Below are 144179 nucleotides of genomic sequence, written 5' to 3' on the forward strand. Positions count from 1 at the left end.
CCCATTTACTTCCTGCCCCATATATATATATATATATATATATATATATATATATATATATATATTTTTTTTCTTTTTTCCTCAAGGTAATGAGCAAAATTTCTCAGGAGGGTCAGGTATGATGCCATCTTGCGATTATCACCAGCTAGTACTTATTCTGTGTTCTAGGTCCTGTGCTGAGGGCTTTGTCGATTCTCATCACCATCTCACGGCAACCACGTGAGGCAGGCATGATTGAGCCCATTTCACAGATGAGGAACGTGGGCTGGGGGCTATGTGGCCTGGGGGAGGCAGCACAGGCTGGAATCTCGCGGACCTGGCTTGGGATCCTGGGTGCGTGCTTCCTTCCTTGGTGTATGGAACTCCAGTGTTCTCATCTGGGAACTGGGTGAGAGACGAGACGCAATGCAGATCCTTTGTAGAGGTGCTCTGAGGACTTCAGAGCACAGCGACTGGCACTTAGTAAGTGCTCATTTAGAAGTCAGCCCAGGAGATGAGTGGGGACAAGAAAGGGACAGCCGAAGGAAAAGACACTATGTGCTTCGGAGACAGACCTGGATCCTGGGGAACCTCTGGTGTCGTACCCAGGAAGGTCAAACTGGAGTTTAGAGTGTTGGTCCAGACAGTTGGAGGGACCCAGGCTGGAGAAGGGCAAGGTTAGGTTCTAGACGTGGTCGTGATGCACAGTAAGAGCACCTGATGTTGCTTGTCCCAGAAAGTGGTTAGAACTCAGGAGCAACTCCAGCAGCAGGCTCAGCCTTACTTCCCCCGGCATCTGTTCTGATTAGGGCAGCAGCTCTTAGAGGTCTTGGCACAGCCTGCATGGAGCCCAGACTCACCTTGTTGCTGATGAGCACCCAGTGAGGCCCTGGGGTGCCCTGGACATCCCTGACCTCAGCCTGTTTGCCTGTGTTCACGTCTCAGGTTCTGCCTCTGCTCCCTTGACCGGCACACCTCCTGCCTGGTGAGATCAGAGCCTGGGCTCTGGACCTGCCATCACAGTGCCCCGTGCTTGGCTGGGGTCAGCGGACTTAGTCAGGTGGAACGTCAAACATTCCAGCCACCTGATCCCTGCTCTCCCTGGACTTTCATGTCTGCCCAGATCCCTCCAGAGTCAACTCGATTACTTGGAAATCTGTTTTCTACTGGATCTCACTCAGGTTAATAACCATGGACACGATTCACTGAATCCTGGTCCTAAAGATGGGGAACTCCCCTTAAAACTTGCTGAACTAACATTAGGACCAATTCAGACTTTCCTCCCTCTCACAGCGAGAGTCACAACACTAACATAAGTTGTCCAAGTTCTTTCCATTTTCCACGTCAGATTCCCTTCCCACCAAATGCATCCACACCTCCCCTCCATGCCTCCCACCTTTCTTGCCTAATTTCTGCACGGCACCTAAAACCTAATTTACAGTGTATGCATTCATTTGAGTTGCCTGCCTGTCTCGCCTTCGCCACTAGAATATAAACTCTACAAGGTCAAGGATTTTTGCCTGATGCATTTGTTGCTCTGTCTCCCACCGTAGACACTGTCTGGCACATAGTAGGTGGTCAACAACTATCTGTGGAATTGACTTGGTACATAAATACTTGTGAGATCCCAGCGATCCAGGTCCCCAACCCCAGGCTCCTTCCGTGGCCTTGCCTGGTTCAGAGGCACTGACCCCTGGGCAGCTCACCAAGGGCTGGCTGGCCCCGAAACTGGTCACTCAACTTTGCTCCCTGGATGCAGTCTTGGTCTCTGGCCCGGGCTTTCCAGGAACTCTGAACCCAGCTGTTCCCGGTCTTGACTTTGCTGCTCCTAACTGAGCTCTGGAAGTCTGTGGGGCTCTCGCTCCTCTGTGTGGCGGACACGCGGATGGCCCGTCGTACTGGGTCTGTGTTCGCTGTCGATCCCATGGCCACACGGCACATCTTCAGCTGGCCACTCAGTCCGCGAGTGCTTGCTACCCAGAGCCGGACCTCTGAAGCCACGTGGCCCTGGCTCACCTCCAGCCCTGCCACAGTGAGGGCAGCCTTTCCGGACTTCAGTTACTACCAATAGAATGGGCTTAATAGCGCTTAGTTGGAGGCTTCAGTGAGAACAAGTTTTGAAAAGAAAAATTAGCTTGGCATACAGTATATTCAACACATGTTAGGTATTATTATTATTATTATTGGGTGTTGGGCTCGTGTTTGGGTTACAGATGTGAGTGAGACATGGTCTGTGGCTCCAGGACGCACCTTCCAGAGGAGGAGGACAGCACCTTGCCAGCATGTTCCAGGGCAGTGTGTTTGGAGCAGGGAGGGGGATACCCGGGGCGCTGTGGCTACCGAGTCCAGCCAAGTCAAGGACAGATGGCCGCCCAGGAAGGATAATGCTTGAGCAAATGAATGTGACTCTGCTAACTTGGAAGGTTTATAGATTAGTTATCTCCTGCTGTGTAACAAATTACCCTCACATGTAGAGTCTTAAAACCCAAACCTTGATTGTTTCACAGTTTCTGTGGATCAAGAATCAGGACCTGGGTTAACTGAGTTCTCTGGCTCAGAGTCTTTTACAAAGACTACGATCAGGGTGCTGGCTGGTTCTTAGGTTTCATCTGAAGGTTCAAACGGGGAAGGATCCCCTTCCGAGTTCACGCACGTGGATGTTGGCACGATTCGATTCCTCATGGGCTGTTGGCCAGGGGACCTCAGCTTTTCGCTGGTTGTTGGCCAGAGGCCTCCCTCAGTTTCTTTCCTTTCCACATGGGCCTCATCACAACATGGGAGATGGCTTCCATCAGAACAAGCAAGCGAGAAAGCATGGACAAGACAGAAGCCAGAGTCCTTTTGTCTAGTCTCAGAAGTGACCACCCAGCCCTTCTGCCAGGAGAAGCAAGTCATTAGGTCTAGCTCACCCGCAAAGGGAAGAGTTTCACAAGGGGGAGAATATCAGAAGGCCGGGTCGTTGGGAGCCACCTTACAATCTGCCTGCTGCCCTTGGGAAGTCCCTTACAGAAAGAGGGGACCGTGCGCAGGCGTGGAGGGGTGAACCCGCTCGAGTGGTCTGGGGAAAGGCAAGCGGTGGGGGCCAGCTCGTGGCATTGGAGGGGAAGGTGAGGCTCCTGCATGAAGAGCCTCCACCACCCGTGATGGACTCTCCTTAGTCCTAGGACAGCGGGGCGCCACCCAGAGGCCTAGAGCAGTATGTGGCACGAGGAAGAATGATCTGCAGGGGTTTTGTGCATTTTCACATGACCTTGACTGTCCAGGCAGACCCTTCATCAAGAGAATGAAGGCCGAGCAGGAGGGGACATCTCGACCTGGCCGGTCTGGCTCAGCGGTTAGAGCGTTGGCCCGCGGACCAAAGAGTCCCGGGTTCATGTACCTTGGTTGCAGTTTGTCCTCGGCCCTGGTTGGGGTCGTGTTGGTGGCAGCCAGTCCATGTGTCTCTCTCACATTGATGTTTCTCTCTCTCTCTCTTTTCCTCCCTCTCTCCTTCCCGCTCTATCTAAAGAGAAATGCAAAAATGTCCTTGGGTAAGGATTAAAAACATAATAAATAAGAGGGGACACCTCAGGTATGGCAGCCCACTTCTCCGTGTCCTTAGAGCTCTGTCTTCTGGGTTACATTTGTCTGACCCCAATTTTGTCTCATCTGACCCATGGTTAGATATTCTCACTGTTCTGCCCACCCCTTCATGGGCACCACTGTGTGTTAGGCAGGTCCTGGGGCATAGGTGGATCAGAGGAGAGCAGGGCAGACATGCCACACTTCGTGGATTGATCACAGGTGCTCACAGAACAGCTAGCATTCAGGGAAGACTCATCATGTGTTGGGCACTATGCTAAGAGCTTTATAAACCTTGTCTCATCTGATTCAGCCAACCTTCTGGGTTGGCACCCTTGTTATCCCTTACAGATGCTGAGCAGAACTCTGAGAGGTGATGTAGCAAATGACTGGCATAGTCAGGGCCTGGACCCAGAGAGTCTAGCACCAGAACCCAAGTTCACAGACACTGTGCTCTCCGGTCACCTGAGCACTCTGTGGGCATACGAGTGTTCTGCACATCAATCATTTCTTTTATCAATTATTGCACAAATATAAACTCATGGTACAACATTTAACATCGTGGAAAAAGGCAAGAAAAGAAAAAACCCTATACAAGTCAAAATGCAAAGACCATGTGAGTGCTTTACTTTTTAAAACTATCCAATTTCCCCAGCATCATAGCGATGGCCGACACATTGCCTCTCTGGGCCATGGGATTATCCAAGGCTTCGGATTGGTTTTAATTCTCCAGGGAGGTGGCGGAGCATGGGTCAAGGGTGTGGAGCCGGCTGGAATTCCAGCTCTGTCCTTCTCAGCTGTGTGGTTCTGGGGAAGTCCAACTCTGGAGCACACACGGTCCACGCAGCAGCCTCACAGCTCCGTATTCCTTCACCACTTTCGTGCACACCAATCGACAGCCAGCACGTGTGCCCTCTGGCTGCAGGAACCCCCTCCCTGAGCTGAAAGTGACCACTGGGTGCAGGGGGTATAGATTCTGCAGCTTGCTCCCCCGTCGGGACAACTCTCAGGGGTGACTCACACACCTGCAGAGCTTCCCTGTGGGACTGAGCCAGACTTGCCCCCGGGGTCTTTGCCCCATAGTGCATTTCTGCTGAGCCCCTCCCCTTCCTGTCCTGCTTCTCACCACCCCCCACGTCTTCCTGGGAACGCTCTCCACCATCTTTGTCTCAGACAAGCCCAAGTGGATGGATATTCTACAAAATGCCTGGCCCATACTCTTCAAAAATGTCAGGGTCAAGAGAGACAAAGACTGAGAAGATGCTTCCATTTAAAGGAGACTGGAGAGATATGATAATTAAATGCAATGCATGCTCCTGGATGAGATCTTGAGCTGGGGAAAAAGAAATAGCTAATAAAAGAGGTTATTGAGACACTTGACGCAACTTGAATACGGGTGGGCCACGCAGGTGACAGTACAGTAACAATGTTCAATTTCATGATTTTGAGAATTGGACTATGGTTCTGTAAAATAACGTCCGGTCTTAGGACATAAACACTGAAATATGTAAGGTGCATGATGTCTCCAACTTACTTTTAAGTGATTCATGACACACAGAGACACAAAGAGAGGGAGAGAATAAAGCAGGCAGATCAAAGTGTAACAATTGGCAAGCCTGGCTAGAAGGCGTGTAGGAGCTTCTTATACTACTGGGCAACTTTTCTTTAGTGTGAAATGCATCAGAGTAAAAGGAAACTTTGTCTCAGGGAGCACAACCTCAGATACCCTCTGCGCTTCCCCATCAGGCTGTTGCAAGGATGAAGTAGCTGGTACCTGAGCCAAGCCTGGTGCAGTGACCAGAGACTGTATCTCTCCTGTCCATTGCTCAGCCACACATTGGGGGAGCACAGGGTTTTCAAGGTCCAAGGAGAGCTCCCCACGCATATTTCAGGGGCCTCAGGGGAACACCTTGCTGTCCCCAGTTATCTCTTTGTGGTCACACTCGCTCACTCTGCTTAGCCTGTCTCTTTGAAGAACCCTTCCCTGTCCGCAGCTGTGGTTGGTGATTTCGGTAGATTAAAAGAAACCCTGGGTGGGGGACAGTATTTCCTGGGGAGATCAAAGAGTCAGCCTAACATAAAAGACATCATATAAAACCATACTTATTAGGAACAAAACAAAACTGCACTAAGACCCCACCCCGGGAGTGCGATCCACATGTCAGAATCGATAAGTCCGGACTTCCATGATCTGCTCTATAGAGTTGCCAACTGAGGCAGGGATGCTGCTTGTCCAGAAAAGGCAGCCGCATCAAAGGGAGACTTTATGGACTTTGGCACAAGGATGAGGCAGGGACCGTGCGTCCGAGGCTTTGTGAGGACTCGCCAGCACTGATGTGGTTTCTTTTACCCCAACTTTGAATCACTTGCTGTACAAGTCGGGGTCCAACCAGAGACACAGAAATGATAGAAGATAAGCATTAAGATTGAGCGTAAGGACTTGGCTGAGGTGGCAGCGAGGCTGGCTTGGCGAGTCCCAGATCCGTAGAGCAGGCTGGAACTCGGGGGCATGGGCCGAAGCTCTGTCCGCAGGTAGAATTTCTTCTCCAAGGGAACATAGTTTAGATCTTGCACCTGACTGAACCAGGACACTTTTCTATACCGAAGTCAACTGATTATGCACTTCAATCGCACTTCACAGCAACTCCTAGAGCAGTGTTTGATTAAATACCTGGGGACTGCCCAGCCGGTGTGGCTCAGTGGTTGAGAGATGACCCATGCACCAAGAGGTCGCTGGTTCGATTCCCGGTCAGGGCACATGTCCAGGTTGTGGGCCAAATCCCCAGTGGGGGGCATGTAGGAGGCGGTCGATCGATGTTCTCTCTCATTGATGTTTCCATCTCTCTCTCCCTCTCACGTCCTCTCTCACTAAAATCAATAAAGAAAAAAAAATACCTGGGGACTGTAGCCTCACCAAGTTCACACATACAGCTGATCGGCACAGTCACTAAAACAAGTTGGTGCCCCCTCCTAGTATATTCAAAATCCCTCTCCTTCTCTCCACCCTCATTTACTGGCCTTAAGGTCGGTGGTTTCCCACAGTGTCCCGGCTCTCCCACCCCAGGTGGCATACTCCAGGTCAGAAGCCACTTGGTTCTTCCCACTGATTATGGCATAAAGACCAAAATCCCAAGTGAGGCAGCTACCACCCCTCATTTTTATCAAAGCCCCAAGCCACACCGACTTGTTCGTCTCGTTCACGCTCTCCCTTCGGCACAGAATAGAACAGCGGACCTTTCTTGGACACCTGCCAGTTCCCAGGCGCTGTCGAGTGCTCTGCCACAGATAATCTAATTTAATAACCAGAACAACTGTGTTCTGCAGATGGGGAAAGTGAGACACGGAGAGACTAATCTCTTGGTCACCAAGGTAGTGTCTGTCTTAACCTACAACCCCACAGAGTCCGACTCCCCCGTCCGCGACTCTGAGCCTGACATTGCGCTGCCTTTCTGAAGGGTCTCTTCTCACTCGTCCAGAGAGTCCCCTGACCCTGCAGAGCCCGTCTCAGAGGCCCCGTCACTGCAACCTTTCGGTCTCAGACGCAGACAGCAGCCTGCTCGTGGTGCGTGCACAGCGCTCGGCTGACGCGTCTTCCCGTGACCCGCCGACGTGGCTGCGTCCTCCCCACCTACCTGAGCTCCGCCAGGAGAGGGGGCGTGTTGTCCTTATCTGCTTCCAGGCCCAGGACGGGGCCTGACCCATTATTGACACTCACAATTGCTGTCAAGAATTGACTTATTTGGGGACTTATGGTCTTTCTCAAGGCTCAGCTAATGGCTCGCGGGGCTGACAGTCCTTAATGACTCTACTTACTCTTCTGTCTATACCAATGCATTTCTGCAATAAAATTGGATGTCGAATTCGAATCCTCTCAATTGCCATTACCGTGGAGTGATGGTGGCCAATGAGACCTGCCAAGCCGAGCGTCTGGCCGATGAACAAGGGACTGGCAGTAGGTGCTTTTGCTACAGAAGGAGCAAGGCAGCCACCTCGGCTGTGTGTCCCCAGGGTCTCAGTGGCTCAAAATCCAGGGCATTGTTTGGTGTCAAAGCAATTGTCTGGGAGGCTGTGGGGGGCCTGAGCCTCAGGTGGCGTGGCGCTCATTGGTGTGCCTACCTGAGGCTTTCTGGCATCTTCGGGGTGGCTGCAAGGATCCCCATTTGCATGAGACTCTCATGTCTTCTAGAACCAGTGTGCAGGCAGAGTCTCAGCGCGCCGTACTAAGGCTCTTGGATATGGGCATCAAACGCTGCTGCCAATATTTTAGATTCATATTTTTGTAGATTAAAAAAAAAAATGAATGGACTCATCTTGAGGTAGATGAGCTTCCAGAGACCCCGGGTGAGTGTTAGGAGGAGGTGACATTGGCTGTCAGCCAGTCTGGCCTCAGAAGGACCTGTGTCCAAGTCCCCATGACCCCAAGTAGGATGCTGGTAGACTTTTCTCTGAGAGAGGAATGCCCCCTTCTCTGATGGGCACCCACATCATGTGTCCCCAGCCCAGGGGGAGCAGCAACATGGGGATGAACAGAAGAGCCTAGTGTGCCCACTCTGGCCAGGAGCAGAGTGTGAGGCCCACACGGCAGGTACATCAAGGCCAGTGTCAAGGTTAGGCTCCTACCCGTGAAGGCTGCTAGATATTATAGGAAGATTTTAATGGTGGTCACCCCAGCCCCTGAGGAGGGAAAAGAGAAATCTAAGGCTTTGCTGTCCCCTTGTCCTGCTTGGTAGCCTTATCTCTTGGTCAGCGGAGTTAGTGGCCAGCTTCAGCCCACTGCAGTTATGACTGAGATTGCACCATTTCCTGCCCCCTCACCTCCCCCCGTGCCTGGGAGCTGTACCCGAGGCTTCTGCGGATGGGGACCTTCTCAAGGGTGGAGACTAGTTCAGTCTTTTGTGTCATCCTGACAATCAGCACAGGGGCTTGGCACATCCCTGGTACCCAGTACATTTTTGGTGAATAAAAATGAGGCACAGATCACAGAAAAGACACAGTGGCTTCCTCCTTCTAGACAAGGTACGATCTGCCGTGGGAAGCTGTGATTTCACTTCTGTGCAGGTACAGCTAATTGTCTTTAAGGCAATGAAGGAATTTGGCATGATCGACTTCATTTTATTTGTGTTGGCAATTATGATGATAATGAGAATTCTCCTTCACCCACAGATATTCTGGTTTGGACGTCTAAGATGGGCATCTGCCAGTTCTCCTCTTTGCCCTGTACCTTATGGACGTGGCCTTGATTCTCCAGAGCACTGGGCAGAAGGGAGTGTGGGGTTTGAATTAAGTGGTTACTCTGACCATTGGTGCAGGCGGACTGGATGGTGTACTGTCTGGGGGCCTGTGAGAGGAGCATGAAGCCTAGGACCAAAGAAGCTGAGGCTCCTCACATTGAAGGCATTGACTGTGTGGTTTTGGGTAAGTCCTGAACCTCAGTTTCCACATCTGTAAAATGGGTATAATCATACCTACCCCGTAGCATTGTACAGAGTCCTAACATCGTTCAGATCCTGAGATGAGCTCAGGCTGAAGGAAGGGATAGCAGGAATGAAAAATTTGATCTACACCTATGTGCTGGCAGAGGTCAGTCCAAGACCAACGGTGGGCGCCTTAATTACGCATGGCCACCCTGCGCCTCGGACAGCACAGGGCAGAGGGGTCACGATGGTGTCGGCCCACGCGTGTGCAAGTGGGGTGCTCTTGTCTTCCCACAGCCCGTGGCCTGAGTGGACCCTGGCTTGGGTGCTAAGCTGTCAGTAGATGATGATGAAACTCCCCTTTGGTATAAGATCCTGAGCACATGCGTGAACCCAGCTCCCATTTGCATGCCAGTCGTAGGAAAGAGAAAATGAGAGCTTTCGGGAGGCAGCATTTGAAGGGATGCCAAGAGCACCAGCTTATGAAGACCTGGTGGAAACATGTACTTTGCTTATAATGATCAAAACCTGTTCCTCCACTCAACCACATGAAAAGGGGGCACACTTTACGGTGTTCAAGGTGGAGGGTCAAGTGGTAAAAGGGGTTAAGGCCGAGGCCAGGGCAGGAGGCAGCTGGTCGGTGCCGCTGGCTCCCTCACCTGCCCTGAGGAATGAAGGCGATTCCAGCAGGGGACATTCACGTCACTGTGCCCGACTGTGGGGTCAGGCTGAGGGCTGCCTTTTGAGTCTGTGGGGGCGGAAGGGGTGCAGGCCGGCACCAAGATCTGTGTGAGGTGTCCGGTAACCTCGGCCAGGTCGCCTGGCCTCTCGCTGTGCCTCAGTTCCCCCGTTGGAGATCATGGTGCTGAGCTGTGAGCACCCAAGGAGAAAAAAGTGATGGTTGTAAAGTTCTTTGATTATACAAATCACTAAATGATAGTATTTAATTATTTATAACGTGTTTTGAGATCTTGGGATGAAAGCTGAGGCATGTTATTAACTGGTTGTCAGCAACCTTTGTTCAGGCAATAGACTTAATTACTACGTTAATTGGATGCAGTGGTGGGGAGGAGGGAGGCCTCCCAACCTTGCTTCCTCCCCGCCCACTTTCCAGCTTTTCCAGGTCAGTGCAGGGGGACGTGTGCCCACGAGTTCTGAGCCCTTTCCTTATCCCCTGGTCCCTCCTTCTGGCCTGCGCACCACCGGTTATGGGGACTATGGAGTGGGCGAGGGCATTCTGGTGTTGGGGGGTGATGAGGCTGCTCTCTGCTGTCCCTGTGTATCAATCACCAGCTCTAATTAGACTGTAAACGGCTTTTATTCCCCCTCGATGCTTGTTGCGGGTCACGTGGCCGATATGTAAATCTCAGTCCCTGGAGCATTTTAATGGCCGTGGTGACCACAGGTAGTAACTCAGGCTCCTCTATAAATGGAAAATAAAAACAACAACCCATTACGAATGATGGTAGGTCTGCAACCTACACAGCGCGCATCGTAAACTTGAGGGATTGCGTCTGTGCTTGGCTGAGGGCAGGTCGGGTGGGGGCTCCAGGTGGCGGGAGAGCAGACTTGTCACCTGCCATTCCCAGGGTGTCTCTCCTCCTCTGTCCTGGCCCAGCCCAGCCACAGGTGCTGAAGAACTCGACCCTGCCCTTCCCAGCAGGCAAGGCCTGGTTCTGATCGGGCTCCATCTCTGCCTGTGGGTGGGGCTAGGGTGGGCCAGTGAGTCTTGCTGTCCTTTTGCTGAAGATGGTGTGTGTCCTGGGGCTGACCAGGGTCACTACAGGCCCGCTGCCCCTCTCATCGGCATCACCAATTTTAGGGGACAGCATGACCAGTGGACAGGTAAGTGTCATGAGTGTGAGATGTTTGTCTATTCAGTCACTGTTGTAGGCCCAGCGTCTGAAACACAGAGGTGCTCAGAACATATTTAGACTAAAGGGATAAATGAATAAGTAAAGTCTAGGTGTGGGGGTCTGGGTCTGAATTCCAGCTTTGCTGCTATTATAAAGCAGGAAAATTACTTAACCTCTCTGGACCTCAGTATCCTCCTCTGAAAGGGAGATCAGTGTCTGTGCACCTGTGTTGTTGTGAGAGCCACAACAGCTAACATTTCTGAACATGCCTAGCAGCACCCGTTACTTCAGAATGACAAGTGAGGGGTTTGAACAGCGGTTCTTAACCTGTGGGTGGCAACCCCTTTTGGTGTCAAACGACCCTTTCACAGGGGTCGCCTAAGACCACCGGAAAACACATACTTCCGATGGCGATTCATATCAGTAGCAAAATTACAGTTATGAAGTAGCAACAAAAATAATTTTATGGTTGGGGGTCACCACAACATGAGGAAGGTTGAGAACCACTGAGGCTTTGAGAGGTGAAGAGGTTTGCCCAAGTTTCCAAGGGGTGGACAATGTAGGAGGGGGAACCCAGGTATTCTGAGTCATTCAGATTGAGTCGAGGATCTTGTGTAGTCAGAGGGGTCCCGTTATGTTTCCAGATATCAGGTGTGAGCTAGAAATTCTGACCTGTTCCCTGGATTATCATTTCGGTCCTGTCCACATGGGGTCGCTGTTGAACACCAGTCCTGTGCAGCCCGGTGAGATCTGAGACCCTGAAGCAGTGATGTCCTTGCTGGCCCGAATCCCTGTGAACTCGCAGTGGGGGCTCAGGGGTGAGGAGTCCCCGATGGGCCAGGGCAGCGGGCGTTCATCACAGCAGGAAGCCAGCGGTTGGGTTCCCTAGCCTTTTAGTGGGATAGATGGTCTCCACAGCTAGTGAAATAGTTTTTCCTACCCCAGGTTGTAGCAGCTCCATCCCTCTTTGATCGCGGGAGGGTGATGATGGGAAGGAAGGAAACAGACCTGGGGCGTGGTTACTCCCCCAGGGAGGCCTGCCTTCAGCTCCGAGTCTAAGGCAGGGCCCCTCTGCTGCAGACAGACATGCACGGTGGCCTCTGCTTACGACACTTGTAATCACAGGGTTATTTGTGTGATTATTTGCATAACGCAGGCCGCCCCCGTACAACTGGGAACCCCTTGAGGGCAGGTCCCAGGAAAGTGTCCCCACTTCCCTGGTCTCAAGGCCCAGCACAGCCTGGCGCGTCGGGAGAGTTTGGCAGCTGTGAACACGCCCTCAGAGAGGCGACGGCGCAGACTCAGCTCGGCTGCGACTTCGCGGCTGTGAGATCTGGGGCTAGTGTCCAAGCTCTCCAGCCTCCGTTTCCCCACCTGAACGGGAGACGAAGTAGAGCACTCCCAGGGGCTGTCAGAGGGCCGACCAACGTGAGCCGTGGGAAGCACAGCCCAGGGCCTGGCACACGCGTTTCTCTCCCTCCGCCTCGTCCTTCCTCCCACCATCCTCTTCCGCTCAGCTCCTCGCTCTCTCAGAGTTACGTGTGTATACGCGTATGGCTGTGTCTTTGTGTCTTGTGAGTGTGTGTATGACTATGTGTATTGTGTGTGTCTGTGTGTATTGTGTGTAAGATTGTGTGTATGTATGCATGTTTTTCTATGTATGCATGCATGTATGTGTGTGAGTCTGTGTGTGTGTGAGCACGCGTGTGCACCGCCCGCATACAGCCTCCCCTTGAGGAGTAGGGCGGTGAGCTAACCCTAGGGGAGGAGTCTGTGCAGGGCCCCTGCCCTGAGAGGGCAGGTCAGGGCAGGTCAGGGCAGGCAGTCCTCCCAGACGTCCTCATCTGCCCCGCTGGTAGCTCCGCCTCCATCAGCCACCTGCAGGGAGGAGCCTCGCAGAGTCCTTGCACCTGCGTCACCTGTGTTCGGTGGCTCCTCCTGGCCTCTGGGCCTGGCAGGAGAGGCTCCTGGAGGTAGAGAACAGGCAGGTTTGGGAGCTAGTTCTCTCTGGGGAACTGCTGAAGAGCAGTTATCAGGGATGATCCTGCCGCCCACCAGTGACCGTGGTGAGCCGTCGAGCTCTCGTGCCTCGGTTTTCTCTCCTGCACAATGGGAATGTTTGAGTTAAGAGTAGAACAGAGTATTAAACACAAACATTATGCCCAGGACAGGTAACCAGATGAGTGAAGCAGGCTAATTTTAGGGAAGAAACATGCTGTGGGGAAAACATTCTGGCCTAAAGGGGCAGATGTTTTTCAACGCCAGCCAGCTGTTTCTGCGTGAGAAGCAGAGTTTAGACCGGCCAGCTTTCCAAGTGTTCAAGGGAAACCAGAAATCGGGCTTTTTACATGAAGTCCTGCAAACTTTCATGTTGGCAAAGCATTCAGATTTTCTTAAAACTTTCTATGTGGTAGAGATCAAACATCTCTACGGTGCAGACATGGCCGTCAGGTTGCTACTCTGTGACGGGCAGATACGAAACACTGAGTAATATATACGTATTTTCAAATCAAGTCTCCTTCCTATGGGATGGAAGATGGAGAGACTGGGGAGAGGGAAAGGAATGTGGGGAGACGTGGAGGGGAAGGGAGCTAAGAATAGCCAAGGGAGCTTGAGGGGCAGGGGATCAGAGGTCCAGCTGCGGGAGAGTGTTTGGCCTCTGTCTGGTCCCTGTGTGGATCCCCCGGGACACCCCCGCCCCCCGGCTCCAGCGACGCAGGGAAAAGCCAGCCCACTGTCTCCGTGGTGAGATGTTTCACATGGGGCTTCCAAGGGGTCTGAATCCTCACATTTCCTTTTGGGATCAGAGGGTAGGGTGAGCTCCCCCCCCCCCCCCCGAGATGCGGGGTATGGTGTCTCCACCACGAAGAGGATTCGGTTAGAAGGTGGAGAGATGCCTAAGTTGCTCAATCCGACAGCTAATGTCCCAGACTAGGCCAGATGACACTGCACCCTCTGAGGTTACAGATACCGTCTGGCACCTCATGGGGCGGGGACCAGGGTGGGGAGGTGAGCTCAGTGCCCGCCTACCCAGATGCTCCTTTCCAAATACATCTCGGGGTCCAGGGAGCTGCCACTGCTCTGGGCGGTGACGTCCACTTCCTGAGTCCCAGTTTCTTCCCCTGTGCATGGAGGCGACGGCAGCTGGGCTCCCACATTCGGCAGAGTGGCCGGGACGCTCGTTCCTTCTCCTCCTGTCTGCCCGTGTTCCGCAGAACTGATCACCGCATTTGCTGCCCTCCCTGGAACCCAGCTTTCTGAGCAGTTCCTCGTCCGGCGTCCACCTGGGGGCCCGGGGAGGGAAGGCCCGAGAGTCGTCTCTTGACATGTTCCATTCCGACCTCGGCACACTGCCTCCGGAAGGGTTTCGGTGTCTTTGGCTGTAGGATTGGCAAAAAGAGGCAGATGGTGGTTGCGGTTATCAAGGAAATGGTCAAAAACTTCAGAGGAGAGAGGGTGGAACGAATTAAGTTGAGAGTATTTTCCTTGGAGCATCATGAGACAGCGGCGAACAGATAGATGTGCTCTGTGATCCCCCCTAGAGCTCACGAGGGAAGACAAACACTGAGCAGGCACGACGAGCGGAGAGAGCTAGAAGGGGGACGCTCAGGGTGCGATGGGGGTGCACACAGGATCATCCAGAAGAGTCCGGTGCGGTCTCCCAGACGAAGCATGTCAGTGTTTTTAATAGTAATAATAATAATGACTAATAATTACCAAGAGCTTTCTATTTGCTGGGCACTCTGCATGCATGAGCTCATCAAATCCCAGAGCAAGCCATTGAAATACATATTTTAAAGAAGCGGCGGTTCTGGGATGCGGCCACTTGGCCATCCATCGGTCAAGTCCTATTTGGGATCAGTTCCTCATGGTTGTACAGCACACAGACACAGGAACTCCGGCCTCAACGAATGCTGCTTGGAGGTTGGCTGACACCACGGGCAACCTCAAGCCTCCTTCTCTTCCTCAAGGGCATGCGCAGTTCTCAAAAGGAGAGGGGAGACCCTGGAAAAGCAGACACACTTGAAGAAAGGGCTGGCACCCAGGCAGGGGATGAGGGAAGGCCATGTCCATCTCTTCTCCCTGCATGGTCACCTTGTCACTTTGCCTCAGGGGCACACAACTACCGCATTTACTCAAACTTCTGGGAGGGTATTTCTCTAGAAGGCTCATACCATCTATGGAGTTGGGTCTCCCATGGGTGTTTCTAACTTTCCCTTTTTTTAAAGCATCCTTTGAGGATGAGGAGGTGCCTGAGGTCCACACCTCTGAAGAATGAGGGGTGAAGGAAGTTGCCTGATTTCCAGCTCTCTGTGCTGTGACCTTGGGCTTCATGGAAAAGCTCCTCAACCCAGCAAATGCGGAGGGAGCATCTGTTTGAGGTCCTTCCATCACTCAGACAACCCCAGAGGCCCACGGGGGAGAAGGAAAGACCCACAACATAACGTCTTCCCAGGGCTAGCATGAAGCCTGACCACTCGAAGGCTGCTTGGCGCTGGGCATTATTTTCTTCCCAGACTCTCCAGACGTACTTATGTGCATGACTGTGGCAGAGGTGTCTGGCTTCGATTTGACCTTCTAAGCAGGGTGCCACTCGAGCCCATTTTTACTGGGCCTGGCTGAACCTGGGCAATGAAAGAGAGAAGAGGCACGAAGCACATTTTTAGAATTTCATCGGACAAGTCTTCTTTGTGGTCTGGGTATTCAGATGCTTAAAAAAACACACTTCTGTTTTCCATCTTCAGCTGGAAGGGATCAGAACCGAAGCTGAGAGTGTGCAGCCAGGGGTGAAGGAGACCTCTCTTGAGTGGAACCTCCCATCCCAGGCTGGCCCGTGGGAGAATCGGGTGCTGGGCCAGCGGGGTGAAGACCTCATAAGACAGCCCGACATTTAGTAGTATCCTCAAGAAGAATGACGGCCAGTTTATGTCCAGACTGGCTCTGGGAACCGGAGAGTCAGAAACGGCGAAGATGTGGCCATCCCTGACCTCTTAGGACCTCAGGACCGAGCTGGAGAGAAGACGTCGTCAGGAGAAACATCCCGACGTGAAGCCTTCGGACAAGATTGATATCGCAGAGCACTGTGGTTTTCCGCGGAGGGCAATGACTGATTCCGCTGGGCAGGAAGGCCACTGGGTCAGAGAGGGGGCTGGGCAGGCTGCATGGGCTTTGATTTAAAGTCTAAAGAATGTGTCACCTGAACAAATCCTGACACCCCCCTTCCCCCACGGCTCAGCCTGATTTTAGTGTTGTATCATAAGAGATAGTGAAAAAAAGTAAATCTATTTTCGAAGGTAGTTTAAGCCTTTCCTCACTTGCTGGAGGAAGTGCTAACGGGAGAAGGCTACACACAATCATCTCCCCTAGTTTCCCACTCAGTAGCCTCTAAGTGGAGTCTCCCCCAAACTCCCCCTATTTTCCCATCTCGACTCTCAATACCGCAAACCCTCTCTACTCTCGGCTCTCTTGCATTTTTTTTTTTCAATGTACCTCCCCAGACTCTGTGCCTCCAGGGAGAAGAGAAGATCCCGAATGCTCGTGTTTAATGGTTCGATTCCTGCTGTCGTTAAATAGGGTCTCACTAAAGTGAGAGTTGGGAGACGGCCACCCTGGCAGAGGGGCCCTTGACCGAAGGCACGGACGCACCAAGACCAACTGTGCCTGAGGGAGCCATTGGGTGAGCAGAGCCGGGGTCTCCGAGGAAGTGGGAGGGAGACGCGGTGGGAGAGGTTCAAAGGAACCTGGTTGTGAACGACCTTGAGGCCCATGGGTAGGCGTCTGGACCTGACCCTGAAAGTGATGGAGCCCACTGAAGGCTTTTTATTTGTTTTCGATCTGGATAAGCCGGGGTCAGTTTGGCATTTTAGGAAGATGCTGCTGGTGGCTGGTGGGGCGTTTGGTCGGAGGCAGGGAGAGGCTGGTAGCCAGGAACCAGTCAAGGAGCACTTGCAAGTATCCGGGCAGTGAGCCCTGAACGGGGTGAGCCAAGATGGGGAGGGGGGAATGGGTGTCAGAGATCCTCCAAGGATCGGGCAGGGAGAACGGCTCTATGTGCTCACCAGCGTTCACTCGTTTGTCAAGCGGGTTGTGAAAGAAGGTGTCAGTGCAGCGCACATGGACACTGTATGCCACAACACCCGATCTGCATACACAGTAGGGTGATTACACCTGTAATTAGTTACAAGCCCAGGCTTGGAAGCCACTTTCCGAAGAAATGGATCAGTGGATGCAGAGCAGGCATCTGGGTGGGGCTTATCCACCCTTCCAGCTTCCCTGGCCTCCTTCCACACAGACTCTGGTCTCCAAGGACCAACCTGGCAGACTGCCCCCGCCCCGCTCCTCCCTGCTCGGCTGGACGTCCAGGTGGAGGCCATAGGACTTGCCCAGACTGCATCCAAGAGCGTGAAGAGGTAGAAACCTGGTCTTCAGAGGAGACAGACCAGGACTCAAGTCCAAATTCTACCTGCCAGAGCTTAGCTATGTCATCTATACAATGGAGAAGTGTGCCCTTCTTAAAAGGTGTTGAAATGATATGATAACCCACATGTAAAACCCTTAGCTGTGCTTAGCACACAGCAGGTGCCCAGTAACTTCATTTGCTTGCATTGAATTTTGGCTTCCAGTGTAGGCCTAAGTCATTTCTTAGGTGGAGAAGTAACTGTGTCTGGTAGCAGTTAAAATGCTTAATTTTCATTTCGCAGATGAGAACATCGAGGTTCAGGTTCATACACATATGGTATATATATGGTATATGGCATATGATATATATATACTGATCAACCCAACAGTGGTTGTAGAACATGGTTTGTACCAGCTTCCAGCTGGAAACTTGCCCTACTTCAAGCTGGATCCTGACTTTTGGCTCCAAAGAACTTTCTGAACCAAAGATTTCACAGGGTGATGACTCCCAGCACCTCAGTTGACCAAGGGCCTGGGAAGTTGGCTTCTATGGGCTGCCAGAATGTTTGCACCTCTGAGTACCAAGACCAGCTTCTGTCCTCTTCAGTGGAGTCACCGGCTGAGTGGTCCCCTTGGCAGGAGACTAGTCCACAGTTCTGGGTCTCAGAGGAAGCCGGGACCACACTCCTTTGCTGCAATTGATCTGTAGAAGGAGGAGATCGGGAGAGAAGAAAGGAGCCATATTCCAGACTCAGAAGGGGACACGCCGGAGCCCAGAGCAGCACAGCTCTTGGGCTGGGGACTTACATGAAGATAGCCTTGGGGAGCTCTTCTGCCTGCCATGAGGGCCAACAGAACCCCAGAAAGTTGTCTCAGTAAAGGGCACTATATCTTATGGGCATTTCACTCACACAATTCAGCTCTGGAACAGAAAGAAAGCCAGGAAAGCAAAATTTAAAGGAATAGATGATTCTGGCCATTGCTCTGCTCAGGGAGCGCAGAAGGAACCTGAGGGGAGGTTAACCTGCCAGCTGGGTGTCAGCCCCGGGTCCCCTTCCCGTGCGCGAGTGTCTCTCCGGGACGATGGTGGTTCAAGACTTGGATATTTTCGTGCGGCGTTGCCGCAAGTCCATGTCTATTTTACCCTCTAGTGCTCCAGGAAAGAAAAGGCGACTTGTTCCGATACTGGAGAGAAAATCTGGCCTTGTGGACAGACTGAGAGAAGGTGTGTGATGCCCAGTATGGATCCTGTCATCGTGATTAATGACGCCCGCCAGGGCACGGTTCCTTTCTCCTGGTCAGTACACAGAAGACCGAACAATATTGTGTTTGGGTGGGGCCATGGGACAGGCTCTACCTAGTGAGTGATGTGAGTTACTATTGCACCAAAATATTCCATCGCCGGGGCCAGAGCCTCCGGAGCTCTGTCTTTCCTTCTGGTCTGGTGGCAATTGGAGGCTTTGGGGATCCCGAGTAACTGACAGATGAAACCTCTGTCTGAAACACGTGGCACTGAATGAGAGAGAAATGTTGCGGTTTTATCTGAGCTTTGGGGCTTGTTTGTTACAGCAGCATAACCCAGTGCATCCTGATACAGACCATCTTTTTAAATTTTTGTTGTTATTATTTTCTATCCTCCCCCGAGGACAGTTTTGCATTTATCTTCTGATAGAGCAGGAGGAAGGAAGAGAGAGAGAGAGAAACATTGATGTGAGAGAGACATATCAACTGGCTGCTACCCGCACGACCCCAGTGGGGGCCAGGGACCAACCACAACCGAGGTACCCATTCTTTACAGGAACCGAACCCGGGAGTCTCTGGTCCACGGGACGATGCTAGGGCCAGACCATCTTTTTTTAAGGGGAATGTTTCAGGTACTCATGAATGTCACCTTAGGCTCTGACTTTGGAGTCTCTGTCCTGGTGGCTCCATCTGACCAGTAGCCCGCACCAATTACAGAACCTCATTCTGTGTAAGCACTGTGCTCGGTACTTCACACACATCATCTCATGAAATCCTTACCACCACTCCATGAAGTTGATAGAATAATTCCCTTGTAGGTAATACTAGGCACCCATGTTCACTGTGCATAGTTAGATACTGTCCATATTCCCATGGACGGGGATGGAGTTTGAGGTCAGGTCCTCTGACACCAACGCGAGCGCTCACTGTGTTTATCACCTGTTCTGATGCTGCCATGCTAGGTCTCCCCAGGAGAGAGTGCAGGGCCCCTGGGGACTGGGCAGTGGTACTGATCCACAGGTTGTGGCCTTCTGGTGCCAGCCCGTTCCTGCTGTGAGCCAAGCATCTGAGTGCCTCCACTTACCCACACCCCCTCCCACACTAATGATATCTACCCTCTCACCCCAGCAGGGTGTTCCACTGCCTAATTGCTGTTTAGAAACCTCTGAGGGTAGAAAACACGATGTTCAGGGCTTAATGGTTAAAGGATTCATGTCAAGTGTGGAGCAGAGTGACAGACTGGCAGACTTGGGTGTTTGGCACAGGGCAGGGCGGGACGCTGGGGGTTCAGACCAGCGACGGTACATTGTGTCATAGTAGGGCAGGGACTGAGGCTCTGGTAGTGGCTGCTCAGGTGAAAGCCAAGATTATCTGGGTCGTGTGGCTGTGGAGACCTGTGGGTCATGTGACCCTCTTCTATCCCTCTTTGGAGCCAGAGCCTCATGTCTGCCATGTTACCACATAAATAGCAGCCCATTTACTGAGCATTGACTATGTGCCAGGAACCTGCCTGGGAAACTGAGTCTCAATATCATCTCATTTTTTTTCTACCAGGTGGGCTTCTGTCCCCATCTGGATTCTGAGGCTGGGGCGGTAAAGTGACTTGTTCAAGGATGCACAGCTGGTTGGTGGCAGACCTGACCCCAGGCTCGTCAGGCTCCTAAGCCGGCACTTCAACTCCACGCAGACCTCTGTCTCTTTGAATGAAGAGCCCAGACAGGTACCTTTGGAGTCATAGTGATGTGACTCTGAGACCTCAAACCATGTGCCTGTGTCTAGATGATGGTGCCACTTCTTTAAGCTGGAAAATGTGCATATGATGTGTGTGTGTGTGTAATTTATATGTTAATATATTATTAAAATTTTTTTTATGAAGATTCTTGGGTCTTGGCTTTGGAAGGCAGTTCAGTGATGAACCTCTCGCCCCTAGACTCACGGTTCTCTTGAATACCTCCCAAGATGGGAGGCTCACTACCTCTCAAGGCAGCCCTTTCTCGAGTGGTGCTGTGCCCTGTGTATGGAAGCTCTACGTGAGCAAAGATGCAGCCAGCGGAACAGCCCTGACCCCCAGGGGATGGGAGAGGAGTAGGAGGAGAGAGGGTGGGCATTAATGGCTGCATCCTGGTCGGTGTCCAGGGGCACGCCTGTGACGGTGGTGACTAGATGATGGTCACGGGCCATTTTCCTAATTGGCACTAATAACACCATGTGGTCTGACATCCACCTCCTGCTTTCTCTCCTGCCGCACCTCTCCTGCTCTGAATGGCTGCACCTGACCTGCCCTTAGCCCAGCCTATCCGGCCAACCTGGTCGTCTTAGAAGTTGGGGCAAAGGGTGTGCCCCGGGTCTGAGTCTTTCCAGAACCAGACTGAGGTTCTGGTCACCTTTGTCCTGGAGTCAAGAGAAAGTCTGGTTTTTCTCTAAAGGGGGATGGCTCCCCCACCCAAGACCAGATAATGATCTGGGCCAAAGAGCACCCCCTGCTGGGCTGTGACTTGGCTTCTAGGTCTAAGGCCGGTTGCCAGCCCATCCCAGGGAGAGGCAGAGACTGACAGAGACCCCAGGCAGAGGAAGGCACAGAGGGTCAGAATGAGAAAAAAGAAGAGAGCGAAGGAAGGAGGGAGAGAAGGAGAGAAAAGAGAAAGGAGGCAGGCAGGCAGGAAAGAAGCCGTACGTTCACAAATGCGTCTTTCTGGGAGGTGGAGTTCCTCGGGTAGTGTCTCCCTCCCTTCCTCCCTGGGGATACGGAGGCTTGTCCGCACTGGGGGCAGCCCGGAAGAAGGAAAACACAGCTGTTCTAAGTGCCACTTGGCTGAGGCACTTTAGGCAAGTGCTTTGGCATCTCTGAGAGGTAATCTTGGGAATAAACTGGAGGTCCTTCTGTCAACTGCAGGGCCAAGGCTGGGCTGCCTCACACCGAATGGCTGCGTCCACTGGGGACATTCCTTGTTGTCCAGGGCAGAGGCTGCCCGGCCCTAGGGTCTTGGTGGAGGCTGAGGTCAGCTGCCTCCCAAGGCAGCACAGCCTGAGTCCCTGTGGGTCCCAGGGCAGCTGGTGACCCGTGGCATGTTGGGTGGGGGTCAGTGGGACAGTGTTGCTGGCCATGGTTACCATTTCCTGAGTGCTTTGCCCTGTGTTTTGACTGGTACACCTTTCATTAACTCCGTAAGCTGGGTTTCATCATCCCCATTTTACAGACGAGGAAACTGAACCACAGAGAAGCTAAAGTCACACACTGGAGAGTGTGTGTGTGTGGCATGTGTATAGTGAGGTCTGTACCTCCTTCCAGGGCAATGCTCTTTGCCAAGTGAGGGGTCCGATGCCCTGCACAGGGCAGCGCAGGCCAGAGGCAGAGGGTGGGGCATTCCTGTGCCCAGCAGTTAGTCAGCAGGGTGCCCTGTCCTGCCCCCCTGGCCTCTCACGGTCCTCTGCCCAGCGCTGACTGTGATTCGGGGCATACAAAGTCTGTGGGACCATCCATGTATCCCTCCCCCATTCTGGACCCCAGTCTTTCTAGCTGCAGAAGGAAGAGGTGGCCCTTGCCATCCAGACCCGAGCCTCCTTCCCTCAGGGGAGACCAACCTGCGTGTGGGCAGGAGGCGGCGGCCCCACGGCCCTGAGCGTGGAAGCTCACAGTTGAGGGAAACAGACCTTAATCCCCAATCATACACACATCGCAGAAGTTCACATGGTGCCGGGTGCCGGGAGGGAAAAGCAGAAGCTTCTACCAACTGTGGTGACAGGGCGACTCAGTGCAGACGAAGACTTACTGCGAAGGCATTGGAAGGACAGCTCCCCTAAGACGCGCAGGGTGGGGAAAGTCGGTGCTGAAGAAAGTGTTCTGGGCAGAGGGAAGGGCCTGGGGAAAGACCCGAGGGAGGAAGGAGTTGGGCGTGTTTGATAGCTCTGCGAAGTGGAACAGCGTTTTATTTTATTTAGTTTAAGTGGACTCGAGGGGACACGTGCCATGAACATCGCCATGAAAGAGACGAGAAAACCGAGTGCCAGGGAGGTACACAAGGTGTAGAAGGGCTCAGCACTTCCGCTCATCTCTGCCTTCCCGTATCTCGGACCAGGAGTCCAGGACCACACCCCACGGTAGTGTCTGGAGTTCTCCATGCAAACTGTTTGCCTGGAGGAGCACTCAATGACCCCAGAGGCCATTCTGCATCTCCAGCAGCCACGGCAGACAGGGAGCCATCCCTGCCCACACCTACCGAGGGTGCTGGGACGGTGGGCGTGGCCTCCTGTAGCCTGATTTCTGCAGCAGGAGCCTGTGGCTGACTTCGGACCCCAGATGACAACAAACCCGAACTCTAGGGCGCACTCGACGCTCTCCTCCTGCTCTTCCCAAGGTTTGCGAACACCCAGCTCCTTGAGTGAAACCCCTTTCTGCTTGAGACGCCCGGATCCGTGTCTGGGACTGTGTCCTGGCTGACAGGGCAGAAGGGAAGTTGCCCAAAGCCACAGACTAGCAACTGGTGGGACTGGGAGTCGAACCAGGTCTGTCTAATTCCAAGGTCTGCCTGCTTTCTCTCTTTATATTTTTAGAATTATTTTTCAACTTTTTCTCTCTTTTTGAAATAACTGTTATGGTGGTGAAATATATATTAACACAACATTTACGTAAAGTTCACCGCCTTAACCATCTTCAGGTGGACAGTTCAGGGGCATTAAGTCCCTTCACATTGTTGGGCGACCGCCACCACCCTCCAGCTCCAGAACCTTTTCACCCAGCAAAGCTGGAGCGCCGTGTGCATTAAACACGAGCTCTCCACTCCCCTCTGCCTCGGCCCCTGGAAGCCACCGCTGTTTTCTGTCTCGATGAATGTGACGATCCTAAACACCTCCCGCCAGTGGAATCATCCAGTGTGTGTCTTCTTGTGACCGGCTCTTTCACTTCCCCTGAATGTCCAAGGATGAACACTTCCTTCCTTTTGGCTGATCTGTTCCTAGGCTGATGGACACCCGGGTTGCTCCCACATCGTAGCTGCTATGAACACGGGTGTACAAAGGGGTCTGCACACTCAGCCCACTCACCTCGTGGGGGCTAGCTGCCCGGAGGGATCACCTGACGTGTGTCATCACCGTCGTGTCTCTGAGGCTGAATGGGGACAGTTTTCCCCAAGCGGATACGCAGGATTATCAGTCCTTCCTTGCGGCACCGGGCTGTCTTCCCGTCCCTGCCAAGTGCTTATGGGACAGGTAAGCCCATCAGGCTGAAGAGGGGCCGAGTGAGGCAGGTGGGGGCTGGGGGAAGCCTTGGGGCCGTTTGAGAACCAGCAAACCAGCAGCCGATCTCTGAGCCCAAGAGACAGAAGCCAGAGACACTGGTCTCCGGCAGCTGGCCCAGGACATGTCCTCTCTGCCAGGTGGGTGTGTGTTAGGAGCTCACCCCCGGGTCTCAAGTGCTACCAAAGCAAGAGATCCGAGCTGCCAGGGGTCCCTGCACTACCACCGAACTTCCGCTTTTATCCTCCTTACCTTCTGTTCCCAAACGCCAGGGCTTTGCTCTGGCTTCTTCTGGTCACTGATCTGTTGAATCCATGTGTTCGTCTATATGGTACCTGGTTGCTAAGGGCGGCTGTGTCAGCGCTGGGGGCGGCAGACAGGCAGCTGTGGTCCTGCCCTGTGCGTGTCGCTTTAGAGCGAGAGGCACAGAATACACTTAGACTTAGCCGTGCAAAAACTCGGAGGGTCCCTGAAGACACCCGTGGAGCCATGGAGACAAGGACACAGGGTCACCAGGTGGAGAATGCTTGGGTGAGACAGACCAGGGGAACATTAAAAACGTCTCTCTGAGGAGGCGACATTGGAAATGAGATCTGAGTGATGAGGTGACAGCCCTGCAAGGCCACGGGGCGGGGAGAAGGGGCATGGAGGGCATTCTAGGTCTGCAAAGGCCACGGGGCAGGGAGAAGGGGCATGGAGGGCATTCTAGGTCTGCAAAGGCCACGGGGCGGGGAGAAGAGGCATGGAGGGCATTCTAGGTCTGCAAAGGCCACGGGGCAGGGAGAAGGGGCATGGAGGGCATTCTAGGTCTGCAAAGGCCACGGGGCGGGGAGAAGGGGCATGGAGGGCATTCTAGGTCTGCAAAGGCCACGGGGCAGGGAGAAGGGGCATGGAGGGCATTCTAGGTCTGCAAAGGCCACGGGGCAGGGGAGAGAGCGATGTGTTCCTGAAACAGAAAGATCTCTGGTTCTCCTCAACTATCACCATTTCCCATGACCCAGTAGGACAGAGAAGTTGGACCAAACGCTGCCTGCCTTAGAAACCCACTGAGAATGGAAGCAAGTGGCCCGGTCCCGTGCTTGACCACATCGACTTCCCCAGCTTCCGCTTCCCCTCCTGGCTCCCCTCACGGCGCTGCTTCGAGCATGCCCCACGGCCGAGTCCAGGAAGCCAGCGACCAGCACGTGCCAGGTCCACGTTGGTGAAATCCATCGGCAGGTTTTAGTAAACACCGGGTGCTGTGGTTCTGAAGTCCAGGAGGAAGACCTGGCTGAAGGCAGAGACCTGAGATTTATATTCCTGGGCCGTGGCTCCTGCCTGCACCGTAAATATTCACAAGGTTGACGTCAAGCATTTATGAGCATCAACTCACAGATAGTTTCAGATTCTTTGGAGGAACTTACTGCATCCAAACAATTAATATGCTAATTGCAAACCAAGCTAGTCCAGTCCGCAGAGCTGCGCAGGGGACAGCGGTTGGGAGCATTTCAGAATTTAGTTCCGGTCTGTGTTCAGGAGCCTTCCTCCACCTTGACGGGTCTTCCTCCCATTAGCCTCATCAGTGGAGGGTCCGGAATCACTTTGCACTCCCTCGCGTGTTGCTTCTGAGGGGAGACCACTGTGCCTTAGAACGGGTGAGAGCCTGGGGCGAGGGGCGTGGTCCTCTGTGGTCTTATGAATTTGAGGTGGCCGGGGGCAGGGGCTGATGTGAATTAGGATGATAAACGTACAATTCCTCCTTCACAGGCTCCTGGCTCCACCCCCCTCCCCTCCAGAGTCTAGATGAAGGAGAAGATTTAAGAGAGAGTGAACAGTGAAAGAGGAGAGGACGGGGCAGGAAGACAGGTCAGCTGCAGAGCAGCCCACTCTCTCAGTTATCAGTTGTGTAAAATACCGCCCCAGACGTAGTGGTTTAGAACAGTGACGTGTTGGATGGGGTGGGTTTTCTGCTGGGCTCATGCTGCGGCTCCATTCGGTGGGGGCCTGGGCTTAGCTGGGACATCTGGGATGCCCGAGTGGGCCTCTCTCCAAGGTCATCCTGACCTTCCTCCAGACAAAGCAGTCTCATTTGCCAAACCAAGTCACATGTCCTAGCTCAGAGTCAGAGTGGGGGAGGGGATCGCGGAAGGATGTGGATTTAGTGGGGGGTCACTACTGTGATGATCCTCCCCAGTAGTCTGTACCACATTTCAAAGATTTATAACTGCAGCTTTGTTGAATCATGAGATGGTGATGATGAATACGCTGAGAATAAACAAAGTCCTATCATTAATAATATATATCACGTTGTGTAGAGTTCTTACGGAGTCCAGGGGCTTGAATAATGCATTCAGTGATTTGATCCTCTCAGCAATTCTGCAGGTTGGGGCCACCCCCAGTTTACGGATGAGGAGACTGAGGCTCAGCACGGTGAAGTCCATTCCTCTGGGTGCGTGTAGTGGCCATAATTCCTCCTGACCCGGCAGAGGCCGGTGGCGGGAGCGGCGGGACCTGACTCCTTCCGCCCTGGCTCACAGCCCTTCGGACCAAGCTCATCACCTTTCCGAAGGAGGTCTGGCCACTTGTTGAAATGGAAGCAGCTTCCGCGGAACAGCGGTTTGATGAGCTGAGCCCCAGTGAATCAGAGCCACGAGGCTGCTGTTTGTCTGGGTGCGCACAGGGGTTTGGCAGTCTCCGCGTTCCCTTGGCAGGCAGGGCTCTGGCCCGGCCAAAACCTGCAGCCTGGCTCCAGCGCGGACCTTCCGGTCAGGCCGGGCCGCCGGCCTTCCTGCTGCTCACATCAGAGGCCCGACCTCTCGGGGCTTCTGCTGCTTCTTCTTCCCACACTTGAGCCCAGGGGCAGAGTGGCAGGAGGCGTCTGCGCAGCCCCGTCCCCTCTGGAGACACGTGGCACAGGGCATGGTGTCCTGGCACGCTGGCACGGCAGCAGCCCCTGGGTGCCAGGTGGGAAAGCGTGGCGGCGGGACTGTCCTCGGGCACGCTGTCGCTGTTGGGAACAGGCTCCGAGGGAGAAGGGAGGGTCGGAGGGAGAGGCTCACCCAGGGCCAACTCGGAGGCAACCTCCTGTTCCCTTTAAGACCACGAAGCGGAACTCGAAGGAAACGCAGGCTTCAGGCTGGAGGAGTTTGGGACGGACCCGAATGATCAGACGTTTGTTGTCATCGCGAACCTTCCCAGAGCCTTTCGTGCGCTGCGGTGACGGCCCAGGACTGCTGCAGCTGCAAGCTAGACTCATCGGCCGCCGGGGCGTCCTGGGGGGCCGCCTTCTGGAGGCGGCACTGACCGCGTGGCTAAGTGTGTCCTCCCAGCAGGGCCGGGTGCAGGCTCCATCTCATTCAGCCCCTTGGACTCAGCACAGGGTCTGGCTCAGGTGGCCAGGAAAGAGTGGCAAACAAATAAATGATCCAATGCATGCAGGACACTCACTGTTTCCTCTCTCTTGTTTTCTTCTTTCCCTCCTCCATCCAATCTTCCAAGTATTTACGATGGATGACAGACACTCTGCTAGGTCTAGGGACACACAGGGAGATGAAACAGGTCTTCTCTTTGTTAACTAATGACGTCATTACAACTTCTGATGCAGGTGACTGGCTGGGTTTGCTGGGCCAGAATGGGAAGCTGACAGCAGCTCGGACCCCAGAGGACTAGAGAGAAGCCCCCTCATGGCTGCTCGTGGGCTGTGGTCAGACCTCAGGCTCCTTCTTGCTTCCTTTCATACCCCTTAACATCCCGCTGTCCCGAAGACCCCAGACACCCAGGCCTGGCAAAGCAGGCCAAGCCCCCAGCCCCGCAGTTTTTCCAGCTTGCTGCTGCTGAAGCCAGGCGCTGGCCTGTGGGCTCTGGGAGTCCGGGGCCACATCTGTCCCGTTCACCTGGGCACCTCCAGTACCTGGCAGGGACCTGTGCTAATGAATATTGGATACATGGTGAGGCCCGGGCTGACGCTGAAGGCGCAGGTCCGCAGCCAGAGGTGAGGAGGAACCCCAGAGGCCCTGGCCGAAGTTCTGGGCTGCTCCAGAGTTCTTGGTCATGGTCCCAGCTCTGGGCTCCGGGCCCTCCTGCAAGGGCCTGTCTCCATTTCCGGTCCCTGAGCTGTGGTCCAGCCGGTGCCTCTCCTTCGTCCTGTGTGACCAGCTCTTCTCTCGGGGAACCGGGACGCCTGGCCGGGGCCCTCAGGGGAAAGAGGTTGTTCTCTCTGAAGGCAGAAAGCTTGAGGGCTCAACGAGCCCACTTGCTCCCCAGTAGCTGAGTGCTTCAGGCCTCAGGGTCCCTGGCACCCTCCTGACACCATGTCAGCCCTTAGTGCTGGAGCGGGAGGTGACAGTGGTTGGTTCCAACAGATGGAACCAACTGGATTGCCCTTCTGGATTCGGGGTGAGGAGCTTAATGTGCGGGGCAGGTCAACACTGTATTAATGTGAGCATGGAAACCTGCTTCAGACCACAGAGAGAGGGGTCACTGTGAGAGAGGGGGGATTCAGGGGGGATTCAGGGGCTCCCCCCAACATTGAGCCCCCACTGTGCAGGGCCCGGGGCCAGGCCCAGGGCTCAGGCCTCATGCAATCCTGCAAGGCAGAGGTTACTGTCCCATTTTACAAACGAGGAAACTGAGTCTCAGTGGACAAAAGTGACATGTCGAAGTCCAAGTTGCTGAAATGGGGTTGAGAATCAGGTGTGTTGTACCGGAAGCCAAGGTGATTTTCAGACAACCCTCTGCCCCCTGTGATGAGGAACGTGTGTGCCCTCCAAGGTGGCCTCCCATTGGGAACCTTGCTGATGAAAGGGGAAGGCACAGGGGGAGACGTGGAGGGTGTGACCAAAAGGTCACGAGGCTGGGGAGAGGAGTAATGTTAATCCTTCATTCAGATCACAGTGAACATCTACTCTGGGCTAAATGCTGGGAATTCAGCAGAAAGAAACCTAGCCCTTGACCTTGGAGACTCAGTAAGTGGATCAGACATTTTTCAAGGATTACACAAATCAGTGGGAGTTGCATCTGTGAAGAGTGCTCTGAAGGAGACGTACAGGCATTTTGCGGGCTCTGGCGCGGTCAGTGAGGTGAAGGTGGCTTCTCCAAGGAAGGAGTGCTTCAGTTAAGACCTCAGACATGAGTGAAAGTGTGTGTGTGTGTGTGTGTGTGTATCCCAGAGTCAGAGGCTTATGCAAAGGCCCTGGGGTAGAAGAGGTCCTAGCGATCCCTAGGGATCAGGGAGCAAAGTGCTATGTGGTGTATTAAAGTTGGAGCCCAAGAAGCCAGTGAAATACCTTGAATAAAGAAGTGGACATGATTATATTTGAATTTTAAAAATATCCCTCTGACCTCTATGTAGAAGGATATGTTTCCACTTAACTGCTAAGGGCAAGCTTGACAAATCGACTCCTTCGGTCAGGCTTCAGTTGTCCCCTTTCTAGAGAGAGTTTGGATTCAATGACACATCATTTCCGTCTAGTGTAGATGCTCTACTGCTCTTCCTGTCTCTCAGCGGTCCTGGGGCGAATGATGCTTTGTCTCTCGTACCATCTAACACGGACCCTTGCGGAGGGAGTTCCCACATGTTGTGGACGCATATCAGTACATGCCCAGAAAAGAGGTAGGAACCACTCTCTTGGGAGAGCCAGGCAGCGATATCTATTAAACCCCAACAGGTGCTGGCTGCCAGGCAGGGATTGTACTGGTGACATTAACCTTCCGGAACCTCCTGCAAGTGAGCAAAACACTGGAGGCGGATGTTTGTTTCCATATTCTTCATAAACGGTGAACAGAGTGGAGCCAACTTAAAAGTCCGCTACTTGGCAGCGATGACAAATTCTGGCACATGCGTAGTATGAAATATTTGCTAAGTAGCCATGAAAAGAAGTAAGCGTAACCTCTGCGCGACAAAATGGAGAATCTCCGAGACTTTGTGATAGGTGGAGCAAAGGCAAACTGTAGAAAGATACATATAGTCTGAAAAAAGTCTGGGTGTGCCTGCCATCCCAGCCTTTCCTGTGAGCTTCTGTGCAACATACACACACCACAGCACTGTGCAAAGAATGGAGATTTGAAAGAGAAATACTTAACTGATAACAGTGTTTGCCTCTGGACAGGGACCAGGGCTAAAGGCGACATATATCACCTGTACTCTTGAGAAGACAAGAGTATCAACTCTTGTCTTCTCAGTAAAGTTCTAATACTTTTACAAAGAATGATGCATTTATGTGTGTGTGTGTGTGTGTGTGTTTTATCCTCACCCAAGGACATTTTTCAATATTTTGTTCAGATAGAGTGGGAGGGAGGGAGGGAGAGAGAGAGAGAGAAACACTGATGTGAAAGGGACACATCGAGTGGTTGACACCTGCACGACCCAACCAGGGTCAGGGACAAACTGCAACCGAGGGACGTGCCCTTAGCGGGAACGGAACCCGGGTCTCTCAGGACCGCAGGCTGATGCTCTAACCGCTGAGCCAAACCGGCCAGGGCTATGTGTGTATTTTTTATGTAACACCAAATTAAGTAAAAAAATAAGATAGGTCCAGCCGGTGTGGCTTAGTGGTTGAATGTTGACCCATGCACTAAGAGGTTGTCGGTTCGATTCCCGGTCAGGGCACATGCCCAGGTTGTAGGCCTGGTCCCCAGTGGGGGCATGCAGGAGGCAGCCAATCGATGTTCTCTCTCATCGATGTTTCTATCTTTCCCTCTCACTTCCTCTCTCTCTTAAATCAATAAAGGAAAAAAAAAAAAAGATAAGACTCTTGAAGTTACTCGGGAAGATGCGAACCAGATGTACTGCTGTGGAGAAGTCCTTCCTCATTCCTATTTTTTCTACATTTGCTACATCACAAATCTATATCATAAAAATAGTCTTTTCATTGTTCAGAATGAGGATATATTTATACACGTATGCAGCAGAATACAACAGGAGAAAAGGAAGTAGTTCTGATTCAGTAGGCGAGCCCAGCCGCGAGGAGCGTCGAGGGGAACTGAGGCCTGGCTGCCATGTGACAGCGAGCCAGCGTGCGGTGAGTCAGTGGGCGAGGGAAGGAAAGGCCATCACCAGTGCCCACCCGAGTCACGTGACGCCAGCACACAGCACACTGGCGTGTTTTGCAACCCGGGCAGGTCCTTTAACCACAAGCCTGCTGGCTGGCCCCGTGCGGCAGGGAGATGATGCCAACGCTCTTCCCTCGGTGAGTCATGCCTCTTCCCGCAAGAGCTGGGGGAGGATGTGGAGAAGTTGGGCTCTGGGGCAGAAGCTACCATGGGCCCTGCCAGGCGGGGTGCCCTGGAGGCTGAGCTCCCAGATGGGGCTGCTGTGTGGACGACCTCAACCGTGACATGAACTTCACACCACAGGCGTCAGTGCCTGCGTGGTGGTCAGAAAGAAGGGGGTGGGGGCTTTCGGGGGCTTCCACCGAACACTGGGTGTACTTATAAGGTGCTAACTTATAAGATGGGCTTGCTGGCCCCATTATCCAGATGAGGAATCTGAGCCTCAGTGGAGGAGGAAGGTGCCTTGTCCGAAGTCTTAGATCCAAGCTAGTGGGTGGCTGACATGAGATTTGAAACCAGGCTTTCTTTGCAATCTGGTGGCTTCCCTGGGCCAGAAAGGTGTGTGCTCACAGGTATGTGTCCTTGGGGGCTGTTCCTCATGGATCACACTCGGGTTGCTGGGGAAGGGAGAGGGCAGGTACGAGAAGGGACAGAGTCCCAGGGCGGCAGCAAGGGCAACGCGCACTACCTCTGAGCGCTTCTCCGCCAGGCGTGGCCCGAGCGCTTCCCTTTCACGAGTCCTTCTTCCCTTCCACCGCGGGTAAACCAGTTACCCTTCCTGCAGATGGGGACACTGAGGCTCCGAGAGTGAAGTGGCTCTCCGACCGCATAGCTAGCAAGGGGAGGCAGGGTTCAAAACCAGGGCTGTGTGCTTCCAAAACCCACCCTCGTAGTTACCTGTAAGCACCTTGAACCTGCGGGCACACGCTGTCCGGGAGACCCAGCTCTCAACTCTCCTTCACTCTGCGGTCTGACTCTTGTCCCTGAGCCAAGGGCTCGTCCATGCTTCAATACCCCATGGGGCATCGCCTCCTCCAGGAAGCCCTCCTTAGCTCCACAGGCAGGGGTTCTGGCTGTGTTCCCACAGCCCCCCAATCACATGTGTTTTTACGTGCCACCTGGCTTTATGACGCTTACTCACCTATTCAGGGGATGTGAGGTCTTTTAGGGTAGAGATAATGTTTTTTCTTTTTTAAAATATTTTTTCTTTATTGATTTTTAGAGAAAGAGGGGAAGGGAGAGAGAGACAAAAACATCAATGAGAGAGAGCATCTCTGCCTCCTGCACTCCCCCCACTGGGGATTTGGTCCACAACCCGGGCATGTGCCCCGACTAGGAATCGAACTGGTGACCTCTTGGTGCATGGGTCGATGCTCAGCCACTGAGCCAGAATGGCTGGGTGGGTAGAGATAATGTTTAATTGTTAATATGCTATTTTTTAATTTAATTTTTTTTAGAGAAAAACCTTGATGTGACAGAAACACGCTCCCTCACGCTCACTGACTTGGGATCAAACCTGCAACCCAGGTATGTGCCCTGACCGGGAATCAAACCTGCAACCCTTTGGTGTGTGGGACGATGGCTCCAACCCACCCAGCCACCCAGCCAGGGCTAATGGTTAACTATGTGTCAACTTGTCTGGGTCAGAAACTCCTGTAGAGCTGGTGAAGCACTATTGCTGGGTGTGTCTGAGGGTGTCGCTTGGAGAGGTTAGTTGCACCAGTACACCAAATAAAGAGGGTCCCTTTCACCCACGCGGTGGGCGCCGTCAGCCACTGAGGGCCTCGGGGTCTGGGTAGAACAAAAAGGCAGAAGAGGGGGAACTTACTCTCTTCACTTGAGCTCGGACATCATCATCTCTTGTCCTCAGATGTCACAGCTTCCTGTTCTTGGACGTTCCAACTCAGACTGGGACTTCTCGGGCCTTCGGACTCCGACTGAATTCTACGCCAGCTTTCCTGGTTCTCCAGCTTGCAGATGGGGGTGGTGGGACCCCTAGGCCTCCATCATCGTGTGAGCCCGTTCCTATAACAAATCTCCTATGTATGTATCGCAATACCTCCTCTTGGTTCTGTTTCTCCTGAGACCCCTGGCGAATACAGATGATCTCAAGTTCAGCAATTATTTAAAAAACTTTCGGTCATGTCTCCCATCCAGAGGCTAGTGCCGTGGTCACAGCGTAGGCTTCACTGACCACAGACCTGGGTTTGAATCCCGACGGGCTGGGCGATGCTGGGTCCACTCCTCGACTTCTCTCAGCTCCGTCTGTCAAGTGGAGATTCTAATGTCTTCTTCTCAGTGTCGCTGTCAGGTCTCGGTGAAACATTTATGCAAAGTGCCGAGCTCAGTGCCTGGGACACAGCATATTCATAGCATTAACCCGCCAGTCTAGCCCAGTCTGTGATTGTCTGGGGACAGTGTGGCTGTCCCCACGCCATTGCGAGAACCCAACTCCCAGCTCTGAGTCCTGCCAATGGTTTATAACCCTCTCCCCTGAAGGGTTTCTCATTCTTCAGAGGCTAGTGATTTACACCCAAATTAACACATGCAGGAAAGGGATGAGCAGATGAGCCGAACAATCTCCAAATTTACATATAAAGTAATGTAATGGGTAAACAAACATTTTGAAAAATGTTTGTATTTGATTCTGTCCAAAGGAATTAAAATGAATTGCGTCAACCACCTAAAGAAATAAAGGCTTATTAGTGCTCAATGCTGGTGAGGTTGGGTTGAAGAATCGTACACACAGATAGTACTTGTGATCATCCAAATTCTTACAAATTTGGGGGAAAATAGAACAATATATTGTTGCACCCTGATATTTATCCTGAGAAAATAATCTTGAAGAAAGGAATAGAAATAAGCAGAGATGTTCATTGCATCAGTATCCATAACAGCAAAAACCAGGAGAATTGTTAAAGGACCACTTATTTGTAAGGCAATAATGATTCAAACCGTGGTCATCACTGTGATAACAGCAATGTCAATGATAAAAGTCTTGTAGAAACATGCAAGGTGCTTATTATACTACTACCTGGAAAGCAGAATTTGAACTGGAATTTGCTGTATGAATGCAACTATGTTAAATTTGTGTAAATGTGGGTGAGGACAGAAAGGTCAAAAGCAAAGAGCTGGGGGCGGTAGGGGGTTGTGCATTGCCTCTGATGCACTTATTGGACTGAGTCACTGTTCCTGAGTCACCCTACAGGTGCCCTGGGGAAGTCCCCTGATTTGGGGGTGTCAGGCTCAGAGTCCTTCCCACCGGGCTGTCCAGTCTCTCTCTGCATCTCCTGCAGCCCGGTCACCCCAGCGATCCCCCAGATACAGCTTCCATGCCGGCCTCAAGACACAAATACCTGAAATGGTCTTTATCTGGCTCCAGAAAGCTCACTGGCCTTCAGCAGGGACTTCCAGAGGGCCAACGCGCTCCGATCTGGACGCAAGGTTCTCCTGAGTGCCGTCCAGTGCCGGCCCAGGCTGGTCTTGATCAGTGGCTCCTGAGAGCACTTTCCGTGGGGCAGAGAGCCCTGCGCGAGAGGGAGGCTGGTCAGTCCCAAGGGTACTGATGGAGCCCTAATCTGCGAGGAGCTTTGCCTGAGAAGCGTGCATGGGAATCATACACTTCTGCCCACAGGACCATTTCTGACTTTAGACCAAGCCAAGTTACAGATGGAGCCATTTCTGTCTGAAAGGAACTCCAGAGGGTCCCATAAACCAGGCTGGAAAATACTCAGCTTCCCAGCTACCCTCTCCTAGGATCCCCTTGGGTCTGGCTCCTGCCCGTTGGCATCAGAGACAGGATCTGTCCTCCACTCCAGTCCCTACCGGAGATGGACTCTCACTGTGCCCACCTGCTGAGAACAACCGTGTGTTCTCAGTCCACACCCACCCCAGCCACAAAGTCATGCTCTTACAACCTGGGCAACCTGAGTGCTGGAGAGGACTTCCTGGGAATGATTTCAACGTCATTGCCATTTGTTTGTACGTCCATCCATCCATCCATCCATCCATCCATCCATCCATCCATCCATCCATCCAGCCAACCAGCCAGCCATCCATCCTTGCATTCTTCCATCCATCCTCTATGCCAGGCACTGGGGATATGGCAAAGCCCTGGAAATGGATAATAAGCAAGTGCATGATAAGAAGCCCAGAAGTTCTAGAAAGGAAACCAACCAGTGTTCTCTTCTGAGGGAGCACACTGTGTGCGAGTGAGCGGACAGACCTCCGTTGTGTTGGGTGGCCACTGGCGACCTTTCCCAGGAAGTGTCAGTTCAGCAAAGGCCAGACAGAGAAGAAAAAGCCAGCAATGCAAGAAGCAGGGTGAAGAGCCGCCCAGGCAGAAGGAGTAGCTGAGCAAAGGGCTGAGGTAGGTGCTGGGTGCTGAGTGCTGGGCACTGGGTGCTGGGTGCTGAGTGCTGGGTGCTGGGTGCTGGGTGCTGGTGAGCTCCAGACATCCCACCCTGTTCTTCTTACTCCTCTTCCGTCTCTGTCTGTCTCTCTCCATCTCATTGATCATTTGGTTTCATACATATTTTGGGGCCTGACTTCGTCTGCGTCTGGCCCCATCTCTCTCTGTCTGTTTCCTTCACCCGTCTACTCCTTCCGCCTTTGCCCAGCCTTTGTCTTTTCCAGGTCTCCCTCCTTAGCACCTTTGGCTCTCCCCCCTCCCCCTTTTTACTCTGTCTCCCCCAGACTTTGGCTTTATCTCCCTGCCGCCCCCACCTCTTTCCACTCCTCTGCCGATGTGTCATCCGTTCCTGCGCCCCGGGAAGCCCGTCTGATGGATATTGCTCTTGACAGGAACCCTTGAAATCACTCCCACGGCACATCTCTGGTGGGGTTAAATCGGCTGCGTTTCGTCTGTACCCGAGAAAGAGCAGGGTTTTTAAACAAATATATACATTCTCAGAAACCCAAGTGTTTGTATTTCTCCATTGATCCATGATGACATGAGTGAGTGTGAACCTTCCCTGGGGCCTGGGGGTGGGGGTGGGGGCGTCACAGAACCAGCCGCTGCGCTGGGGGAGGGGAGCAGGGACCTGACAAAGGGGCTGATTGCAGAAGGGAGACATCACTTTTGTTGGGGGGGTCAGAGGAAACTTCATGATGCCAAAGTGTCCCCTCTTCTTGACCACCTCCCCTTCCCTTATAGAGGCGCAGCAGCTCACCCTCTCTGCCTCCTTTTTACCGTGTATGCCTGGCCAGCTCAGCTCAGGAGCTCGGAAGGATGCCTCTTCCCACTGGACGTGAACTTCTTGCAAACAGCGATCACGGGTTACTCAGCTTCATGCCCCCGTGGCCATCCCTCAGCTTGTGCCCTGTCTGGCTGAGCCGGTTTCCAACTAAATGCTCCCTGGGGTGGGAGGGGTCTATGCAAGAAACACGTGGCGGCTGACACCTGGGGAGCTGGAGGAAAGCGCCTCAGTTTCTTCATCTCTGAAATGGGGCATCAGGAGACAGTGCAGGTGATGTGCTTGGACAATTGCAGCAAATGCTCAGCGATGTGACCATGGCCTTCGTCATTGGCATCAGCCGTGTCATCAAACTCTTCAGGCTTGGGTACCACACAGTTAACTGGCCATAGACTCCTCGCTCTCTTCATTATGAATGAATAGGATACTACGATTTTTGGCACAGAATGCTAGTTTTGACCCGTGTGAACTTCTTTATTCCCCCAAGTATGTTCTTTCCCACCCTAGATCTCCGTCCAGAGATAGTTGAAGAGCTCGGGACTTGCTGGGGCACAAAACACTGTTAGTTCTTCCCTCTTTGCATTTGTCTGCTTTGTCTGGAAGGACCTCTCTGCTGTGTGCTCCCTCCCTACCCCCAGGCTGGCCCAGCACCCGAGTCCCACTCCTCACGGCCTTGAGCAGAGCGAGCCAGGCTGCTGCAATGCTCCGCTGATTTGATTCTAGAACTTTTCACCCCTTCTCTCTAAGTCTGAGCTTCCCCAAGGGTAAAATGGGAGTGTCTTATCATTGAAATGTGAAGAATAAATGAGATGATGCATGAAACAAGGCACCGAGTCTCATAGTCAACAAATCTTAACTGTGTCCTCCCCTGAGTGTAGACTCGTCCAGGGTGGAAGCTCTCTCTGTCTCTGAAGACCTGGAGCTGGCTGTCCAACGTGGCAGCCACAGACCTCGGGTACCAGTGGCTAGTCCGACTGAAAGGTCCTACAGGTATAAAACACGCACTGGATTCTGAAAGTGTAGGATGAAATGCAGAAAGTAAAACCACTGGTTAATATTTTTCTATTCATTGCATGTGGAAATGATGAGATTTGGGGGAACAATGAGTTACATAAAATAAATAAAAATAATTAACTAATATTTATATTTTACGATAAAAAATAAATGTACAAAATGTACACTAATACTTATATAGTGTATAACAAAAGACTTATTCAGTACTGTAATTATTACTTAAGTCGATTTTATTTCATTTTGATTTTTTTTTGAAATGTGGCTATTAGAACATTTAAAATTACTTACGTGGCTCACATTATAGTCGTATTTGACTATGGTTGTATTTGGTAGTGTTGCCCAATAACATGGTAAAGAATCTGCTTGGCGCAAGTAAGCAAACCCATGTGGATGGCCTGGGCAGATGAATGGATAAATGGAGGAAATAAAAATAAATGGACGGGTTGACAAACAAATTAACAAAGGAATTAATACATGGAGAAACGAACAGATGGAAATAGATGAAAGAACAAGTAAATGAGTAAGTGCCTAGAAGGATGAGTGGCTAAATGAATGGAAGGAAGAACGGACAGAGTCGATGGTGAAATGAAAGAATGGCTAGGGATAAAAAATAGTAAATGGGTGGATGAATGAATTACTAAAAAGATTAAATAAGTAAGCACCTAAGTACACAGATAAATACGTACATACAGAAGAACAGATGCCCGGGGAGACCGGGACTTGACTTTGACAAGCAGGTCTGTTCCTCTTTCTGGGCTCATGGAGTGTAAGCCTTTGACCAAGAAGAAAGGTGTACCCTTGCTCTTGGGGAATTTATTATTTTAATTGTTAGCCTTCATCAGAGGTTATTGGAATTTTCCCTCCTTAGACAGTTTATCACTTGTAAATTATCTGTCACGTCGTTGTAATTCTATCCAGATCCTTAACTTTCTAATCATGCATCTTTTATGGGGTCCCCTTTAAAGAAGCACGATAATTACGTGCCAAGGGTCCCAGTAAATTTTATCAGGCCGTAAAATATCATACTTTAATTATTTGGAAGGGGAAGAAAGGCACACGTTCCCTCGGCAAGACTGGGGATCAATACTGCGGGGCTCACGGTGGCACAGCGGCTGCAGACGCACCCCTCCCCCGGGTGTCCCTCCGGGAGCTTGTCCCTCCTGCCCCAGGGAGGCCCAGTCTGCTGATGGCCCTTCCTTGACTCTCTGGTGGACGCTGGGCCCGAATAGACTCCTAAGCGTACATCCTCGAAGGGGTCTCATGATGCACAGCAAGTCCAAGAGGTGGTTGGGAAGGGTGCTGTCATCCCACGCTTTTCACAGGCGAGAAAACATGGACCGGAAGAACCATTAGAGACGCGACTCTACCCTCCCTCTCCTGACTCCGCGGCATGTTTTTCCCTCGCTGGGCCACACCTGCTGCTGTGGACGCAAACCAGAGCACAGGCGTGTGCTCAGTGGGGTTTTAGAGTCTCGGGGTGTGAAAGGAGAAACCCTACGGCTCGGGAGCTTGGCATCCAGCGTTCTATTCATTGAAATAAATATTTTGGCTTCTACCATGTGCCAGTGAGGCGATAGATAATACAATGAGGCTCTGGGGCTTGTTCTCCTTGGGGAGACAGACATTGGTCAAACCTTCACACAAGTCATGGAAACTCTATCTGCGGTCAGTGCTAAGAAGAGGGGCTTTGAAAGCTTAAAAACAGGGGCTTTTAATGAGTCGGGGGGGAGGCAGAGTCAGAGAAAGTCTTCCTGAGAAAATACTTGATTCGCTATCTGAAGGATAAGTAGGAATTAACTAGGTAAGTAGAGAGAGGAGGGAGAAGTGTTTTAGGGAGAGGAAACAGCACATGCAAAGGGTTGTGGTAGGAAGGCCTGGAAAATAATCCGGGGTGGCCAGAGCAGAGGCACCAGCGCGAGGCTACGTGGTGAAGCCGGTGTGGTGTCAGTACCACATCACACAAGGCCCAGTGCGTACTGACATTTCAAGTGAAGGCTTAGATGAGGAAAAAGAAACGTGTTCCAAGGCAGTTCAGGGAAGGGGAGCCTCCGCGCAGAGGGGGAGGGGAGTGATCGAGCACAGGGGTACATCCAAGAAGAGGAGGAAGGCAGGGGACGGTGAGTAATCCCCACTCATCCCTCTGGTTTTGACTTAGATGTCATTTCCTTGGGGAGACCTCCCCTGACCTTCACTTAGGCCAGGTCCCCCACCCTCAAAAACTGGTCCCCACCCTCCACTTCCCCTTTCATAATGCACAACACTGTTACTGCCATGTCTTACTTAATGGTCTCTTCCCCTCACTGGATGTGGGCCCCATCCATGAGGGCCGGGATTAGGGGTGTCCAAATCACTGCTAGCTTACCCACCCCCCCAGCCCAGGCCGGGGCACAGAGTGGGCAGGTGGCAGCACACAGAAATGAATGAGCAGATCAATGAATGGGACACCCAGGAGAGGTGGAGTTATAAGGGGCATGTTTCCTGGCTATTGCCCCTCCCCATTCCTCCCTCTCTTCCTCCCTTATTCACTTCCTTTTTTGCCCTAAAGCTGAACTCCTCCAAATCCCTGCCCAGGGGCTCTCCTCTGAGGGACGTGATGAACACAGGAGATGGTTTCTTAGCTCCAATCCGAAATACCAATTTCCCCAGGAGGGTTCCTTCTGTGGACGAACTACCTTGTTTCAAGAGGTGAGATGACTTGGTCAAGACTGCTCAGAAGGAAGATGACAGAGCATTTATGAAACTCCTCCATGTCACCCTCTGAGAGTGACTCATCCTGTTACTAGTATTGCTGCTAATTATCTCAGGATGAACTTTTTTTGGTTATGGCCTGTGGTTATGGCCTGGTGAAATCCCCAGCTAACTTTTCTGCCTAAAGAATGTTGTATTTATGTCGACAACAACAACAATAGCACTTACGCTAATGGTAGATAGCATTTATGCTAGGAATAGTCCCAATCCTTTATAGCAGGGGTTTGCAGTCAATGGCCCACAGCCCAAATCCTGTTTTTGCAAATGAGGTTTTAAACGCACACAGCCATGCCAATTTGTTTAGGTATGTCTGTGTCTGCTTTCTGGCTACTATGGCAGGACTGGGTATTTGTGATAGAAACCGTACGGTCCCTGAATCCTCAACTATTCACTACCTGGCCCTTACAAATAAGGTTTGCCAATCCATGCTTTATAGTCATCACTGCAGCATGATGACACGGGTCTTATAAGGTCCATTTTACAGATAACAAAACTGAGGCTCAGAGAGGACAAGTTCTTTTCTTGCGGTCTCATGGAGACCGAAACCCAGAGATTCTCTCTTCAAAACTTGTGATCTTTCCTCATGTGCTCTCCTGGAAATGACCTTGAGGAGCAGGCAGGTGAATCTATTTCTAATAGATTCTAGACTTCCAAAATCTGAATGTGCCAGCAGCATTTTCTTTGGGGGCAAATGCTCTGATTATCCACTGGAACATCAAGATACCCTTCAATGAGTAACTGAAAGCAACAGCGATCAAATGTGCCATGCGGGCAGAGTGCGGGGGACAGCTGTTTCCACACAGCACTGGCTGGGCAGCTCAGGAGAGTGAAGGGTTGACTTTCGAGATGACTCACGCGCGTGGCCGGCCAGTTGGTTCTGGCTCTGGGTCTCTCTCCCCCGGAGCCCCTCCACAGCATGTCTTGGGCTTCCTTGCAGCATGGTGGCTGGGTTCCAAGAGGGAGCACCCTAAAAGAGAAAGGAGGTGGAATTTGTCAGTTTCTTAAGGCCTAGGCCTGGAAACTGCTTAGGGCTTCTTTTGCTATGGGTATTGGTCCAGGTGTCGTGAACCTGCCTAGATTCAAGGAAAAGGACAGAGATCTAAACTTTCAATGAGAGGAATGTCAAAGAAATTTGAGGCTATATGTTAAAAACCCCACAGCAAATATTCATATTTATCTTAGGGGTCCCTAGGACCATCGCTTTGATCCTAGTTAGGGTGACCCAATCATTTCTTGTTTGAACCAAGAGACACTAAGAGAACGAAAGGGAAGCTATGAATAATAACACCAGGTGATGCGTGCAAAACAGAACTGTCCCAGCCCTAGCCAGTTTGGCTCAGCGGTTAGAGCGTCGGCCTGCGGTCCGGCGAGACCCGGGTTCGGTTCCCGCTAAGGGCACGTACTTCGGTTGCAGTTTGTCCCCGGCCCTGGTTGGTCGTGCGGGTGGCAACCACTTGATGTGTCCCTTCACGTCGATGTTTCTCACTCTCTTTCCCTTCCTCTCTCTCCCTCCCATTCTATCTGTACAAAAAATGGAAAAATATCCTCAGGTGAGGATAAAAACAACAACAACAAAAAAACAGAACTGTCCCAGACAAACCAGGCATGTAGTCACCCTGTCCCCGGGGGCCATGATCAATGTCTTCTTGAGGTTCCCAAGTCATCTTGGGAAGGTTATAATAAGACCACTATGTTCAGTTTAAGTATGGAACACATTTAGGAAAAGCTGAATAAACTGTTTAAACATGAAGAGTAACCTTTCACCTGTATGTGAAACCTTCATTATCTGGAGAAGTCTCATAAATAGAGCTTCTGCTTCCTGAGTTTTGCAGGTAACCACACTGCACCTGTGAGATAAGCCCCCCTCAGACACAGAGCACTGCCCTGGGCCCCTCGCTGAATGGGGTTCACTCCGTGCTGGGCTCCGTGCTGGGCTGGATCCGGGGAAAGCAGAGAGGTCAGGCACGTCCTGACCTGCAGGAGCAAATGAGGGTGAGAAGGGCTATCGGAGAAGTAAAAACCAAGCGTTATGGGAGCCCCAAGAAGACAAAATACAGATAAACGAAAAGCGTCCAGGACGTTTTCACAGAGGAGGTGACATTCAAGCTGGGTGGTCTATGTTTTGCCTACCTCCTATGTCTCAGGCATCTTGCTTAGCACTTATTGACCATCCCATTTACCATTTAGAAAACTCTGGGTGAGGTGGACATTCTTCCCATCCCCGTTTTACAGAGGAGAAAACCGAGGCTTGGAGAGGTGAAGTAACTCGCCGAAGTCTATACAATTAGCAAGTGGCAGAAGCAGAAGCAGTACTGGGCATCGAGGGAGGAAGGATGGGGAGGAATTTCTAAAACCTCAAAGGAGGAGCAGGCATTTCAGACAGGGCATCTGCAGCTGTGGGGACAGATGGGTGGTACAGGAATTGAGAAGCCAGGGTTATCACTGTCCACTGGGTGTTTCTGGAGCTTGGTTGGGTGAATGGAGTGCAGTGAGGTCGTGGCTGGGAGGGATGTTTGCAGCACAGAGGGCCTGGGGCTCCTTCTGAGTGCTGGAGGGGGTGGGTACTAGATTTAGCCAGCACCAGCCATCCTGAGTGTGGGCCCCTTGCTATTCTAGTGTGCTCCATGGAGCAGAAGCATTACTCAGGAGTTACTTAGAAATGCAACTTCTCAGGCCTGCTGAGCCAGGGTCTGCCTTTTAACAAGGTCCCCAGGTGGTTCCTCGCACTTGACCTTTGGAAGCATTGGTCTAGCTCGCTGCGGTTCACAGTTGATAACTTTACATCATATTTTCTCACCGTCAAGACCTTCCACTGATATTTTCGGTCCTGAAAACCCGAGCAATGGCTTACAAGAGATTAAGGGAAGATGAGAGGTAACGTCAATCACCGTGATCCATTCATTCCATTTCCTTTTCCTGGTTGTTCTACTGACTGTAGCCTGGACCATCTGCAGACCCAGCCATAGCTCTCAGCCACCCCCTCCACACACTGAGCAAGCCAGCTCAATGGCACAATTTTGTGGGACACTGGTTGGCACTATGAGTCCTGGAGCGCTCATAACCTGGGACTGGGGGTTGTCCCTGGGGCAGTCATCCTCCCCGCCCACTAGTGGATGTTGGGGCAGACGTGAGGGTAGACTGTGTGCGTGCATGTGTGTGCATGTGTGTGTACGTGTGTGCACATGCATTTGCATCTAAAAGGCTCAGGTTGCAGAGAGGTTGGCCTTTACATTTTCCTCCTCGCCCTCAGGGAGTCTTCTGATGTCAGAAGTGGTTCTGATGCTTAGAAAGGGAGCTGCCCAGACATTTCCACCTTTCCTTCTTCCTCTCGGAGCGGTCCCATGAGTACTTCCTCCTCCATGCCGGACTGCGGGGCTCTTTGGGGATGAAGAGTGCAGAGCTGGCCCCTGACCTGCAGGATCTCACAGTCTGGTAGGAGGAAGGATGGAAGACAAGCAAAAGGATGAGCAGGTGCACTGTTTTAAAGAGTGGGAAGCAGTCCGTGGACGGAGCCTGTGGTTCCACGTGGGCGATGGTTCTGCCATCTCTATGCCTTTGAGTAGATGCCGCAGCCTCTTGGATCCTCAGAGTCTTAGCCCACATCAGGGTCATGCTAATTTCCCCTTTCAGAGTTTGGATGAGGACTAGAGGGGTAGGTGGAAGTGCCCAGCCGAGGCTGTAGCTCATGGTTGGTATTCATAGACTCCTGGTCCCTAACCTCAGACTCCAAGCCAGGCCAGTCAGTCTGTCTCACCAGGGCTAAAAAAACCGAAGGGACCAGTTTCATTTCACAAGCCACACTTGCCCAGAGCTCCTCCCTGTCTAGCAGGGAAGTGACCTTCTTCGCATGCAAGAAGGTGCATGTGATGATGATGATGGCGTGCCCCGGGGCCCAATGGGATCTCGCAAAACACAAGATGCCCTCCTGCTGCAGAGGGACGGGAGGCAGAGGGAGTGGCGCCCTCCTCCTTGTGTCGTGCTGACTTTGGCGTCTCAACATCATCCTCGGGAATATTGCTTCTGGCTGGTGCAGGGACTTGCCCTGAAAATCTTTTTCCTTTCCTTTTCCTTCTCCTCCTCCTTCCCCTTTCTCTCTTCCTCTTTAATAACCTACCTTCTGTGTACTTCCTGGGGGCTTCTCAGCCCTCAGAAGGCAGTAAGTCCATCTAGGCCCCGATGGGCTCTGCAGGAGGGCTGGGTGGACGATGGAGAGCACGGGGCAGTGCTCCCAGGAGAGCAGCAGGCACGAGGCTGGTCCACAGACTCACAGGAGCGTCAGAGGCCTGGAATTTAGAGGCCACAGCATCCGTGTGAGCTCAGCAGAGAAGGTGGGAAGTCAGGACCCCGCTCTTCCTCCCCTTGGCTGGATTCGACTCATTCCTGAATGCTCAGCTCAGAGGTGTTTCTCCCGGAGAATCAGATTTTCTCGACATCCCCAAGGCCTTTGGTCTTAGCAGGAGGTGATGACGGAGCCTTCCTGGGAGCAGCCAGGAGTCTGCTGTCCTTTGAAGGGAGTGTGAGTGATGGGCCTCCTGGGGTGACCCACACCACACACTCACCGCACCCATAGGGGTACCCATCAGCGTATGCGCATCAGCTTTCCCCAATCCATCCACTTCCACTCTCCCTGCAGGTGCAGGCTGCTCCCCTCCACAGCCACGTCCCACCCGCCGGCTCCATTAGGGAGCTTTATTGCCTGAGCTCCCAGGTGTTTGCAGACCTGACACTGTAAGTGACTGAGTGGGCCTTTTGGTGACACTTCCATAAAACCTCATAAATCGCCTCTGTGCAACGTCACATGCACATTTAATTTTCCTCAATAAATACACACATTCCTATTTCCTAACAGCTCCAGCCTTGGCTGAGTGCCCGGCCAAGGGGTCCACTGCCCGTGCACTCAGCCAGGATACATCGGGAACAGAAATGGGGACCACGCTGCTGGGTGTTTGAGGCCCAATACATCCTCGGGGATCTGGGGCAACAGAGGCCTGATTTGAATGAGATGTTAGGGGTCACCTTACCCAAGTGCAGATTATGTTCCTCCCCTTGCAAATGATTCATCTTTTCACATGTTCACTTATTCCATCTAAACTCCTTGACCAAGGTTTTAGGCAGAGCTACTGTGAAGCTTATTTTCAGATATAGTAACTGAGGCTCAGAGAAATTACTGTGATGGCCAAGACCCGGGCCTAGGGATGTGCATGTAGACAATGTAGACAATGTAAACAATGTAGACGATGTAACCAATGTAAACAATGTAGACATTGCTTCCCCTCATCCTGACGCAGGGGGTGTTGCTCACACTTGGAGAATGTAGGTCTTTTGTGATTATGATTTGGGTCCCAGGATATAAACCCTATCTTCCCCTTTCTTGAAATAAAAGTACCTTGGAAGCAGTGACTTTGAGAAAGGAAGGAGCAATTTCAAGAGCAAGCAGTGTTTTTTAGAGACTTGGTGGAACCAAACACTCTAAGATGTCTGGAGGGGACCCTGCCGGGAGGCCGCTGTCTGTCCCCTGCCACGGCCAGGGCAGCTGCCACCCTCTCCTGGCTTGGCTACAGCTTGGCTGCACCATCACCTGCCCACCCTTGAAAACTAAATTTCCTCCTGACAAGTTGGTACATCTTTACCGTTAGAAAGCTCTTCCCCTGGGCTGTTCACCTCCACCCTATGGACTGGGACGCAGGGACGCCAGGTGTCATTACCAGCAAGTGGCTGAGCCCGGAGTACGAATCCAGCCCTCTGACCTCCAGCAGGGCCCGCTTTCCTGAACCGTAACTACTGTTAGAGGGTGCCGAGCTCCCCGAGGGCCAGAGGGATGCCAGGAGGCCCAAGGCTGCAGCGTGGATTTCCTTGCAGCGCGGTTGCATGGAACAGAGAGAAGGAGAAGGAAGGGAAGTGAGGGCTGGGGGCATGGATGGGAAAACACTCTTTTGTGCCATTAGTAATGTAATTATTTACCATGTCAGGAGCAGAGGGTGAAATATACAACAAAAGAGAAGTTTTTTTTCTCTGCGGCTTTTGAAGTTAAAAGCTTGGCTAATGTGGAAGAGATGGGGGTGTAGCGCTCCCATCATGGCTTGACTTTGGTGTTCGGGGAGCCCGTCACCGCGGAGCCGGAGCCGGAGCCGGAGCCGGAGCCGGAGCCGGAGCTGGAGCCGGCACAGTCTGCGATGGTGCAGAGAAGGGATGGGCCACAGGAGAGCCGACGTCAGCCCCGTCGCTTCTCTCTGTGCGTCCCCCAAATCACACCACCCGCCTCTGATCATCCACCACAGAATCATCACATACGGATTCTGTGGTCATCGAGATGCTTCTGTAATACTCTATGAGGAAGGTATTGACATTACCCTGACTCTCCTGACCTCTCCATGCACAACCACAAGCTCTGGTGCTCCAGCATGTTCTCTAAAGCCCGGGGTCTCCCCAATTCCTACCGGCCTTGCCCCCTACTTCCTGCTTTGCTCTCATGCTCACGGCACAATGAGATGTCGCCCAGGGGTCTCTTGGCCCCTCCTCTGTCACCTGCAGGTCTGTATCTCTCAACCAATGGCCGCGGTGGCAGGGATGAAGGTTTGACATGGGTTTGGTGACAGGGACTGCCCTTTACCAAGGTGGGTCTGCCTCCAGGAATGACCAGCACGGCACCATTCCCAGGCAATCAGCCTGGCGGTGGGGCGATGGCACTGAACCGCTCTGTCACAGGAGGGGCAGTGCTGCGTGCTCATTAGAATAGACACTTGCGCCCTGGCCGGTCTGGCTCAGCGGTTAGAGCGTCGGCCCACAGACCACAGAGTCCTGGGTTCGGTTCCTGCTAAGGGCATGTACCTCGGTTGCAGTTTGTCCCCGGCACTGGTTGGGGTCGTGTGGGTGGCAGCCACTCGATGTGTCTCTCTCATATCAATGTTTCTCTCTCTCTGTTCCTCTCTCTCTCCCTCCTGCTCTGACAATAAATGCAAAAAAAAAAAAAAAAAAAAGGAAAGAAAAAAAAAAAAAGAATAGACACTTTCCCCAGATATAAATTTACCTTCTCTACGTGCAATGCTTCTGCCAAAACGGCCCTGAATTCACAGAAGGCCTTGTTCCCCATCACAGGGCTCCACAGGCATCACCTCTGAGCAAGCGCTCACTTGCCAGCAAGTGAGCATCACCCCTGAGCTGAAGCCCGTTAGAGTCACTGGCCTTGCAGTAGTCCCCAGGACCTTCAGCAGCGGCCTGATAGAAAGAATAAGCCTCTGAAGGCTCTTTATGGCACTAGCTGGGTGGCAGCAGTCTCTGGGCTGGAGTAACGATGTCCTCCAGGCCCAGTAACTGACCGCACCAGTCACCAGCACGTGACACTGGTGTTCTCCATAGCCAGTGGGGGTGAGCTCCGCTCCCAAGAACAGAAGTTCTGCGTCCCGCTGCGGGTCTGGGAGACTCAGAGCCCAGGGGAGAGTGTTGTCACCAGAGGGCACAGCCACGGGTCATTTAGATGGGGGTCGACACTGCCTCCCGTCCTCTTTGTGCCAGCAATCAACAAGGGAGGGAGGTCCCGAGCTGGCTGGGGTGACCGACCCTGCATACGGAAGAGCTACTGGGTTGTTCATACACAGGAAGGTAAGAGGAGTATGTCTGTGTCTTCGTCTGCCCAATCTGCCATAACAAAGTACCATAGAATGGGCGGCTTCTAAAGCACAGGGATGGATTTCTCACAGGCCTGGCGGCTGGAAGTCTAAGACCGAGGTACCAGCGGCTACAGCTTCTGGTGAGAAGGCGCATCCTGGGTCACCCGTGCCTCAGTGTCCTCGTGAGGCAGAGGGTCCAGAAGGAGCTCTCTGGGGTCCCTTCTGGAAGGACGCTCATTCCATTCATGAGAGTCCCGCCTTCAGATCTGAATCACCTCTCAAAGGCCCCACCTCCCAATGCCCTTTCAGATTCGGTTTCAACCTATGAATTGGGGGAGAGGGCACAGCTATTCAGTTAATAACATTCCACTCCTGGACCGCCAAAAGTCATGTCCTTCTCATATGCAAAATACATTGATTATATCCCAACAGTCCCGGAGTCATAACTTTTTTCCAGCATCCAAGTCAAAGTCTAAAATTCCAAAGTCACATGTAAATAGCATCTAAATAAGATGTGGCTGAGACTCAGGGTATGAGTCACCCCGAGGCAAATTGCTCTCCAGCTGTGAACCTGCGGATCCAGACAGGTTATGTGTTTCCAAAATGCAATAGCGTGATGGGCATGGATAGACACTCCCATTCCGAAAGGGAGACATAGGAAAAAAGTAAGAAGTACAGGTCCCAGGTAAGTCCAAAACCCAGTGGGGCCAACATTAAAACTTCAGGCTGGAGAAAACCTTTGGCTTAATGCTTTGCCCTTGGACCCAGCAGGGCTGCCCTCCTGCACCCATAACTCTCACAGGTTGAAGTCATGTAATTTCATGGGACAAAGATAATGGAAAGTCTATAGTGCCATGTAGTAAAATGGTGGGTTTTTCTATTCTACTACTTTCTTTCACGTCTGGTGGGAAGTGTTGTAGTTTGTTAACAAATGTCCTCCACATTTATGGATAGGTTATGAGATACTATGTATTGTACAGTTGGAAAACGGATACATTTCCATTACATGTTCCAATATGCTGTGATCACAATATTAAAAAATTGTGTGTTTGATTTACCTGGCAGCAGTAAATGACTTCTAGCAGTGTTAGAATCACGTCACCCATCCTTGCGGTCCCAGCGAGAGAATAAAAAGAGTGACCATCAAGAGGCGTGATGGGAAAACCCAGACCTTAGCGGATCCAGTGCAGCGGAGATGCCCGAAGGGCGGGGATGGTGGGAAGACGGCGGGGAAGTGATGAGGGACATGGACACCGGGCTGTGCACTGGACACCAGAGCGGTGATGCGGGTGTGGCTGCGGTGGGGTGCTTCTGATGGCGAGAGTGAAGTGGAATAGGTATTCCTTCTTGCTCCAGGTCCTCCTGACTCCAAGACCACAGTCCGGCAGGATGGTGCTTCCAACCTGGTTAGTGGAGACACATGATTTCCTGTGGTTCGTGCCTCTGAGGGCCGAAAGGGCTGCATATTCGTCCCAGAAGAAATTCAATGGTTCCTGAGTCAGCAAGCTCCCCGGGCTTGTGGAAGCAGGTCACATGGTATCTCAGAAACATACCTATGTCTGTGAGCAGAAAAACAGAGCAAAACAAGCCTGCACCCCCAGAATGGCAGGAAATGTGGTCAGCGTTCTTTGAGCTCTGGGGGAGGTGAGGCCGAGACGGAGGTCATTGGCTTTCACTAATGAAGAGACACAGAAACTGCTGATTTAAAGAATAGTGATGAAAAAAGAAATCACCCTGGGGGACATTTTATTGCACTTAGAAATGTCCAATTTCATCCTTCATATGAAAAAATAAAAAAAGAGCTATTTTGATTTTCATAAAAAGCCAATAGATTAATATAAAAAGAAAGCGACCCCAGCCGAGGACTCAGCCCGAGCTGGGCTCACGCGTGTGCTTGAGCTCACTCCTCCGGCCTCATGTGAGTGCCTGCACTTGGCACCAGGAGCCCTTGTTCTGTAAAAACTATTTCAGGAACACTTTGAAAAGGCTGCCCAGTGATGGCTGCCTCATTTGGGATTTATTATAATATCATTAGAAGGGGTTATATCACTTGGTATAATGTCAGACACATTGTAGGCTGTGGTTTTATGATGTGGACAAATATCACACTCAGGAATAAGATGGCTCGGAACAAATCAGTTCCATCTGGGTCCTACTGTAAACAGACTTTTCCTTCTGCGGCGGGAAGATGGATTCGGATCCGGATCGGGCCCCCTGACCTCCTCAACTTTAGGGTCTTTCTCTTCTAGGCTTCCTTTGTCCTCAACCTCTGGGGCTTAGGGGAGGAAGAAAGGGGGGGGGAGAGAGAGAGAGAGAGAGAGAGAGAGAGAGAGGAGCCTGTCTGGAATGCACGGAGAGTGGGGTTAGCTTTTATCCAGTGCTTGGCTGTCTCTGGACCTGCACTGGGTATTTTCATCAGCATCACCTCGGTTTATCCTTCCAACAAACCTCTAGAGGAAGTCAATATCATGTAGTTGTTTCACAAAGAACTGTGGGGCCTTGGTGCAATGCAAGATCTCTTACTGAAAGTCTGTAAATTAATAAATAGGTGAGGGAACAGGGTCTGAGTCTCTCTGATTCCATAGCCTGCATCTCTCACAGTCCCTCCGGGTCCCTATTTCGTGAACAAACTCTTCGTGGGAGGCGAGGGATCCGGACACGGGGGTTCATGCTGTTTTTAGGGGAAAACTCGGTCATTTTGAAAGCAAGTAGGGGCATGGTATAACCACCTTGGAAAACGATTTGGCAGATTCTAAGAAAGTTAAATCTCTGCCTCCCTTAGCACCCAGCGATGCCATCCCCAAGAGAAGCGAGTACACGTGTCCACAGAAAGGCTTGGTCAGGAACGTTCAGCGCAGCTGTTTCATCACAGTCAAGAACTGGAAACCACCCAGACGCTCATCAGCAGGAAAACGGATAAACACATTGTAGTACGTTCACATAACAGACTAGGACACTGGATTAAAAATAATAAACCGATGATAGTTGCTACAACCGATGACTGCAAAAGTGTCATTCTGAGCCGAAAAACACAGACCCAAGAAAGGACAGTATTGCATAATGCCAGGTACATGAACTTCAAGAAAGAGGGGATGAATCGGAGGTGGAGGAACTCACAGCGTACCTCTGGGGTGAGAGGTAGACCTTGCCTGGGAGGGGCCGTGAGAATCTTCCTGAGGTTCTAGAAATGTCCTGTTTGGACCTGGCTGAGTGCTACATGAGTTTATGCATAGGTAGAAATTCACTGAGTTGTATATTTAAGATTTGACTGTTTACAGATGACACCTCAATCAATAAGCAGAAAATCATAGAATTAGAAGAATTAGGAGAAAGGAGTCCACCGGGTCACTCCTAACATTTTAATTTTTTGTAACTGGCTTATTTGCTTAATTTTGACTGTATTCATAAAAAAAAAAAAAAGGAGAATGGAAATATGGAAAGGTACAGGTTATGTTGTCATACTGGATGTTGGGTGTTCAGAGAGAATCAGCAAATGAATGGTTGACTGGATTATTTCCTGTACTTTGTGATATAGAGAACAAGGTGTCATGCTCGCCCCTTGATGGACTGTAATATGCGTCTCCATGTGCCTCCTGCCTGTTTTCCTTTTCCTGTCTTCCTCCTCCTCCAAATGCTGTCGCGTTTGTGTGTAATAGGACCAGAGGTCTGAGGTGTAAAGAAAGGAAGGCGAACCACTTTCCTGTCGGTGTTGCAGGATCACGAAGTACTTTGCATAGCTTGTCTTTTATTTTTCTTCAGAAGAGATCTTGGAGGCCAGCTCATGAATTGGCATGGCAACCTGTTTATTTCTGCCAAACAAGACAGTCAAAACGAGAGTGTTCGTTTATTTGAACAGACACAGGTCGAGTTTTTCTGCAAAACCCCACCAGGATGTGTCACTGGTGCCGACTGTCGGCAGATTCAGTGATTGTATTGCCATCCCCCTATGGACAGTGCTGACACCTGATCTCCGTGGTCTCCGTGAAGCCCAGGTGGGGATCATTCTCAAGTGGCCCGAGGCTGTCTGCACGGGTAGCCCGAGTAGTTTACAAAACCCATCCACACTGCATTGTGCCATGAAATAGTCGTTCAGCTTCTCGCTTCGCTTTACGTGGCCCGGGGACGCTGCTGCTCCGACTTCTCTCCGCTTTGGTGGCTGCACGGGACTCTGGCCACGGCTGATTCCGGGAGGCTGCGTTTAGCTCCTGCCCTTCTGAGTGGGTGGAGTTAATGACCTCACTGTCTGGCCAATGGCACCTTCTTATTTTGCCGCGATGGCTGTCCTGAGCACACGGGGGATGGCGAACGGGCGGCGTGAGCGGAAAAGGCAGCGAGTGACGGCGGAAATGCACATGCCTCGCGGCGTAAACTCGGTCCTCTGCTCCCCAGGAACCGTGACGTGTTCTGCTATTCTGTAGTGGAGAGAAAGTGGGAGAGCAGTTTGGATTGTTCCTGGTGGAGCCCAGCGGTGTGGGCCGGCACGAAACAGAGGACAGAAGAGCCAATTGCTGACCTCAGCCACGTCCGCCTGCTTCCCAGGCACGGCCCGGCCCGGGCGGGGATCTTGGTCACTGTTACTCATGGATGCTCACGGTTATCTGGACCAGGACTTGCCCCCCTCGCCCCCCTGTTCATGGCAGGAAGTCATGTCTTGCCAAAGGATGTAAAATTCGTAAAAGCCTTCTAAGTACCTAAGTCTGTGAATGCTATTAGTCTGTAAAATATGAGGATAACAGGACCAATGTTTTCCTCCCCTTAATTTAAACCCCCAGACTTTAATTTCACTCCGTTCCTTATAAAAAAGATGTTTTCTCAGCTATTCTGGGACAGTTACATTTTTAATCTGCTGAGTTTTAAACAATGTCCAAATGCTTTCATGTTTTCTTTTCCATGTCCTGTGGTCACTTTGCTTACTTGGTTAATTCCACAAGTAGTTATATTCCACACCTAGTATATGCTAGGAATAGTTCTAGGAATGGCAACAAAGAAGCAAAGGAAGTAGACAATGTTCCCATTATTACAGGGCTTACATTCTAGGGGGGAGACTAACAGTGAAGGAATAAACAAATGCTCGTGGCTAGTTAATGAGATGTGCTACAAATGAGAAGCAAAGTAGGGTTTGGGGGTATGACTGTAGTTAGATAAGGAAAGGACTTGGTAACCAGGAACCGAGAACCTGTTTGTCCCCCCACCAACAACATTTAAAAGGGCGGTTGACCTTAGCAATGGTTTGGCATAGGGGTACCAAGGGGAAGTTTATATCAGAGCATCACAAGCTGCTTCCAAGTAAACGTTCGACAATCTACTTGTTCAAAGGGTCCTTGGGTCCCAGGACCTCTGGAGAAGGCTCACTTGCCTCCCCAGCCAACACAACCCCAGGATCTGGATGGCTCCTTCATTCCTGCCCCTTGTCCATCTCTCCACCCCAGGCTCCTTCATGGACGCTCTTAGGTCTCCAGGTTCCTCTGGTATTGTGCAGAAATGTTTGGCTGTCTCTGGCTCCCACTCCACTTTTAGTCAATATTTATATATTCAAATTTAGTCAGCAACATCATCAGCTGGACAAGGGCCTTTTATTAAACATGACACGTTAAAAAATGTTTTTATTGATTTTAGAGAGAGAAGGAGGGGGGAGAGAGACAGAGAGAGAGAGAGAGAGAAGGGGGGGGAGAGAGAGAGACATCAATTGGTTGCCTGACATATGCACACTGACCAGGATTGAACCCATGACCTGGGTATGTGCTCTGACTGGGAATCGAATTGGTGATTCGATGAGAGAGAGAAATACCAAGAATGAAGCATTGTACTCACAGACCTTGTACGGATGTCGGGGCAGTGTGCTCTGCTGTGTTTGTCTAGCAGTCGACTCTCGGGCTGCATCCTTAGGAGAGGAAAGAGAGAATGTTTTGACAAGAATCACCCAAAGAAAAGAGAGACCCTCAGGAAGGAAGTGGGCAGTAGAAGGCCGACTTCAGACCAGAGAGATTCCCCCTTTCAGATTGGCCTCCTTGGACTCAAGTATTGAGGACGTGTTCACGTGATTCCAGGGATAAGAGTCCACCTTCCCCCGGGGTGCAGCCCAGGACATGTGAACTGGCAGCCTGCAGAGGCTTCTGTGGGAAGGGCCGTGTGAGGCCGGAGGAGCACAGCTCGCAGCCAGCTTTCCGTGACCCCACGTGACAAGTGACAGTTCTGTCTGAGAAGGTTCAATGAGGATACAGCCCCTGGGAAAGGCGGTGTATCCATCAGCATTCGGTAGACACTTCCTCTTTGACCCGGTGATTCCATTTCTACAAACGTGACCCGAAGATACACGTTTACACGGCGTATGTATATAGATTATTTGTTGAATCCATGTTTGTGCTAGCAGATCACCAGAAACAACCTCAACATACATGATTGGGCGTTTTTCATATTTAAGAAATGGTGCAGTTATAGATGGCTGTAAATAATGAGAATGAAGCTCTGGTTTGGTGTCTGGGAAGCTCTTTTTTTCACCTTCTATTTTTCATTAAAAAAATTTTTTTCCTTTATTGATTTTAGAGAGAGAGGAAGGGAGAGGGAGAGACAGATAGAAACATTGATGAGAGAGGACATACATTGGCCACCTCCTGCATGCCCTGCACTGAGGATTGGGCCCACAACCTGGGCATGTGCCCTGACCGGGAATCGAACCAGAGACCTCTTGGTGCATGGGTCGATGATCAACCACTGAGCCACACCGGCTGCACAGCACCTTCTATTCTAAACGATAGCCTCGGATCTCTTATCCTTTGAGATGACATGGAGGGACCTGGAGAGCATTATGCTAAGCAAAATAAGCCAATCAGAGAAAGACAAGTGTCACATGATCTCACTTACTTATGGAATATAATGAACAAAATAAGCTGATGAACAAAATAGACCCAGAGACATAGAGGTAGGGTACAGATGGACAAACCTCAGAAGAGGGGGAGGAGGGAGGAGGGAAGAGATAAACCAAAGAACTTATATGTACCTGTGTGGAACTAATGGACATAGACAACAATGCGGGATCGGAAGGAAGGTGTCAATGGGGGAAATAGGACAAACACCTGTAACAAAAACAAATTAATAAAAGAACAATGAGACAGAAGAAAAAGAATGAAGACCCTGGTCCCGGGCTGATCCCCGAGATCCGTGGCTGAGAGGAAGACGCGGAGGGCAGCACCCCACGGACAGGAGGTTTTGTGTCGGCCGTCTTGCAAGTGTGTGTCTGCAAAAGGCTCAGGCTGAGCTGGTCTCACCTGCCGCTCATGGTCCCTCCTGACCTGGTGTCGGTTCCCAGGACCTGCTGCACCAGAGCCCAGCACGCTTCCCGGTGCGGAGCTGGGAATTCTCCAGAGACGGAGCTCACCTCTGCACTTTCCCTCCCTGGGCAGCTCCAGTGGTCAGAAGCCTTAGTTCGAGCCCCTGGCAGGAGCCCTTGCTGGCGGAGTCTGGGGGTCACTCGGGTGGCAGTGCGGGGGCCTTGCTGGAATGCATAGGTCCTCAGCTCGCACTTCTTCCAAATTCACAGTGGCTCCCACGTCGTCCGAGCTGAGGACCGTCTGCAGTCGTGAGAGGTGTGCGCGTGGGCAGCCGAGGACCACGGCCAACGCTCCCCAAGGTCCCTGGACGCCGGGGCCTCGCGCTCTGCCCAGTGACTTCTCCGCGGCTGGTTCGTGGCCTCCTCTGCGGCTCAGGGGATACGCCTTTAAAGGCTTATCTGGCGGCCTCCAAGTTCAAGGCTGTTGGCCATCTCTGCTCTGTTTTATGTATTTTAATTAATTGTTACTCTCTTGTGCCTGTGCCCTGAGGTGATTTTTTTTTTTTTTTTTGCTTTTACCACAAAGAGCAAGCTTAAGAAAAATCAAATAAATAAATACTAATGAACAGAGGAGCGAGGCCCGGTGAGGTTAATTGAGTTTCTGGGGCTGCAAGGCGGCCCAGGGGCGGTCGCGGGGCTGGCCGCCTCCTCCGTGCTTTGCCCCCGTTGCCATTAACCGCCCACAGGCGTGCCTCCTTAGGAGCAAAGATACAAATGGAAGTAACTTTTTTTTCAGCAACTCACTGGGTCTTTTTCCACTTAGGAATATTGATTTTTCTTTCCACTCAGCCTGGGATGGAGCTGAGGAGATGGATCTCTGTGGGTCTCAAACACCAAGCCGGTGGGTGTGACGCCAGCTGGCATGGATGCCCATGACGCTGGATGCTGGCGGTGGTCTCCAGGCGCCCACAGCCTCCGTGCGATGGCCTGACTGGGTGAAGCTGGGAGACATGGAGAAAACCTGGCCCGGCTCCCACCTGGGAGGAAGTCAGGTGGTGGACTTTATTCTCTTCTACCCAACACCGTTTACTTTAACAGGATACAAAATTAGGCCAGTGTCACAGTGAGGATCTGTCAGGGCGTCCTCATACGCACAGGATGGCCGCGTTTGATTGAGCACGTGACAGCGGAGCAGAGATTGTCACCCGACCTGCTTCCCCCACTTTCCCGGACAAAGGAGCATCGAGAGGCTTCTGGCTTTGAGCTGGTGGAGGAGCAGCTGACCGCATGCCAACATCTCCTGGCTTTCAAAATAACGAGGAAACACTGGGACCCCATGACTGGGGAGCTAAGGAGACTGAATAAATAACAACGAACATGATAAAAACATCGTAGCTTTTGATAGCCCAGGCAAACACATCTGGTTTCAATTTGTGGGGATTTTTCTCATTTGTTAAATGACAAAAAAAAAAGAGAGAGAGAGAGAGCGAGCTAATAAAAACTCTGTGGTTAAAGGTCTCTTAAAAAGTACTAGAGAAGCAAGTTCGGAGTGTTGTCGCATTTGTTCCTGATTACAGACCCAAATGGGGACAGACATTGACCCTTGTGACTTGGATCGGGACTTGCTGTGAAACCCCAGGGACCTTGGGTGTGTGTCCTCTCCGATGCCCGTGGAACGTGGGCGGGGCCAGGGGGAGAGGTGCACCCCGGGCCCGTTTGGTTGCACAAGTGCCTCTGTGAAGGTCAGTGTTGAATTCTGGGATCCACTTCAGAAAATGTCCCCAGGGGTCCACAGCATGCTACCTAAGGGACACCTTTCAGGAGGGAGGGTTCAAAGGAGAAGAGGAAGAGAAGAAAGGTGAGAGGGAAGGACAGATGAGACTACCGTGTTCTTGGTCTTGTCCTAGGTGTTGTGTAGGGATAGTCTTTATCCACCAAGAACTACCCAATGGCTCCCAGAGGGTCTGCGCAGTTCCCGTCTGGTAGTGGGGGGCTACTTTTTGTTCATGCTCTGAGACACTGACTCTAGGGGGAAAGACCGGTCTATTTTTCAAACAAGCAATGCCATCCAGATCTGGTTATTTTCCTGTTCATTCAAGGCTCATTCATTCGTTCGCTCATTCACTCATTCATTCTACCCGTACCGAGCCTCGAGTATGTGCCCATCCAAGCACTGAGGCCCTGGGAACACACCATGAAGAAGAACACTGTGGTCCAGTGGGAGAGGCTTACAAGACCATACACAGTACTTGCGGTAGGTACTACCCTGGCCAAGGTTTCACAGAGGCAGGTGTAAGAAATACTGCCTTGGGTAGGACTAACCACAATATGGTGCTTGAACTTGTAATGAAGTGTCTTGATCATTAGCTCCAACCCAACTCAATTCAGTACGTATGTGTTGATTCACATCTAGGGCTCTGTCCAGGCATCTGGTGTCCTCCGTAGGGCGGGATGAAGGGAGACTCATGTGCAAGGCTCAGATTTCGCCCAGGGGGAGTTAAGATCTCCTGTACAAGGCGTGCTACAGTGCGTGCATTAGAGACACAGGAGATAATGGTAGGGAACAGAGGAGAGACCAGTGCTGGGTTAGCAGTCCAGGGGGGCTCCCTGGAAGAGGCTGAATTAGAAATGGGCCTTCGATGATGGCAGGCAGCAGACATCCTCCTAGGCAGAGGACAGCACATGAACCAAAGTGGGGAAGGTGACCTCTGCAAGATTATTTCTACTACCAAATGCCACTTTACCTGCCCACACAGTCTCCAAGCCAAGTTGGGCATCAGAATCTCCAGAGAGATTGAGGAGCGAATTCTGGGCCTCTCCTCCAGAAATTCAGACTCCAAGTGGAACACACATTTCAGTACAGTCCTCTGGGGAGTCTGATGCCCAGCACACAGGTAGGGTTCCGCCTGGTGGGGAGCAAGAACGAGCTTTGCGTTTGCACGGACACGAGTTCTAGTCATGAGTTTGCGTCCTAATCATTGTGTCATTTTGCTCTTAGCCTCACATTTCTTGTTTTCAAAAGGTGACGATAAAAACCTAGAGGGTGGTAGTGAAAATAAATGAGATGACATTGGTCAAATTGCTAACATAATTTCTGGCCCAAAGTAGGTGGTGGCTAAATCGGCTTTCTTCCTCTCCGTGGTTTAGTAAAAATGGCATTGCCTGCTGGGGAAGTAAAAATGCCCAAAAGGCATAAGAAAAAAGGCCCTCAGAAAGCCCTCGCCACGGACAGGCAGGGCATCCGTGTTCTGGACTAAACTGCCAAGCACAAGACTCCCGGTCCTTCTACACTTTTTCCTGCCTCAGGCAGTGCCCACAGTCCTCCAACACGCTCTTTAAACACGGGCATTGCACAGGCCTCTGTGTCTGGAGGATGTAAAGACGCCGCAAGCGGATCAAGCCCTATGAACTCACGCGAGGAAGAGAGAAGCAGCAGCTGAAGGCGACGTGTTCGAGGAGCATCGTCTTGGCAAGCTCACGAGGCCATGCTCTAAGTCCCGGGGGTTTTACGATTCTGCTTTGTATCTAAGTCCGGGGGTTTTATTTTATTATTTATTTATTTATTCATTTATTAATTATCTTCACCCGAGGACATTTTTGCATTTATCTTCAGATAGAGCAAGAGGGAGAGGGATAGGGAGAAAGAGAGAGAGAGAGAGAGAGAGAGAGAGAGAAACATCGACGTGAAAGGGACACATCGAGTGGCTGCCACCCACACAACTCCAACTGGGGCCGGGGACGAACTGCAGCCGAGGTCCGTGCCCTTAGCGAGAACCGAACCGGGGACTCTCTGGTCCGCGGGCTGACGCTCTAACCACTGAACCACCAGCCAGGGTAAGTCCAGGGGTTTAGAGCCTGCTTTGTGATGCTCCGCCTATGGGGCACCGTGTCCGGCTGTGTCTTGAACAACCCGGAGGAGCCGTCCTCTCGTCTGCCCCGGAGACGCGCATCGTGGGCGCTGTGCCCCGCCTCCAGCACGGTCTGCAGCTGCTGGGCCAGGGCTTCTTAGAGCTGGTTCTGAAAGGCAGGCAGGGGTGCTGGCAAGGAGATGCAGCTTCAGGTCCTCACTTGCCTTCAGAGAAGTTTTGTGGTGCGAAGGGAGGGCTCTGTGGGCCATTTTCTTTCAAGACCAAAACGCGCCCCGTTGCAGTTGGGGGGCGAGGCCGCACGGTGAGGGTAGGGGTGCTCCGGCCTGGGGTGAGGGGTGGCACAGGCCTGTGGGTCGGAGTGCCCCATCCCGGAGTGCACCAGGGCCGCCTCCCAGGAAGGAAACCTTGTCACAGCACCGCCGGAGGCTCATCCCCAGAGAAGCGGAGACTCCTGCTCACCAGAGGCTCCGACTGTCGCTCGGGCCGGAGCCGCGGACAGAGGCCCACCTCGGCCAGAGCCAGGCCGGAGGGCGGTTTGCTTGTCAAGGCCGGGAGGCAGCTTTGAAGAATCCACTTCCCTTTCCCTGCTGAATTCTGGGAAATGGAGAGAGACGGCCCTAGGGGCCAGGAGGACAGGCAGAGGCAGCCTCGGAGGAAAAGGAAAGTGAGACCAAAAGCGGGAGTGGGTGAAATGGGGATCCCCCTCCGCCACCTCCACCTAGGCTTCCTGCCAGAGGCCCCTCCTGAAACCTCGCAGGGAACCTGGGTCCCTCCCTGGGCAGGGGCCTGGGCCTGGGGCCCTCTGGGCCTGCCTGTGGTTCTGCTTCCTCACCCCAGGGCCTTCTGGGGCAGCAGAGAGCAGACGGGCCAGCCTGGAGCATTTTCGGGCAGCAATGACTTCAGTGCTTGTCCCCGAAATAAATGTGCCACAGACAAGACAATGTGGTCAGGGCCTGAGGACTTACTGTAAATACCAGCCCGGGCTTCCTATTTTTGTGCCTGTGACTCTCTGGGGGGCAGGCCCTGGCCAACCCCTTCCCAGTGCTCTCTCCCCCGCTGCATCCAGGGCCAACCTCGGCCTGGACGCTCCTTGTCACGCTGTCCTGGGGATGCTCCTGGGTGGGCTTTGACTCAGGGTCTGACTTTCTCCAAGAAAGGGACACGAATCCTAAGAGTTAGGTGCTGTGCAGTGTAGTCACATGTCAATGTGAGGCTCACGACAAGCCCCAAACACTGGAGAACAACGAGAAGAGTAACATTTAAGATGCACTTAGTGTATACTGGGCAGCATCTTAAAGAAAGGGTTTACGTGATTGGTCACATCTAGGCCTCTGCCTAGTCATAGGAGGTAGATCTGATTTCTGTACCCATTTTACAGATAAGGAAACCAAGGCAAGAACATAAAGGTACTTACCCCCGGCACCCCCCCAGTAAGCCAGGAGAACACAGCCTGGCCCAAACCTGCTCCTAACCCTGCACTGCGAAGGGAAGATGGTAATGAATGACCTTGGTCGGTGGATGGGGGAACACTGCACAGAGGAAGGTGATATTGTATTGAAGAGCACGGGGCTAATGAGTAGGGAGGGTGGATTTGAATCCAAGGTCAACAGACTCCTAAGGTCCTCCCACTGCACTGGAGCACCTCCTAGAGGCTGTGCAGGAACATGTGCTTGAAGCCAGTGTTCTGACCCCTTCCTGGCTTCTGGGCAGCCACCGACACCCTGGGCTGCAGCCGCCTCCCATCTTCCAGGCTCAGTCGGGAACCAGTTATGATACTGCACCCTCTCCCAGAGCCTTCTGGTTTGAGTGAGTCTGCTGTTTCCAAGGGGAGATGCCTCCTGCCTTCGGAGGTTGCCCTGGTGGTGGTGCTTGTTGCCTCCGAATTCCCGTCCTCCCGAGGTGCATCTCCTTCACAGTCCTTGCCCTGTTGAGGAGGCGTGCTACCTGCCAACTGACTCCCGCCAGGAAACCTCACGGGATCTCGGAGGGTGTCTGGCCCACCCAGGAGACGGGCATGCATCCCATCCTGTTCAGTACCTCTGCTGTAGAAGGGAGAACTATGAAGCCAGGCGTTTTTCTCCTTAAGGGGAAGTGGTTGATAAAAATGCAGATAAGGAAAGAAGAGATGGCGGTCTGAGTTGACCACAAAAGTTAAATGCTGGGTCATTTCTTTCAAGCAGATCTGCTGAGCCCGGAGGTTGGGACTGGGGTGGGGGTGGCTCATGATACTTCCAGCTCACCTGAGACATTTGATGAGACACTAAGGTTGGGTCACAGTAGGCTGCTTCCTGCAGGTAATAAAATTGTTGTGTCTCATCTGGTTACCTTTTAGCCTTGGCTACAGAAATGCTCACAATTCAGATTTTTAAAAAATCAGTTGTCGCAACTTTTATTAACATAGAAGTTCCTGCAATGTTTCTACTCCTTTTGTCTTCTACACACTGTTTTATTCTTTTATTTTGGTTATGTCTTCTAAAACAACTTTTATTTTCTGCACTTATTATAAATCACCAGGGCTCCCAATTCCGAGCAAATGCTGCATGCTTCCTCTTAAATGAGGCATTTAAAATAGTTAAACTCACAGAAGCAAAGAATGGAGTGGCGAGGGATTGAAAAGTGGAGCTGCTAATCAAATTTTATTTAGGTGAGATAAATACTTCTAGAGGTCTGTGGTATAACACTGTGCCTATGGTTAACGACACTGTATTGCTCATTACAAAATCTGTTATGGGCTGAAACCCAGGATGTGTTCTCACCACAATAAAAGAAAAAGAACATTGCGACTAGCATGTGCTAAGTACCATATACTTTAAGTTCCTATTCACTGTCCATTCATTATTAGCTTATTTGCTGCTCAAATATTTGTTGAGCATGTCCCATATGCCAAGCTGCCGTTCTCAGTGCTGGGACTATGTTGGTAAATAAGACAGACAGAGCCTTGTGTTACTGGGGCCCAACATATAGAGTGGGAGGCGGTTAGTAAGTGAAACACACACGTGTAAACACAGGTGCACGCACACACAAGCACACACACGCACACATGCGCACATACTCACATAGTAAAGCAGCTGTGCTAAGCAGAGTAAGGACAGACAGTGTGGCTGGGTGGTGAGGCAGGGAGGTTTTGCTCTTTTAGTAGGAGTCACCAGGGAAGCCTTCTTGGATGAAATGACAAGTAAACAGAGACCTAAACAAGCAGATGATGGCCGTTCGAAAATGGGGGAAATGCAGGCAGTACACTTGACAACAGCTTGGGGAACCTAAACAGCATCGGAAGCTTTTCAACATGAATGTTTTAACAGAGGAGTCTAAGGCCGAAGTTTCCAGGACGGGGCCCGGGCCCTCGTTACTCCTGCCAGAGTGAGGCGTACGCTGGCTGTATGGGAAGGGTTCGGGCTAGACCTACCCGGTCTCACATTTCAGGTCCCACCTGACCAGTGGGGCAACCTGAGCACATTGCAGCCTCTCTGTGCTTCTGTTTTCTCTTTCTGTATAAAGAGGATAAACACAGTCCCTACCTCACTGGAGGGTTCTGCTGATGAAGCAGTTGGCTCAGGTCTGGCCAGAGGTTGGGACCCAGAAATGCCAGAAGTTAATGGGACACAGTGCCGCCTGTCATCCTTCACAGGAGATGGGGAGAGACTCCTTCGCCTTAACCGGCGGACAAAAGTGAAGTCTGAGGACTTGCCTGTAGGTAACACTGGTCTTGTTCATCCTGCCGTGGGTTCCGGGAGACGACTTGCAGCAGCCAAGGGCTTTCTTGAGCCCTGGACAAGCAGTCTTGGGACGTGGGCTGGAGTAGCTACTCCATCTCTCTTGGATGTCTGCCAGTGGGGATGGATGGTGGCCCCGTCCTTGAACATTTGGTGGTGGTCTGAGGGGCCACTGGAGTTGCCCAATGAGGGACCAGGGAGTTGTTCAAAGAACAATGGAGCAACTTGCCTTTCCTAAAAATTGGGCTACTGAAAACCCAAGTTCCACCCCGCACCAGCCAGCACCTTCCTTTGAGAGCCCCGAGGGAGGAAGGCAGGCCAGTCTGCGCTGTGCTGAATGGCAGGGCAGGTCCCAGGGGCATGTGTATGGACAGTGATTTTGCTCCAAACGAAAGTCTCAGCAGCTCCCTTTCCTGCTGAATTTGAGGCTCGTTCTCAGCTGGTACTGCTGCACGAGGAGATGAGGCCGCCGCCTCTGGCCATAAGGAAGACACAGCACGAGGGGCAGCCGCTGGGCCCCACACTGGACGGAGCCGGAGCCTGACTCAGCAGGGTTTGCCCGGGACTCTCCTGGCCTTAGAATCACAAGTTCCAGGTAGCCTGGGCTGGTTGGTCACCCTGCAAGCTGAGCTGATTGTCCCAATGTCTTTATGTCTTTTGAAAAACATGTTGACTGCCAAGCCCTGCTCTGAGCTCTCGAATCCAAATCCGTGGGAGCGGGGTCCAGGATGTGTGTTTCTCACAAGTTTCCAGGAAGCCAGCCCAAGGTCAGGCAAGGCGATGGGTAGGAACAGCCTCCATGCCCTTACCCGTCGCTATGAGTGTCCTGCCTACGAGCAGTGGCCAAAACATGTCCCCAGGATGGATCTTCTTAGAGAGGAAAGGGGAAGAGGAGGTGGGAGGAAGACGCTCGGGACTGCTGTCCCAGCGCCGGTGGGGGAGGGGAGGCAGCCCATGAGGCTCATACTGCCAGGTACTGTTTAGGGGACAAGAAATAGGGTTTCCCTTCCTCCTGTGTAGGCACCTTCAGCGTTTACAGAGGGCTTCCTCTGAAGCATCAAGAAATAGCAGGGCTGATTGGGAGTTCATTCATTCATTCATTCATTCATTCATTCATTCACATATGCATTCTTTGTTTGCCAGGCATTTACCGGGCACCTGTTATGTGCCAGGTGCTCCCAGTTCTGGGACACCATGGAGAACAGGCCGACAAAGTCCCTCCCTTGTGTAGAGTGTTTCCATGCTCATGGCGTCTGGGAAGCAAAGACTGAAGACAGATGGCACACGATGTCTGGATGCTTCCCTGCGCCTCTCTCCAGATCTGCTCTCCACCCTTCCCCACCAGGTTTGGGGCTGCAGGAGGTTGGTGGGGTCACCTGGAAGGGCTTCCCATGCTCCAGCTTGGCCAGTGGGAGGCAGGGTCAGGAATCGGAGGGAGTGGGAGCGAAGTCAGGGTAATTTCTCCCTGGCTTCTTTCCTGCTGGGTCTCTTAGGGTTGGCTGCCTCCCTCCGGCTCAGCCAAAGCTGCTCTTCCCAGGTCCCTGCAACTGCCCTGCCCGTAGGCCGGGGGGACGGGGGGGGGGGGGTGCTGTCCCAGGGTGCTGCTCCAGCTCTCCCGGGTCCCTGAGCCCTGTGAATGTCCCTTTAACACACTCCTCTCAGCCCCAGTGAGCGCTCCACCTGTTTTCTTACTACTAGAAAGTAACAAGTCAATTCTCCAGACGAGTGTCGTTAATTTTTAAAGACTTATCCCACTCCTATGCAAAAGGAACGTCACACTTATTTACTGCATCAGTGAGGTGGGTTTTAGAAAACAATAGGTTTTTGCCTATTTGACTACACACTCGATTATTAAGACATGCAAATGGCTAAAAACGGGAAAAATCATCTTGACTGCAATAAAATAAATGACAAGTAAATGAAAAATGCAGTCTCAGTTTTACTCTCTCGCACCCTGTAGTGAAAGGTGTAAGTGGGTCACTTCGGGAAATGTATCAAGTTCTCTAACAGTTTCTATTCTTAAGGATCAAACAATTCTTTTGTTAAGAGTCTCCACTTAAGGAACTATCAGAAACATAAACATTTGTGAACCAAAATATTCATCCCAGGATCATGTAGAAGTGAAAAATATGCAACGACATAGCTATTCTACAAAAGAAGTTTGGCTGAAGAAATCGTGCTGAATCCGGAAGGGCAGTGGTCAGACGCGCGGTCTCTGGCAAAGCCCCATCGGTCACACACTGGATGGTGGCGCATGTTGCTTCGTGTATGTTGGACCGTCCAATCCTCCCGGAGGATCTGGGTAAGACAGAAACACCTAGGAGGAGCTCAATGAACATGAACTTTTAGAGTTCTAAAAATCATTTTGTAGATGGAGACAGACTCACAGATAGAGAGCAGGCTGACACCTCTGAGGGGAGGGGGTGGGGGTGGAGGGTCTGAGCGAAAAAGAGGAAGAACTCCTGGACACAGACAACATGTGGTGATTGCGGAATGCAGGTGGTAGAGGGTATGGTAGGATAAATGGTGACAGAACAACAGAAAAAAAGAAAAATTATTTTGTAGAAAGACTCATATGTAAATATTAAAAGGAGGCTTTTGAACAATATTGAAATATGTAAAAGTATTCATCGGATAAATTAAAAAATAAGAATAAATAAAAGAACAGAATTTAGCCCAGCGGATGTGGCTCAGTGGATTGAACATCGCCCCATGGACTGAGAGGTCCTGGTTCGATTCCCGGTTCAGGGCACGTGCCTAGGTTGCGGGCTCTATCCCTGGTGGGGGGGGGGGGGGAGGCGTGCAGGAGGCGGCCGATTAATGTTTCTCTCTCACATCGATGTTTCTCTCTCTCTCTCTCTCTCAAAACACACACACACACACACAAAACACAGTAAAAACATTAAAAAAACAAAACAAACCAAAACACAATTTAGAAGTAAGAGAATCTGTATTATTTAAGCATGAAGGATATACGTTGAAATGATGCATGGTCACATCTGAAGGGTGTGATTATTGTTGATTTTAAATTTCTCTTTAGTTTTCAAAGTATTTAAGAGAGATATTTGTTAGCTTGTTTCTCTCAATACAGAGAAATGGATGCCACAAAAAATCAAAATGGCCCATGATCTTAAGCAGCCTCCGTGCACACACACACACACACACACACACACACACGACATGTGAGCTTAGCTTTCCACTTAAAAGAGTACAAAAGGTACAAAATCAAAACTGAAATTCCTTTATCTCTTCTGCAGCCTGCCCAGCGGAGCCATTGGTGACAAAGCCTTTTGCTCCATTGCAGAGTAAGGGGTACGCCAGCTGACCCAAGCCATGTCCAGATAAGCCTGCATCGATCTGATACCCAGTAAACTGTAGTGCGCATGCGTTTGAAATGTGGGAGTCTTTGCTGTGAGTGCCTCGAGTGTCAGACTCGGGTCCCGACCTGACTGGGGACAAGCAGGAGCTTAGGCACCACAGTGGAATGAGGGGAGGGGGACTCAGAATCAGTCTGGTGGCCACTGACCTGGGATCTTCAGGTCTAGAGTGGGTTCTGGAACTCACACAGCTCCTTGCCCTGCAGTTGCCCCATTAAAACCCTGAGTACTGGACACCTTACTTGGGAACCATAACCCGCATTGAGACATCAACATTGGTCCCTGAGTTCAAATATTGCTGGTCACCGTCGGGTCTCCATGAGCATGTCTACCAGCCCGACTTTTTAGTGTCCCTGACGGTTCTTTCTGGCTTTAGTCTTTCCCAAGGACCTCAACCCTCTAGATTTCCACGGGGCCCCAAAGCTCCTCCATCTGCTTCAGCTTCCTGCCTCTCCTTCAAACCAAACAGACTGGATTTTGTTTTCTCTTATTTTTCCCTGTCTCCCCCTTGCCCTACCCCAACTTCCTTAGAATTTGGGTCATTGCACACAGAAAACAGGGAACCATGGGGTTGAACACTCATATTGGGCAATACATATGAAGTTCGTAAAATTAACTGGAAGCGTGTTCTCTTGGTGCAGTTCCCCACTCCCTGAACTCATGTGACTTTTGGATACCTCACTCACACTCTCGAAGCTTCCGTTTGTTCTGTGTGCAAAAAGAGAACACTCCACTGTTTCTGGTACAAAGTGATCAAGAATGTGTCAAGCTAGAGGAACTTCCACCTTCAGAGCACGGAGGACAGATGCACAGCGCCGAGACCCAGGAGTCACTGACTTCATTTGGAGGTTGAGGAATTTCACCAGAGCACATGAAATCAGGGAGCAGGGGCTAAAAGGGCTGCAGGCATCTGTCCTGGGGTCCCATGGTGGACGCGGTGCCCAGCTTTCCTTCACAGACTCATGAAGTTCATGACTTTATTTGGAGTGTGTGCGGATCACAGGATTCAAGGTCAGAAAGATCGGGTTGGAGTCTTTGCTCTTCATTCACCTGCTAGATGACCTCGGAGACCCTCACACTGGCAGGTCTCAGGCTCCTTCTGTTAAATGGGTACAATATTCTTTCGTCTCTGGACAGCTGTTGTGACAGTAAGATAAAGTCACCGCAGCAAAAGTACTTTGCAGACACCACGATGATAGGAGAATGTGAGGCATGTTCTGAGTTCAGGTATTGAAACATGAGCTCTGTGGTTGTGAGAATAAAAAAGATCCTTTTTCTGTTTATTTATTTATTTTTAACAAATGTGAAACATATAAATTGTCTTCATTGTTACAACATAGTCTTCTAAGTACTTGACAAAATATTAACACATTCAAATTCCCTAATCATCCAAAGAAAAAGATACAACTCTTGTCCCTATTTTACAGATGAGAAAACTGTGGCACAGAGAGGTTAAACAACTTGCCCAAGACCACACAGCTACGAAGGGGCAGAGCCAGGAACCCAGAGCCCATGCTCCTCACCATTACTCATGCTGTCTTCTTGCTCGTGGTTTTTGGTGTAATAAAGATAACATGAGACCTAGGACAGACTGCTCATGAATCTTAGCCCTGGCACTTGCCTGTGTGGTCTTGGGAAGGTTAATTAACTTCTCTGAGCCTTGACTTAATTATCTATAAAAATGGGAATAAAAATGCCCACACTACACAATTTTCGCAGAGGGTAAACCGAGGCACGCTGTCCGGTCCATACAGGCACACTGAGGGTACACACAGAATGTGCGTTAGATTTGCGTGCAGGGCCTTACCTGAACTCGGCTTCAGTCACATACTTGGTTACTGGTTGATTTCAGACTTTCCCACGCTCTGTCTTTCTCTCTCCCAGGGTGACCGCCTGCCCACGCCGCATCTCTCAGGGTGTGAGGGCCCCTAAGGGCACAGGTTCCGACACTCTCAGGTGCCTTCCCTGAAGACTGAGGCAGAATACCTCTTGTTCACATGCTTGAACTTGGTCAACAATGAGTTTTAAACCCAAGGAGCAAGTTCTCAGAATCCTGTTTTCTCTGGGCTCTGAATAGCAAGCATGGTCCCACAGTTTCTGTTCACCTCTCTGTCCAAAAACTTACCAGTTAATTTGAGGGTTGGAGAGAGAGTTTCTGATGAGGGTCTGCCCGGTCTGCCCACGTGGGGTTAAGGTTGCCAGCGGCCTCTGCCTCTGGCCAGACTCGCTGGGAACAGCAGCAACCACTTCCCGAAGCTGAGTGGGAGCAGGAGCACGGCCAGGGCAGTGGGCAGGGGCCGGGCACAACATTTCCAAGATGTTGGGAGCCCCACCTCGGCAGACCGGATTCACAGTCCATGGTTTTTGCAAAAAAAGTCAGTGTCTTTTGCCTCGTATATCCTGAGATGATTATTACTTCTCAGATCGTTTTAACTTTAGAGATGGCCTGACAGTTACCTCTGCAAAACAGTGACCACGCGGTTGCCTTACTTGAGGCCCCTTTAAAGAATAAATGCCGACAGATTATCTTGATAAGAAGAATAATCAGCCCAGTCACAGTTCTTTACTCTCCGCGAAAGGTATCACAAACCAAGTATTGATTTTTTTAAAGGAAAAAAGAAGCAGCATGTACCAATTAAGAATAAAATGACCAGTCTCCGAGCTTTAAGAGTTAAAAACACTTGCCCCCTCCCAAACTGAGACATAGTATTTAGCTAGCTGTGTAAATAACCTTACATTAGAACACGAGACCACTGTCATTTGTTCGTTTTTCTCCACTGGATCAGAAAGATGAGCCAGGGCTCCAGGTCTCTGAAATTCACAGACCTGTTCTCCCTTTTCTGGTTGTTCTAAAATGTGTTTCTTTCTCTCTTTTGCTCCTCTTGTCACCTGCCTGCAAGTTTTCCATCGAATGAGCTCCTTATTCATTCAGGTATTCCGCAAGCCTCGACCAAACACTCACTCGAGAGTGTTACTCTTTATATTAGATGGTGAGAGTTCTACAAAGAAGCACTGAGTGAATAAAGAAGATGATGGGGTTGTTAACAGTAAAATCATGACAATTTTTTTTTTTTTTTCATCAAGGTAGAAACTAAAAGAAAGCAACATATCTGAGTGATGACCTGCCACGTACATGTCCAACGAGGCCACCTGATTGGTGTGTGTGTGCTATGATTCTGTGCCCGATTATTTATGAATACATAAATAAGTGTGTCTCTCCGAGTGGAAAGTAAGCTCAACCAAGGTCAGATTTACCTCTTGTTTGCTGATGCACCTTCCACACTGAGAACTGTGCCTGATGCCTAGCAGGCCCTCAGTTAATATAAGTGGAATGAATAAACAATTATCTCCAGTTCATGCATTCATTATTCAACATTCAAACAGTCTGAAGCACTTGCTTTGTGGCAAGAACTGAACCAGGCACTGGAAATTCAATCACACATGAGGTTGAGCTGGGTTCTGTCCTTTCTGATCTTTTTCAGGCAAGGAGAAGACAGGAAATTGGTCAGGCTAATATGACACTGTAGTGGAAGTGATCACTGGTGGACTGGGAGATAGTGCCTTGGAGGATGTAGTAGGACACCTCACCCAGACCTGTGGAGTGACAGAATGGTGGATAGGAGAAGACGGGACTTGGTGGATAGTGAAGACGGGACTTGGTGGATAGTGAAGACAGGACTTGGTGGATAGTGAAGACAGGACTTGGTGGATAGTGAAGACAGGACTTGGTAGATAGTGAAGACAGGACTTGGTGGATGGTGAAGATAGGACTTGGTGGATGGTGAAGGTAGGACTTGGTGGATAGTGAAGATAGGACTGGGTGGATAGTGAAGACAGGACTTGGTAGATAGTGAAGATAGGACTTGGTGGATGGTGAAGATAGGACTTGGTGGATGGTGAAGGTAGGACTTGGTGGATGGTGAAGATAGGACTTGGTGGATGGTGAAGATAGGACTTGGTGGATGGTGAAGTTAGGACTTGGTGGATGGTGAAGGTAGGACTTGGTGGATGGTGAAGGTAGGACTTGGTGGATGGTGAAGGTAGGACTTGGTGGATGGTGAAGATAGGACTTGGTGGATGGTGAAGTTAGGACTTGGTGGATGGTGAAGGTAGGACTTGGTGGATGGTGAAGGTAGGACTTGGTGGATAGTGAAGGTAGGACTTGGTGGATGGTGAAGATAGGACTTGGTGGATGGTGAAGGTAGGACTTGGTGGATGGTGAAGATAGGACTTGGTGGATGGTGAAGTTAGGACTTGGTGAATGGTGAAGGTAGGACTTGGTGGATGGTGAAGGTAGGACTTGGTGGATGGTGAAGGTAGGACTTGGTGGATAGTGAAGATAGGACTTGGTGGATAGTGAAGATTGGAGGACTTGGTGGATAGTGAAGGTAGGACTTGGTGGAGGGTGAAGATAGGACTTGGTGGATGGTGAAGGTAGGACTTGGTGGATGGTGAAGATAGGACTTGGTGGATGGTGAAGATAGGACTTGGTGGATGGTGAAGGTAGGACTTGGTGGATGGTGAAGGTAGGACTTGGTGGATGGTGAAGGTAGGACTTGGTGGATAGTGAAGACAGGACTTGGTGGATGGTGAAGATAGGACTTGGTGGATGGTGAAGATAGGACTTGGTGGATGGTGAAGGTAGGACTTGGTGGAGGGTGAAGATAGGACTTGGTGGATGGTAAAGGTAGGACTTGGTGGATAGTGAAGGTAGGACTTGGTGGATAGTGAAGACAGGACTTGGTGGATGGTGAAGATAGGACTTGGTGGATGGTGAAGATAGGACTTGGTGGATGGTGAAGGTAGGACTTGGTGGATAGTGAAGGTAGGACTTGGTGGATGGTGAAGATAGGACTTGGTGGATAGTGAAGGTAGGACTTGGTGGATGGTGAAGGTAGGACTTGGTGGATAGTGAAGGTAGGACTTGGTGGATGGTGAAGATAGGACTTGGTGGATGGTGAAGGTAGGACTTGGTGGATGGTGAAGATAGGACTTGGTGGATGGTGAAAGTAGGACTTGGTGGATGGTGAAAGTAGGACTTGGTGGATGGTGAAAGTAGGACTTGGTGGATTGGTGAAGATAGGACTTGGTGGATGTGAAGATAGGACTTGGTGGATGGTGAAAGTAGGACTTGGTGGATGGTGAAAGTAGGACTTGGTGGATGGTGAAGTAGGACTTGGTGGATGGTGAAATAGGACTTGGTGGATGGTGAAAGTAGGACTTGGTGGATGGTGAAGATCGGACTTGGTGGATGGTGAAAGTAGGACTTGGTGGATGGTGAAGGTAGGACTTGGTGATGGTGAAGATAGGACTTGGTGGATGGTGAAGGTAGGACTTGGTGGATGGTGAAAGTAGGACTTGGTGGATGGTGAAGATAGGACTTGGTGGATGGTGAAGATAGGACTTGGTGGATGGTGAAGATAGGACTTGGTGGATAGTGAAGATAGGACTTGGTGGATGGTGAAGATAGGACTTGGTGGATGGTGAAAGTAGGACTTGGTGGATGGTGAAAGTAGGACTTGGTGGATGGTGAAAGTAGGACTTGGTGGATGGTGAAAGTAGGACTTGGTGGATGGTGAAGGTAGGACTTGGTGGATGGTGAAAGTAGGACTTGGTGGATGGTGAAGGTAGGACTTGGTGGATGGTGAAAGTAGGACTTGGTGGATGGTGAAAGTAGGACTTGGTGGATGGTGAAGATAGGACTTGGTGGATGGTGAAAGTAGGACTTGGTGGATGGTGAAAGTAGGACTTGGTGGATAGTGAAGATAGGACTTGGTGGATGGTGAAAGTAGGACTTGGTGGATGGTGAAAGTAGGACTTGGTGGATGGTGAAGGTAGGACTTGGTGGATGGTGAAAGTAGGACTTGGTGGATTGGTGAAGATAGGACTTGGTGGATGGTGAAGATAGGACTTGGTGGATTGGTGAAGATAGGACTTGGTGGATAGTGAAGGTAGGACTTGGTGGATGGTGAAGATAGGACTTGGTGGATTGGTGAAGATAGGACTTGGTGGATGGTGAAGATAGGACTTGGTGGATTGGTGAAGATAGGACTTGGTGGATAGTGAAGGTAGGACTTGGTGGATAGTGAAAGTAGGACTTGGTAGATTGGTGAAGATAGGACTTGGTGGATGGTGAAGATTGGAGGACTTGGTGGATGGTGAAGGTAGGACTTGGTGGATGGTGAAGATAGGACTTGGTAGATTGGTGAAGATAGGACTTGGTGGATGGTGAAGATTGAAGGACTTGGTGGATAGTGAAGATAGGACTTGGTGTATGGTGAAGATAGGACTTGGTGTATGGTGAAGATATGACTTGGTGGATGGTGAAGATAGGACTTGGTGGATGGTGAAAGTAGGACTTGGTAGATTGGTGAAGATAGGACTTGGTGGATGGTGAAGGTAGGACTTGGTGGATGGTGAAGATAGGACTTGGTGGATGGTGAAGGTAGGACTTGGTGGATGGTGAAGATTGGAGAACTTGGTGGATAGTGAAGATAGGAGTGGGCAATTAAGTTCCAGGAGATGAAAGAGGATGTCCGACCATAGGAAGAGAGAAGACAAGCAGCCAGGAGGAACTGAGGGTGCCATACCTAGAGTGAGGAGCAGGGAGTGGTGAGAGATGGGGCTGGAGGAGTAACAGAGGCCAAATTGTGAAGAGCTTCCTAAGGACCATGCAAGCAAGTTTTTGTTTTGGAAAGATCACTCTGGTTGTGTGTGTAGGTTGGACTTAAAGGGGCGACTCCAGGCAGAGAGGTAGCTAGGAGCTCTCCTGTAAACAAGGGAGCCTTAGTGGAGTGGATGAGAGTGAGACAGGCAGTGGGCTGGAAGGACTGGAGGGATTTGTGAGAGATTTAGAAGGCAGGCTGACTGGGGTTGGGTGGGAGGAAGAGGCCATAGTCATGAATGACTTGAGGTTTCTGGTTTGGTCAATGGGTAGATGATTTGCAATAGTTCTGTGCAGTATGAGACCTTAACATGGGGTCTATATGTGACTTGGGCAATGGGAAGGTGCATGGCCCCATTGGAATAATTCCTCAATTTACTGTGAAGGCACATGAGTGAGAAAAAGGAATAAATATGATTTAGAATGTTGTATTAACACAAATGCACCTTGGCACCAAATACCTGCAGATAAAAAATACGGGCTAGTGTCCTGGGTTGTGCAAATGAATTGCCTTACTTTGTCAGAATTTAAGAATTTTTATCCAAATCTCCATATGACCCTGGAAGAATTATCTAAAATATTCTCTTGAATGGTCTCTGATGCACATTAGTCCTCTTCTGGTAGCTGAGAGTAGAGTGTATGAAAAAGGAGTTGGGCCGATCGTATATTTCAGTAACCTAAACTTCTTGATTTACGGATTTTCAGATCTTGTCACCTAGCATTCTCAAAGGACTTTATTTATTTTCATTCTAGAAATATGGCAGTATAATATTGCAAAGCACAATATCAATACAGCACAAGAAATAACCTTAAATTTATCATTCATTCATTCATTCATTCATTCATTCATTCATTCATTCATCTATCTATCTATCCTCTCAATAGTCAAGTGGTTTTCAAATGTACTTGAAGTTTCTAAGGGAATTGGTCTTGGGTGGGGGCCAGGCATTGGTGTTTCAGTAAAACTCCAGCCCTGGCCGGTTTGGCTCAGCGGTTGGGGCATCGACCTGTGGACCAGAGAGTCCCGGGTTTAGTTCCCGCTAAGGGCACGTACCACCACCACCACCACCAACCACAACAAAACCTCTCCAGGTGAGTTTAATGTGCAGGTAGCGTTGAGACTCCAGGTTCCACGAGAGCAGGGGCCTGTCTCATTTCGGCCGCATTCCCAGCTCCTCAGGCAGAGTCTGACACACGAACTGTGCTCAGTAAATATTTGTAGGTTGTATTAATCTACTCATGCACACAAACGTTTATTCAACTTTGCCAGATTTCCTTCAACTGATGATGAAGATTATCTTGTATCATTTTCCACAGACACGCATCAGGTACCCTGGTTCAGGAAATTAATTATTTCTGAATCACATACTAGAATGAGGTTAGGCTATGTCATTCTTTATCTGCTAAAATACTTTCTTCTCAGATACATTCTCCTATCTGCGGTCACCTGAGACCTTTGGGCCACCCAGGACTGGGAACTAATTTGTGACCCGGAAGGAAGCATGTTTGTCACTGTGCCGAGACCCCAGGTACACCTTTCAGGTGCCACGGCCATTCCGTCACTTAAAACCCATGCTTGAGGCATTGGTCCGGTATCCACTCTACCAGCCCAGGCACTGCCCTCTCTACCTGGCTTTGTCTTGCCCTTCTGCCTCTGGGAAGCCTTACCCTTATTTATTCCTTCCTTCCATCCCTCATTCTACCCCCTTTGTATGACTGAAGAATGCCCAAGTTTCCCAAGTGACAGAGATGGCTGCCACAGCGCTCGACCCATGACAGTGTCTCGCGGGTACAGCGGGACTTTATTTCACTTGACTCCAATTTAACTGTCCTGAGCCCCTTCCTCATATTGCCGAGAGATTTCCGAGCAGACACATAGCCCCGTGATTCAGGCAATTATTCACATATTCCCCCACATCATTAGTTTTATGGGACACTGCCAGGGGGCATATTTTTCTTTCCTGGGACTCCAGAGAATAAAGGAAATAGATGTCTTACCATGAAGTCATATTAAGGGGTTTATTTCTCAGAAAATACCCCATAGCACTTTTATAAAAACCTTACGTAGAGAGACTGCATTGAGGAAAATAATAATTTTTTTTACCTCACCTGCTGTCATGGAAATCACTGTCCGGGCCTGCTGCCCCCCAGAGCATGGCTTGAAACTTCTTTCCTACAGTATCTACTGGCCACGAAGGGGTGCCTGTGGTTATTGTTGGGAGAGTAGGGTTCATGTTGGGTCTTGTTGGGTGACTGTCATTTAACCATCTAACCCAGGAGGCGTTTTGGAGGGCAGGAATGCTATGAGTAATTATATTGGGATAACAAACATACGTCAGGACTGTCCAGGTCCCTTAGCACATATGATTGTCATAAACTTAGTGCTCTATCCTACCACGTACTGAAATTTCCCTCCACCATCCTGGCTGATGGAGTAAAAATGGAAAGAAATCAGCCCAATTGGGGAATATGTTATATTATAACCTAATGTAGCGGTTTTCTCCACTGAACTGGAGAACAAAGGACAATGGGGTATATTAGCTAGCGGTTGCTTTCATGATGCTGCATAACAAACCCTTCCTAAACCCAGTGTCTAAGGCAACAACCCTCTATTCTCTATCTGCAGGTCAGCGGATCTAGGCTGGGCTTGAACCCAAGCTACCAGTGGGGTTCAGCTCTGCCCCTCGTGTGTCTCTGGGACCAGGGGCTGACTGTGGTGTGCTCTATCGGGAACAGAAGCACATGGCTGGAAACTGGAGCTGCTTCCTGACCCCAAGTCTTGGAGCTGCACACTGTCACCTTCACCCACATCCCATTCGCCAGAGGAAATCCTGAGGACAAGCCCCGCCTCCCTGGGCAGGGTCACACACTCTGTCTTTGATGAGAAAGAAGTCCACTAAAGGCGCATTGATACAAGAAGGGTGACGTGTTGCACCAACACTGCAATGTGTCACTGGATATTAGGCTAAGGGGGTGTGCTTCTCCTCTCTCCAGGTCTGGATCCAGGTCTGGGGGGCGGGGGGGGGGGGCAGGCTAGTTCGTCCAACCTGATGAAGGCTGAGGAGGAAGAGGGAAGAGATCACAGGCCAGTCTGGTCGGCTGCAGGCAGGATGCAGAGGAGTGGGCTTACTCTTCCTGAGAACACGGAGGTCTAAAGAGAAGACAACCAGGAGGGACCCTCACAATTCGGAATAGTGCTCCTGCTCTGGTAAACCTGGCCCAGCGGACGGACTCTCTCCACTCAGCAAGCAGGTCCATTGTTTGCTTCTCGCAGGGCGGGGGGAGTGGGCCGGTGCTTGGGTCCATCCGCTCCTTTCTGAGAAGGGGAAGGAGACACCCTTCGCCTATGGGGGTGAGAGAAGGGGTGTTCCTAACTCGTGGGCCTTGCTGTGTGATCTGCATGGGCCCACCGGACAGCACCAGGTGGGTTTGCAGTGTTGCTGGTGAGGACTGGCTTCCCCATGCCTTTGCTCCTTCTAGAGTTCCCTTTGGACAAGCGCTGCTGTGGCTTCGTTGCCCCTATAGTTCCGAGTCACCTCCTGCAGGGGCCTCCTCCCCCTGCACAAAGTGTCAGGCCCGAGCCTTTGCCTACCTGCTGACAGAGCTCTGCGTGCCTCCTCTCAGGCAGGTGATAACAGGTAGTGAGAGCTTGTTAATCAGACAAACTAATCATGCTGATTAGACATAGTTCAGTGATGGATCACCCCATCCCAGGGAATCTCCTGTTTCATGTTTAAACCAATCAAAAGGCTCTGGGGGAATGACTTGGGTGGGGGTGGGGTTCAGGATCAGAGGAGAGCAGGCTAATAAGAGGCATTTGGGGAAGGGGATTTCAGGGCCAAACACATCTCCTCCCACAAATGACGAGGGGCTCTTCCATGTTCAAGAATGGCTGAGACAGTCGTGGTGTTGGTCATGTAGATGGAGCTCTCAGAGTCTGCAGAACAACCCGGAGCGATGGCTCATGGCCACCAGGTCCTGCAGACTCCTCACCATCCCTTTCTCTCCACCCTTGCAGGTCTCATCTTTTATAACCGGAGTTCTTGCAATGACTTCTCAGTTCGTCTGCCTGACTCCAGTCTCTACGCCCTATACAGTGCAGCTAGACTTGTGTTTTCTATTTCTCATTATTTATATAATCAGAAAAAATGTAAAAAAAAAAAGGCAGAAGAGTACATTATACAACTTGCAGGCTATTAGTCCTAATATCCATATCTTTGCCATTCCAAATCAACAAATGCTAGCTTTCTGCCAGATTCTCTCTCTCGCTTTCTCTCTTTCGGTAAAACACAGCACACATAAGGTAAAGTGCCCATACCATACGTGTACAGCTGCTGGATTTTCACAAAGTAAACATAGCCTTGTAACCAGGACCACAAAAAGAAACAGAACATTACCAGCCTCCCCGTTTTGCCTCCTTCCGGCCACCCAGCTTCCCCCACCTCTGCAAAAGGGAACCACTGTCCCGAGTCCAACAGCGTAGATTGGTTTGCCTATTTTTGAACTTTACGTAAATGCAGCCACACAGTATGTACTCGCTGTGTGTTGTATTTGTTTTGAGTCTTCTGTTTTCATAAAGGGACGTTTACAAAGATAACTAGGAGGTGCCTTATGTTTTAATCCTTCTTATTCTTTTTCCTTCTCCAAAGGCAATCACACATCATAAATGTGAAACGTATTCATGTCTTTTTTTATGTTTACATATGTGTATAACATTTGCTTTGGCTGTGTTTTGTTTTTGCTTAAATACATGGTTTCCCAATGTAAGAAAGTTCGGCCACTTGCTTATTTCACAGAGTGAGCTTTCTAAACCACACAATGGGTTATTCGACGCCCTGTCCTTTTGACTGTTCCCCCACCCCTTCCAGACTGTTGGTTCCTGGAAGCAGGGGCAATGTTGGGTGTCTCTTTGTGTCCCGTGAGTCTAACACTGTGCCTGATGCTCTATAAAAATGCTTAGGAAGAATGAATGAATGAATGAATGAATGAATGATGAATGAAAGAACAAGAGCCTCCACATCATGAGAAACTTGAAAGTCCAGAACAAATACTCTCTTTTCTACTGGACCCCTTTTGGGGGAAGATGTCGTTTTAATTTCTTCTTTCTTTTTCTCTTTAAATGTTTTGTCACGGTGCCTGTCTATAAAACGTCCCAAAGACCTAAGTCCGCCAGCAAGCCCAGCACAGACGTTAGATGGATACAGCACTCCTTCCGGAGAGGCGGGCATTTCAGAGCTGTGTAGGTTCTCCGCAGCTCGGCTCCCCACCCGCCTTCCCGGAGCCGAGCCCAGCAGCATCCTTCCGAGGGTCTACCTTACGCCACACAGAAAATCGTTATGGAGGTCTGAAGAGGTTACGGCGGTCAATTCCCCTCTCAGCAAATTGATAAAACATCAATCATCCCTTGAGTTGGCTAGTCCTGGGATTTCTGTTGACTTCCATTGGTTCTTCCAGGGTCTCCAGGGGCGAGACTCGTGGGGGATGGGTTACGGTTGACATCACAGTCTGAAGGGGGACACTCAAGGCAGTGTTAAGTAAAGGAGAACTGGTCCCATCTGATTAGCCTTACTATGGTTGATGGCTCTCAAGTCCCCAGGGCCTTATTCTCCGGACTTATGTTCCTCCAGCCCTTCCCCTCAACCAGAGCTCAGTCCCTATCCTCATGGAAAAAAAAATGCCCATCTTAGATTTTGAATGAAATCTTGTTATGCCACTAACTGGATGGTTTGGATAAGCCTGTGACCTCTCCGACACCCAGTGTCCTTCACTGTGGACATATGTTACTTATTTCACAGATTTGTTGGGAGAATTAAACTATGAGTAGTAAATGATGTGAAAACATCTGGCTCCCACGGAGCACTCACGGTATTTTTGGCCTCGTGTATACAAGCGGGCAAAAGGGTAAAAAGAAATACAATAGATGTGCGAACGCACCTACTCGCACACTGCCCATGTTTCTAGTGTCTGGCTTTCTTTCTAAACGTTTATCAGAAGTGTTTTCCAATCTCATTAAAAACACCTGCTGCACGTTTCTTTTGCTAGTTGCATAATATTCTAACATCTGGAGGCTCTGTAAGTACACCTAACCATTTCCATATTGTGGGCCATTTTGTTTATTTTCAACTTTTTATCAGGGAGCATTCTGGGGCCATCCCGGTCTGCTTATGTGCTTTATTCCCCAGTCATTTGCAAACAACGTGCTTTTCATTATCTTTGCTTTGTGTTTTTCTTTTCTGCTTGGGATACTTATAATTTATTTATTTTTCCTTGCTGTCAGGTTGTGGGTTTTTTTTTTTTTTAACAATTGTGCTTGGTGCAGCATATACCATTTTGTTTTGCAATAAGAATTTTTTTTTTTTTTTAGTTTGGGAATGTTCTACTATAGATTTGATTGGTGTTTCGGTGTTGTAACTTTTTTGAAGACTTTTTTAGGAACACATCTCCTTTGTGTTTGTAAATTGAATCATTTTTCTCTGTTATTCATACGTGCCATCTGTCTGCTCATTACTTTCAACTCTCGATTCCAGAAGATGTAGTTCAAATTTATTATTTATCTAAAACTCAGTTTTCTGCAGTGGAAATTCTGCTCTTTATTACTGCTAACGAGAGCTGTGATTCCAAGAGCACATCAGTTTCTTTGGCTGCTTTGTATCTCAGAGACTTTTCTCCATCTTAGCCTGCAGCGTGCGTTTGCATTTTGGTCTTATTTTTCATCTCCTTTCCTCCCTAGAAGGCATGCCATCTTGCAATGTACCGAGAAAAAAAAAAGTATATACTTTCCAAGCTTTTCTACTATTTTTTTTTAGTAAACAAATTTAGAGGCCTGCCTTTTGTCTATATCCTTAGGGAAACCCTTACGCTAGAGCAAAATTTGGCAAACTATTCCCTGTGGGCCAAATCTGTTCCATTCCCTGTATTTGTAAATAAAGTTTTATTGGAACACAGCCACCCTCACTCATTTACATATTGTATGTAGCTGCTTGCTTTCACACTGCTGTGGAATTATGACAGGAACGGTATGGCTCACAAAAATCTAAAATCTGGTGTTTTTTAATTTAAAAAAAAGGCCATTTCCTGTGCTAGTCTCCTCTGTTTAATCATTGTTACATAAACAGCGATGTTTCTAAATTTATGGTTTGATCCCAGAGGGCTATAGATCCCACACTCATATCGGATAATTGATGAAAGATTTATTAAGAGGCTACTTCTAAACACGTGGGAAGAGGTCAAGGACTCCAAAAAGGGGTGATGCAGTACCCCAATCTGATACCTGTGAGGCACCTTTACTACCCTAGGCCTGAAGGATTAAGAGGAGGGGGAGGGGACCATAACTCAGAGACAACAGCTAGCTGAGTGGAGTGTTGCCTGAAGAGTCATGGTCTTGAATTGAGAGATGCTTCAAAGTCCCAGTGACTGTCGGGAGGAAGCCAGACCAATACCAACCCCATTCTCATGTCCTAGGGGGCCGTCCTGGTGCCTCCCAATGGCTGAAGGAACCAGAGACAGAGGACAGAGGAATCCTTCTTTGCACCCACTCGGGTCTGCCTCCTGGGGGCGCGGCAGAAGGTGGGGAAGGGTAAGTAAGTGAAGGACATACAGCACTCAGTCTACTCGGAGTCTCCAGATCAGAGCTGTCCAGCAGAACTTCCTACAACGCGGGAAGAGTTTTGTACCGACATTGTCTAAAAAACTAGCTCTAGCCACCATGGTGACTGAGCACGGGGAATGTGGCCGTGGACTCAGGAACCACATTTTCCATTTGCATTAGTTTAGATGTAAATAGCCACCCAGAGCTAGGGCCTGCCTGCTGCCGCTTGCGGGACTGCCTTGCAATCTTCATCCCCTGGTTCTTTGATTGCGAAACAGATAATTCATTTCGGAACATCCTGAGATGATCGCGCTCTCTCTCTCCCTCCCTTTTTTCTAGAAATAATATCTGAAAACTCACAAGCTCTAGGAAACACAACTTCCAGGCCTCCTTCTAAGACTTGGCCTGCCTAGAATCTCACCTCAGACCTCTTCCCCCTCCCTCCACTGTACGGTTGGTTGTAGGATAGTCTCTCAGATGAGGTGGACACTCCTACCTGGTTTCAGGGCGGAGGACTTTAGAAAGCTCTTTGAGTGTATTATAAGGTGTCTGTGTCTTTAATCAGCAAAAACTTGGGGGTCTCTGCCTCTGAACTGGGGTTTGACGGTGCCTGCTTCAAACGTCAAGATGTGTTCGTTAAAAAAAAATATTTTTCAATTTATTGATGAGAAAGAAACATCGATCTGTTGTTCCACTTATTTTTGTATGTGCACGGTGCCCTGACTGGAGATCAAACCCGCAACCTTGGCATATCAGGACAGCACTCTAACCAACTGAACTACCCAGCCCAGGCTGAGAATGATTTCCTTTCATCACTTCCTATCCCGTAATACAGTCAGTAAAATGAACCCTCCGAATTTGAGACTTGATTACAATTCTTAGCTGGGAGAATGTTGGTGTGCTTTTCAGTGGGAAGTTGAAAAGGTCATTTCAGGGGTGGATGTGTGGAGTTTATTAACCTCACAGCCTTCCCTCACCATTTTTTTTTCTGTGATTGTCACAGTTGCTGCTGAAGACAGATTGTGATTTTGAATGTGCATAATCTCAGGTCTGATGCAAAATTAATACCAATTGCTTGATTTTCACACCGAGACATTAATTACTATTTGTTTTGCATTTGCATTCACAGGTATCGGTGGGGGGAAATTGGCATACTCTGTTGTTAGACCATTATCAAAATGACAGTTGGGAAAATATTTGAAAAATATTGTCTTCCCTTCTGTTTTCCTTTCTGGCTCCGCTGCTATTATTTTTATCTCCTCGGTGACCCAGATGGGATGCACGCTTTTGCAATGCCAGAGAAATAAGGGGAACCGTCCTGGATCACTGGCACCCCGAAGTCCACCGTGTTGGAACTGGGGCCTCCTCATGGAAACTTGTGCAGTTCTGTGCGAACCAGGAGAACCGGTCCAGCCTTTCGAAGGTGGTGAAGCAGAGGCACCTGTGAGGTCTGTTGCTGCACCTTCGCAGGGGCACACATTTGCGGGGTGCCTGGCAGATCCGCCGTGTGGGCCGAGAAGAGCCAGCGGAGGGGGAAGAGCCTTTCCGTCCTGTGCGCGCGGGGTCCTGAAGTCAGCGAGAGCACCAGCCTCCACGTGGCCCGCTGATGCGCCCGGGGAGCTGATACTCACCTCAGTGTGTCATGGGAAAACTGAAATGAGGTGAAGGACCTTGTCAACTCCAGGGAAACGTGAATTTGGCAGCTGGCTGCGGCTACGGTGGCCCATTTCGGGATCGGATTCGGCCTTTTCCGGGGAGGGTGGGATCTGGTTGGACTCTCCTGGGTGCTTCTGTGCCTGCGGTGAGGACCCTCATCACCAAAGTCCTCCAGTCCGCACCGGGACAGTACCAGAGTCCCTCAGTTGACACCAGGACAGCACCAGAGTCCCCCAGTCCACACCGGGACGGCACCAGAGTCCCCCAGTCCGCACCGGGACAGCACCAGAGTCTCCCAGTCCACACCGGGACGGCACCAGAGTGCCCCAGTCCACACTGGGACGGCACCAGAGTCCCCCAGTTTGCACCGGGACAGCACCAGGGCCCTCCAGTCCGAACTGGGACAGCACCAGAGTCCCCCAGTCCGCACCGGGACGGCACCAGGGCCCTCTAGTTCGCACTGAGATGGCGCCAGAGTCCCCCATTCTGCATCGTGATGGCAGCAGGGCCCTCCAGTTCGCACCGGGACAGCACCAGAGTCTCCCAGTCCACACCGGGACGGCACCAGGGCCCTCTAGTCTGCACCGGGACGGCACCAGGGTCCTCCAGTCAGCACCGGGACGGCACCAGAGTCCCCCAGTCCGCACTGGGACGGCACCAGGGCCCTCCAGTCCACACCGGGACGGCACCAGGGTCCTCCAGTCCGCACCGGGACAGCACCAGGGCCCTTCAGTCCGCACCGGGACGGCACCAGGGCCCTCTAGTCTGCACCGGGACGGCACCAGGGTCCTTCAGTCCGCACTGGGACGGCACCAGGGCCCTCTAGTCTGCACCAGGACGGCACCAGGGTCCTCCAGTCCGCACCGGGACAGCACCAGGGTCCTCCAGTCCCCACTGGGACGGCACCAGGGCCCTCTAGTCTGCACCGGGACGGCACCAGGGCCCTTCAGTCCACACTGGGACGGCACCAGGGCCCTCTAGTCTGCACCGGGACGGCACCAGAGTCCCCCAGTCTGCACCGGGACAGCACCAAGGCCCTCTAGTCCGCACTGGGACAGCACCAGAGTCCCCCAGTCCACACTGGGACGGAACCAGGGTCCTCCAGTCAGCACCGGGACGGCACCAGAGTCCCCCAGTCCGCACTGGGACGGCACCAGGGCCCTCCAGTCCACACTGGGACGGCACCAGGGCCCTTCAGTCCGCACCGGGACGGCACCAGGGCCCCCCAGTCCGCACCGGGACGGCACCAGGGCCCTCCAGTCCGCACCGGGACGGCACCAGAGTCCCCCAGTTCTCGCCTCTGTGACCAGGAGCTAGCTGCTCCGTTAAGAAGTCAGTCCTTCTGGGAAAAAGAGAGTCTTTCCTTATATTTTCATCAATATTAGTAAAAATTAATCACTTCAAGGAATGTATTGAACATCCACTCTGCTACATACCAAGTGCACTGAGTCTCAGCCGTAGGGGACTTGCAGTCTAGTACAACCTGTGTGTATGTTCCCCGAAGCTGGGAGGATATATTGATGAATTAATTCATTGACTGCTTCATCCATTCACTAAATGAGTCATTTGTAAGCCTCGTATGTGCCAGGCCTGGCGAGTTGAATGTGAAGGAGATAAGATCCATATCCTCAGATTACCGAACTCTTCTCATTCGGGGCCTTCGAAGCTCAGTGAGTCACACATTGGGTTCAGGAAGCCTCGTCTCCTCCCTCGAGATTCTGATCAGCCTTCTGGAGTTTGAGTCTACATTTTGAACAAGCTGCTGGGTGGTGGAGAACCAACCGGAAACACTGGTCTGGGGAATCCACGTGTGGTAGGGGACACACACACACACACAGCCCTAAACCAGTACTGAAGAACAAGAAAATGTTTCTTAAAGGAGAAAATCAGCTGTTCAGGTAAAACACACCACCTGGGCCCCGCCCGCATTCAGTCCAGGTTTCCCGTCCCAGCAGTGAAACCAACAGGCATGGCCTCTTCAACGCACTGAGGTCCCGCTAAGGAAAATCCAATCCAATCTTCTATTGTACATCTGCACTTGGAAAAATGCAGAGAAGCACTATTCTGCATTGTACTGCAAGTTTGGCCTTCTTATCCGTGAATCCTATTGGAAAGAAACTCCCTTCGAAGTGCTGTGTTGGGTCACACTCTTTCAGCACACTGCCATTTGGGTAGCCGCTGTATTATTTTAGGGTATAATTTTAGCAATGGCTGTTTAGTGAACCCTTACTCTGTGACAAGTACCGTGCAAAACACATCCCATGCCCTATCTCATTGAATCTTTGCCATAAATTTATAAGGTGAGCGTGACTATTTCCCCCATTTTACAGATGATGCAACTGAGGCCGAGAGAGTTTGTCAACTTGCCCAAGACAGCACTTCAGGGATGGCGTTTTTAATTTCCCACCTTATAAACGGCACTGAAATGCCCATCTGTGCGCACGAATCCTTGGCCAGATGCTTGATCATCTCCTTCTGCTTGATTCTGGAAAGGGGGATACTTGTGTGATTCTGTGCCCCACCTGGACAGACCCTGCTCCCAGACCTTCTCTCCTCTCCCGGTTGCCTTGTGGCCCCCGGAGCTCAGGGCTTTCAAAGCTCCGCCGATGTCCCGCCGATGACTGCCTTCCTGCCACAGAGCAAGGGAAGTGAGTCCCGGCCCCCGGGAGCCCCCTTCTCGGCCCCCGACGACGCCCCCTCATGTCCTTTTGGAAGGACAATAAGATCAGGTCAGGGTGATGCTGTGACAAGGTGTCAGCACCTATGGCTTAACCTGGATAGTGACAGGCATCTGGACAAGCTTCCTTCATGACCCCTGGGTGGTGACTGACAAACAGCATCAGTCACCAGAACTTCGGGGCTGAAAGCAGAAGGAAATGTGAAGGACAGCTGTGAGCAGGTCCCCCAGGCCTCCCCAGCGTGAGCCCCTGGGACACGGCAGCCGGGAGACCTTCCCAGGTGGGCACGCAGGGAGGCTGTGGGACCCTGCAGCGGGGAGACCTTCCCAGGTGGGCACGCAGGGAGGCTGTGGGACCCTGCAGCTGGGAGACCATCCCAGGTGGGCACGCAGGGAGGCTGTGGGACCCTGCAGCGGGGAGACCTTCCCAGGTGGGCACGCAGGGAGGCTGTGGGACCCTGCAGCGGGGAGACCTTCCCAGGTGGGCACGCAGGGAGGCTGTGGGACCCTGCAGCCGGGAGACCCTCCCAGGTGGGCACGCAGGGAGGCTGTGGGACCCTGCAGCGGGGAGACCTTCCCAGGTGGGCACGCAGGGAGGCTGTGGGACCCTGCAGCTGGGAGACCATCCCAGGTGGGCACGCAGGGAGGCTGTGGGACCCTGCAGCGGGGAGACCTTCCCAGGTGGGCACGCAGGGAGGCTGTGGGACCCTGCAGCAGGGAGACCTTCCCAGGTGGGCACGCAGGGAGGCTGTGGGACCCTGCAGCCGGGAGACCCTCCCAGGTGGGCACGCAGGGAGGCTGTGGGACCCTGCAGCGGGGAGACCTTCCCAGGTGGGCACGCAGGGAGGCTGTGGGACCCTGCAGCGGGGAGACCTTCCCAGGTGGGCACGCAGGGAGGCTGTGGGACCCTGCAGCCGGGAGACCCTCCCAGGTGGGCACGCAGGGAGGCTGTGGGACCCTGCAGCGGGGAGACCTTCCCAGGTGGGCACGCAGGGAGGCTGTGGGACCCTGCAGCCGGGAGACCTTCCCAGGTGGGCACGCAGGGAGGCTGTGGGACCCTGCAGCCGGGAGACCTTCCCAGGTGGGCACGCAGGGAGGCTGTGGTACGGAGCGAGGAGGGTTAGGAGACTCGTGGCCTCCAGGTCTCCAACGTTTAGAGGTTTCACCCTACGACATGAAACACATTTTAAAATGCCCTCACATGTCACATTCACTTTGCAGGCTCAGCTGAGCTCAGTAGTTGCCAACTGCATTCTTTTGCAGGCATTTAATGAACATTTATTTATTTCTGTTTTTTTGTTTTTTTTTTAAATGCTCACCGAGGATATATGGTTATTGATGTTTTCAGAGAGTGAGAAAGTGAGAGAGAGGGAGATGGATGTGAGAGAGAAACATCAATCAGTTGCATCCTGCACCAGGGATCAAACCTAGGTATGTGCCTTGACCGGGAACCGAACCTGCAACATTTTGGTGCATGAAACAATGCTCCAACCAACTGAGTCACCCAGCCAGGCTATTTATTTTTGTTTTACACATTTTTTCTGAAGGATCTGTTGGAGCCATATATTTAAAATTCTAATATATATATATATTTTTGCCTGGCTGGTGTGGCTCAGTGGATTGAGCATCATCTCATGGGTGGAGAGGTCCCAGTTTGATTCCTGGTCAGGGCACATGCCCAGGTTGTGGGCCAAAACCCCAGTGGGGGGCCTGCAGGAGGCGGTAGATTGCTGTTTCTCTCTAACATCAATGTTTCTATCTCTCCCTTCCTCTCTCTCTCTCTAAAAAAAAAAAAATCAATAAAAACATATTTTTAAAAATCCTTAATATTTTTGGAGGTCTTTGAATGAGCCCCTGAGGTCTGAGTTTATAGTGACCAGTGGACAAAACAACCCGACTTTCAAGGAAGGGATCCTCTGGCTGGTGTCTGATCCGGCGCAGACTGATCCGTGAGGCCTTCTCTTCAGACCCCAGATCACCTGGCATGTCCCCCTCAGAACTTAACTGGCACCTGGGTTCCCTCAGCACACAGAGACGGTTTAGACTTGGTTACCCTCGTATCCGCCTCCGCTGATGGAATGTGGGCGAGATTCTCTCTTCTGAGTCCCCGCGGCTTGGCTGTGGTGCCAAATAGGGGCATCAGGAGTTCAGCAAGTGCCCATTAAATGCACGAAAGACAGGGTGAATGCGGGAGCTCCTAGAGGTGTCTTTGGATCCCGGCTTCCCGAAATGCGCGCCCTGAATAGTGGCATTCGCATCAAGCAGCAACTTGGATGTGCAAACTCGTGGGTTCCTACCCCAGAACCACCGAGTCAGAAACTCGGGCCTGGTACTCTCTGAGGAGGAGAACCACGCTCCAGACCAGGCCTTCTCAAACTGAGCGCACACACAGATCACTCAGGGGTCTATTAAAGTGCAGATTCTGGTTAGTAGGTTCGGGGTGGGACCTGAGGTCCTGCCGTTCTAACGAGCTCCCAGATGACGTGATGTTGGTCTGTGGGCCACACGTTGAGTCATCGTGAGGCACCAGGTCACCCAGCCCAAGGTCCAGCCTATTCACTGCCAGGCAGAAAGAAGGAAATCTATACTTGGAAGTGACGTCAATTTTCCAAGCCTGTTTCCTCATATGTCACACAGGGATAATGAGGCGTCCTTCATGAGGTTATCATCACGGATACATGAAATAATACATGCAAAGCACAGTGCTTTGGAACATCACAAATGCTTGAAAGGTATTTTCTCTTCCCTCTGGCCTCTCCACAGAACTCCTCATCTTTTTGTTTTATTTTATTTTTTTTAATCCTTTCTCTTTTAGGTCTTAAACCTCGTAAACACGAGGACTATGCTTTTCTCCGTCTGAAGCTAGCCCGTGAAGGTAGCGATGTCGATGACCGATATGAAGTGAGAAAAACCTTTAAACTCTCCTCTGATTTTCCTTGCAAGCATTTAGGATTTGACACGCTGGATGGAAAAGGACGGGGCGTATTCAGAAGAGGTAAGAGTCAGGCACAGAGGGAAAGAGGTTCTCTCAGCGGGCAAGCTGCAGCTCAGGGAAGCCAAGCTAAAAACAGCCACGTGGGTTAGAGCCAACGGCCTTCTGAGCACTGACCATGTGCCGTTGTGCCCAGCGTTTGGGCACGCAGCCTACTGGGATACTGCGAGGGACGGACGCAGGAATGGAATGTGGGGGCCTTGGGTGCATTTTCTAATTGTGATCGTTTGTCTTCCTACAAGCACAGACCCTCATTTGGATTTGGCTGGGGACTGTGTGGGCAGGGGAGGCACGGGTGTGGGGGGAGGGAGTCAGCCTGAAATGAATCCTCTGCCTCTCCTCTCTGGAATGCCAATTATGTGCTGAGGACAGTGGGGAGCGCAGTTGGCCGGCAGTCCCTTCCCGACCAGGGCTCAGAGCCTCTGAGCCGTCCTTCCCGGCAGTTTGGGGACTCTTAGGTCCCCAGGCCTATGGCCTCCTGCTTCTTCTATCCTGGAGAACCTAGCTCTCTTCCTTGCGTCCATCGTCCACCAGGAGGAGGCCTGACCTGTCCATTGCTGGGGTTTCCCTCATAATGACTGTCACCGGTCACTGGAGGAGGCAGCAGCCATTGGTGACAAAGGCCAGCTGAACCTGTTCCAGATGGCAGCCTTCGGCCAATCTGGGAGGCTGGGAGCCTGGCCCCCCTGCCCAAGGCTGACTCCAGTCACACTGATGTGTCATCCTGCTGCAGCCCAAGTGCCCCCACTGTCCCTGCAGCCGGTCCCTGAGCTGGCCGAGGCAGGCGGGCGTCTAGGCTGCATGTCTTCAGTGCTCAGAGACGCACTCAGCTGTTTCGCTCCGATTGTCTCCAGCCACACAAGCGTGTTTACACAGGCGTGCGGTGGGGAAAGGCTGTAACTGCTGCAGCCAAATATTATGGGTGGGTCACCCGCAGTGCAGGGGCCTCAGGGAACCTGCCTGAGACCCCATAGGAGGTGGTTAGGTACAGCCAGCGCTGTCCGGTGGCCCAGGGCCCTTCCAGGTTGGCCAGGCCCTATTCACTCGGGAGTAAGCATGGGCTTTCAAGGTCTAGCCCCACAGACAGGTGACTGCAGGGACCTCCCCACTGGCGGATGTTTCTAGAAATGAGAGAGAAAAATCTGTGAGCCCTGCTCGCCTGTGCGGGGAGGGAGGGCCCCGTCCCTGGCCCAGGAAGTTCTGAGCTGACAGGTCAGTGGGAGGCTGATCACAGGGAGGGAGAGAAGGTCTGGGGGTGGCGGGAACCATAAGACTTTGTGGGGTGAGGATGATAAGGTGGCGTGTCTACATCTGAGATGGTGAGGCTCCCTGGCTGGTGTGGCTCAGTGCCATTGTCCCGTACACCGAAAGGTTGTGGGTTCGATTTCACTCAGGGCACATGTCTGGGTTTCGGACTCGATCCCCAGAAGAGGGTGGTCAGGAGGCAGCGGATTGATGTTTCTGTTTCACACTGATGTTTCTCTCTCTTTCTCTCCCTTTCCCTTTCTCTGTCGCTAAATGGAAACATATTTCAAAGAAATTCAAAAAATTTACCTATACTGAGTACCGTAATATGTCTATATCTGTATCTGTATCTGTATCTGTGTCTGTATCTGTATCTGTGTCCGTGTCTGTGTCTATGACTGTGTCTATGTCTATACCTACACCTATATTAATGTCTGTATCTATATCTATATCTGTGTCTGTGTCTATGTCTTTGTCTATATCTATATCCTCTACCCGTATAATTTTTCTATTATAAAAGCAATACATGCTTGTTTTAGATAGCTTGAAAAATACAGAAATGGAAGAGAAAAGAAAACCACATATACTTTCGACACAAAGAGAGAAACCGTATTATCCTTTTAGGTACTTTCCCATATTTTTCCATGTATTGTTTTACCCAGCTGAGTTCATACCGAGTCCAGCTTTACATAGCTTGTTTCTCCTGAACAAGTGTTATACCAGTTCTTCATCAACAACCCCTCTTTGGGTGCCTGGTGGTTCTCCATGGTTTGCTTAACCACTGACGACCATTGGACATTCGGGTGGCTTCCACGTTTCTCACATGACACTGTGGAAACAAAACTCCTCTTTGTACCCAGAGTTTTTATAGAGAAATAGTTCCTAATACTGATGATACCTCCATAGCTAATAGCTAATGACATTCTTTTCAGAAGGGATTCATGGAAACGAAGGCTGACGTGCTCAAAGGTTGACCAAGCTCCTAACGTGCAGCCGAGTTCCTTTTCAAAAGGACGGCCCCCACTTTCCCTCCCTCCAGCCCCGCTGGACGGGCCCACCAAGGGGCACCCGAGTCGCTGCCAAAGAGGCAGGAGGGCGGCCCAGGGGGTGGGCTCGGCGGTCAGAAGCTCTGGCTTCACTTTACAGCGCACCCAACGTCCCAGTCGCGCTGTCCAATCGCCAGTTCTCTCCGCGGCCCCGTTTCTCATTTTTAAAGTGGAATGGTATAGTGACTCCCTCTCAAGGTCTCTTCAGGAATGAGCTGAGTGACTGCACGCGACAGGCTCAGACTGGAGTCCCAGGCGCCCTCAGCGGCAGCCGATGCTGATGACAAACCTGCCGAGGTCTCCAGGCCCCAGGCCCGGCCGGCTCCGGGGGACACAGGAGGCGGGGCTGCCCCGGGCCCGGCGGGAGTCGGAGCGCGCGCCCTCTCCTTGTACATCTGCTGAACAAATTCTTATAATTTAATCATGACTTCTCCTGTTTGAAATGGTGGCTTTTACATCTCACGGAGACGCCATTGCCGGCTGCTCCGTGCTATGCTCCTGTTTATGCTGCGATGCAAATGATCCCTGGTGGAGAGTTTACAAACCGCACTTCCATTATTAATAGGGTTGTGATTTCCCCCATTCGGCTGGTATCTCTGTTGCCAGCGCCATACATAATTCACGTTCACTCCCCTCACTGGTCTCAGGGCCGAGGCACAGCGGACCCTCTGATGACAGTGATTGGTACGCAGTGGCAGGACAGTGACCAGGTCCCTGGCTTCAGGCTCTCTGTACGGTGTTCCGGGAGGGAGTCACGGGGGAGAGAGAACCTTCTGCGGCCGAGGCTGGAGTTCCCATTCCATCTGAGCTCTGCAATCCTAGGCAGTGCACCTGGGCTTCCCGGGGCCCTGAAATGAAAGTGACCTGTCCGGAGGAAACCTCGGCTCAGGATGGGTCATGTGGCTGCCGGGGGCTTGCTTCGGTGGCCGGGCGAGGGATCAGCTCAGCGTGTCTCCTGGCTTCTGGCTGGTGCAGTCTGCGTGTGTTTGCAGAACAGGCAGAGTCTCCATTCTTCCCCCGCACTCACCGAATGCCCTTCCCTGCCGGTGGACAGATACCCAGCTAGTGACACACCCGCTGTGACGTTTAAGCCCTTGCTCCAGCCCTGCTCACCGGAAACAGCCACCGAAGCTGAGCTGAGTCTCATCAGAAAATCCCAGGGTGGTCCTGGCCCGGTAGTTCTGTTGGTTCAAGCATCGTCCCCATATGCCATGGTTGCGGGTCGGGTTTGATCCCTGGTCAGGGCACATACAAGAAGCAACCAATGAATGTATAAATACGTGGAACAATAAATCGATCTCTCTCTCTTTCAAATCAATTTAAAAAAAGAAAGAATATCCCAGGGTGGGGTTGGACAGCCACCTGTCTCAGGATTGGGCCCGTTCCACCTGCTTGAACTTGGGGACCAAAGGCAGGCAGACCCCCCACTCCATGAAGCTCTGTGGGTTTGGTGGGGTGGGTGGGGGTAGCTGGAGGCTCTCAAGTTCTCAGAGGAAACTGACTTAAAGGAGAAGGCCACAGCCTGGGGCCACTGAGCCCTGGGCAGTAGTGGCTGGTGTCCAGGGCAATTGTCTTCTTAAACTGCTTTGCCAGGACCTCCCAGCTTGGGGGACAATCCCAGGACAATTGCCACCCTCAGAGAGAATTGAAGTATTCTTTGGTCCAGATTCCCCAACCTCCCCTAGCTGGGAGGGTCTGGGGTGCCTGTTTCTTCTCTCCAAAATGTTCTTCCTCGCCTCCCTGCCCGCTTGTGTCTGCCCTGTCACTCTCCTCGGTCAGCCTAGTGCCACAGTTGTTTCCGAAGTGACAGTGGCACCTCCAGCGCTGTCATTCCTGCATGGGACCAACTCATCCTCGTTTGTCCAGCCTGGGCCCGGCGGCCCTGGGTGGCAGGCAGGGTTTTGCAGGAAGAGTGCGTCGTCCCCAGAGCTCCTCTTGCCGATGGCCAGCAGTGTGGCCCGGGGGACAGCCAGGCTCCCAGGCTCAATCTTTTCCTAGATGCCCCAGACAGAGCTGGGGCAGCCTTTGCTCCCCTCCTGTTGGAGGGTCTTATTTTCCATACTCAGGGGTTGCGGGTGGTGTCAGGATGCCTCTGCTGCGCTGAGCCAGCCCCCCTGGGTGGGACCACAGAGCCCCTCGGAGCCCCTGCCGGGCTTTTGTGTGCCCAGGAGGCCACCTCGTTCCCTGAGGCCCCCCGAGCTGGGAGAGCCCCAGAGGCCCTTTCTGAGGCCCTGCTTGGACATTCTGTAGGTCTGTGTCCTCCCCACAGCCCTGGCAGGGACAGGAACCTGTCCAGTCCGTGCCCTGCACGCACCCCGCTTTCCCAGCAGGCTCCGAAGCCCGCCCTCTACAGAAGGTCTGCTTCCCCCCTGTTCTCCCTCGAGCATGCTCACACTTACACAGACACACACGCCCCCCCCTTCCCGAACACTGGTAGAAGTTACAAACAGATCCTCAGAAATCGAGGCAAAAACACACGGGGCCCATGTATTCACCAACCCACAGGTGAGCAGAAATACACATACGTGGAAACAGGCACACATATGTGCACGAACACACAGAGGCACACATAAACACGTGCACGTACAGGACACGGACATAAACACACGCAAACGCAGGCCGTGCTCCCGCCCGGGAAGCCCTGCTGTTTCCCCCATGCTCGGGGTGCGTGGAAAGCCACAGCCGACATGCCCAGACCCACTCACAACTCAAAGCCTCGCGTTACCCACTGAATCATGAGGCGCTTTCCTGTCTAAGTTTACATTCTCCGGGCAAAGGGAGCTGCTGATTTCCAAGAAGCGGGCCGGGAGCGTGCCGACCCGCTGTGGCTCCGGAACATTTCGGTGGCCTCTCCCACACTGCTCTGTTTACACGGCTCCCGCTTCTCGGGGGTCAGAGCCTCCACCCCTCTGCGCCCCCAGAGTGAGCTGAGCACAACAGACCTGCACGTTTAAAGCTGCTATTTGTTGGCCACTGCCAAGGATCTGTGGTGACTTCTGCTCCCTCCTTCTCTGAGTCTTAATTCTTAGCTCCAGGAATTGACGGTCAGTTTCAAGTCTCTCTCTCTCTTTAACATTTTAAATTATCTTTATTGTTGAAAGCATTACAGATGTCCCTCCTTCCCCCCCATTTCCTCCTTCCTCCCCACTCTTACCCCCACTCCCCACCTTCACCGTTCTGCTGTCTGTGTTCATTGGTTATACACATATGCATGTAAGTTCTTTGATTTATCTCTTCCCACCCCCACCCCCACCCCCGCCCCCATCCCTCTTCCCTCTGAGGTTTGTCTCTTCTTTGTGGCAGGGCTCTATGTGAGCAGTGTCCTTCGGCCACCTGCAGAGGTTACTTTGTACTAGGGCCACCTCCTCCAGGACAGGGTTTTGTTTTCTTTGTTTTTTTTATCCTCACCCGAGGACATTTTTTCGTTTTTTTGTTCAGATAGAGTGGGAGGGGGAGAGAGAGAGAGAGAAACATTGACGTGAAAGGGACACATTGAGTGGTTGCCACCCGCACAATCCAACCAGGGCTGGGGACAAACTGCAACCGAGGTACATGCTGAACCCGGGTCTCTCTGGACCTCAGGCCGACGCTCCAACCGCTGAGTCAAACCGGCCAGGGCTGTTTCCTTTGTTTTTTTAAAATTTGTTTTTATTGATTTTTTTAGAGAGAGAAGGAGGGAATGAGAGATAGAAACATCGATGTGAGAGAGAAACCTGGCTTGGCTGCCTCCTGCATGCACCCCACTGGGGATGGAGCCCAAAACCTGGGCTTGTGCCCTGACCAGGAATCGAACCTGGACCTCTCAGTCCATGGAATGACGCTCAATCCACTGAGCTACATCAGCTGGGCTGCCTGTTTTTTTTTGGCTGCTGTCTCCTTAGCGCCTGGAACAGTGCCAGGAACGCAGTAGGGGCGTAATGAATATTTGTCACATGAAGGCTCTAACTTGACAGAACGCTTTGAGTTAGGTACTATTGTTTTCTTTTTGCAGATGGAGAAACTGAGGCTCATGCTGGAGCTGACCCCAAATCCATAGTTAGAAGGTGGACAGGAATTGAAACCAAGTTGCTGGCCCCGTGGTACAGGCTTGTGACCACGGCTGTGTACTGTTGGAGAAGTTCGACTTGCTGGCTCTGGGGAACCTGGATCTTGGGAACTGTGTTGCTTATGATTTGTGCCATGAAGGTCAATGCAGAGCTGACCCAACCTATGGAAGTGTAATCCCATAATCTGGGTTAGCGGGTCATTCCTTTGCCTGATTCCACTGGCTTTTGAGGTTTCCCTATTGTCTGGCCAGCTCTGGCTTGTCTCCACCCACGGCGGTCTGGGGTCAGAGGCTAGAATTCCTCAGGGGCACAGATGCATTTGAACTAAGGCTGCTGTGTATCTGCACTGGGCCTCGGACACTCCCTGGCTACATGAGGACTGGGATTCATTCATTCATTCGGCACGTGTTTATTGAGTGCCGCCTGTCCTGGATGCTGTGTCAGACCCTAAGGAAACAGTGGAATCAGACATAGCCCTTCCCTCGAGGGACTCACAGTCCAGTGGGGGAGATAGACATAGAGTCCAATAAACCTGGGGCCTCAGGGTGCATCAAGAAAGAGGCTTGGACCCCCGGACGCGAGAGGACTTTGCCATCTAAATGACAGTGAGCAGCAGGATCATGTTAAAACGTAGACTCATGGGCCTCAGATTGTCTACCTCACCATCTGGGGAGAGGGTCCAGGAATCTCCTGACCACACCATGTCACCAGGAGAGTCTGGGACAAGTGGTCGGGGGGAGAAGCCAACACTTCCAGAAAATCCGTATCAAGAAGTCTGAGAAAACTTCAATGGGGAACGTATTATACTCGAAAGGATACAGGTAAAGCACAAACAAGAGGAGAAAAGACCTTACAACACTCATGTACAAAATATGTTTGTTGTCAAAATCATCAAATGACAACGCAATGAATAATCTAAACAACAAAACAATGACTCACTCTGGGTCACCACTGTTTTTGGCTCAGTGTGCATCATTTCAGACATTTTGCTATTAAAACAATTAAGTGAGTACAGTGTCAATGTCGCTAAATCTGTGTCTGTATGCGTCTCTGTAGCTACATCTGTGACTATGGATTTGCAAGTGTGGGCACCACCGTTGCTGTGGCCTCCAATGATGCTGGGACCGAGGCTGGGACCCTGGGACCCGGGAGATGCCCGAGTGAACAATGAGTCCCTCTCCTTCTGCTGTCCTGCGGTCTAAGGATCCTCCCTTCTAGGTTCTCTCTGTCTTCTGTGGTATTTTTAAAAAAAATTAAAACAGCTCTATGTTATTGAGTTGATTTTATAAATAATTCTTCTCCTCAGTGTACAGCTGCTGAATTATCTCATGCAGTCCACAGCCGTGTGACCAGCACTCAGATCAAGACAAAGAACGTGACCAGCATCCCGTTTATTCCCATTTTGTGCCCCCTCCTCGCCCCCAGGACTCAGACAGGAGAATTTGGGATAGGACTAAGGATGGATGTGAGGTCCAGACACCACGCTATGCTCTGGACTAACCCAATCCTGTCTTCCTTGGGTATCACTTCTCTTGCAAAGTGTTCATCCTGAACGTTTGATTCTGATGGCTGTCCCTCGCACGTCACACGAGCAAGGACCAGGCTTGGCTCCAGCAGGTACAGAGATGATAAGTCTAAGCCAGATAATGGGTCCTAAGAGATCGGCCAGTCCTGAGTGATGCTCACAGGGGCCCAGACACCGTTCTCATTTTGATCTTAGTTCTTGTGACAGCTTGCTGCTCCTTTGCACGAACACGCCATTGGAAGTGACTAACCTGCAGGCTTCTTCGAGTTGAGGCCTAGAGCAAACAGCCCTCCCCTCCCTTCCTCCACCCCGGCACCACCCCCTTTCAGATGCTGGGGAATGAGCTCCCATGTTCTTCGAGGCTTGATTCCTCTTGAACTATCGACAGCAGTTGCCACTGCTAATTCTTTGCCCTGGGGCTCTTTCAAGATTTTCATAAATTATGTTTTATTATATATGTCTTCTTTTAATTTCAAAAGAGTGCATGCTTGTGTGAAAATATGCTAATTATATAGCTATGTACAAAGTAGAAAGTAAGAGATTTTCCTATTACTCACGGTTCTCCACTCCCACAGTGCAGGGGGAGCCACCATGAGCAGAAATGTGTGTACCAGATTTCTCTCTCAGTTTTCCTCCCCAAACAGGGATCATATTATCCTATTTTACAATGTTCTTCTGGCATTAATACTGTACCATGCACATCCTTACAAATCAGTCCATACAAGTCGATTTTACTCTTTTCAACCAGTTCATAGACGTCAACAGTTTGGATGTGCTGTACATGACTTAGTTGCTTTGTTCTTTTTTTTTTCTGGTGGGGGGAGGGGAAACATTGAAGTTGTGTTCTACTTTTGCTACGACAAATGGGACGGCAGTTAACATGTGTGATGCATAGATTTGTTTGAGATCTTCAGGGAGCAAGAATCTTGAAAGTTTGATGGTTGTGATCAAAGCAATCTGCCTTTAAGTGTTGATATGTTTCAACGACTTATGTTCTTTTTTTTTCAGTATATGGCCTTAGTGGGAACCAAACCCAGCACTCTCTGGTCCGCAGGCCGATGCTCCAACTGCTGAGCCAAACTGGCCAGGGCACGACTTCTGTTCTTACTAATGGCCATGCACAGCCTCTTTCTCATCTAGATATTCTAGATCTTTTCAAATGTTTACCAGTTGGAGGTGAAAAAGATGATCTCATTTTAATTTGTGTTCTGCGCACTGATAATGCTTAGCATCTTCCCATATTGTTTTCCTGTAAATATGAACTAGCCTTTTCCACAAAAGCACGAAGGGACACATGTGCGGAGCCTGGAATGTTTGGGGAATGGGGAGAAAGTCTGTGAGTCTGAGACTCAGGCGTATGGGTTGAAAAGTCGACAGAGGCCAGATCATAGAAGGCCATCTGTGGCTGGGTGAGGAGTTCGGGCTTTACCCAGAGAGCAATGGGAACCACCAAAGGCCTTTAAGAAGGGAGGTGGAATGAAAAGATTTGTATGTTAACATCCATGCAGGGGACAGATTGGAAGGACTAAACATAGGGGTAGGGGAGGAAGGACATGGCTACTTGTGGGGATGGACAAAAAAAACACACCATGTTTAGGAAACTTACTGAATTTTTAAAGAGTATGTTTTTATTGATTTTTTAGAGAGAGACAGAAACATTGATATGAGAGAGAAAGGTCGATTGGCTGCCTCCGTCATGCCCCCTACTGGGGATCAAGCCCAAAACCCAGACAAGTGTCCTGACTGGGAATCGAACTGAGACCTCTCAGTCCATGGGACGACGCTCAGTCCACTGAGCCACACCCGTCAGGCGTTACTGACTTTCTTGATGGCATGTTCGATAGGGCATTGATGAGGTGGGGGGGGGCTTGTCACCTGAAAAGAAGGGTCAGGCCTTCTGTGGGACTGCATGAACCTTCTCCAGTTTCCACTTGGCGAGGGAGGCAGCTGACCCATCAGCACTCGCCGTAGCCCGTTCTGGGTCTGCTCCTCTGGGTGCTGGAAGCAATGCCCCTGAGGGCTTTCTGAGTCCAACAAAGCTCCGGGGTTACAGGAACTCCCTTCTCTCTTCCTGACAGAGGCCAGGTCCTGACTGGATTATAATCTGAGCTCAGCTGCGATAAATCGGTGAAGAGCTCTCAACTCAGCCACATCCTTCTTTTGGGAGCGTGTGCCATGGGCCCAGGGATTCAGGAGGTTTAACATGCAGTCTCTGCCTTGGATGAGCTGAAAGAGAAATCGTGCAGAGAAGGGGTGTGCCCATGAAACAGAGGTGCCTCTTTCATAGCTCCAAAGGACAATGCCCACCGTGCTTGGGGTCAGCCTGCAGCAGGGGTGATGGTGCAAACGCACCTGAAGGCAAACATTGTCCAGTTAGGCACTCCCTCCTGCCTGAGTCCCCTTGGTGCCTCTCCCCTGTTAGACGTCTGCAGTTTAATAGGATCAAGACCAGACTTTTGATTCTTCTCTCCAGAGCCTCAGACAAGTCCTACCTAACCCTTGCGCAGTGTTGGAGTGTGGCAACCTGACTGCCAATCACTTGGCCACACAGCCACAGTGTCTCTTCACTGTCCCCTCGCTGTCATCCCCTCACTAGTATTTCGTCCTATGGATCACCCATATAGATGACCCTCAGGTCACCCCTCCTAATTAGGTCCAGAATTCTCCGACCTCTCCCGATCTTGATTGCCGCCCTGATCCAAGCCCCGTGTCCCAGCTCGAAGAACGCAGCAGCCTTCTACGCTGTCCCTGCGCTTTCTCGTCTGCTCACCTCAAATCCACCCTCCATGTAGCAACCATGTGGTTTCTTTCTTTTAAATATAGAATGGATCACGCCACTCATGTGCTCCGGTCCCTTCAGCGGCTTCCCAACACACTGAGAAAAAGAACTCGAACTTCTTGCCCAAGAGACTCTGTTTGATCTGGCCCCTGATAACCTTTGGGACCTCATCTGGGACCAGTCTCCCTAGCTTGCTGTTTTCAGTTCCTCAAATAAGCCAAGCTCCTTCCCTGTCCTTCGACTGTGTTCTTCCTCGTCTCTGAAACCCTCTTCACATGCCTGACTGCTGCGTGGGAGCCTCGCGGTCCTGAGGGTCACAGGGAAGCATTGCGAGACCACCCACTGGGAGGAGGAGACCCCATCGCTCTTTAACATCGGCACCCTGTTTTCTCTTCCTGCTGCATTGTCTCCCTTTCCATGGGGGTTGAATACGCACACGACAAAGCACCTGGAGCACACTATTCCCACGTGCACAGGACAACGACCTTTACCTATGCATACATATATGCAAATCCTTCCTCATCCCACCAGGTCCTTCCCGGCACTCACATGTGTATTGTCTCTTATCTGATTTGCAAGGAGAAAGGATTCGATAACACACCGTCGTGGTGCAATCACAGGTAATAGAGACCGACTGCTGGCTGGGTGTATCAATTCTTACCAGCCTTTCGGAGGGCAATTTCACAGTATCCATTTAATTTTAAAATGCATCTACCCAATGGAGACAGCGATTCCTCTTTCCAGAATTAATCCTACAGATGTGCTCCCCCTTACGTAGGCAGGTAAGCAACACGTCTCGCTTCCAGCCCTGTTTGCAGAGAGGAGACGTTGGGAACGCCCCAGGCCCGGCCGGTGGCAGAAATCACGGTGGACTCCGCACGTGTGCGGTTAGGGGGACACCTTCAAGCTGCAGCGATTGGGAAAACGGTGCAGGGCGATGCTGACGAGCCCTCCCGTTTGTGCAAGAGCAGAGGATGGTGAGCTGTCCGTGCCTGCTGGTTGGAGTGCTTCTCGGGGAGGAGAATTCAGGAACTGGTGTCTCAGGCGGGAGGGAGATGTTTTCTATTTTATCTTTTTAAATTTTTTTTTTTTCTCTAGGTATATGGAATACTTTTTCAAAAAAAAAGAATAAAATCAAGTCTTTGGACTCGGAGTGAACGTGTGGGAAGAACAGGCCCCGACAGGCTGGGACAGGAAGCCCGGGGAAGCTGACCTGATTCGGTCCTCAGAGGGGGAGAGGGGACTGGCAGCTTTAGAACCTGGCTTTCAGGGGGGCTTTTTGGGGTGTTCTGGGAGAGAGAAGCTACCCACAGCCGCAGCCGAAGCCAGTGATATTTCTCTGGGGAATCACTAGGGGAACACAGGCTCCCTCTGCCCACCCCCACCCCCAGGGCCTGCTGCGCGGGGCAACTCTTCCCTCCTCCTCAGCGATTCACTGCATCTTCTGCCCCAGATGGAGGCAGAGTGAGTGAGAAGATATCAAGTGCACGCCTGTCTTCAGGTTCCTGGGGCTTGTAGGTGTAGCTGGCGATTTCCAGAGTGGGGTTAAAGCTTTGGAACAAAAACGTGCTCCAGCAGGCAACCAGCTGTCCTCGGTGATCTGAGCGACGATCGTGGGTTTGGGAGCGAGCCAGAGATGGCTTTGAGGCGGAGCGCAACCACGTAGCAGCTTTGCATCCCTGGCACGTCAGAGGGCCGCTCTGTGCCTTGGTTTTCTGGCTGGTAAGCTGGGATCGAAGTGCTGCCCAGGTAAGGACCAACCGGGTCACGCCAATCTGTGTCCCTGTGAAAGGTGGAGGGCTGTGTGGATGCATGCGATTCCTAGGGCCACCGTAACAGACGGCCACCGTCTTGGTGGCTTAAGCCAACAGACATCTATTGTCTCCCGGTTCTGGAGGCTGTGAGTCTGAAGTCCAGGGCTCGGACAGCTGCACACTCCCTGGAGGACCCAGAGAAGACTCTTTTATTGTATCTTTGAGCTGCTGGCGGCTGCATTACTCCAATCTTGCCTCTGTCTTCGAGGCCTTTTCTCTGAGCTTTCCTCTCTTGTAGGGTGTATAAGATGTACATCCTGTCATCGGATGTAAGGCCCCTGCGGATAATCCAACGTGACGTCATCTGAAGATCCTTAACTTAGGTACAATTACAAAGACCTTTTTACCAAATAAGTTCACATTCACCGGTTCTAGGGGTTAGGACTTGGGCAGGTTTTGGGGGAGGCCACCCTTCAACCCATACAGGCCAAGAAAGTGGGCATGGGAGCCGCCAAGCATTCTCCAGGATCGCCCTGGACCTGCGTGCCAGGCTGCGGCTGGTCCGCAGAAGGTACCAGGTCAAGTTCGCTGTGCCTAAACCACACTGTCTGGTCCCAGCTACCACCTGGGTCTCTGTTTTCTCTCCTGACCTCTGTCTTAAACCAGGATCTCCCTTCACGGTCCTGGGGGTGGCTCAGCTCAGAGGGGACGCCCCGTCAATGCGAAGCGTTGATTTAAACCTTCCACACATTTGGAAACCGAACAAGGTCTCTAGTCTAGTTAACGATATTTTACCAAGGCACGTTTTCTGCTTTCATTATTGTATAGAAGTTATAAGATGCCACCATTAGGGGAAGCCGAGTTCAAGGGACTCCCAGAGCTATTATTACTATTATTATTATTATAACTCCTGGCAAGTCTGTAATCATTTCAAAATAAAAAGTTGAAAAGGAAAAACCTAGACAACTTCATAAATACTGGAAATCCCTGATAGAAAAACCAGAAGCGCATCTGAAGGCGGAAGAAGGCGAGGCCCCCAACCCTGGCCCACGGGGGCTGAACGGACCCTCCCCGGGCAGCCTCCTTCTGCATGGGCCTCGCCCTGGCCTGGCCCCATGCCCACCCCAGGCCTTCTGGGAGCCAATCCTGATCAAGCTCCTCCCTTGGAAGGGCGTCCTGCCAGGTCCTCCCCAAGCTTCCCCGGGCCAGGCCCACCTGGTCGGCACGGCTGGGCTGTCCCAGGACACCCAGCCCCACGGCGCAGGCCGCCTGGGCCCTCTGCTGCTCCCACTTGCAGTTGCTCTGGCTCCCGCGGCCTCTCCCTGCGCTTCACCGGCAGGCACCACGGCCTCAGTGACCCCCGCCCTGAGTCAGGTGCTCCGGGCCCTGGGGAGGAGCTGCTCTGGCTGGGGGCCAGCCCATCCGCCCCTGACTCTGGTTCGCGGCTTCCCCTCCCCCTGGGCCGGGCACTCCTCCTGCCTGTCTCCTGCCGCGGGCAGACGGCATCTTCCACTAGTCTGGGCAAGTCGTAGGCACCTTCTCTGGGCCCCTCTCCCGGCGGTTCGGTTCCTCTCCTTCCTCCCCCGGGCGGGGCTCTCAGTGGGTGAGTTCTGTGCCGTGTGGCCTGGTGGTTGGCTGTCCCGGGAGGTTTCACACTTGGAGTCCGGGGATGAACTTCCGGGGCTCTGGGAACCCCCGAACTTGTGTACTAAGTGTCTGAACATCTTTCCGACAGAGAAATGGGTTCTCAGAATGGCCCAGGACCCACAAATAGTTGCGTCTCTGAGGGCCTGGAAGGGGCCGTAACGTTAACGGTTGGACATTGTGTCTCTGCATCAGCCTGCCTGGGCTCCGATCCTGTTCCTGCCGCGTCGGTTCACCTCCATGCCTCAGTTTCCCCCACGTGACAGAATTACATGACAGCACCTGCTGCATCAGGGCGCTGGGGGAGTAAACGAGAAAATCCTATCCAGAACCCAATGGCGACGGTCTGCTATTATTATTATCTGCCTAGAGCACACCTCACGCACTTCATGCTTACAACAGACACGCGAGACGGGGCTGCTAACCTCCGTCTAAAGATTTCATTTCTGTTGCGATATTTCTCTGCTCTTTCATTGGCCTGGAAGCTGAGCCCATTTCCTTGGCTGCAAAAGCTCAGACTTGATCAGGAAAAGGGTGGTGGAGACAAGACGGCTTAGAGATTTTGAGTGACAACTGTTAGGCCCTAGATATTCGAAGTGGCCTGTGGAAGGCTCCGGTTGTCCCACGCCTGAGAGTAGGCTCGGATCTGAGGACTCATAACCTCCTTTTACCTTTGCAACCCCTGCCCGAGGACTATCATTTCTCTTTCATAGACGAGAAAGTCGTGGCTCAGAAAAGTGAGCAGGTCCCCTCCTTATCATGCACCCCATCAGAGATGAAGGCGGGACTGGAACTCAAGTCCTTACGACCAGAAAAACAGATCATAGTTTTTTCCCTTTGGGGCTTCCTGTGGACAACGAATGCCACAGCTCTTAGGAGATGCATTTCTTTCCTGGCCACTAATCCAGTAATGAATAAGTAATGGGTCATTGCCATGAAGCCTGATTTCTAGACCACACCCAGGTAAATGTCCCATTGGCCTCCATAGCAGTTAACTTCAATGAGAGGTGGCCTGATTAATAATAATACCACCACCTGCTACTTATAGATGGCTGTTCTCCAAGGAGTCCGAAGTGCTTTGTAGATATACTCAAATCCAGTCTTGCTGTGTTACTGGAAGTCGGGTTTTTGCCTTTTCACGGAGCGGGCTCACGTTCAGAGAGAACTAGGTCTCGTGAGTCAGCATACAGAGGGTAGGCATCCCCTGTGAGTGGCCCATCAGTGACTTGTTCAACCTCGTGTGACTTGGCTGTCCATGGAAAATGGGCCAGGTCTGTCATCATGGATTCTGCTTTCCATGCGCCTTTGGCATTGCTCAGCCCACAGGAGCTGGACAGGCTGCTTCATTGGGATTTGCAAGGCTTTGCAAAGGGTTTATCCGGACTTACTTCCAGGCAGAAGGATCTGTGAATTCAACCTGGGAACAGCACCATCATCTTTATTGTCATTGGCGTTCCTCCTCCTCCTCCTTCTCCTCCTTCTCCACTTCCTCCTTTTCCTCCTCCAACATAAACTCTTACTTAGTGATAGCTATATTCCAGGTCCTGTGATAGGTAGGCACTTTAGAGAGACTGCTTGACTTATTCCTCACAAGAGCTTCCAATTGGTAGTTATTATTATCAACCCCATTTTACAGAATAAAGAACTGAGGCTCAGAGAGAATAAATAATTTATTCCATTCTGATAGTTGACAGTACAAACTGTCCTTGACCAACCTGAGAAACGTTGAGGCTCCCCCACCCCCAGCACAGAGCCAGGCACACCCAATGAGACACCCAATGAGTTGATATTTATTAGAATAACAGAATAACTAACGTTTATTAAGTGCAAGGCACATTATACATCATCATTTTTAATCTTCACAACAATCTTATGAGGCAGACATTTGGGTCCCAGTTTTATAAAAAAAAATGAACTAAGGCTCAGAAAAGTAAATACTTTGTTATGTTCATAAAGTTAATAAAAAGTGGTAAGTTGCCACTGAATTTCCATTCTTTCAGACTCCAAAATCTCCATACTTAATTCGTAAAGCCATTCGAATCAGTGAGGGATTGAATGGTGGACGGATGGGCGGAGGGAAAGCTAGGTGGGTGACTGGATGCTTGGATGATGGGGAAAGAGTGGACGGGCCTGGACTTTCCTCCTATGCTTTTCTGTTTCAAATGCTAAATTCCTCATGACAACAGAAGGCCAGTGACAAAAATATATGTGCAGGACAGTTCAAAACCTTCAAGGACTTGCGTAAATTGCCATGAATTTGCTTAGCCACAGAAGGAGATCTATACTCAGGACATTTCACAATGAAATGAGCGCTGCCTCGTGGATCTCAGATCCAGGATCTGCCGACCTCATGAGTGTCTGTGGCAGAGCTGGGCTCATGATGGGGGAACGCACAATTACAGCAGGTTCAAAGAGGGTGGAGTGGCAAGGGTCTTTCTCGCATTATGCATTGTCTTGACAACTTTAAGGGATGAGAACTTGAATGATTCCATCTGGACTAGAAGCTAAGGTGTTCTGGAACACGTGTTGATTTCTCAGCCTATATTCTCACCACCCCCAGTCAATTCTCTTTCCATCACCATTTCTCCCCCACTTAACCTCTGCTCCCTCCTCCCATCCCCCTTTCCCTCTGGTAATCACTATACTGTTGTCTGTCTAGTTTTTTTTTTCTTAATTCCTTCACCTTTTTCACCCAGCCTCCTCCTCTCCCCCCTCTGACAGCTGCCAGTCTGTTCTCTGTATCTATGAATTTGTTAGTTTATTTTATTCATTAGATTGCACATGTAAGTGAAATCATAGAATACTCGTCTTTCTCTGACTGCATACATTATGAAAATACTTCTTGCTTGTTCCCTCCCTCCTTCCCTTTGTCCTCCCCTTTCTTTATCACTTCAGAAAGAACACCCACTATTCCAGTCATCTATTGCTACACAGCAAATGACACCAAACTTAGTGGCTTAAAACAATAGTCATCCTTTCTCTTGCTCGTGTACCAGCAGGTGGGAGAGGTCTGGGTGGGTGAGCTCCCTCTGTGACATGCTGTAGGCTGAGACAGCTCACCTGGGCTGGAGGGTTCACCTCCAAGATGGCACCTTCAAGGGCTAAGGCGTTGGTGTCATCATTCACCGGGCACTGTCCACGGAGGGACTCGGGTCCCTTGAAGTGGACCTTTCCAAGGGGCTTCTTGGATTTTTTTTAGAAAAGGGTGGTGGGGTCCCAAGAGTGTCCCAAGAAGTCCAGGTGGAAGCTCAAAGGCTTCTTAGGACATCACAGAAGCCCTGAACCTCAGTTCCACAACATTGTCTTGGTTAAGTCAAGTTGTGGCTTTTTAAAATCTACCCTTCTCGGCGGATAGGAGATGGGTGTGTGGTGTGCGTGACTTAGCAGTATTACAATGGCAGACATACAGGACTCCCTGTGACTTAATAGATAATTCCAAGTTCCTGAGGTTAGTGTCAGAACCCTGGCTGGACCAGGGGTCTGGGAGATCCCTGATATTAATCAAAGATGGTGAATTCATATCAGACTGACAAGTTATAGCTGAGTAACTTTCGGCATGCTACTCAAATGATAAAGACCTGAGTTTCCTCAATTATAAAATGGAAATAATCCTATCTAATGTTTGTTTTGTGAATAGCAATGATGATAGAAAAAGGAGGGAGGAGGCTTATTAAAGTGCCTGAGTTATAGTGGGCAGTCAAGAAACAAAACTACATATTTATTTGAAATCCTTCAAGATCCATTGAATTTGAGCTCATTATTTATTTTTGTCATTGTTTTCTTGCCTCTCTATTTTTTGTAACTCAGTTTTTTCTTATTAGAAGGGCAATGCATGTACACTTTAAATATTTGGAAAATATAGATAAACCAAAGACAAAGAAAATAAATCCCAGCTGGTGTGGCTCAGTGGATTGAGCATTGTCCAGTGGACTGAGAGGTCCTGGTTCGATTCCCAGTCAGGGCACATGCCAGGGTTGTGGACTTCATCCCCAGTAGGGGGCGTGCAGGAGGTGGCCAATCAATATTTCTCACATTTTCAATCTCTCTCTTCCTTCCTCTCTCTCTAAAAAATCAATGAAAAGAAAAGAAAAGAAAAGAAAAAAGAAAAGAAAAAGAAAAATCATTTGTGATGACACAATCCAGAGGTAACACTTGGAAAACTCTCAGGTATGCGCTCAGATATATATTAATTGGCCATTGTCAGGAAAATGTGGCACCTCAGGTCTTAGGTCTTAACACAGCAAGCTCTCAGCTGATGCAACTGAACCCCAACAGAGGCTGGATTTGTCTGGGCAGCTCTGCAACCTGTGGCTCTCATTCTCCTGGGAACAAAAGCCAGTCCAGTTATAATCATCTGAAGATGGGAAGAAAAGCAAGCCGAGTGGGAATGTGTGATCACTCTTCTGACCTCGGGTTGGAACGGCCACACCATCCTATTGGTCAAAGCTACTCACATGGGTGAATCCAAAATTTAGGGGCAAAGGGTGGAGATCCAGAAAGGAGTCAGGAGTTGGGGCCAATAATGTAATCTATCATAACATATAATTTTGTTTAGGGGAAAAAGGCTCAAATTAGACTTTTTTTTTGTTACTAGCTTTTTTCACTTAATATATTTCTGAAAAAAGTTCCCATGTAATAAAATAAACTTCTGCACTATCTTATATGAAGGTGCCTCTATGCCATTGAATGGCTGTTTTGCAGTTTGTTTAATTGGTTTCCTATTATTGGCCATTTGGGGGATTTCCAGTATTATGGTAATTGTAGCCCTTGATTCATGTGTATCCCTGATTATATTCTATATTGGTAGGTCAAAATTATATGTGAAAAATAAGGTTCTGATATATAATGCCAAATTGTCAATACTCAGAAAAGCTATACCAACTTATTTTATTACCTACTTGCTTAAATTCCCACCTACTTTGGGTACAGGCATTGCTCTGTATGCATATATGTGTATTATAAAGTAACTTTTTATTTTGTGGTAATAGTACAAGAAACTCTTGTATACTTTTTACATGGATTCACCAATTGCTTCCATTTTTCTCATTTTTATATGTATTTAAACATTGTACATGCATGTCTCTCTCTATATATACATTTCTAGTTCTATTTCTTTTCTCCCTCTCTCTATCTCTAATCTCTATCTCTATGATTTTCCCCCCTGATTCATATATGAGTAAGTTTAGAGAAACTGATACCCTTTCACTAAAAATTCAGTGCATAGTTCATAAGAAAAAGGGCATCCTCATATATGACCACACTGTGAAGATCAAAACCAGGATATTTACTATTGATACAATGCTATTATCCAATCCACAGTCTATATTCATATTTCATCAATTGTCTAATAATATAATTTTTAGCTATTTAGTTTTCCCCAGCCCAGGATTTAATTCTATATCACTTATTGTGTTAGTTGGCATGCCTTTTTAGTTGTCTTTAATCTAGGACAGTTTCTTTACTTTTCTAGGTGTGTTTTGATGTTGACATTAATGAAGAGTTCAAGTCATTCTGTAGAATTCCCATCAAGTTGGGTTTGTCCAACGTTTCTTCATAATTAGATTCAGGTATCACCTACATCCTGCATTCCTTTTTATTTAGTTTTATTAGATAAAAGTAGAGTTGTAGCACTAAAGGTTAGGCTTTTAAAATTTTGCAGTTTGTAATTTCATACAATGGATGGTACTTCTTTCTAAGACAATTATTATTCATTTATAATATGCATACAATAAAGTACACAACGTAGTAAGTATACAATTCAATGAATTTTTAGTGGAGAATTTTGAAAATTTATGTAAACACCCATGTGACTACCTCCCATTCCAAAATAGAAAACTTTTTTCATTCTCCTACAAGACTTTGTAATGTTTTGGTACTTTTAACATTTAATATAATCTTGATAAAATGTATCCACATGGTTTCATGTCATATCATTATGCTCGTTCATTCTGTATGTGATTCCATTGTATAAATATACTCTTTTTATGGATCCATTTTCTCATTGATGGATATTTGAGTGGTTTCTACGTTTTCACTGTCATGAACAGTGTAGCTCCAAATAGTCTTGGCTGTGTGTTCTGATATACATACATAATCACATCATGAGTGGAATTGTTGAACCATAGGATATATAAATACTTGTTATTAGAAATCACTACTTGATTATTTTCCAAAGTATTAACATGAAAAAGGGTGTGTAAGAGATCCCATAGATCCAAATTCACTTCGAAAGTTAGTATTATAAACTTTCAATTTTGGTCAGTTGAATGTGTATAAAATTATAGATCATAGTTGCCTTGATTTGTATTTTCCTGATCATCAATACTATATAATGCCTTACCAAAGGTTTACTGACTATTCATGCTTTTCCTTGAAATGCCTGTTCTTGTGTTTTGCCCATTTTTAGTTAGTTGACTCATGACTTTATGTTTGATTTGCAGGTTAATGTTAGATTTTTTTGTGAAATAAAGTCTATCCATTTCTGTCTTTGTGCTCTCTGCCTTTACTTTCCAATTTAGCAATGTTTCTCCACCCTATAATTATTTAAATATTTACCTGGATGATTTCTTCCGGGGCCTCTCTCTGCTGTTTCCATCACCAGCAGGCCCCACCTAAGCCACATTCCAGAGCTGAAGGTCTGCAGCAGCGGGGGCCTGGGATTTTTCACTGCACAATCACTGCATGATCAGGTACCCAGGTCTTTCTGCGTCTCCACCCTGGCCCCTTTCAGGTTCCACCCAAGCTTGGCTGTGGCTGGGCCGAGGGAACTGCCTGAAGCTACCTGGTCTATTTCCAGTGGATGAGTCATTTTCCTTTCCAAGAAACCAAGGAGTGAAACACTTACTGGATACTCTGAGAAATTCAGCTAGACTGCTTTAACAAATGAAGACACTTAAGTTCTAAGAGGTGATGTAATTTGTCCAAAATTTCACAGCCAGAAGTATGAGAAAGGCGTGGAGGTACCAAATGTTTCCTTTGGGCAAACAGATGCGTGTTTCAAAACTTTGTGCTGGGTTCAGCGAACAGGCATTCACCTCTCCTGCCTCTGAGTCCCAGCTCCGCTGAAAGCAAGTCCACACAACAGCTCAGCTGGCCTCTGTTTTCACCCCAGTCCCCTCCCTCTGCTCTCCATACAACACTCGCAGGGAAACTTTTCTTGAAACCAGTTCATGTGTCTCTGCAGCTTCAAAGGTATCAGTTGCTCCCCCTTTGCACTTACATTAAAATCTAAATTTTTTATTATGCCCCGTGTGCTTGGTATCTGTCCGCTTTCCTCTTCATCTCCCTCCCTCATTCTTGCTCATTTCCAGCGCCACACAGACCTCCTTTAGATTCTTTGAATGTGCTGAGTTCTTTTTCATCTTAAGGCCTTTGTTCCTGCTTTTGCCTTTGCTGAGAATGCTCCTCTCCTGGCCCTTTTGCGTGACCAATTTTTTCTCGTCCTTTACTTCATGCATAAGCTTAAATGTCACCTGCTCAGAGAATTCCCTCCTGTCCCTCCTAAATACATCCCCCTCTCTCTCCTTTATCATGTACCGCAGAGCTCTGTTTCATTCCTTAGTGGAGCGTGTTACAATCTGTAATGATATTGTTTATTTGCTTTTTATGACTTCTCCTGGGCCCGTTCCTCCCAGGGATTGCACGTGCCCAAGTCTGTCTCATTCAGCTGTATCCTCAGGGGCTGGGCCCGTGCCTGGCAGCCTGTTCAATCAATATGCGTTGAACTACTGAATGAAGCCAGAGACTATTCAATGAGTAGTGGTTTTCATTTCCTCCTCTCCTCTGAACAGGAGTGGCCACTCACACATACCGGCACACACGACCTGAAAGAACTGGACAGGACAATGGAAATAACAGCTCAGTGGATGTATCTAGTGCGTGTCAGAAAACCAGCGAAACCAGTTGGGTCAGCTACTGTTTTCTGTTTTGTTTTGTTTAACAAGTTTCTTGGACTCCGAGCTTCTGGCCTGGGTATGCATACTCATGGAGAAGGGGGGTGGTCACATTCATGATATATGAGGGTCTATTCACACAGTGAGCACTTTACCTGGATAAATCACTACCAAAAAGATGCCTCCTAGGCTGTGACAGCAAAATGGTTCTCGAAGAGATTCCAGTACCTTTGGAAAAAAGTGGGGGCCGATTAGATACACTTTTCAAGTCCCTCATGTCTACAGAGCCCTCTCCCACACCTGGTGCTCAGCGATTGGAGGAGGCAGAGTTCTCATGGTTCTCTGCTCAATGAGGAAACAGATGCAGGATGGGTCATTCGCAGGAAGTGTTCTAAGCAAATCTGGGATCGGCCACCCTAACTGGGATCGAGAGATGTCTTCTCAATGACAGCCTCATTCTACCTTGCTGACCCGGTCTGGCTGGAGGTGCCAGAGGTCCGTGGCTGCACTTCAATGGCTTTGCTTCTCAGGAATCCCAAGTGAAGAAGCCTGTATCTTCCTCTTGGCAACAGTTGGAGAATTTCATGCTCTGAAGAATGGGCTGTAGTTGATATGTAGGGAGAATTAGGCAATTTTACTATATTTGAAGAAAGAAAGCAGTTATTCTTTCTTCTTCTCCTTCTCTTCCTCCCCCTCTCCCTCTTTCTCTCCCAATTTTCTTTCCTTCCTCTCTCTCTTTTTTTTCTTCCTCCTTTGCTCCTTCCACGCCCGGTATTGTGGTTGGGCTGGAGATACAGGATGAAATACCTTACCTTTTAGGCGTTCACAGATTGGTGGTGGAGAAAAGCAAGTAGAGCATTATGGCACAAGATGACAAAGACTATATACAGAGGGACAGCACAGGCTTCTGGGAATAGACACAGTGGTGTGTTGATAAATGTTTGACAACTGGCTCTAGGTTGGGGGCTGGGGGAGACCTTGATTTGCTGATTTCCATACTCCCACCTTGGTGGATTTCAAGCTACCAACCTGCTGTTGAGCTGGGAAGAGATGCACACATCCTGTTCTGGGGCCAGGGGGAGCTGGCTCAGCACAGCCCTGAGAAGGGCGGCTCGACTGCTCCTACAGGAGAGGGGTTTGCAATGATGGGCGAAGCTTCTAGAAGAGGAGGCACTTGACCTGCATTTGCTTCTTTAGGAAGGAGGGGGTGTTAGTAAAGGGAAGAGGTTATAACTCTTTTTCTCTTTATTCTCTATATGTATATATTGTTTAAAAACTGGGAGATGGGCACGGTTAACTTTGTGATCATTGTCCTTTGTGTCCTTTTATTTGTTTTTCTCTCTTTGTGTGTTGAACTGTTCTTAGAAAGCAGGTTTCTCTACCCCAGTTCATTTTTTGTTAAGGTGGTAATATTGAGACTATGGTTTTCTTTTTAAAGTTATTCATTTATTATTTTTATTTTTTAAAACTGAATTTATTGGGGTGAATTGGTTTGCTAAACCATACAGGTTTCAAGTGCACACCTCAATAAAGCATCATCTGCACACAGCATCATGTGCCCATCACCCCACACTTAACCTGATAATCCATGTTTTACAATTAAGATGCTTCTTAGTTTAAATTTTCATTCTGATGAAAGAATCTGTGTTTTTGTATATATATATATATTTTTTTTATCCTCACCCGAGGACACTTTTCCATTTTTTGTTCAGATAGAGCGGGAGGGAGAGAGAGAGAGAGAGAGAGAGAGAAACATCAATGTGAAGGGACACATCGAGTGGCTGCCACCCTCACGACCAACCAGGGCCGGGGACAAACTGCAACCGAGGTACATGCCCTTAGCGGGAACCGAACCTGAGTCTCTCGGGACCGCAGGCCGACGCTCTAAACGCTGAGCCAAACCGGCCAGGGCTGTTTTTGTATATTTTAAAGGTACACTCATACATAAAATTCTAACTGTTAAATTCATTCTTCTATCATCTTGATTTAGAATTTGTTTTCATATGTTCTTATTTTTTCTTTGGTCTTACTTTTTGTCAACTCTTTTAATGCCTTTGCATTAATCATATCCTGTTTTAAATTTAACTCTTCCTGTTTGATTTATTTCTTTAAGGAAAAAAATTTTTTCTTTATTGATTTTTAGAGTGAGAGGAAGAAAGAGGTAGAGAGAGATAGAAACATCAATGAGAAAGAACATCGACTGGCCGCCTCCTGCATACTCCCCACTGGGGATCAGGCCCACAACCTGGGCATGTGCCCTGACCAGGAATCGAACCAGCAACCTTTTGGTGCATGGGTCAATGCTCAACCACTGAGCCACACTGGCCGGGCTTACTTTCTTCCTTATCACCCTCCCGTTTTCTTTTCCACTTTGTATTGTTCGGTAACAGGCTCAAGAACTTTATATAAAAGTATTGGTAAAGAATTATTGTTGCTATTTATTTAAATATTGACTCTTCCAAAAATAATTTTGACTTCAGTATATAGTTTAATAATTAAGCTTACAGCAATGATTTCACCTTACCTGGACTTTAGTTGTTTTTAGTGCTCATTAGCAGTCTTTTTATACCATTCTTGAGTTCTAGTTTTAGCTTCATCTTTTGTTTTGGCAAAGTGCATATCCGCCCAAGTCTTCCAAAAAGAGTACCTTGGTGATTTATTAGAGAACCCCTTGAATGTCTGAAGTGGAATGTGGTTCTGTTAATGTGACCCACACATGAAAATTTAACTGGCAGGAGGTAAAAAACAAAAACAAAACAAAACAAAAACCCAACACTAACTGAGTTGAGGATCATAAAGAAAATCACCAGGAGTCCTGCCTCTTTCTCCCAGGTGTGAAGCTTCAGCCACAGGTCTCCTTTGCTGATTGCGCAGGCGTGGTTCTGACCCGGGTGCGGGTCCATCTATTCCGTCTCCATAAAGAGCAGCACCTGCTGCTTGTTCTGCCGCTGGGCTGTGTCACTGATGTTCCTCCCGGCCCAGTCCAGGGTCTGCCGACTCTGGGCTCATGATGCTCACTGGGCAACATCAGGGCCCCCTGGTGCCGGGAGCAGCCACAGGAGGAAGCCGATGCTGCAGTGACTGGTGAGTCCCTTGCGTGCCAAGTCCTGGGGGGCTGGCTAGCCTGTCTCCTCAGCACCACTGATGACTGTGACATCCTTGAGGGCGTTCTCTGGGCTCTCTGAGAAGACGGCAGACCTGTCACCCAGAAAACCCACAGGGGGTGATCTACATGACCACGGTTATTAACCACACGTGACTTCACGCTCGCGATCCTTTGGGATGTGTGCTCAGTGATTCGTCATGGCTTCTTGGCACAGTGGTATTTGCTTTATATTGACCATCTCATCCATTTATGCAGATAGCTCCTTTCCCTCATGATCGACGAGGAAACTGAGGCTGAGAGAGATCAGGTCACTCGCTCAGCATTCTGACTCGCTGTCCGTAGTCTCATCCCTGCGCTACGTGCTACCTTCTTGTGTAATGAAGGGGTTTGGCTGCAGAGCCTCCCAAGGCTCCCCTGCGCTGCCTCCAGCCTCCCCGAGATCGCGCGTCTCTTGTTATTACATACGGGGGGTGGGGGGGGCAGGCTTTCTGGTCTCCTAGGAGTTTCAGCTCTGCAGGTTCCCCCTCACTCCCCCACCTGGAGGATGGAGCAGGGCGGGGGAGGGGCTGCCTGGCTTCACCTGGGTCAGCCTCAGGCCGGGAGTGGACCCACCCTCGCCTCCAGGGTCCAGCACTTACCTCCCTCCAGGTTTTACTGCCTCGGAAAGGATTGAGGGGAACTATTGATCGGCCTGGGAGGAGCAGTAAAAGTCTGCAAGCATTTCTGCTTCTTACTTAATAAAGCTTAATGTGCCCTCATGCACCCATTTGCCCAAAAAAGAAACACGTAGAAAAAGGGGAGAGGAGTGGTTTCAGGTGCTGTCCTCAAGCTAAAATGTCTCATGAGTTCCACCCAAACCTCCACCTGAACTGCAGGATTCTCGGCGTGGGGCGTGGTGTGTTGCTGGGTGCAGCTTCCGAGGCACCAGGACCTCGGTGTTCTCCTAAGACCCAGGGTTCTGCACAGGACCTAAGCGGCTGCACTTCCAACCCCCTGGGCCTGCTCCGGAAGTCCACAAGTTCTCTGGGGTCTGGGGAGATGGGGTGGTGGGCAGCACAGGGTGGTGAGAGCAAATCAGTATCACCCCTAATTCCCCAGTACGCCTGGTGAGTTGAGCGAGATGACTGTAGGCTTGAGGCAGAGGGACACTCTGGCTCCCGGCTTGAGGAGTTCAGATTTCACGTAGCGATGTATACATACACGATTGATAGGTAGACTTATTGAACAGTTCAAGCCCAGCCATTATTCTAAACTCTTAGACATTATTCTCAAATCCCTTCAAGGTAAGTATGGATATTATCCCCATCTTTCAGATGTGGAAACAGGTGTTCAGAGAGGTGAAGTGACTTACCCAATGTCACACAGCTGTCAAGGGAGGGACTGGTATTCAGATGGAAGCAGCTGACTTTCGGAGCTTGTGATCTTGAGGGCTCTGGGGTCTCCTGGTCAGAAACAGGCACAGGGTCCCACGGTTCCGACTTTGGCTTGGTGTGATCAAGCATTCAGGCCTAGGGAATTCAGAAAATGCAGCAGGTGAAGACACAGAGAGGAAGGAAATTAGCATCCACTGAACCCCTCTGAATTATTAGCCCTCCCAATATTCCCCATGGGCTTGGAGATGAAGATTATAATGCTCTTTATTCAGATGAGGAAGAAAGTGAGATTAAAGTCACTTGCTAGCAAATGACAAAGCTGCCTGGCCTCAAAAACTGCAACATCTTACTTGGTTGTCTCCAAGAAAGAGGTAAGTTGTGCTTATAAGGCATGGGAAAATAACAGAATTCATTCATTCATTCATTCATTCATTCACTCATTCAATCAATCAGTCAATACTTATTGAGTGTTTAATATCATCTGTCCTGGGAAGCTAAGATAATTCAAACCCCTGGAGCTACAAAGATATATGAAATTGGGTCTTTGACTCAATTTCAAAGACCTAATTTCAATATATGAAATGAAGTCTTTGGCTCCATGTGAATTCTCATCCCGCCCTGGAGAGCCCCAGTGCCTGTCCCTGGAGGACTCCTAAGTAGTCTGAAGTCCTCATAACACCGCCTCCTTGCTCCTGCTTTGGTCATCATTAGACTCTGAAACTGAGCTCACCTTTCTTCCAAACCACGAGGTCAACTGGATGCTGGTGTGGAAGTGTGGCTGGGAGAACTGTCTCGCAGTGGAAGAATTCATCTTAACAACCTTCTCTAAACTGTCAAATGTATGGAGGGTCTGAAGGGAAACTCACATGCGTTGGAGAGGACAGATCTTGAGCCCAGGGAGGGTTGGAGTTGTCAGGTGGGGAGGGCAACACACCTGGGGCAGGATGGCAGGTGGGGAGGCCCTGTCTGTTTTGTATCTCCCTGACCCTTGGACTTGTCAGTTTTGCTGGTGGTAGGTTGTCTGCTCCGGATGTGGTTTCAACCTGTGCTGATTCCCGGGGGATGCATGTCAACATCTGCTATCAAGAGTCATGGAGCTTCTTCAGCAGAATGCATTTCAAGCTCCATATCTTTGGGAAACTGTGGTCGAAGGACTGAATCCTTTCTTTCTGGGGAGAATTAGAAGAAGCAGAGGAAAAATGAAGGTGAACACGATATAGACCGAGAGTGCCCATCTCCTCAGGAGACCGTGAATCTGAACACAACCCCCCCAGTGAACAGAACAAGACTCACGTTCTCATACTGGTCTCGGGAGTTCACACGAGAATCGATGCCAGGGCACGAGAGGATTGCAGTGGGCTGAAAGTTCATGTCCCCTCAGGATCCCTATGTTGAAACTTTAACCCCGATATGATGGTGTTTGGAAGTGGGGTCTTTGGGAGCTAATTCAGGTCATAAACCTGGAGCCCTTATGAATGGGATTAGTGCCCGTACAAAAAGAGATTGAAGAGATACCTACCCTTCTTTCCACCACGTAAAGACACAAGATGAATATCTGGTAACCACTCACCAAGAGCCGGACCATGCTGCTGCCCTGATCTCAGACTCCCAGCGTCCAGGGCTGTGAGAAATAGATGTGTGTTGTTTAAGACACTTCGACTATGGTCATTTGTTATATCAACCCAAACGGACTAAGACAGAAATCTCAGGTGAAGGTGAACTGGACATATTGTATTTGGGTTTGCAGCAGCTACATTTTCATAACCCAAATCAGGGCAGTTTTCCCACTAACAGTGTTTTTCTGACTTACGCATTTGTCTTACTTGAGGGAAAGCATGCTAACATGTTGTACTTGTGGCTTTAGGATATACGACTTTGGTCCCCTAAATCATAAAGCCCGAAGTTCTCCCCCCGCCCATATGGCTTGGTGCAGCCCAGACCAGCTAGCTAGTTCTCCTCCCACACTTGCATTTTGGATTTTTTTTTTTTGAGTATTGAAGACATGGCAAATTTAATCAGACTTGAAAATAAAACTCGAAGAGTCTGAGGACACGGTGTGGGGTAGGTCAGAGAACACAGGTTTGGGAACTAGACTAAGTCTGGGCTTGAGTTCTGCTCTTCATTATATAACATTGGGCAAATGAGTGAAATTCTCTGAGCCTCAGTTTTTTCTTATGTTAGATGGGAGAATTCTAGAAACCTCATAGAAATAGTTCCCAGTGCAGAACGTGGCGTCCCAATTTGCACACTTCATTACGGAGAACATAAAAACAGAAGTTTCTGGTTCGTCATTACAGTCTGTTAAATAAAACCACTTGTTTCTGCTTATTGATGTCAGTGAGAGAGGCACCTAAGAGTTGGCCAGGGGGTCAGGCTCGGGGATCAGCAGATTCTGAGATCTGTGATCTGAGACAAATATCTTTTATCTTTAGAATCTTATATGTTTGCCTGCAAAATGCTGATCAGAGCTTTAATATCAGAGTCTAAACTTTCAGTTTATTGATGATCCCTAAAAGTCATTTTATTCTTTTCTTTCTTTTTCTCATGAGAACATGTCGCCTTTTCTTGGTCTCTGCGGGGAGAAAAATGTTCCCAGTTAGGGTGTAGGGTTATCGCTTTAAACGTATACACTCCTGTCTATTTTTAAATTGCTGTGCACTCTTGTGTCCATCAGCATACACACCAGGAAGATCCAAGTGGCTAATGAAGAGGTTTACTCACATGTTTATGATAACATACTGGAAACAATGTCTATATCATATGTAAACTCAGATCACATGCTGGGAAAAGTTAATTCAATATACACGTCTATAAACATAAGAACCCAAACATTCTATAAAAAATTGGAAGTTCTTTTATTTATTTTTTTATTTTATTTTTTTGTATCCTCACCCGAGGACATTTTTCCATTTTTTGTTCAGGTAGAGTGGGAGGGAGAGAGAGGAAGAGAGAGAGAGAGAAACATCGACGTGAAAGGGACACATCGAGTGGCTGCCACCCGCACAACCACCCAGGGCCGGGGACAAACTGCAACCGAGGTACATGCCCTTAGCGGGAACCGAACCTGGGTCTCTCAGGACCGCAGGCTGACGCTCTAACCGCTGAGCCAAACCGGCCAGGGCTGGAAGTTCTTTTAGAATGTTAGGAGGATGACTGATGTTTTTCCATTTTATTGCTTTTTGTAAAAAATATTTTAAGTTTTTTTTTTTTTTTTTAATGTAACAAATATTTATTGAGCAACTACTATGTGGCAGGTTGGAAACAACCATTCTAAAAGAGGTTTTTTTTTTCGTGGACCTAATTAGTGGCTTAGTTATGCGTATGTTGCTTTTTGGGGGGGGGGACAATAAATATGAGGGAGAATATAATTTAAAATGATAGCCCTGGCCAGTTTGGCTCAGCGGTTGGAGCGTCGGCCTGCGGACCAGAAAGTCCCGGGTTCGGTTCCCGCTAGGGGCACGTACCAAAACAAACAAACAAACAATAATTTAAAATGATAAAAGTTTTTAACAGGAATTGACTCATCAATGAGTTTGCCCTGTCATGAAACTGAAACAGTATTTTATTCCTTTCCCAGAAGAAGATGCTGGTGTCAAGGATGGTGATTTTCTTGCCCTCCAGGTGGAGAGAAGCCAGATACGCTGAACACTCTTTGGCACCAGAAGCCAAGATAAGGAAAGTGATGAAATCATGGCTCACTCAAGTCATCACCAACAGGACAGCAAAGATGAGAGACATCCAACACAGGGAGCCCCTGACTCATGCTTCCTCCTGGTTCCCTGTCTCGGAGCCAGCAGAGAAGCTGGTCTAGGAAGCACATCTGTAAAGATCATTGATGTCCGATTAGAAAAAGACCCAATGATATCTTCCTGAGTGCAAATTTGATCATGTCATCTTTCAACCCCTGACATCACTTCAGTGGCTTCTCTTTGCTCTTGGGCGGAAGACCAACATCCGTAAGAGGTCTTACAAAGTCACACAGAATGTGCACGGTGCCTGCCTGTCTCGCGAGTCTCCTCCCCATTTCCTGGGGGGTTCACCGGCACACCATACCACCTCTTGCCCTAGGCCTTTGAACATACTTGTTCTCTACCTGGAATAATCTTTCACCTCCACCCTCGCCTTAGCTTCATTTTCCATAGCACATTAACACAGCTGCGATGCTCTTCATTTGACTAACGTCTGCCTCTCCATGAGGGTGGGGATGGCATCTTTCCCTTCCCTGGATTCCTTTAGAGCCTAGAACTGTGCCTGGCATTGTGCAGACCCTCAGTCTGTTGTGGTTGGATAAATGCATGAGTGAGAAAGGGGAATTTCATGCTCCCGTTGAGGACAGCATAACCCAACTGGACAGGCTGCCCAGGGCTCCATTTGGGCAGAGGACTTCGGGAAGAGTGCCTGGTCCACTGGGCACAAGAAGCAGCACCTGAGAACAGAGTGAGAATGAGGACCATTCCTGCCTGAATGGGTAGACAACTCCCTGCCCCCACCCTAAACGTTAGGCTGCAGTTCCTGGGGTTCATTCTGGGTGACGAGAAGTCATGCGTGCAGCACACAGCTGCATTTCTTAAATCTCTTCCAGAGATGTTAAGAGGGCTATTAGTAAGTTGCGTGAGCGAGGCCATGGTTTTTGAAAACTAGTAAGAGAGGGGTAAGACCAGTGAGGAGAGACCACCCCCACTCCAAGGAGAAAAGCTTTGCTAGTGACATAGGACTCGTGGTCATGTGGGTCCCTTCCAGGCTGCCATGGCCCAGGAAGCTGGGCTGACAAGTTAATGTGTGAAGGCTTGGCTTTCATGAACTAGTAGGTGCAGGGGAAAGACCTTTGTGGATTACATACACGCCCCCGGCATGCGTAATAACAATAGTGATGCTAGCTTCGCTGATTGGACATCTAGGGTGCACTGGGTACTTTAAAAACATTACTTTTAATCTTCATAATAGCCCTAGATGTTCAGCTTGTTATTTCTACTTTAAATAAGGAGACAGGCTCGGAGAGGTTAGGTGACTTGTGCAGGATTCCACAGCTACTAGATGGCCGAGTGAAACTCAAAAGTGGTCTGTGGTTGGAGCCACGCTCTCTTTCCTGACAGAACCAGCTCCGAGCGATGCTCCCGAAGGCAGATGCACTTTTCCGTCAGGCCCTTTAGTAGACATGCACCACATGGACATTGCAACCTGCTTCTCGCCAGGTAGCAAGGGCCTGGGGTACATTCCTAAGGCTGCGCCTTCCTCCCCAATTCCCTTTGAAGTTAGTGGGGAGTCAGCACCTGGTAGCTGCAGAGAATCCCAGAGGGGCTTTGTGTCCATCTGGATTTCATGGCATTAAGTTTTCATAACATAGTCCAGAATCAATCTACTGTCTATGTATGTATGTATGTATGTATCTTTCATCTATCTATCTATCTATCTATCTATCTATCTATCTATCTATCTATCATCTATCTTCACTCTATTTAATGAAGTCTCACTAGATAACTTTTTAATTCAGTGACAGAAACCAGACTTTCTATATGTAAAGTAGGTAAAAATAGCTGTTTTAATTATTTAAGTAATATCCAAAGAGGCCCAAACATCAAAGGAAGCTCAAGTTGCAACACAAAGAGGAAAAAAATGTTGAGGATCAGCAACTTTCTCTAAGGCATGCAAGATGGCCTCAGACACATGCACAAGCTAAGCTTAAAGCTTTATTTAAAAAATATTGCAGTTTTATGGATGACAAGATCATTAATAATGTCATTACATTTCCATGGCATACTCTTATCCACCCAGCATACCTGTCATATTTATATACAAGCTACTTATTACTATGGGGATTCAATGAGGAAAAATCAATTAATTGCAAGCCTGGAAATTAATAGGAAGGACTGAGATACTGATGAGTTTCCCTCCACCCTAAGCATGGCTAGCTATGCTAACGGTTAGCTCCATTAGAATTCTTACCCCTCTTGACTACAGCAAGAAGACCAGGTGAACTTGTCTCCACTGAACGCTAATTCCCTGAATTCTGCATCATTTAGTCAGCACAAAATCTCCTTCTCTCTGGCTTTCCTCTCTTAACCTGTGAGCATTTCTGTGGCCTTAGAGATCCTTTCTTGACTCTGAAATAGTTTCTACCTCGTATCGAATCCCTTTTTTCTCCTGCGCAGCTGAACCTCTCCTAAGTTTCAGACCCTGTAGTGGGCACAGAGGACTAGCTCTCAAGGGTCCTACCTGCAGGACCTCTCTGGTGTGACAGTTTCCCCCCTCAAAACTTCCATAGGCAGAGCCTGGAAAGAAAGAAACCCTTGCCTCCCCTGGGCCAGGCCACCCTGGGCACTTGGTAGCTCCCTGCCCTGGTCCTGGTGTTCACTCTCCAACTGACGGGCAAGGGGAAGTCTGGCTCCTCCTCTAGAAGCATTGCTCTTGGGTGATGCAGAGGGAGCTCCTAAGATGGGAAATGGCACAAGGGTGCTTCACCAGCTCACTCTCCAGTTTTAAAAGAGAAATTTTGAGAGAGAGCAATTTTATCTAGCAGGTATTTAATGGCAGTACAACTCTATGGACTCTTTCTTTTTCTTCTTCTTAAATATGTTGTTATAGTTTTGTTTGTTTGTTTTTTTGAGAGAGAGGAAGAGAGAGATAGAAACATTGATGTGAGAGAGAAACATCCATTGACTGCCTACGGCACACCCCCTACTGGGGATCAAGCCTGCAACCCAGGCATGTGCCCTGACCAGGAATTGAACCGGGACCTCTCAGTCCATGGGACGACACTCAGTTCACTGAGCCACACTGGCCAGGGTGGACTCTTTCTTACTGGTCTGCAATAAGGTAAACACAGAAATTTAGAGCATTCAGTGGACTCATCTCTTTGAACAGGATATAATCAGTACAGATGTAGTCAAACATCTGGTGAATGGCATGTAGCATGGGCTGGGTATTTGTCATGCAGAGTAAGGCCATATATGGGTCCATAACAAATTGGAATTTAAAAAAACCCTCAGATTTGTTCTACACCACATTGGTTTGAGAAGCACCATTCTATAGAATGGTTATTAAGTAACCTGGATCCCCATGGAAAAAATGCCTTCGATTGCTAAGTTAGTTGGGAAAATGGACTTCTCGGTCCCTGGCTCACTCACACACACATTTCTCATCACATGTTAAACTTCTAAGAAATTCTCCATTAAAGAAGTTTTTTTTACAGAAGTTTAAGCCAGCGTTTCTCCGATGGAATTTGGCACGAAATATTTTTTTTCTCCCCGAATCCTCACGCTGTAGGAAAGGTGAAGAGAAAATTCACCAACAGTGGGAGACGGCAGGCAGCTCCTCCCTGCTCCGCACCTCCGAGAGGAGCACCTCTGGTCTTCCCAGTCGATTGTGACACAGCGACATCTCTCTCCGGCTGCTTGTGCCAGCCACTCCCTTGAGCCCCCAGATTCTGGGCTGGAGGAGGCAGGCAGAGACCATACAGTATCACCATCAAGGTATTCACGGTTGGAAGAGATCAAGTCAAGATGACTCTGTGATGAGGCTGGTGGAACTGGAAAAAGAAAATCAACAAGACATTGTCCCGTTGGGTGTCTGTCTTCCCTTCCCTTCTGTTCACAATAATTATTGAGCCTCAAATGTGCATCAGACACTGTCCTAAGAGGTGAAGGATACAGTTGAACATAAAATAGACTCTGCTCCTCCTCCTAAGGCATCCGTGATCTTGAGGGGCCGTAGACAGGCACTCAAGCCATGATGCTGACATGAATTACATGCATGGTGGAGAGAAAAGGGGCTCTGCGTGTGACTAAGACCAAAAGGCAACCTACACCATCTGTGAGGTTGAGGGACCCCCCGAGAAGACTCCCCGAAGGAAGAGCAAAGAGCCAAGGTGAGTGCTGAGGGCGGAGAGGCGCCTGCCAGCGCAGGGGAGCAGAGATGGGGAGGGTGGCGGTGAGTCCCAGGCAGATCCCACTTTCCCTGGGCTTCTCTGAAAACCGTGTGGCACAAGGACAGTCTGAACCAAGGAGGCCCCTCTGGCTCTAGTGGGGCCTGGTTTTCATCTTTTCTAGCTGCTCCAGAAGAACCCGGCTCTCCTGCCAGGCGCCTGAGTCCTTGCAGGCCCAACTCCGGTCCCTGCTGAGTGAGGAGACAGCCTTGGTCACCGGGCATCTCTAACAGCAGGAGTCGGAGGCGACCCGCACCTCCCTCGTGTAGAATCAGGTATGCTCTGAGGTGAGGAGGTGAGGAGGTGAGGAGGTGAGGAGGTGAGGAGGTGAGGAGGTGAGGAGTGGGGCTCAAGAAAACAAGTGATTTCCGGTTGAGTTAAAGACCTGTGGGGTCCTTTCAGGATCTTGCCGAAATTCAATCATCATGTCTGCCTCGCGCTTTGAGATAACCAAACAGCGAGGTAAGAGTGGCCACAGATGGAGGAAGAGGTGGGAGGGGATGAACTGAGCCCGGCCGGGTTCTTATTTCAGCGGGAGTCTTGCAGAAGGGCGTGGCTCGGGTTTCTCTGGCCGGATCCTGGGGGATGCATTGCGCATGGCAGCAGAGGTACCTCTGTGCTAGTAATCACTGGCTTCTAGACGGCCCTCCTGCATAGAAGGGTTTCGTAAATGTTTGCTGTCACCATTGCTATCATCGTTGCAGTGGAAATTGCGGTTATCTCCCCAACGGCCACTTATATGAAAACCCCAATTTTAATCCAGTTATCCACACCTCTCCTAGCCAAATCCATGTGCTTTGTGGAAAGTGGACTGAACCCTTGAGCATGGCTCAGGACTGTTTTAATTGGTAAAACCACATTTCCTGGCCATGAGGATTGGTTCAGGCCTGGGCTCATGGTCCCATCTGGACCAATGAATGAAGAAGAGATGTTTTCTAGGAGTTTCTAGAACTGTATTTCCTCATTCTTCTCAGAGAGCTTCTAGTAGTAATTTCCTTTCCCGGTCTCTTCATGTGGGTCAAGGAAATGTCGATCTTTGGTAGCCGTGGGCCATCTTGTCACCATGGGATCAACCTGCCTCCGCATGAAGCTGACACGAGGCAAAAAGAGGGGAGATGGAGTGTTGACATCATGGAGCAGCTGAACTAAACCAGCCCTTCTCTGCACCAAGACTGCATCATGCACCAATCTATCCTCGTAGTGAAAACCACTTGGAGTTAAAGTATCTTATTATTTATAATTCAAGGTATCTCACCCTGGCTGATGTGGCTCAGGGGTTAGAACTTCGGCCCACGGATCTAAGGGTAGCAGGTTCAATTCCCAGTCAAGAGCATGTACCTGGGTTGCAGGTTCGATCCCCAGCCCTGGTCACAGTGGTGTGGCAGGCAACCAATCAATGTGTCTCTCTCACATCAGTGTTTCTTTCTCTCTCTCACTCTCTCTCCCTGCCTCCCTTTCACTCTATCAAAAAATCAATGGAAAAATATCCTCGGGTGATGATTAACAACATATGCATATATAATTCAAGGCATCTCAGATGATAGAGAACTTGGCATCAGAAAGAGGGGTGTCCCTCGGTAATAAACTCTACAGTACAGAATTGGCTGAGGTGGGATGAGAGGTCCAAGAGAGGACTCTATGTTAATCCACTGCTCCCCACACCCTGGGAAGACCAAGGTTGTAGTCTTCGCGGACTTGGTGGAAAGACAGGGATGTTTGCGCATGAACACGGAGGCCCTGTAAAGAGAAATGTGCAGGCTGAAGACATCCTTTCTGAACCCAGAACAAGAGGGAAACACAACTTTGTTATAAGAGCATTTACGGGAAGCAATAACCATCCTCTTTAAGCCAATTCGAGTTGGGTTTTATGTTGCTTGCAACAGGCACATGCTAACCACAGCCATCAAACAAGCGCCTGTGTGCCCTGCTATCGGAGCACGTAGAAAAGTAAATGTTGGCCCGTATTTCTGGTTACCCTGAGGGTCTTTCCACTGTTCATCTCTGCAGGCCAGAGCACCTGCTATGTGAACTTTGTGGGAGATGGTGATTCTCCACAGATCTATCCCTTTGGTGAATATTCCCCTCCCTCCCTCCCTCCCTCCCTCCCTCCCTCCCTCCCTCCCTCCCTCCCTCCCTCCCTTCCTTCCTTCCTTCCTTCCTTCCTTCCTTCCTTCCTTCCTTAGAAAAGCACAGTCATGAAAGCTAACAGACCCTCCTTCCCACCATTCTCTCAATACTGCCTGGCACTGAAATGAGAGACAGGCGTTACCTCAGAAGTTACCCTAGCTTTCCTCACTGAACTCAGACGTCAGAATCACCTCCAGTGCCTGTTGGAACAGACCCTGAAGAATGCAACCATTTTCTCAGATAGGCAGGCATCCACCCGCAGTGCGCAGATCTACCAGAACCGGGACAGCTTTTGCAGGAGGCCCATCGTTTCTGTCCAGGGCAGGACTCTTCACTCTGAGGGTCCCCCGCAGTCTCACCAAGACTTTCTTAGAACTGAGCTAAACCCAGCGTCTCACATTCCCTCCCTCCCTCCCTCCCTCCCTCCCTCCCTCCCTCCCTCCCTCCCTCCCTCCCTTCCTTCCTTCCTTCCTTCCTTCCTTCCTTCCTTCCTTCCTTCTCTCTCCATGGGTGTCAGACCTGCGTTGTGGAAAGGTCCTCTCCTGCCTGCTCCCATTCTCGCTCCCTTTTGTCCTTCACGGTGCCCCATCCATCTCTTGCACGTCTCAGCCCACCTTGGTCCTGCTTCTCCGAGGACCCCGAGGCTCACTGCCTTGGCTTTTGAATGGCCGCTTTAACAAACCGGACCATCAGCCCGACGCTCGCTCGGGGCACCTTCTCCCACGTCACGGCATCCAGGAGCTGCCCTTCTTGACATTTCTATCAGCGGGAGGGGCACTTTCTTGAGCAAACTTGAAGGAAGGGAGAGGACAAACCCCCGCTGTGGGCAGCAGCCGCCAGAACGCAAGACAGCAACAAGCAGCACGGGAAGGAAATGCCCGTTCCCGACTTTCCACATAACTTCGACACTCGGAGAGTTTGCACGCTGTGTCTTTGATGATTATACCGTTGCAGCTTTGAGGTGATGCAGCCTTGAGAACACTTCTCTTATTATCGATCCCTTTCTCACCTGGCTCCCCTACCTGCTACCTACTGTCCAAGCTGACTACGCGCAAAGTGGAACGCTCACTGGAATAATAGGCATCTGGGTTCTCGGCTGGCTGTTGCTGTGTGGTCTTAGGCAAATGCCTTAACTTCTCTGAGTCTGTTTTCTCACCTGCGAAGGTATGATGATAATTCTATCTTTTTTTAAATACTCACCTGAGTATTTTTCCACTTATCTTGGGAGGGAGGGAAGGGGAGAGAGAGAAAGAGAGAGAGAAACATTGATGCGAAAGAGACACATCGACTGGTTGCCTCCTGCACGACCCCGACCGGGACCGGGGACCAAACTGCAACCAAAGTATGTGCCCTTGACCGGAATCGAACCTGCAACTCTTTGGTCTACAGGCTGATGCTCTAACTGCTGAGCCAAACCGGCCAGGGCAATAACCTGTCTTTACAGTGTTGTTAAGAAGATGGAATAAGGCCACATCGATATGCAGTTTTCAGCACAATTCTGGGTACCATTCTGGGCGCAGGGACATTAAGCAGTGCTCCGCAGGGAGCTGAGTTTTGGGGTACCAGGGGCAGCCAGGAGACACCTGTGTGCCTCGGCTCAGCCACTCAGGAACACGGGTGGGTCGGGGATAAAAGACTTGGTGTCCCTGTGGCATCATTGGCCCCTGGCCTCCTCCCGTTGGTCTCTGGATTCTCTTGCCAGACATTAAAATAACTGCATCTAACTTCAAATTTCATGCTTTCTCCTTATTTTTGGAGAACCATTATGAATATTTGATTACCTGTTTGGATCTAACACAGGAGGGCCTGAGGTTTTGGAGCTAAAGATAGTCTAACTAGTCCAGCTGCTCCATGGGGCTTCGGCAGAGGAGGAAGCTGAGGCCAGGGTGCAGGAACGGCTTGCCCCCGGCTCTGGCAGGGCCGCTGGGTTCCCTGTCACCTCGTCACCGAGGCGTGTGCTGTGGCCACTTGTGCACCAGCAACATTCAGAATGTGGCTATTTATTCTGGAATAAATTCAATCTGACTAGTTTGAATAGGAACCCTGCTTTTTGGGGTACCTGATGGCCTTCTTTGGGGCTTTTGGTGATCTTCTTAGCAGCATGAATGGCTCTATTCTATTCCACGTTCCTTGTATACCTTGTGGATCATATGTTACACCTTATAGCCTGAGATACCTCTGTGTTCCCTTCCCAGCCACGGCACGGACCACGCTCTGCTCGGAGCAGTACCTCAGGGTCTGGTGCAGATTAGGATGAAACCCGCCTATCTGCTGAACGTATTGGATGAATACATTTCATGATGCCAGGCAATCTGAGGAAGTTTGGGGTGCAGGGGTGAGAAAGGGGGCACAGAACAAACAGCTCACTGCACTCATTTTGGGAATGCCTTCCTGCTTGTATACACACACCTGCTAAAGACCTTCATCCAGGAGGGATGAGAGGCAGGAGAGCCTGTTGGTGGAGAACACAGAGCTAATCTGCCTGGGTTTCAGTCCTAACTCTGCTGCATGCTAGCTGTGTGACCTCGAGTACATGGTTTAACCTCTCTGCGCCCTGCCCAGGAGAACACCCAGACCAATACTCAGAGAGAAGCAGGTGGACGTCTGTGTCGACCCGCCTGTGTATGTTGTAAAAGTGAGTGTGTGCGTGGGCTGGCGTGTGTATATGACTGTGCATTTACATACGGGCTAGCTCCTATAGTTCTCGCGCATTGTCACTTCCAAGTTGTGCAGTGAGTTTGGTGACATCCACCCTTCGTTCAATGAATAAACATGTCTTGAGCATCTACAAGGTGGCAGACCCCGTCAGGAGCCGAGGAGAGAGGCATGAATAAACATGTCCCCTCACTGTTTACGGCACGCAGTCTGCCACCAGCGAGAAGCTGTGGCACCTGTGCTCAGGGCCCCGGCAGTCACTTGGGAGCCGAGAGGGAGGTGTCGCGATGCTCACGGCAGCGGGGAGGGAGGCGTGCCGGAGGGGCGGGGAATCTTCGGTCTGTGTCCTGAAGACAGAAGCTGTGTGTAGGCCGAGAACTGGCGGGGGGGGGGGGGGGTGTGTGTGACACTGACACTGTACTCAGGCGGGGGTGTGACAGAATAAAGACAGGGCAATTGAGTGCAGATAATGGGGGTAACTGGGGACTTCCTTTAATTTGTGTGAATTATCTCTTTAAATGGCAGCTAAGTTGTTTGGACATAGCTACTTATTAAGTTGTTTGGACCTAACTACTTAATAAAGAGAGAAGGTGTTTCTCCTGGCCCAGGGTTGCCATGAACACATTACTGTATGCCTTAAGCTGAGAAAATGTGGGGACGTCTGACCTAGAGACAAGCATGAAGCTATTTCTCTTTTTCTTTTTTTCTGTATCGTTGTTCTCAGCTACATTTACACGTGTCATCTCAAGATTGTGACAGTCATCTTTGACCAAGGACAACCACAGTGATCATAGCTGTGTGAACATGTATATGCCTGTAGACCACACACCCCTACACATGTACACCCCCCCACACACACACAGCCGTACGCACACATGCACAGGGCAGGCGGAGTGATTCAGCTACGGTGGCAACCTTGGAGGGTAATTAACTTTGAGAAATGAAAATAATTAGAAATCAATTAAGATATCATTGCTAGGGAAATGGAGGGAATCAGGATGGGGAATTCCCAGGGAGAAATGATTTCATCAGCAACGAGGCTTCCCCTTGAGGAAAACAAAACTAAGCTATCCTGAGCCAAGGGGGCATTTTGCCTTCAGGGTGGATGCCAAGCACTCGCAGAATCCCTCGGACCCTGACATTTCTCCAGGTCCCTCATCTTTACAAATGTATCAGCTTCTCCAACAGATCCACAGGGCTTCTCCAGAATGAGACGATCTCATCCCGGCTCTGCACTGAGCTCCGTATGTTCTGACGACTGCCAATATGCCCAAACGTGGGCACGAGTTTTCGTGCGGACGTGTTTCCATGCTTCTTGGGCATACACCTAGGAGAGAAGTTACTGGGTCATATGGTAACTCATCCTGAGCCGCTGCCAAACTGACCAACGTGACCACAACATTTTGAACTCTCATCAGGAACACACAAGGGTTCCGATTTCTCCGCAGCCTTGTCAACACTTGTTATTATCTGTGTTCTCATTGTAGCCACCCCAGGAAGTATGAACATCTCCCTGTGGTTTCGCTTGGCATCCCTGAATGGCTGCTGATGGTGAATGTCATTTCACGTGCTCACTGACCATTTATGTACCATCTTTGGAGACGTGCCTACGCAGATACTGTACCCATTTTTAAGTGGTGTTACTTATCCTTTAATTATTGAGTTATCAGAGTTTCAGCTTGCTCTTGATCTTCCCTTCCTGACTGATTGCCACGTGGATTTTAAGCTCCGGCATTAGATGCCAGACAGCAGCCTAACAGAGTTGGCTTAACCAGCTTCCCCGATGGTTTATTCCCCTGTAACAAATCCATACCTACTGTACCGGGTCTCCCTCTCTCGTTGAACCCTGACCGATAGTCTCAGCCCTGCACTGTGATCTCATCTCCTGCTAATACCCACGCACAGCTGCTCTCCTGCCAAACGGTGTCTCCAGGAGCACCTGCTGTTTCGTCACTTCACACCTCATGCTCGTTTCTTCTCCAGCATGGATTTCGCCTCTTTTTTCCACTTAATGAACACGCAATGCAATCTACAGATGACGTGTCATAGAAATGCACACTTGAAACTTATATCATCTTATTAGCCAGTGTCACCACAATACATGCAGTCAAATAAAAACTATTACCTTTGAAACGGCCTCATATTCTCTGTCCTCCACAGAAGGTTCACTAATCACACCATCTTCCTCGTCTGCTCCATGTAATGTTGCTCATCTCCCTGAAAGTCTGTCTCCTTGTCTGTAATCTCAGTGTGGTTGAAAAGAATCCCGAGGATGCTGCAGAGGCTACCCTCACAAGTCCCTGGCACACGGCAGGGGATGAGTGACGGCCAACTCTATCCATTTTCCATCCCCTGAACACGTCAAGAGCCCTGTCGGTGGGGCTGTATGTGGATCTGGAGATGAGGCCAGGAGGCTCAGGCAATCCACATTTCTGCACTTTTCCCTTTTTTGGTGGCTTCAGGGATCCTCCCGGGACCCCTTGCTCCCCATGTTCTGGGTTCCATGCAGGGCACGCCCTTTTTGTGAGATGATGGCACTGATGTCTTCCAGCCATAAAACGTTTCCTTTGATCTCATTAAAGAATCAGAGGGGGTTGGAGATCCCATAAACAGCCACAGCCCTCGTCCACAGCACCGGATCTCGTTGATAGAAATGTCTCGTATTTGCATCGTGCTGCGGAGTTTCCAGAGCAGTTCTGCTCCCCGGAGCCTCGCCGCAGCCCTGGCTGCGAACAGGGGAGGGCGGTTAAGGACATTCTGCTGGTGATGACACTGAGGCACAGGTGGCTTACGTGATACATCTAAAGGCCACAGCGAGGAATGAGAACCCGCGGATCCTGACTGTCGGGCCAGCGGCCCTCCCTCCGTCCTCGCCAACAAGCAACGTGAAAAGGAAACTTGAGCTGGTTCCAGGGCGAAACCCAGTTTTGCATCAGCCTCCACGAGCTAATCCCGACTCTGGCCCTGCTTGGTCTCCTAGGACCCTCCGCCCTCGCCTCCCGCTGGGGCTCTCCACTCTCCCTCTCAACGGGGTGCTGAGCACCCAGGTCAGGTGCGAGAAACAGACCGTGTTTGCTAGTTGTGTTATTGATCTATTCCTACCTCACAAACAGCCTTAAAAGGGAGTGACTTTAAAAGCGCAACACTTTATTTGGTCTTATAATTATGCGGGTTGGCTGGAGAGTTCCTTTGCTAGCTCCCACGGGGCTCACAGACGTGTCTGCGTTCGGGGGGGGGGGGGTCAGTGGTGCTGGAGGATACAGGATGTCCTCACTCGAGTCTGGCAGTCGGTGCTGCTGGGAGGACCTCGTTATCCCCACTTAGACTGGTGGTCTCCATAGTGCTCTCAGGACAGTGCTCCAAGAGCACAAAGCCAGAAAATGCAAGGTCTGTGGAAGCTGGGGGTCAAAGTCATCGCAGAGCCACCTTGCCTCAAGGGTGGAGGGAAGAACCCCATCTCTGGAGGAGAGGCATGCGCATTTCTACTGCAAAGGGGCAGGGCTGGACTCCGGGGCTGTCTTTCCAAACAGTGGCGCCTGGACTTGGGTATTAAACGAGTCAGAGAAAGCGGGGTTTTCTGTGCAGCAGGAGCTCCTATTAGGGCCCGTCTGCTGACGTCACGTGTTCTCCCCCTCATATCTGTCTCCCTCTCCGCCTCTTCCATGGCAGCCAGAAAGAACACGGCCTCGCTCCACCCTGGACTAACTCAGGACTGGGCACTGGCGGGAAACTGAGGCACAGTCACCTTTTCTGGTATCCCAGGGACATGGCACGAATCATCTCCGGAAAATCGTCTCCACCCGATGCAGACAGGTTCAGGTGTCCTGTTTCGTGGTCTGTGAGCTGTTACTTTGCACGTGTCCATCGTCAGGAAACCTTGAGGTCGGCGGGAGCAGCATGCCCAGCCCTGTCCGGAACACACTGAGGCCACTCAGCGACTGCTCCAAGAAGCCAGCGTGGGCCACTCACAACGGCAGAGTGCCCATGACCTAGTGCTCTCCGGGCACAAGGCAGTGTTCTCGCAGCGTTTGTGATTGACAGACGCATGCACCAATGTATGAGCCCCGCTTCCAGTCCATGCAGTGCCTCGGGGTTAGCTTGTTTTGTGGGAACGTGGACTTTTAAGGGAGTCGATCCAGTAGCCTGACTGAGAAGCCCGGCTCTGTCCCTGTTCTATTCTGGGCTCGGCCTCCAGCAGGAGCTGGGCCGCCTGCCTGCGTGCCTGCCTGATGGGCTCAGCCCATCTCACAGTCTCCCCCTGGGGCCCGGGGGGTTGCTTCCCACTACCGTGTGCTCTCTTTGGGAACCTGCAATTGCTTTTGGATTAGTTATAGGCTCAGCAGTGAGCGACTTTCATTATTGGAATGCAGGCTTCAAAACTGCTCCATTTCAAGGTGCCAGCTTGGCAGCCTGAACCCGTCCTCAGAGAGGGCGGCGTGCCCACAAGGGAGGTGGGCTTCTGAAGACAGAAGCAGCAACAAAGCTGCTGTCGGGGGGAGGACATCGCCCGGAAACACCTTTCATGGAGGTGAGCCACGCCTCGCCCGTTTCACGGGCTAGCACGTGGCAAACTCGGATCCTTTCGCAGAATCGTTGAAGAGTAGGCAGTGACACAGGATGGGACTCGGTTCACCGAGTCCAACACTCCAGATTGGTGTGGTTTTGTCGAAACATTGTTACTAAAGCTGATGTTCTTATGCGCACAATGAACACCGTCTTACACCAGTTAGCAAAAGGATGCGTCTGGTAGAAATGCCACCATTTTCCAGCTATTTTGAAGTGTAATTGACAAATAAAAATTATGCAATGTACGGTGTTCAACACGATACGTACACATTGTGAAACGATTACCACAATTAAGCTAATTAGCACATTCATCACCTCACATAATCGCCTTTTATTTTTTTGGTGGTGGTGAGAATACTTAGGAGCTACCCTCTTTGCAAATGTCAAATGTACAATACAGTATTGTTAACAACTGTCACCATGCTGTGCATTAAATCCCCAGAACTGTAATGGAAAGTTTGTACCCTTTGACCAACATTTCCTCATTTCCCTCAACCCTGGAAATGATCATTCTACCTTGTTTCTAAGAGTTCAGATTTATTTAGGCTCTCTGTGTAAGTGAGGTCATACATAGTTGTCTTTCTGTTTCTGGCTTGTTTCACTTAGCATAACGCCCTCCAGGTTCATCCATGTTGCTACAAAAGGCAGGATTACTTTCTTTTATATGTCTGAGTAATATTTCATTATCTATATCTATATATATGTCCATCAACGGGTGAATGGATCATGAAAATGTGATATATCACAACACGTAGGTGGTTTTCATATATTATTAACCTTTGGGGAAACTGGAAATGGTACTTGGTATCGCTCTGTATTGTTTCTTAAAACTGTGTGTGAACTACAATTATCAAAAATTTAAAAAACGTTTAATTAAGAAACAACAACAAAAAATAGACCAGAGAAAGATTCAAATACTGAAGTTCCAGTATAAACTCTGAGTGGTGAGCAGAAAACCACAAGACAAAAATAAATGGAGAAAAACAATGGCAAAGAGCTGGTTGACATAGGGAGCTCATTTGCATAAAGATAATTAGAATCATCATTGGAGAGAGTAAAAGGGAGACTTGCTCTGCAGAAAATCAAGCCAGTAACTTGGAGGCAAAGTTGAGAAACTCAAAATACAGAAGAGAAGAACAAACATTAAATGACTTCATTAGTATATGCCAATGGTTAAGCTTCTGTTTATATATTATCTTATATAGGAGATCTATAAATATTGCTTTAGATGTATGACATGATATATGTATACATTCTTTTCTTGCCTTTCAAAGAAGACATATGAATATCACTCTCCAAGGTACTATACAAGTTATGAATAGTGATTTTCCTTGAGTGATACTATTACTAGTAATTTTTTTAAGTCTTTTTTTTTTCTTTATTGATTTTTAGAGAAAAAGGAAGGGAGAGGGAGAGAGAGATCAAAACATCGATGAGAGAGAACATTGATTGTCCGCCTCCTGTATGCCCCCATTTGGAGAAAGGGCCCACAACCTGGGCATCTGCCCTGACCGGGAATCAAACCAGCGACTTCTTGGTGCATGGGTCGACGGTCAACCACTGAGCCACACCTGCTGGGCTATTATTAGTGATTTTAATTCTCTATTTTATGCTTTTGGATACACATTTTTTTTACTCTGAATTTTAGATGAACACATGATTACTTTTGTACATGTTGTACATTGCAATTATATAAAAATATAGACAACAAAGAACCAGAGAGAAATATTGTATAAGAAATGTTACAAGTGGCTCTGTCTGGGTGATTGGGATGTAGTTCTTTTTAATTTCTCCAAGTGATACTGTGTAGTCACCAGATTTTATATAGTAATCAGATGTTCATTTTATAATCATATAAATACATTTAAAATTAGTAAAATTTTGTAGGTACCATATGATAACAAACATGCAAAAATATCTACTGCAAGTTGATGGGGAAAAAACAATAAAATTCAAAATATTATAGATACATTTTTTATTATTTCAGCTTGCATATATTTTTTAAATTGATACCATGAATACATATTGATTTGGTAATAGAAATATCCCCAAAGAAAATGGAAGCGATTAACTGATTTGGGTATGGGGAAAGATTTTCTAAACATAACAAAATAGAAAATCATAATAGAAGAAGAAAATATTCAAATAGACAATGAAAACACAAGAAAAATATTTAGCCTCTCTCAATGCGATTTCAAAAATTAATGTGTTTTAGACATATAGAGTCATCTCACTTTTCTGTTATATTTAAATCACTTTTTAGCTGATTAAACAACATCTTCATGATGGAATAATATACACATGTTAAAGATTCTGTTCAAGAAAATATGGAATAAATTAGGAAAATATACTATACTCTTCTGTAAAAAAGAGAAAAATCTGCATTTACAATTTGTCCTAAACTTATCTATGTATATATTTTCTGAAGAAAATGAACCAAAATGTGTGTAATAGTTGTAGCTTAGAAAAATTTTATTGTTCTCTGTTAATGTCTCTATTTTCCACGTTTTCTAAAATCAAACCAGAAAGAACATTACATGATCTCAGACATGTACTTGAAGTATATCAAAGGACAGCACGTAAGTTAAGAGGCACTGTGCTTAGCAGTGAACTTCCAAAGATGTCGGGTTCTCTAGAAGGTCTGACCATTCATTCATTCATTCATTCATTCACTATTCATCGAATGCCTGCTCCCTTCCAGGGACTCCAGTGGGTGTGGGAACACTGGAGCAAACAAGGCAGAGAGAGACCTTGCCTCCACACAGCCCACTCTCAAACAAGGAACTTGAAAAGCACAAGGAACTCTTGCAAGCCCTGCTTGTGTTGCCTGCTGGGGGGCCCTGGCAGACGCGATGGACTGGGTAAATGGCTCCTTTTCTCACCTTCTGGAGGCTGGAATCTAGGATCCAGGTGCCAACAGTGTTTTGGGGGACACAATTCAGCCTGTCACACCCTTCTGTCCTTTCACTGACGTTATTGATCCCTCATCTACCTGTCCAGTGTCAGTTTGAATACCTCCAGAGACGAGGGACGCAGTACCCACCCACCCCAACTGTCAAATGGATCGAGTTCAAATGTCTCCAGTTAGGAGGCCACAGGGCGCAGACTTCCTGATGAGAGGCTCGGACACCCAAACACCAGCATTTAAGTCGCTGTTCGATCCCACTACTCCCCTGTCCTGGGGAGACCGCAGTTGGAGAGTGAAGTGTTCAGCTGTGACTTACCCTCCACATTCTGCAGCTACAGGGTGACAGTCACAGAAATTTCCAGCAGAACGTGACTGGGCTCTTTACCCTCCTCTCTTCCCCTTATAGGGAACTGCAACATTTTTCGTCTATTTTTTTGTTTGTTTGTTTGTTTCTAGGAGGGGTTCCTTACCTTTACCTCTTCATTTTTTTAGTTTTTTATAAGCCATAATTAATTTAATTAGGCAGAGTATGGGAAAAGCCTTTACCTCTTTAAAAAACGTTTTGTTTTGCTTTTTAACTGAGCAAACTGAAAACTTTCTGGCTCCTTCCCAGATGGAATGATACGGGCAGATTTCGGAATCTGACCAGCTCACTCCTCTCTCTGGCAGCCGGTTTTTTAATCCTGGGTCACATGTCACTTCTAATTGTAGGCATGATGTCCGAGTTCCCCTCGGGCCTCAGTTCCACCCGAGGAAATCCTGTCCTTCAGCAGCTGAGGACCGTGTCGGCGAGAGGGATCGCGGGCACGCCACCCTTTCTGCGGGGGGAGCAGCTTCGCCGGCGCGGATCCCAGCTGTCAGTCACCTCCAATCCCCCGTGTATCCACGCTGCCATGGCCTCCCTCAGCCAGACAGACACCAGCGGGGGCAGGAGAAGGGACAGGAGCCCTAGCGATGGGGGTGTTCTTCCTACTTCTAAATAAATGCGAAGTGTTTTCAGGGGAGAATGCTCCGGAGCGGCTGGGGTGATGGAAAATCACCCGAGTAGAATTCTCACCAGTTTGACCAAATGGAATTTGGGCTTCTCATTAGAGGGGGGCCAATTCCCCAGAAAGCCTCGGAGGTTATTTGCTCACCCTGAGAAAGGTTCTCGGATATCCTCAGGGAACCTCGGATTTCTTTCTAGAGTGAAGCGCTCCGACAGTTATGTGAATCAGAAGTTTCTTTTACCCCAGCGATTGCTCATGAAACGTTTCAAGCACACAACAACACTGAAAGGATTTCACGGTGAACACCTGGGGACTTGCCCTCTGGATCCTGCCATTAACATCTCACTCTCCCTGCTCTATTCCACGCCTGTGCAGCACTGCTCCCTCCAGCCATTGGTCACTTTATTTATTTATTTATTTTTATCCTCACCCGAGGACATTTTTCCATTTTTTGTTCAGATAGAGCGGGAGGGAGAGAGAGGAAGAGAGAGAGAGAGAAACATCGACGTGAAGGGACACATCGAGTGGCTGCCACCCGCACGACAAACCAGGGCCGGGGACAAACTGCAACCGAAGTACATGCCCTTAGCGGGAACCGAACCCGGGTCTCTCTGTACCGCAGGCCGACGCTCTAACCGCTGAGCCAAACCGGTCGGGGCGGTCACTTCATTTTTTTGGATGCTTTTCAGAGCAAGTCAGAGATGTCACTACACTTGCCCTAAATACTCACGCATGTGACCAGAGTTCAAGATTTGTTTACAGGTTTTCCTTCCTATGGGTGAAATTCGCTTACAATGAAACACAGATCTCAAGGGCACATGTCTAGTTTGGACAAATGCACACCCCGAGGCACCCCGAATAACTCAAGATACACAGCATCGTCACCCGGAAAGTTCTCTCGTGCCCCTTCCCGGCCCTCCCTGCCCCGTCCACCTACGTCATTCCTCCCTACATTGGTTTTGCCTGTTTAGATATTCACAAAAGTGGAAGCATATATCACGTAGCCTTTTGCATGTCTTCTGTTACTCAGCATAAGGGTTTTGCAGTTCCTATTGTGCGCCTAGCAGTTTATTCTTTTCTATTACCAAGCAGATCCCATTGGGTTGATATACCACAATTTGCTTATCCATTCTCCTATTGTGAACATATTGCTGCCCCCACCCAGTTTTAGGTTAATATGAATAAAGTGGCTATGAATATTCTTATACAGGGTATGAACTAGTTTTGCCTCTCCATAAACACAATGTATTATTTTCAACTATATCATCCATTTATCCATCCACCCATCCACCAACTTACCCACCCATCATCCATACCCACCCATTCGTCCACCTATTATTTATTCATCCATCCACCCACCCTTCCATCCATCTATCCATCCATCCATCCACCCTTCCATCCATCCATCCATCCATCCATCCATCCATCCATCCATCCATCCATTCGTTCATCCACCCACCCACCCTTCTGTCCATCCATCTGTCCTCCCTGCCATCCATCCATCCATCCATCCATCCATCCATCCATCTATCCATCTATCCATCCATCCATCCACCCACCCTTCTGTTCATCCATCTGTCCTCCCTGCCACCCATTCAGACACATATTGTGTACTCACCGCATGTCAGCAATGTTCTACCACTGGGAACACAGCACAAAGCTAAAAGATGCATTCCCTGTCCTGTAAAGAATCTAGTGAGTGAACAGCACAGATAGATAATTACAAAAACATAAAATTAGGACCAAAATGGAAGCTTCCAGAGAAAGGTGGAGGGAAGCAGAGTACAGTGTCCCCAACATTTGTGGCAGCTTCAGTGATGGGTGTCATGATGCTCTTGCCTGTGGTTTCCTTCCACAAAAGCCTAGGGCTTCACTGTACTACTAAGTCCAGTGGAGGTCATTTTAGAAGGAGTCTCATCCAGTTAATTTGCTCCTTATGACCTACTTCCCTGGAGCTTATCATCTCTATTTGCGTACCTCTTGCAGGTGTACCTCAAGCCTTACCTCGCTTGACTCGGACTTCAGAAGGAGGTCATTATTCTAAGAGATTGTTTTGTCCTAAAGTTTATAGTTCCTTCTGAAAAGCGCTCTGGAGCTGACTCATAGACTCAGCCAGGCTTTCTCAAGTGCAGCAATTCCAGAATGTACCAACTCTGAGATACAACACTGGGCTCCTTTCGAGTCATGGGTGAGGTTGCCAGATAAAATACAGGACACTCAGTTAAATTTAAATTTCAGGTGAACAATTTATTAAAAGTATTATTGTGTCCCAAGTATTGAACAGGGCATAAGTATACTTTGAATATTCAATGTGGTATATTTATACCAAAAAAGTGATTGCTTATCTGCAATTACATTTAACTGAGCATCCTATACTTTTACTTGCTAAACGTAGCAACCCAAATTGTTGGAGAAAAGAGGCTTTCTGGCCCAGTGACTTTTACCCATGAAGGAAGCCAAACCCATAAAATACCAAAGCTAAAAAACAAACAAATAAAAAAACAAAACCCCAAACAAACAAACAAAACAGCAACAAACAAACCATGATAGAAATGTTAACATATAGTTCCCAGTCTTTAAAATTTTTTTTCTTGATTGATTTTAGAAAGAGAGAAAGAAAGAGGGTGAGAGAAGGAAACATAGATGAGAGAATATCAATTGGCCGCCTCCTGCATGCTCCCCACTGGGGATTTGGCCCACAACCTGGGCATGTGCCCTGACCGGGAATCGAACCTGTGACCTCTGGGTGCATGGGATCGACGCTCAACCACTGAGCCACACTGGCCAGGCCTCCCTGTGTTTTAAATTCCAATATGAGGCTACATCACAAACTTTCTTGATAACCAGATGTCATTAGTATGGATATTAATCATGTCAGCGTGTAATGTACTCAAAGCTACAGGGCTACTTGTCTCTATATTGAATGCTACCACACATCTGTGGTTTTAGAATTTTAAATTATTTAAAAAATTTTTAATTATATTTTTTTCTCACCAGGCTATCAGTTAACCCCCCTTGTGTCACTTGGTATTTATTTCCCAGAGTCAGGAAACACTCAACTTTTTTTCTGCCTACCCTGATGTCAGCAGAAGACAAGATACGTAATCTTGTCAGCAGTGTGTACAAAAAAAAAAAAAAATTATAGGCTCATGTGAAAAAGGTATGAGTTTGTAATAATTACTGAACATTCCAGAGATCTAAAAAAACTCATTTCCAGTCTTTAATTTTATTTTATCAAGCGTCCATTTACTCATTAAAATAATAAACATTATTATCTAATAGAGGTTTATGCACACCTCTGCACCTTCAACACTTTATGAAATAATATTTATAATGAGTCTTTGGAAACACCTATCTTTAAAGGGCTGGAGGGTGATTAAAAACTAGATGTTGTTATCTAAATATTATGTCTTCCAAACAGTGTATTCATTCAATTTACATAATTGCTTCAATCCTTCAAGTGGATCCCCACCTGGCCTCCTATTACCATGCTAAGCAGTGTTATTTGAATGTGAAAAGCACCCTTTCACCTAGATACTCTCAGGATACACATTGGGTCTCAGCCTTTCCTGCACCTTTTGTTTGGATCTCCACCTTTCAATCAAATAGAGGAAAAACAAAACACAAAACACAAATCTTTCAGCTGCACAGTTCCCGGAGAACACTCAGCTTGTAGCAGGACGTTGACCCTCATTCTTAGCCATTCACTGTTTCTTCCTCTGGGAATCTCTGTGCTGAAGATTCTAAATCCTCACGACATTTGTCAGGGCACAAAGAAGTCACTGCTGGTAGGTATTCATGGCAGCTGAGGTTAATATTCTTGTATCAAAATTATTAAAAATGTATCAAAGAGATTGTGGATAGAAAGGGGCCCCATGCTAACCCGACAAGCTCAGGGAGGCCTGTGTAGCGACCTTGCAAACTCAAAGACCAAAAGTTAACCACAGAGGAGGGTCTGAAATGAAAACTTTCAACTAAAAGCAGTTTATGGCAGGTAGTCAATGTCCTAGGCCGGCATCTTCCCTGACAAAGGTCAATCTTTACCTTCACTGAGCCTGTCTATTGTCTTTTTTGCATCTGTGATAACATATCTTTGGAATGTCAAAGTAATTTTCCTTTTTCCAATCCCTCAAAGGCACCACTCTGCGGAGACCACAGGCCCCCTCATTGTTACTGAGTTAACTGTTGACTGTTAACTATCCTGTACCCCCCTATGTAAAAGATGTATGTGTCTATCATTTTACTTTTCACCCAATCCCAGAGGCTTCCCCGCATTGCTTTCTCCCGCCTCCCTAATCTATCACCAATGGATTTCACTTAACTCACTTGCGTCTTCTCATTTGATTGTCACGTATAAATAAGGTGCAAAACTGCCATTGAGAATTTGCTTCATGGCAGTTGCCGACAGTTCTGGCTCAAATAAATTCACCAACATTCTTCACAGGTTTGAACGTTTCCTACGTTGACAAGATTATCCAAAGACTGCCATGTGACATAAATGTCTGCCGAAGCCCATGACCTGCCAAGATGCTGTTTCCCGTGAGGGAAGTGTCCTCCCCCACGTCAGTGGTGACATGGATGCACCTGGGTCAGGTGAGACCCATGATTACATCACGGCCATGTCCAAAATGGTCAGCGTAGCTCCACCAGCCTGGACCCTTGCCTGCTGTTGACCTGGATTCCTGACGTGGACTGGTCACACGTCCCTGCCATGCCTTTTCTGGGCAGCGTTCTCCTGGCACAAAACTCTCTAGCACCGTGGTGGTGAACAGCCATGAGCACCCAAATCACCTGCAGAGATTTGCAGATGCAAGTTCCTGGACCTCATATTAAATCCATGAACCAGATGCTGTGACACATTCCTCTGCACCTACATCCCACGAGGATGGGGACTTTGCTGGCTTGCTCCCGGCTCGTGGCCTGCCCTGGCCTAGTGCCCCGGCTCATAGCAGGCCTTCAGTGAATATTTGGTCAACGGAGAAATTAAGAAAGACTGAGAAAGGGCGGGTGGCTCGTGGCTCCAGTGGTCAGTTGAAGGAGCATTCTTAAGTAAAGGAATTTCAATGAGCATGACAGATGCATTAAAGAGAGTTTCTTTGAGGTTGTATTTACATTTTTTTCGTGACATGTACCACACCAGGTTGTAAACTATAGTTCCATTGTGATACATTATTGTTCCTCCTTCTTCCTTCTTTCTCTCCCTACTTTCCTTCCTTCCATTTATCTTTATGTATAAATGGAGGTCTAGGAAAATGTTCACTCCACGCTCAAGTTTTAAGTGGTATGATGTTGGGAAGGATGCTGACCTCCTTAGATTCCAAGGTGGGGAAGAAGTGGGGACGTGATCCCCATTTCTGCAGTCAGGATGGACAGCCCCTGCCCAGGCATTTTCTGTTCAAGAACCAAAGGCCTCTGTAAGCAGACCCGGGGAGGAGCCGCCGACGCCTTGGAAGAGCTGGGAGGGGCCCCTCGCAGTGACCTGGACGCCTCTGCGACTTCTCCGGGAAGGCATTGCAGGACTTTCTTGGGGTGGAGAACTCCAGAGTGCAAGTGTGCACCCCCAGCAGTTTCCAAGATGCGCTCTTCTCTCTTTTTACTGTAACTTGGGGAAAGCCAGTGCATTTAGAAACTATGATTTCTAAATGTTCAAGTTACATTTTTACTTCCTCAGTTCAGCCCTCAAGCGCCTCACTTCATCTGCCAAGAACTGGTGGGGGGAAAACAGAGAAGGATTCTCCGGAATCATTTACCTAGAACGTGGACTGGGTGTGAACGGGTCAGAGGCAATGCAGCTTCTAAGAACTCAGAATGATGCGACAGCGTGGAAAAGCGGTCCTCCGTGGCCGTGAGGTTCCCAAGTGCCAAACTGGTTCAGTGGTGCCTGGGGAGCGTGAGCGTGGGTGAGTGTCTGCGTGAGATCCTGGAAGGTCAGTGCCTGAGCTACACCTCGCGTGTGTGCAATGTCTTCTTTTGTGTTTTAGGAAAAGGGTGAAAGGAGTCCCCATTGCTGGAGCACCCACTGTGCTAGTCACCGCTCGCTCCTTTAACTGTCGACGAAGGGCATCCCGTAAGCTGGCCGCCCAGTTGAATGAAATTTGGTTCCCGATCATAAGGCGCTCAAATGACCCAATTCAATACAATTTTTTTCTAGAAAGTTATTCACCGTGTCCCCTTTGTGTTTGAAATGGGTTTGAATACACAGAGGTTATCAATTGCTGGAACTTGGACCAAATACCCTTGCACCAGAGTGGAAGGTAGAAGACGGAACACAGGGTGTTCTTGCCGAGAAAATGGATTAGGTTTCACCAGCAGGTTTAGGTGGGGTCTGAGGATCCCAGGGCACTGGTGGGTGGAGACGATCTGAGTCATCCTCCGGCTACTGTGTTTTCTGAAGAGTGTGCTGAAGAACACCAGCCAGCAAGATGCTCTGGGGGAGGGTGTTCTGTGGTCAAAGATGCTTGGAAAGCTTTGTATGTCATATCCTGGACATTTATAAGAACATGATAAGGACTCTAGAAAGTTTGGCAGGAAAGAGAAATAATTATGTTTCCACTCTCCCAGCCCCAAACATGGCCATCCCAGATTTAGTCTACAATACATTATTTTGTTACACAATACTTATCTATACTCCATGAATCTGGTATTTTTCTCATCATATTTTTATACAACACCAAAGCAGTTTAACCCCGGGTTTCACTCTGTCCAAGAGGAGATTACAGTAGTCAAATACATATGCTGTAATTATATTTATTAATGTTTATATTTATTTGGGGGCTATGAATCATCCCTTATGGTTATTTTGTGATTAACTCTTAAAGATGTTATGCTGTTTTATGTTATATATATATTTATGTTACATTATAAAATATAATATGGACACCATCAAGTTATATGATCACATGTGTGTAAAGGGGTGAACATATTATATTAACAGCCTACACCAGCATTCTGCTTAGGAGACAAGGAGGAGCTAGAGATGTCTTTAGGGGAGGAGTTGAAACCCAACTGTATAGGTCATCGGGCGTTACGGTCAGCAAGGAAAGGGGTCAATAATGCGGACTGGGAAGGGAGAACAAGAGATATGTCAGGACAGGAACTATGCCACGTGACAAAGCAGGAGCCTGGTGTGCAAGTTTCAGAAATTGAATAGTTTTTAGGAGCTTGGCTAGTTCAAACTTAACTTCAAGCTCTTTGTGTTGCCGTTATATAAATCCCCACTTCTTCCCCAAATTATCGTCAAGGGTTTTTATACACTCACACGCTTTGCACTGATGTTTAACTAGGTGGGAATTTAAGAGGTGTGTGGGTTGATAAAAAATGAGTGGGGTAAGCCACTGATGGGGTGAGGGTGGCCCCAACTGAAGTGTTTGTGGAAGTGGGAGCCCAGAGGTTACTAGAGATGTTGTGGGTTCTTAGAAAACTCTGCGTGTGCCGTGGGGTTTGATTGATTTGATCTACCTTGTACAGAGCAGGAAAATATAGTTTCACATCTGAATATATAAAGGGATGGACAGAGATAGAGAGGTGGAGCGAGAAATAGAGACGATGATATTAAAATGGAGGTCTTTAGAGCACCTTCAAAATCTTAATTTTTAATTATAAATATTTGGCAGCCTGGACAGCTTGTAAAAAGTGGTCTGCTCTGCTACCGTCCACAGGCCACAGAAGAAGAGGAAGCAGTGGGGCTTCGGGACGTGAAAAGGGAGGGAGAACTGGGTCACCTGCCTTCTCTAGTCTTGGAAATCCCTTGGGGCTCAGTATAACTGTAAAGTCCTGTTCTGGGGCCAGAAAACCAAATGTTCATGCACAGGGTTAGAAGAAGTGACTCAGTGACACTGAGAAAGGAGACGTCAGGGGCTGGAGTTCAGTGTGGAGGGGCTGCAACGAGTGAAACAATGATCTTCGGTTATATAAAACAAGGTCTGCTGTCTAGAATGGAGGAGGTGACAGTCCTCTTCTGCTCTGGGTTGACTAGTCCACCTACCTTCTGGATTTGTGTTTCTTTCTGGGGCTTGGCCACCGGCAGTTCCCAGAATGGCCTTTGTGAAGTGAAGATCTGATGATGTCACTTCATCCTTGAACACCATCCAGTGGCTTCTCATTGCACTGAGAATAAATCACGCCCTCTTCCTCTTATCTCACAGGGCCCTCCTACCCTTTCCCACCCACCTTTCTGCTTGCCTGAAATGTTGTCCCTCTCCTAGTGCCCCTAATGGCCCCGTGGGCTTCTATACATCAGTTATATCTCAACTCAGATGTTCCTTGTCAGTTAAGCTTCTGTGGACCTCCGAGATTGAGTTGTGCTACCGAGTCTCATTTCATCCTGCCCATTTCCTTCCTGGTATTTCACTCCTAGGAGACTCTACCTGGCACTGACATAGATCTGAAAGATCCAGGCGGGAGCCGGGCAGCTCGAGGAAGGGCAGGGGGAGGGGTTGAGCAGCACCCCCCAGGGAGCCTCCCTCCATGCTGGGAGGTCAGCATGTTGCAATGAAACCAAGGATATCATCCTCTCTGGGGTTGAGTGGGGTGTTATCTAATTCTCAGTCAGTGGTCTTTAAATGAAAGTATATCTACCTCGGAAGATTTATAAATATTTTTCCAAGAGATATGCAAAGAAATTTGTTTGTGGATCATCAACTTCCATATGAACTCTTTAACAATATTGGTCTAACTGAATTGGTCCTTGGATTTCTCATTTTTATTTCATATTCTCCCATTTCCCATGAAACACAAAAACTAAAAAGAACATACCTTTTACCCACTGAGAATCTTATTACAGTGCATTATACTAACGTGGAAAACTTCCAGGACACCAAACAAAGGGATCATTCAAAACATTTAAACTATCTTTTGATGCTAGATCACTATGTAATTTTGTTATATAACTCAATTGTGGTAACAATTTGAGTGATAAATAGTCAGAAAAGAAACTTAAATTTCAATGTGCTTGTTTGTGTGAACACATTTCTGAGTCTTTAATGTCTATAAAAACAAACACACAAAAAAGGAATAAAATTGATACTGAATCCTCTTTCTTTCATGTAATTAGTCATAATCATCCTCAGAAACATAAAAGCCTCATGGATCCATCTCATTAAAAGAAGCATTTTTAATGCCCAGCCAGTGTGGCTCAGTGGTTGAGCGTCGACCCATACACAGAGAGGTCCCCGGTCAGGGCACATGCCCAGCTTGTGGGCCAAATCCCCAGTGGGGGGCGTGCAGGATGTGGCCAATCCATGTTCTCTCTCATAGATGTTTCTATCTCTCTCTCCCTCTCCCTTCCTCTCTCTCTAAAATCAATTAAGAAAAAAATTTTAAAAAGAGATGCATTTTCAATACAATTGCATTATTTCTGTCTAATAAATATTTATGAAAATGTTAACGTCTCCATTTTGTAATCCGTGGCTTAGTAATAATAAAAATATCTCCCTATAGAAAAAATTCTTTTTAATTCTTAGAACCATACAGACCTAGGAATGATAAACAATATTTAAAAGTCAATTTATGTACATATTTCTGTA

Source organism: Molossus molossus, unplaced genomic scaffold (assembly GCF_014108415.1).
Source record: "Molossus molossus isolate mMolMol1 unplaced genomic scaffold, mMolMol1.p scaffold_m16_p_6, whole genome shotgun sequence".
Lineage (NCBI taxonomy): Eukaryota > Metazoa > Chordata > Mammalia > Chiroptera > Molossidae > Molossus > Molossus molossus.